The following is a 144,179-nucleotide window of genomic DNA, read 5'->3' on the forward strand; positions in this document are numbered from 1 at the left end:
AGAGATGAGAATGAAAACATCACCACGGAAACAACCAAGATTCAGACCATTATAAGGGAATACTTCTCAAAACTTTATGCTAATAAGTTTGAGAACTTGACAGAAATGGACCTTTTCCTAGCAAATATTGACATACCAAAACTAAACCAAGATGAGTTAAACCAGCTTAACAGGCCCATATCAAGCATTGAAATAGAAACAGCAATAAGAGACCTCCCAGCTAAGAAAAGTCCAGGACCAGATGGTTTTACAGCGGAATTTTACAAGGCCTTCAAAGCAGAGCTCACACCAATACTCCTCCAACTCTTCAATGAAATTGAAAGAGAAAGCTCACTACCGAACATATTCTATGAAGCCATCATAACCCTCATCCCAAAACCAGGCAGGGACTCATCAAAGAAAGAGAACTATAGACCCATTCCTTTCATGAACATTGATGCAAAACTTCTCAACAAAATTTTGGCCAATCGACTTCAACAATTCATCCAAAAAATCATACACCATGATCAAACAGGATTCATTTCAGGGATGCAAAACTAGTTCAATATACGCAAATCAATTAATATTATTCATCACATCAACAGGAGCAACAATAAGAACCACATGGTTATCTCAATAGATGCAGAAAAAGCATTTGACAAGATCCAACACCCCTTTATGATGAAGGTTCTGGAAAAATTAGGAATCCATGGAACATTCCTCAATACAATAAAGGCTGTATATGACAAACCTACAGCCAGCATTATACTCAATGGTGAAAAACTAAAGCCATTTCCTCTTAACTCAGGAACAAGACAAGGATGCCCAATCTCTCCACTTCTCTTCAATCTAGTATTAGAATGCCTAGCTACAGCAATAAGACAAGATGCAGACATAAAGGGGATCCAAATAGGGAAAGAAGAAATAAAACTCTCCCTCTTTGCAGATGACATGATCTTGTATTTAAAGAATCCCATAGACTCCACTCCCAAATTACTCAAGCTGATTCAAAACTTTGGCAAAGTAGCAGGTTATAAAATTAATCCCCAAAATCAATGGCTTTTCTATATGCCAACAATGAGAAAAGTGTGGCTGAAATTAGGAAAGCAACTCCATTTGTAATAGCCCCACAAAAAATAAAATACCTAGGAATTAACTTAACCAAAGAAGTGAAGGACCTCTATGATGAAAACTTTAAAATTTTGAAAAAGGAAATCAACACAGAACTTAAAAAATGGCAAAACCTCCCATGCTCCTGGATTGGCAAGATTAACATCGTGAAAATAGCAATACTTCCCAAGGCTATCTACAAATTCAACGCGATACCTATCAAAATTCCACCCTTATTCTTCAAGGAAATAGAGGAGGCAATCCAAAAATTCATATGGAACAATAAAAGACCCCGAATAGCAAAAACGCTCCTCAACGGAAAGAACACTGCTGGAGGAATATCAATACCAAATTTCAAACTCTACTATAAAGCAATAGTAATCAAAACAGCTTGGTATTGGCATAAGAACAGACCTCAAGACCAATGGAATAGAATTGAAAACCCAGAAATGAACCTACAGACCTATAGCCATCTAATCTTCGATAAGGAAGCTAAAACAATAGAATGGAAGAAAGACAGCCTCTTCAGTAAATGTTGCTGGCAAAATTGGTTAACTACATGTAGAAAACTAAAGCTAGATCCTTATATATCACCCTGCACCAGAATCAACTCCAAATGGATCAAAGACCTTGAACTCAAAGCAGACACTCTGAAAACATTACAGGATGGAATAGGAGAAACCCTAGGTCTCCTTGGCTCAGGTCGAAATTTTCTGAATAGAGACCCGGAAGCACAACAAATCAAAGAAAGGTTGGACAAATGGGATTGCATAAGATTGCAGAGCTTCTGCAGGGCAAATGACATAGCTGGCAAGATCAATAGAAAGGCCACCGATTGGGAGAAGATCTTTTCTAGCCGTATAACGGACAAGGGTCTCATATCTAAAATATACTTGGAACTCAAAAAATTAAACCACCCAACAACAAATCCTCAAAGAAACAACTGCCCAATAAATAAGTGGGCGAAAGACTTAAAGAGAAGCTTCTCTGAAGAAGAAAGAAGGATGGCCAATAGACACATGAAGAAATGTTCAACATCCCTAGCCATAAAAGAAATGCAAATCAAAACAACATTGAGACATCACCTCACTCAAGTTAGAACAGCAAAAATCAAGAACTCTAACAACAACAGATGCTGGAGGGGATGTGGACAGAAAGGAACCTTACTTCATTGTTGGTGGGAATGTAAACTTGTTCAACCACTTTGGAAAGCAGTGTGGAGGTTCCTCAAAAGACTTCACATAGATCTCCCCTATGATCCAGCAATCCCACTTTTGGGCATTTACCCAAATGTTTACAAACAAGACCACACGAAAGCTACCAGCACAACTATGTTTATTGCAGCATTATTTACCATAGCTAAGATATGGAACCAACCCAGATGCCCCTCAGTAGATGAATGGATCAAGAAAATGTGGTATATATACACAATGGAAATCTATGCCTCCATCAGAAAGAATGACATTTCCCCATTTGTTAGGAAATGTTAAGGTTTGGAAAAAATTATATTAAGTGAAGTAAGCCAGGCCCAAAGAAGCATAGGTCCCATGGTTTCCCTTATTTGCAATATCTAGTATAGGTATGAGTCAAGCAGAAAAGGTCAGATAATGTGATGTTAGGAAAATGAACCCTTAAATATGTATTTTAATGTTTTCGTTTCTTTCATTCATGGGTTTCTAATGCATTTATAAGATTATTTCTTTGTTGCTTTGTATGTCCCTCCCCCACAGTGTAACCCCTGCTTTCACTATATTTGATGTCAGTATAACATGTGGAGGAGATGGGGACAAACAAGTCGTTTAAGGATTCAGGTGGACCTGTTGCAACAATGAGAAGTACAAAATGTCATGTCAAAACCAGCTTTACAATGTCGGTGTGGGGGGGAGGGGGGTATAATTGGGTGGGGGGAGGGGGGTAAAATTGGGTGGGGGGAGGGGAGAGGCGGGGAAGGGAAGTGAAGGGTAAACAAAGGAGGAGGCTGCAATGCTTGGTAAGAAATGTATGCATTATCCTGCCCATGTAATTGTAGCCCCTCTGTACAGTATGTTCTCAAATAAAATAAAATACAATTTAAAAAAAAATGCTTCAGAGAGTAGTGTCCTGGCATTTCAATGAAACCTAGAAACTATACATGACTCGGAACTTGTAGGAAGACAATAGCTGATATTCAGAAAAGCTCTGAATATGAGTAATATTTAGATCTAAGAATAAAAGCAGTGACATAAACGGGAAGAATGAAAAGAATTCTCTGCATATTAAGGAAGCGGCTAAAGATAAGTAGATCCACAAAAGACAACAGGAATCCCTTCCATCACATAGACGTACCATTTGCAGTGGTCACTTCCTCTGTTTGGTCCCATACTTAATGTAACAATGACGTAATAATTTCACGTTGAGGATTTCAGGTCCTTCATCATTGCGCCATCTGTCTCAATTGAAATGCTCCCTTCTGGCCCAAGGCCCAAAGAGTAGATTCCATTTCTGAGTGCTGTGATTTTCATCATAGAATTCACAGGAATTGTGTTAAGCTTTGCTAAAAGTGTGCGGCTGGTGTCTTCTTAACTTCTAACTCACCACAACTGTGATCGTATTTTTTATAACTACATAGAAGGTTACTTTATATGGCACTTGTTGCAATGGTCTGTTTGATACAGGGAAGTATATATCCCTGCCCTAAAATTACTCCCAGCAAAAAATAATAACTGCATTATCTTTCAGCCACTGAAATAGGGCTAATGGAGGACAGTGTACTTTTCTCCTCAATAAACTTTATCCAGCAAGAAATAAAGTAACTGCTTGCCCATATAAATACCTTAAAGTTAAATTTACCAAGGAAATATGTTACACTGTGTGATGTATTAAACAAGTAGTGAAACCTGTGCCTTAGAATGTGATATGAGGGGAAAAATTTACAAGACCTGTGCTCTGGGGTTTTCTCACAGCTACTACTGAATAAGTATTTAAAAGAGCAGGAAAGAAGGCAGCACTCAATATAGGTTTTTATAAAATAGTAAGTCAGGGGCTGGGAAGGTGGCTAGAGTGCTTGCCTCAAATGCCTGAGGTTCGATTCCTCAGCACCACATAAACAACAAGAAAAAATCCGGAAGTGGCGCTATGGCTCAAGTGGTAGAGTGCTAGCCTTGAGCTGAAGAGCTGAGGGACAGCACCCAGGCCCAGAGTTCAGGACCCACTACCGGACCCCGAAAAAAAATATTAAGTCAAACAGAACTAGATATGAAGTAGCCATTACTTTTTATTTCCAGTCTTGAATGTGTTATCTGTAGTTTTAGTAATTGCTTTGATAACATATGACATGAAGGTTCAACTCACAATTCTATTTCAAGTTGTTGGAAACACTTTCTGAAATATTTGCTAATGTTTAATATTTGTTAGCAGTTAATGTCATCTTTTATTATTCCCTTCTTTGCAACTGGCATCATCTGAAGAATACCAGACAGTCTTTTGGATAGTTTATTTTGCTTGAATTCAGGGCCCTTCCTATATCACTAAGGTGTTTTTGTTCAAAGCCAGAGGTCCACTAGTTTGAACCACTGTGATACTTCTGGTGTTCTAAAATGCTTAAATTGCACTGTAGTGTGTCTGATCGACTAAAAAGTCTCAGCCACCTCGGATTGGAGGTCTGAGACACCAGCGTTCAGGTATGAAATTTTGTACAAGAATACCATAATGAAAATTGCTAAAGAAACAAAAAGGAAACTTCGGGGAAAATAACCCTAAAATCTGTTCTTAGATCTCAGCTTTAATTGGAAGTAAATTCCTAATACACATGATCAGTGATTCAGAACCACAAAAGAGAAGAAATATAAATATTTTCTGGTGTTCAAATCCATAACACGAATATCAGTAACTTTTGCATTTATGCTTACTTGATACTGTAGTTTTCTAAACTGATAGGAAGAGAAGCATTCTGATGCCATTGCACATACCACAAATATTTGAGAAAATACGATGAAAATAGGCATGGGAATCTGGAGATAGAATGGTATTATCTGTTCATTATTGCATAATCTAGAAACATCCAAGAACCAAACCTACAGAAAGGGTTAGGAAGGTGCACAAACATGGTATATCTTGTGTAACTTCTGAAGTAAATCAGAGTCGGTAAAATAAAGCAAGATACCTTTCATAAGAAGGAAGAAAATATCCACACTACTAGGGTTTTTAACCAACATTTTTCACCTTTTAGAATGTATCCCTTGATATAGGTATCTGTTAAGGTGATAGGGCAAAAATTGCTCTATTTCTGTTACTGATGTAAGGAGTCTCAACTCGTGCTTGTGTCAAGTGAAACAGATAATAATGGCACACAGTACCCAGTAGGTTTAACAACCTTCTACTTTTCTTTTATATAAGAAATTTCCTGATAATTATCATTATATTAGTAACATTTCTCAGAGCAAGAATTACAAAAAAAAAAGTAGAACATATTTTAGAGTCCAGAAGAATGCATGGATGTAAATTCAATAGACAGTCCTTTTTATGAGAATTGTCAAATAATAGTATCAAAATATAATAGTGCATAAATTTTATTTACCCGATGCTACTTGAAGTCATGAAATTCTTTAATTTGGATTCAAATCTGTTTGGTTCAAAATAAATTGACAAATGGCACACAAACGTTGTTTGACTGATTATAGAATGAAAAAATGAATTCGACAATGTAATAACAGGAACGATTTTGAATCTAAACATCTATATTAATATTTCAAATTTTCCTTTCAGATATTCTCTATGCTTCATATGATGTGAGAGTCATAAGTGCCTATACGCTGATAATTGTACAACCAGAGTAATAAAAGCAAAACTAACAAATAGAAATTGCTTGTTGAATATTAACAAAACATGCCAACACAAACAAATGGCAAGAAATATGAAGGAGAAAGGGAGTCATGAAAAGCTATCATTCTATGTCTTTCAGAATGTCACAGGACATATGACATTATTTTGTAAGGATGCATTTTCAAAAATGCTTCTTCCTGAGAGTATTTTTTTGTTGGTTTTGCATATTGAATTCTACCCCTGCACTCTTCAGCTAAAGGTGATCCTTTCCCTATTTGAGGCATAGTGCCACTTTGGGTATTCTAGAGGGTAATTGGAGTTGAGTAACATGGGTTTTCCTGCATTGGATGGCTTTGGACTGCAATCCTCCGATCTCATCCAGTAGAAAAAAATGGATTATAGTTGTGAGCCCCTGGAACCTGGATTTCATGAGAATTTTAGAACAATTGATGTCATATTTCAGGACCCACCACCGGGCCTCGAAAAAAAATAGTAAGTCAAACACAAATAGATATGAAGTAGCCATTACTTTTTATTTATTTCCAGGCCTAGAATGTGTGGCAAAGACGAATCACAATCTTCTAATATACATCGGGATTGACTCTAAGCCATCTAATAACTTCACATTTTGCAAATACTCATGTGTCATAAGCACACAATACAAAACTTCATACCAATTTTAGCAATTAGTTTTACACAATAGTGCACTCTTCAATATTTATTTTTCCCAGAAAGAATTTCATTGTTCATAGGAACCGGTATTATCTTTCTTTCTGAAAATGCAATTTATTTTCAGACAGTATTGCACATGAATGAATAATACACTAAAAGCATTCCTGTTGCAATTTGGGCTGGTGGATCAAGCACATTTTATGAGGATCAACCTCTGGAAAGAAAGTTGGAACATGTAGTTAGGATGTAGGTTAGATATGTGAATTCCAAAGATGATCACCAGATATGTTGGTTTTGAAACCAGGTTGCATCTGGTGATGTGTATATTTAGACAGCAGTATTTTAGTTAATGATTGATATAATATTATGTGAAATTTTTGCAGAAAAATTTGAATGTAAGTACAATTCTTATGTTTGATTCAACACGAATATTTACATAAAATCCTGATAAAGAGAGTCTATCTGTGAATCTCAGCATTTTCTATTCATATTAGCTTTTGTAGAGACTGTAAAGGTCTCAAGGAATCAATGTAGGAAGGAGCAATCTATCACACAACATATTATAGTGGAAATATCTGACAATAGAAGAGATTATTTCTGCCCTTTCACACAGTGACAAGTGTAAATAAGAAAACAAATCCTTGCTTTTAAATTTCTACACTTTTCCACAAGGGTTCATGGCAGGAAAATGGGAGCCTACATATCATAAGTAGAGGAATTATCAATGACTATATTTTGTGACTGTGCTATGCTGTTGTCCAGGAACAAAACTACTTTACAAGAAACTGAAAGCCAGTATATTCCTTGAGAATTATTTGCATGTCTCCATTCTAGAGAGACCATAAGTTCTCTAACATAAATTAATTCATGAATGTTTACCTCAGAATATTGTGATTGGTGAGAATCCAGTTTGGGACAGTGTATCACATAGCTCCCTGTCATCGTGATTCTAGTATTGTCACAAAGGAAAAGGTTCATTAATTCATTTTCCCTGTAACTAAGTCTGTGTGCACTTTTGGTCCAAATGTTTTCATTCAAATTGAAATGTTCATAAATGCTTAAATGTCAACCACTACAAAAATATTCAGTGACTTTTTACTATTTCTTCAATAGCCATACTAGAGTATCAAGTAATATTGTACAAATGCATGCAACATGTACTATTTGTAATTGTCATTTTCATTAGGCAAATTCTATGAACAAAACCAGTCAAAGTCTACCCCATCTGTACAATGTGCTTAATTCCTTCATACCTCGTGTCTAAATTTATTTCTATTACTTGTACTTGAACATGTTTTTAATCAAAGTGTCTTGTGTATACTAGCCTACCGTAACATATGGAAGGCAGAGAAAACACTGCTGGCTTAACAGAAAGTATGCCAATGAGCATCAGGGTGTGGTGGCAAATAACAGGAAGAATTCCATGTAGAAATCAAAGTTCCTGAATTTTAATACAATTTTATAAAATTAAAATGTATTGTAGTTCACTCATGCCTATGAAGAAGAGGGATAACGTCTTAGAGTTTGATTCAATTGACAGAAGCACAAGATTTCCTTAGAGTGCTAAGATAATGATTCTTATAGGAACACTGTTTGTCATACCCCAAGCGTGAAGAACACACACACATGATAAACCTTACAAAACTTCATCATTACTTTTGAGAAGCCTTTTGATGGGAATCATTCCTATCTACTTCAGAAAGGTTTCCTCCTTTGTTTGGGTGTGTCTGATTAACTTCAAAAGATATCAAGCACTGGCACACCATCCTTTATTTTATCTGTACCAAGTGTGTCCATGTTTTTTATTTTACTTAGAGATGTTTCCAGATCCTCCATTTAATGACAAATAATGGTCTTTTATTTCTTCTCTCCCATGTTGGTTTGTTTCAATTATTTATTTATTTTTTTTGTTTTGGTTGGTCAAAGGGCTTGAATTATTTGCTTGGGCATGGTCTTTGAGCTCCACAGCTTAAGGCAAGCACTCTACCACTTGAGCCACAGCACCACTTCTGGTCTTCTAGTGTTTTAATGGAGATAAGAGTCTCACAGACTTTCCTGCAGGGGCTGGCCTTGGTCTGAGATCTTCACATCTCAGCCTCTTGAATAGCTAGGATTACAGGTGTGAGTCACCAGTGCCAGGCCTTGTTTCGATTATCTTAAACCATATTATATTTTCCTACTGATACAAATACTGAAATGCTTCAGTTCCTCGGGATTCATAAAACAGCTATTCAAAACAGACAAATTTGTAGACCAAAAACATCCTGTCTTCATAATTATAACATCTTTGGCATACTTTTAAATAAGATTACCTTTTGTTAATGAAAAATAATGATATGAAATCTACATAATACTAAGAATGTGGCATATATTATGTACCACCTTTTATATATTAGAAACACTTCAATCCATCTTTCCAAAATGTGGCATAATAACTTCATATTTTATTAAAATCTAACTGAATTTCATGTATCCTACATAAACTTCTGAATAGATTCTTGAGTTGCAAATTCTATAATCGAAAGTTATAGTGCAGGAAATTTGCATGGAGTTTATGTTATTGGTGATTAAATAATGCAAAAGCACTCCTAAAGCTACACATAGAAAGTACTTTTGTATAGCTTTTATATGTTTACTTTATGGTATTTAGTAACATTAATATTTGTATAAGTAAAAATACATATACATGAAGAAATTCATCTGGGAACCTGTTTCTCTCTTGCTGTTTTCATTTAATATTTGTGACTATTTGTTTTGAGAAATCCTAGAGTACATTACTCTTACTGTTCATGAATTTTAATAAAAAATGTGAATTAAACAATATGTACAAAAGTCAATCATATCTACAAGGAAGGCTAAAGAACGTTTTTGGCAGATGGTGATTGAGTTCTAGAAGGGGTCTTTTTGTGAAACTGTCGCTAATAAGAATATTGATGAGTAAAGAAACTAAACAAGGAAAAAATAATACGGAAAGAATGACTTGTTGTGGCTATATAGACCATAGTAAGTGTACAGATGTCTAGGCAGAACAATTTACATAGAACTAGTAGTTGATGTGTAGATCTAAAGTCTGACACATACATTCACATTATTGCTCTACTGAATACTTACACATTTCTATTAAACTGAATTGGAGTCCACAAAGCATACCAAAAAGGAATGGGACTTTGTCTTCCGGGTTCAGGCCGGAAGTCAGCACTTCCGTTGTCATATGCGGAAGTATGGCTGAGTTCTGTCAGTTGGTTAAACGGAAGTGAGATTTATGAGCTACATCACAATAGCGGTGGACCCATGCAGAGAAGTCATTATACAGAAGTAGCTGTTGCTGTGGAAAACCTACGAGTAGGACATCGTCTGTCGTGAGGGGAAGAAATCCTGACTTGTTTGGTGAATCCAGTTAACTGAGGGAGACAGGTAATAGTCCCTTGCCCTTTTTTCCTACTTTTACCTCTTTTATCATTTTACCTGTCATTCTATCATTTTATCATTTTATCACTTTTACCTTTTATCATTTTGCCTCACGTATGTGACTGGGACATTTCTCGCTGACATCCCAAATGTAGTTCTTATAATTTTCTCTAATGAGGCAGTATTGTTTCATTGGTAAAATAATGAAAATTCTTTACTTCCTTAGACTTCAGAAAATACCTATTTTCATTCTGGGAATTTGAAATTTACTTTTATTCCCGTCACTTTTATGTGCGTCAAAGTAATCAGAGGTTTAATGTCTTCTGGCTCTGCTTCATGGCCACTGGACACTGTACTCCAGAAATTTACTACCTCTTGAACGACAGCACCCATCTCTAACTTTGACTCTAACTTGTCTCAATGATTTCTTTGCTTTGTGATACGTAACCTCTCTAAGAAGCAGTTATCTGAATAATAGTCCATACTGATCTTACAATCTGAATAGGAATAACGATATATCTATATCTATATAAGTGCATATTTTCAATAGGTATTAGATATTTGAAAGATGGAATATGGAATTTGTTAATTCAGACATCAATAATTTAGAAAACCTTTAACACATTCGCTTAAAAGTTGTCATGATGCATCACCTCCGTTTTGGTATAATGAAGAAAAATGCCTGAAAAATATGAACTTTTTTGAGTTCAAAAGTTACACATTTCTGGGGCTGAGAAGGTGGTTTAGTGGTAGAGTGCTTGCCTTGCATGCATTAAGGCCCTGGCTTCGATTCCTCAGCACCACATGTGCAAAAAGAAAGAAAAAAGCTGGAAGTGGCGCTGTGGTTCAAGTGGTAGAGCGCTAGCCTTGAGCTGTAGAGCTGAGGGACAGCGCCCAGACCCAGAGTACAGGCCCCATGGCAGGACATCCCCCGCCTTCATCTCATTCATCTCCCCCCCGCCAAAAAAAGTTACACATTTCTATAGCTTGTTATAAGTGACCATGTTTTGTGAAGTAGACAGATATCAATATATTTCAAGTGAGTCTGGCAAGAAAAATTATTAGAGATGAATAGGTTGTACCCAGTTTCTCATATCGCTGACAAAATCCTAACATTTAATACTTGTGGTTTTGAAGTATTTAGTCATGTTTTCTCTCAGAGAATTTTTCTCATCCTCAGGACTTGCTGATATTTATCTGACTGTCACAATGGAAAAAGGTAAACATGCTTACGCATTTATTTGGGGAAATTATTTTTTTTTCTTGTTTGGAATCACATAAAGTATATTGACAGGAACTGAGAGAATAGGATAGTAGGATTCGTCCTGATTGAATCTGAAACTTTAGACATTTTGATAATTATAACTTTGAATTTTGATGTGCTAGATTGAAAGGTGAAAAATTATGTAAAATATTTGCACATTCTAGATTTAAATGTAAGACAGCAATTAAATCAGGGATGCTCAATGGATGTATGATTTCAGAAGATAAAACAAGCTAAGAGTTCCATTTGACTCCAATCAATACTTAGAATAAATTATAGAATCAATAACTAGAATAAATATTTTTCATAAAAAATTAAGAACTACCTAATAGGAACTGACAGTACATCAGAAGTTAAATTCCAGAGTGATACTCTTTGTCATATTTTGAATTCCCCAAATAGGTATTCCAGAGTTAAGATAGAGTTAATAATGGAAACAACATTGAAGACTTGCATGTTCCCCAATATATTGATTTTCCCGAGGTGTTTGTTCTCTTTCAGAGGAATCGGTGGATCCTGAGAGGTTATTGCAGTGTCCCTATGATAAAAATCACAAAATCAGATCATGCAGGTTCCCATACCATCTTGTGAAATGTAAAGAGGTAATGTTTCATTGGAACATGTTGATATTACATAATTTCTTTAGTTCATGGATAAATTTGAGTATTTTTTATAATAAATTGTGGGAAATGTATGAGAAAATATGAGAGAGACTGTGGGCATAAATGTCATAGGGAGATTTATGTATTTCTTCTGAAATCTCTGCAGCATGTAATGGAAAGGAAGACAATCATAGTCCAACTTGTTTATTTCTAGAGACGTATTTCTAGATCCCTATTCAAAGCAGAACAAAGGCAAGATCTTTTGTGTGGGCAATTATGTCAAACCGTGTGTGCCATATTTCACAAACATTAGAGGTGGTTGCCTTTTCCTCCCCATTGCCTAATGGCCAAAATGTAAATTAATGGTATTCTTAAACATTATTTCATTAAAACACCCACTGTATTATCATATGGCCTAGAATTCAGTTTGTATACTGTAGTTTTCATGCCATGGTTATAAACAAAACATGGGAGATGCATTGTGTCTCTTTTCTATATTGAGGGTATTTATTACAAAATTTCTTTACACCAAAAATTTCTTAATATGAAATGCTACAATAAGTTCCAGAGCTGTAGGAGAGGCATAGTTTCTGCTATTTTGTTTACAAAGAAGACACATGTGATGACCCTCCATTTTGGATATTTTCAAATATATTGTGAATCACTTTATCTATGCATTTGTAAATTGCATATAAATAACCTATATTTGAGTAAACATAGGCCAAAATTGAGCACATATGTACGCTTCTAAACTTCCATATACAATTTATGGATCTTGGCACAGTTTCCTCATGAAAGAAATACTATTAACGTGAGAGTTTGATATCACTGTATCATTTTTTAATGCCATCCCAGGCAGGAGAGTCATAAACTTTCTTATCTCCCCGATCAAATGAGAATAGAAGAAGTGCTATGGTGAAAATTGTAGAAATCTAGCCTGTGCAAAAGGATGCACTAGTTTTTTTTTCCTTCCCCTCCCCAAATTAGATAAATGTATATACATGATGCAGTGCACTAGAATCAAATGCAGTGAACACAGGGGTTAGACCAGGGGGAGGAACACACCAAAGGAAAAAAAATCACATTGTTCATAACAAATACCTTAAAAATTATAACAAGAATGAAAAACAAAAACAAAAAAAAACACTTGTATCCCTATCTTATTGTTTATTTCATTTAACATATGTTTAAATAAGGTTTTTATTATAAAATACTGTACAGTGGTTACAGTTACAGGAGGAAGATAATGAGTACTATTCTTATCAAGCATTTTTGCCTCCTCCTGTGACTTTCCCCTGCCATCCCTACCCCCGTCTCGAGAACTACATTCCCCTCCCACACTGCTTAAATTATAATGTTCATTTTTGACATAGTGTACTTTTAAAATAAATTTTACTGTGAAAATATGTACAGAGGGATTACAATTAATGAGTGTATTTTTATCCAAAATTGTTGCCTCCTCCTTTGTTTTTCCCCTACCATCCTGTCCCTCCCAACTCTTCAACTACACTCCCTTACCCCAATCCTCACCTCTGCCTAAATTGTAAAGTTCGTTTTTCAAAATAACGCCTTGTACATCTCATTGTTGCAATAGATCGATTTGTATCCCTATTTAAACATTTTGTTATTTCCCTTCCCCTCCCTAAATCACACTAACACCAAATACAGTGCAAACAGGGGTTATGCCATGGGGGAGGGACATACAAAACAAAAACAAAAATTCCATGGTCCCTTATAAATATGCTAGAAACAATAGCAAGGAAGAAATAAAACACCTATGTCACTATCTTGGGTTCATTTCAATTTATCATCTTATCTGACCTTTGCTGCTTGTCCCAGATATATACCAGTTATTGGTAATAAAGGAAACTATGAGACCTATGTTTCTTTGGGCCTGGCATACTTCACTTAATGTAATTTTTTCCAAGTCTTTCCATTTGCTAACAAATGGGACAATGCCATTCTTTATGATGGAGGCATAGAATTCCATTGTGTATATATACTACATTTTTTTTGATCCATTCATCTACTGAGGGGCATCTGGGTGGGTTCCATATCGTAGTTATGGTAAATAATGCTGCAATGAACATAGTTGTACTTGTACTTTTAGTATGGTCTCTTTTGTGATCGTGTGGGTAAATGCCTAAAAGTGGGATTGCTGGGTCATAGGGGAACTCTGTGTGGAGTTTGGGGTGAGGGGGAATCTCAATGTTGTTTTGATTTGCATTTCTTTTATGGCTAGAGAGGTTGAGCATATCTTCATGTGTCTATTTGCCATTATTTTTTTTCCTTCAGAGAAGTTTCTTTTTCAGTCTTTAGTGCACTTACTTAATTGGCAGTTGTTTCTTTGAGGATTATTTGTTGTGGGATTTCATTTTTACAGTTTCAAGTATATTATATATATGAGACTCTTAGTGAAGATCTTTTCCCAATGCTTGGGCTTTCTATTGATCTTGCTTTGTATGTCCTTTGCCTTGCAGAACAGTGCAGCTTCATGCAACCAAACCCCATTTGTCTAAACTTTCTTTGAATTCTTGTGTTTCTGAGTCTCTATTAAAAAAATTTCGGCCTGGGCCAAGGTGACCAAAGGTTTCTCTTATTACATCCTGTAATGTTCGCAGGGTGTCTGCTTTTACTCCAAGGTCTTTAATCCATTTGGAGTTGATTCTGTTGCAGGGTGATATATAAGGGTCTAGCTTTAGTTTTCTACAGGTGATTAACCAATTTTGCCAGAACCATTTACTGAAAAAGCTATCCTTCCATTTCATTTTTTTAGGTCCCTTATCAAATTCTGTGGCAATTGGTCTGTGGTTTTTGGGTATTCAATTCTATTCCATTGGTCTTATTTTTGTGCCACTATCAAGCTGTTTTGACTACGATGGCTTTGTAGTAGAGTTTCAAATTTGGTATTGATATTCCTCCAGCACTGTTCTGTTAAGAATTGTTTTTGCTATTCATGGTTTCTTATTGTTCCATATAAAATATTGGATTGTTTGTTCTAATTCCTTAAAGAATGAGGCTGGAATATTGATAGCTATCCCATTGAATTTATAGGTAGGTTTGGGAAGTATTCCCATTTCCACGATGTTGATCCTTCCAATCCAGGAACATGGGAGGATTTTCCTCATTCTAAGATCTATTTTGATTTTCTCTTTCAGATTTTTAATGTTTTCATCATAGATTTCTTTCACTTCTTTGGTTAATTCCTAGATATTTTATTTTTTGTGTGGCTACTAAGAATGGAGTTGCTTTCCTTATTTCAGCTGCTCTCTTCTCATTGTTGCCATACAGAAAAGTCATTGATTTTAAAGTTTAATTTTATAACCTGCTACTTTGCCAAAGTTTGAATCAGCTCAAGTAATTTGGGAGTGGAGTCCATGTGATTTTTTAAAATACAAGATCATGTCTTCTGCAAAGAAGGAGAGTTTTACTTCATTTTATCCAATTTGGATCCCCTTAGTATTTGCATCTTGTCTTATTGCTATAGTTAGTCATTCTAGCATTGAATTGAAGAAAAGTGGAGAGAGTGGGCATCCTTGTCTCCTTCCTGAAGTTAGAAGAAATGGCTTTAATTTTTCACCATTGAGTACAATAATGAGCCTTTATTGTTTTGAGGAATGTTCCATGGATTCCTAGATTTCCAGAGCCTTCATTATAAAGGAGTGTTGGATCTTGTCAAATGCTATTTGTGGATCTATTTAGATAACCATCCTTATCCTTGGTCTTTTTTATGTGATGAATTATATTAATTGATTGGCATATATTGAACCAGCTAAGTATTCCTGAAATGAATGCTGATTGATTATCGTGTATGATTTTTGGATGAATTGTTGAATTTGATTGACCAAAATTTTGTTGAGAAATTTTGCATCGATATTCATCAAAGAAATGGGTCCCTAGTTCTCTTTCTTTGATGAGTTCCTGCCTGGTTTTGAGATGAGGTTTATGATGGCTTCATAGAAAGAGTTTGGTAGTGTACATTCCCTTCCAAATTCATTGAAGAATTGGAGGAGTATTGGTGTAAATAGTCCTTTGAAGGCCTTGTAGAATTCTGCTGGAAATCTATTCAGTCCTGGGATTTTCCTACATGGGAGGTCTCTTATTGCTGTTTCTATTTCAGTGCTTGATATGAATAGGTTAACATGTTTTAACTCATGTTGTTTTAGTTCCAGTATGTCGATATTTGCTAGGAGAAGCTCCATTTCTGCCAAGTTCTCAAAGATAGTAGCATAAAAGTTTGAGAAGTATTCCCTTATAATGTTCTGAATCGTGATTGTTTCTGTGGTGATATTTCCATTCTCAACTCTGAGTGTATTTATTTAGGTGTGTTATCTTCTTTTTCTGAGATTTGCAAAGGGTCTGTCAGTTTTGTTAATTTTTTCCGAAGAACCAACTGATTGTTTTATGGAGTGTATCTATTGTTTTGTTTTGTTTTGTTTTTTGGATTCTAATTCATTTAATTCTGATTTAATTTAAGTTTTTTCTATCTACTGGATTGGGGTTTATCTTTCTGCTCTTTTTCAAGGAGGTTCATATGTCTCATTCAATTATTGGTTTTAGATCTCTCCAATTTGTTGATGTAAGAACTCAGAGCTATAAACATGAACATTTGAATTTCCTTTCTAATCTCTTCCATGAGCCACCGGTGGTTCAAGAGTGTGTTGTTCAACCCCCATGAATTACCGGACTTTCTTTGGTGGCTTTTGGTGTTGAGTTCTTGTGGTCTGAGAGAATGCAGGGCATAATTTCAGTGTTTCTGAATCTGGAGAAGTTTGCTTTCTCACCTAAAATGGAGTCTGTTTTTGAAAAAGCCCCATGTGCTTGAGAAAAATGTGAATTCTAGTGCTGGTGGGTGAAATATTCAGTAGATACCTTTTAAATTTAGTTGATCTATGCAGTTCTTTAGATTGGCAGTTTCTCTGTTGAGTTTTTGCCAAGTTGATATAGATAGATAGATAGATATAGATAGATAGATAGATAGATAGATAGATAGATAGATAGATAGATAGATAGATAGATAGATAGATAGATAGATGGGATAGTGCTGTGTTAAAGACCCCAGGAATTAATGTCTTTGGATCTATATGAGACTTGAGGGAAAGTAGTGTTTCTTGGATAAATTTGGTGCTCTGTTATTTGACGAATAGATATTTAGAATGTTAATATCCTCCTGAAGGAGAGATCTCTTAATTAGTTTGTAGAACCTTCTTTATTGATCCTCACTAATTTTAATTTGAAATCTATTTTATCGATATAAGTATTGAAATTTCCACCTGTTAATGGGGGCTCTTTGCTTGGTAGATTTTATTCCACCCTTTCACTTTCAAAATATGTTTGGACTTATGGGCAAAGTGTGACTCCTGAAGGCAACAGATACAAGATTCCTGCTTTTTAATTCAACTACTCCTGGCACTGTGGCTACGTGGTGAAGTACTTGCCTAGAATGCATGAAGCCCTGGGTTCAATTCTTCAGTACCACATACCTGTAAATGCCAGAAATCGTGCTGTGGCTCAAACGGTAGAGAGATAACCTTTAGCAAAACAGCTCAGGAACAGTGCCTGGGCTCTGAGTTCAAGCCCCAGGACTAGCAAAAATAAATAAATAATTTTCTTTAATTCAACTACTTAGTTTATGTCCCTTAATTGGAGAGTTAAGTCCATTGATATTGAGAGTTAGGACTAAAAGGTGTTTGGTAGTTCCTGCCAAATTTCCCACCTTCTTGGGGGCTGCAATAACTGGGTTCTTCTTATTGTTCTTAGATTCTCAGTTTGGGTGCAGTTTCGAGTTTTTAGACTTCATTTTGGTCTTGTTGGTTTTCTATGGGTAGTACATCTTTAAGTATCTTTTGTAGGGATGGTTTGGTTGAGATCTATTGTTTCACTTTTTCTTTGCTATGGGAGATTTTTAATTGACCTTTGGTTATGAAGGAGAGTTTGACTGGGTACAGTATTCTTGGTTGGTAGTTCTTTAATTTTAGGGCATGGAATACATAATTCCAGGCTCCTCTTGGTTTAATTGTCTCTGCTGAGAAAGCTGAGGTTATTCTAATTGGGTCCCTTTATGGGTGATTTATCTTTTCTCCTTGATATCTTCAAGGATTTTCTCCTTGGTCTGAATTTTCTCCTTGGTCTCCTTGGTCTGTGCAGATTATAATGTGACAGTGCGATATCCTGTTCTGGTCTGGTCTATTTGGGGTTCTAAGTTTCTTGTATCTAAATAGGCCTATCTTTTTGCATGTTAGGGAAGTTCTCTGCTAGGATCCTGTTAAACAAATTTCTTAGACCATTAACTTCTGTCTCTAGGTGTTCCTCTACACCTATTGTCCTCAGATTAAACCTTCTGGTGGTGTCTTCCAAATATGGAATAGATCTATCATGTTTCTTGGATTCGTCTTGGTTAGTTGTGTGTTTTTCTCTCTGTTATCTAGGCTGTCTTCAATCCCTGAGATTCATTCTTCTGCATGGTGTAACCTACTGTCCAGTTTTTCTACTCTGTTTATATTGACTTTTCTTCTAATTGGTCGATTTTGGTGGCTTCCAATTCTCTGTTGCAGTTAAATTTTCGATCCTGTATGAACTTCTTTACTTTCTTAATTTGGGGACACTGTTTATACTCAAAACACTTAGTTAATTGGTTATGGTTTTCTTGGACTTACATTCATCCTGTGGAGCTTCATTTAGTGTTCCCTTTGTAGTCTGCCTGCAATCCTTCAGTTGTTTGTTTATGGATTCCATGAATGCCTCTATTGATCTTTGTCTATTCTCATCCTGCTCATCCAATTCCTGTATTACTCTTTGATTATCTTTCTCAAGATCACACTTCCTGTGTTTCTCTTTGGGTGTCCTCAGCCTGCTCACACAATTCCTGTCTTTCTCTTTGATGTTCTCAACTGTCCATGCCATTCCTTTCTCTTTGACTGTTCTCAGCCTGCTCATATAATTCCTGTATTATTATTTGACTGTTCCCAGCCTGCTCATGCAATTCCTGTGTTAAACTTTGAGTGGCTTTCTAACACTCTGGAGATTCCTGTAGTAATTCCTGGTTTGCTTCCTCTTGCTCCTTATCTTACCGAGTCCTTTGCAGGTTTTCAGTCTTTTCATTCACCACATTTATGGCACTGATTGTAGAGCTTTTGGGGATCTCTCCTCTGAATTATTCATTAACTGTTTTGTCAGCTGAGTATCATGAATGGGATTTGAGATACCCGGAATTGCCATTTTTGGGGGGGTTTAGCGATTTTTCTGCCCATTTTGTATGAAAGTAACAATTTTCTTGCAGAGCACTATTTTAAGGCAAGCATCTTCCAAAGTCCTGTAGTTGCACAGTATCTACCAAAGTCCTGTAGTTGTACAAAATGGCTGCAGATACAATCTAGTTCAAGAGATACAATCTATTCAACATCAAACAACTACGGACTAAAGAACTAAGAAGACCAAAGAGAGATTCAGCAAACCAGAAATTATTAGGTTTAGGGATAATTGTGGGGAAAAATACAATTAGAGGGAAGTGGAGAGGTAAAAGGAGAGTGAGGTTAAAGGAATCCTAATCTCAGTGGGGAAATGGATTGGACAGAGTGAGAGCAGCGAGATTTAAAAAAAAACAAGAAAAAATGGAAAAACAAAAATTTATTTTTAAGAAATGATACAGTTCAAATTATGTAAGTATAAAGTAATGATATTGATAGAAAAAAAGAATAGGATGAGAGGACGGGAGAAATGAAAAGGAACATGAGTAACTCAAAAATAAAAATTCTTAAAATTGGAGTATGTGAAAGTTATATAGGTGTAAAGAGTTAAACACTACTATTAAAAAGTTAAGCTTAAGAGTTTGTGAATTGAGTAATAGATTTCTCGATTAAGTATGTACAGGATGGGGGATAAGGTCTAATAATCGATGACAGATATATAGCTCATGATAAACAGAACATGTATATGTCTGGGAATAAGCAATTATGTTATGTAAAAAAGAAAGAGAAAAGAAGAAATAAAAAGGAAAAAAAAAGGTCCAAAATATAAAAAGAGATTACAAAAAAAAAAAGCCCACAATCACACATATACAGCTAAAATACAAATTATGAGAGAAAAAATAATAGAAAACATTTTTTAAAAAATAAAAATAAAACATGGTAGAAAAAACAGTTCTGTGATTATTTTTGAGTGGGAGGAAGATCTTGTATCTCCCTGTGTCCATAACCAGGCTCCTAGTGGAGTCACTGGTCTGCTTCTGGTGTTTGTTTTTCCTGCTGTTTGATTGGTTTCTTAAGTTAGTTTGTTAGAACAGGCAAAAAAATGCTCCGCATTGTCCAGGATTTTTTTTTATTCTTTCCCCAAGCTTGTTCAGAGAGAGGGAGATCTGCTTTGAGTACCACACAAAAGGGAGATGGCTGTTTCCTCTAACGTGGAGTTGATATGATATGGCCAGGTTCTAGGTATGGTTGAGACTTTTCAGCAATCAGTAGCTTTTCCCTGAGGGGCTAGCTCCTGAAAAACTCACAGAGCCAAACCTGGAGCCATTTTCATGGTTTATGTTTACTGAGTTTCAGTTGTTTGCTAGGCTGTTGTTGGGACAGCAGAATCTGTTTCTGTTTACCCAGTGAAGAAAGACAGTCTTCTGGGAGTGAAGCACCCTCTGCCTGGGCAGGCTGATTATCATTTGAGGGGAAATGAGCCGGGCAGGACAGATCGGTTCCTGGGACCTGCTAAATGGCAGTTTTTGTATTCTTATAAGACCTGAGTTGGAGCTAGCTGCTTGGCAAGGCCTTTGTCAGTATCAAAGATGGAGATCTCTGGTGTGGGGGGGAGTGACAGCCTTCTCACAGGTTCTCTGAGAGGAGTGAGGATGATGTCATGGTTGTCTTCATGCGAGACTCTTGGTTCCTGTGCAGTCCTTGGTCTGTGATCTTCAGGATGAAGATTTCTGCTCCTTTTCGGTTCTTACTGGTGGTGAGTAGAATCCACTGGCCCAAAGCATCTAGTGCCCATATTCCAGAACTTGTCTATTGGTATGATGGCCAGGGCCACCATCTCCACCGCAGCCACTGCAGCTGCAGCTACCAGCAAGTGCTCAGATCTGTCTCCTGGCTGGACTTTCCCTCTCTGGCCAAACTCTCTGTACTGTGATGGCACAATAGGTGTGATTCTGTAGCCTAGGACTGGTCACTGGAACACTAAAACTGCTTTCTGTGTGAGAACTTGTTTATCCTCCAGCTTCTCTTCCACCATCTTCCTCAGGTCTTCTGACATACAGAGGTTATAACAGGGGGTGGAGGGTAGGTACATAAAAAGAAACAAAAAAAAAATCATGCAGTACCTTACAAATATATTACAACAATAGCAGGACAGAAAAAAAAAAAAAAACTTCTGTAGTTATCTTGGGTTTCATTTCTCTTATCATCTTCTCTGAACTTTTCTGCTTGTCTCAGACATATACTATTTATTAGAAAAAAGAAACTATGGGACTTATCTTTCTTGGGGCCTGTCTTACTCACTTAATATAATTTTTTTGTCTTTCCATTTCCTAACAAGGGCATTTCATTTTTCTGATGGTGTCATCGAGCAGTTTTGCCTCCTACTTTATTTTACCAATACCATCCCCTCCTTTCCACCTCCGCAACTACACACCACCCTTGCCTTAACCCTCCTTTTTAATTGTAAAGTTCATTTTTTATGATCCTATGTACATCGCTTTTGAACATTTCTGCTTGTCCTAAATATACACTAGTTATTCGAAATAAGGGAAACAATGGACCTATGTTTCTTTGGGCCTGGCTTACTTCAATCAATATAATATTTTCTGAGTCTTTCCATTTCCAAAATATTGAGCAATATCATTCTTTCTGATGGAGGTATACAATTCCATTTTGTATATATTCACCACATTTTCTTAATCCATTCATCTACTGAGGAGCTTCTGGGGTTGTTCCAAACCTTAGCTATGGAAAATAATGGTGGTCGTTTTGGTCTGGTCTTGTAAGTGATCATTTGGGTAAATGCACAAAAGTGGGATTGTTGGGCAATACAGGAGCTTTATGTGGAGTGTTTTGAGGAACTCCATACTGCTTTGGCATACAGGTTGATCCATTTTAACAATGAAATATATGAGACACTATGTTGAAAATGAACTTTACAAATTTGGTGCGTGGCAAGTAGCAGTAGAAGGAAGGAGTTGGGTAGATGGGGAGGTAAGAGGTCTTAGGGGAAAAACACAGGAGGGAGTAACACTGCCCTATAGGAAATGAACTCATTACCTCATTCATATAACTCTAATCGCTGTGTATAATAACTTTACAATAAAAAATGTGTATTAAAAAAGGAAGTACTAGCACAGTACCTATACTGTGTTGTCAAGCCCGTGGTTGATATCCTGCACAAAGTAATCTAAAAAGAGAAAATTTGAAAATGTTTCTTCATATTTAAACTTTTGTCATACAGAATCATCCTGATATTGCTGCCAAATTGGCTACTTGTCCCTTTAATGCTCGCCACCTGGTACCATGAGATCAACTCACTGAACATATTGCAACTTGTATGGACAAAACTTCTCTTGAAGATGATGTAGGTAAGCCTGATAATAAAACACAATCCAACTCAATGTAGGCCCTTTGCACCTGTATACTTCTGTGATGTTAGTTATCTCTTTGTTTGTAGATAACATCATATGGAACGAGAAACTGCAAGAGTTCTGAAAGTACATGGCAATATGTTTCCTCTGAGGAAGACTGGGATAAAGGTAAAAAGCTTGTTGAACTTTCTGTAATTTCCATTATTGAATCTCAACTTACTTTGTGCTGTTGTATGCTTTCTTCCTTTAGGAGTGAAATTAAAAATCTTTGTTCAACTTGGATTGTCTTGTATGCTAATATCAATAACATTTATGATAATATGCATTCTTAACTGATTAAAAACCATGTCAAACATTTAAATGATAAGTTTTTGCACATGGCTAAGGACTCATTCTTTTCAACCTTTATTATCCAGCTAAAAGTTTCTTGGAAGGCTCTTAAGGCCATCAACCTTGCTGTTTTTCTTTATCGATGTATAATGTTAGAGCAAATCTAAGCTAGCTACTCGATCAAGTATGTAATTCTCCCTTTGGCAGAATCATTGGAAGATCCTAGCCCAAGTTTTGTTTGGAGAACAAGCAAATCATCTGGCAACAACAGGTAAAGAAAATAATTTTCTTGTGATGTCCTATTTTCTGATAAAATTCAAAGTAAAGAAATAGGATAAATGAATAAATGAATAACAAACTCTGTTCCCTATACCCATATATTGTGCTCATTACAAATGAAGTTTTCATTGCTCTCTGTAATTGGTGGCAAAAGTCAAGTATAGTTTCACTAGGACCAATAAGATTGTAATCACCCAAATTACTTTAAATCAGAATTAGCTTATCTGAATGTTCTTCTCATTCTGTTATAATCAATTTAAATCCGGGAAGCCATACATAACAGTATTATGTTGGGCCAACCTTTTTATAACCATTTTCATGAATTCAGGATTCACTCATAACATCAATTATGATAGTGTAAATGGAAGTATCTTCCACTGGTAATTGATAAATATACAGACTTATGGGTGGGTTACCATGTCTTCCTTCTGAAATTCATTAAAGAATATTATACGAATGTCTATCTGATTTAAATTTTCTCCACAAATTAGTATAAAATATTTGAGGAGATTCTTGAGATGATTTACAATTTGCACTTTGCAAAGATACATATTAATAAAATGTATTTAGAAGTATATTTTAGCAGCAACTCATACATGGATTTCATCTTTCACATTCCTATATGAAGTATAAATATACATTGGTATGGTATAGATTGGAAATTCAAAATTAGCTGTGCAGCTACAAAAGTTATGCTGTCTCTTTGTGAGTAGTTATGACATTGTTGAAAGAATTTTAATTGCTAGAATGAACTTGTCTTTCTAGAGTCACAAAATAGATTATATTTTTGATTTTCTGGAATTTGAAAACATCAAGGCTCTCTGACATGGTAAGATGGCAAACACATTAAAAAGTGAAGAGTAATTGGCTTTTCTTGGAATTCTTCATGAGCCTTTATTTAATTTTGAATCATGTAATTAGTCTTGCTTGCCGATATGAGACCTCTTTCTTTTTATAACTGAGACAATAGATTCTAGATGTATTGATAATGTTAAGAATTTTCTCATCTGATCAGTCTAGAAAAAAAAAAAACGCATTCAACGTAAGACCAAGGAGAATTTATGTGAGCCTGTCATCACAGTCAGACCTCATATATTCTTCCTGTGAAAGGTAGTAAGCATACTAAGTATTTGTCTTCAATTGTCTGTTGTATGTCAAACATATTATAATATTATGTGAAGGATGAATTGGCAGTTTATATGAAAAGATATTGCTGAGGATGAGTAATAGTAATAGATAAATTCACCCTTTTATGTGATGATAATTTGCTAATTCATGAAAATTATAGCGAGAATTAAAACTCATCCTGTTTACAAACTGAACCTATTAATTTAGTGTTTGATCAACAGAATATATTTATTCTTTGGGTTAGGGTGTTTCTCATCCTCTGTCATGCAGAGGAAAATGAATATGTCTTGGGAAACAATTCTGAGGTAGAAAACCACACTTGAGCCAGGCCAGGTGATAATGTTAATTCTTGCATCTCACGTGTCTGACACATAAGGATGTAATTATAGATTAATGACGTGAAAGATTTTTTTTCAGATTCATTTCTGGAATTAATTCCTTCGAATTCGATAGTATAGAGAGCATTCTCCTTAAGGAAAACCATGGTTACTCATAGACCTGCCGTGTGCATGAATATTGGGAACAAAGACGCTCAAAAATCTTCAGCGCACTCTGGATAACAGAGAAAAGAAACCTGTTACAGGTTGCTTAGGGACCTATAAGAGGCTGAAATCTGAGGATCAGATCTCAGGAATATTTGTCAAACTCTCATCAACAATTAACCATCTAAAAACTGGGACTGTCTCTCTAGCTCAAGTGGTACAACATTTGAGCTCTGAAGAGCTCAGGGACCATGCCCAAGCCCAAAGTTCAATCCCAATGACCAACAAGAACAATAACCAAAGACAGGAATGTTATGTAATATGCATCAACAATGTCCCATACTCCCTGGTATTTCCAAAATCTCTGAATTTTTTCCTTCCACATAAGAGCCAGTTAGATTTTATTCACTGCCTACTCATAATATCATGTATTTTCTCTATGAATTTTAGAGTAATGTTTAATGGGGCAGTGATATTTCCTTACTTCATTGGTTATTAGAACACATAATGTGACCCAATGGGATTACTAATTCTCTTCCCTTATGCAAAAATGTCTTACTTATGGAATTATAATTTCTCTGGATCTAAACAGTAGATAAGAGTAAAGAACCTGAAAATTCATGAAAATCTGTGACAGTGTAGGAGACCAGGCTACTTGTTGATTTGTCTCTACAAGATTTGTACAACCCTAGCTTTGCCATTATAGGCACACACACACACACACACACACACACACACACACACACACACACACACACACACACACATATATATATGCAAATATATATGTATATTTATATATATTTATATGTGTGTGTGAGCTGATTTATGTCTGTAATCAGATATTTCTTTTACCTGTCCATTTGTAGATGCAAATTTTGTGTCTGTGTGTGTGCAAACTAAAATGGTGTACATTTTTTCCTACTCTGTTTCAACACCTATAAGTCGATGCTGGGCACATTACTATGTTTTGTGTAATTGAAAAGTGAGGGTATTTTTCCTGCCTTCAATTCTTGATTTTGCTCAGTCATGACAAAAATTAATAACAGGTTATCATGGATATTTTCATGTGTCTTCTATTGATCCCTAAGCTCGATCCAAGTGATATTTTCCAAACATTGGTATGTCCCTGACATATAATTCTCATAACCATACATATTTGAGAAAGCAGTGTTAATGTAGGAACGTTACCCTTAGTTAATGGAAATTTTCTATGTTCATTTTAAAGTCCAATGTTTCAATGTTCATACTGAAAGGTGACATGCATATTTGTCTTAAAGGCTAATTATTTTTCTGAACTGCTGGATATATTTACCTGATACCACTCCAAAATGTCATTGTGACTTCACAATAGCATTTGTTTTGTCCACACATAAGAATGGAAAAGCCGTTTATTTGTTTGAGGCATAGAATATGTCTTGTAACTGTACCTGAAGGTATTTGTATTGTATTCCTTCATATTTTACTAACCTACCATAAAGCATTTATCTTTTGGTAGAATAGATCTCATAAAACAATCCCTCTTTGTGGTTTGTTTTTATGCATCCATTCACAAATATTGAAATTGAGTGGTAAGTTCATTGCAATAACATTATATAGTAAAACCACTATGGATTTTCTTCCTATTTTTCTGGATGCATGAAACATTCATGGTTATATTACAAGAAAGCTCATTCAGAAACTGTGCCAAGATATGGCTGAGCCTGAATGGGTGACAGAGTAAATTTTGAAGAACTGGAAAATAATCGCTAAAGTATCAGATTGGCTAGCGTCATATTTCAAATGTGCAATGAAGTTTGAATGTGTTGAGGCAGAGAGTGTCCAAGTGTAATTTGTGAGGTTTGTATACAACGATCAAATTTCAATGGAAAGGGAAGTGGAAGTAAGCAAGAAATTTTTTGAAAATAGCTGATGATGTGCTCTCATTAGTTTTTGAATATCTCTTGAACTGCAAGTGAAGTTCTTGTTTATATGCAAAGTACAAATATATATATTCTAGTGTTCTCCACAGAAAGTAAAATAATATTTTTTCTATTTCTTTTCAGGAAACATTCTATGAACAAACCATGAGTTCAAACCATTTCTCATTGTTTCATTTACATTTTACATTTATTAATATATTGTGATGCTCACTCAACCAAATGAATTCATTTTAACTTCTACTACCAATTCAATCTCTATTCACCCTTATCTTGAATACAGAAGCAAAGCCGGGTGTTTATGTCCTTATTGGAATTCACCATGTCACTATCCACATAGACATGGTAATGTTGGAATATAGAAACTCCAATAATTACATCAAAATCTACATTTGTTTCCCAATAGAGAACAAATCATAATTCATTATTCATTGTTCTTACGTTTGCCTGTGAATATCATCTTCCATTTCATATATTGATATAATTGGATATATTGGTATAATGAATACATAAAACTGTAATGGTATTAGTCCTCTTATAAAAATCTTATACCAAATATGTATTCCCATATAAAATGGCCATTAAAATTTCAAAGGGATTTTTCAATCAACATTCTGAAGTATAATTCTTACTATAAAGCTTCTCATCCATCTCATTGATTTCCAAGTATAATCTCATCTAAACAAGGATTCTGGGAGTTCTTTCCAAATATGTGGCAGAAAAGAACAGATAATGTATGTGTACACAAAATACCATTCAAAACTTATTCTTTTGAGGGGGCAAAGTGCAGTTTGTGAAGCTAGCATGATTTTGTGCTAAAAATGTGTTTTTGTTTTGTTTTTTACGGCATGAGGATATGCAACTTTGGCATTCTAAAATGTTCCAAGAAAGAGTGGACTGTATCTGTAGAGTGTAAAAAAAACACTTTTATGGAACCATATTTCATGACTATGTTCATATTCAATTTGTGTGTAATTTTCCCCACATATATATGCCTCCACATACTTATAGTAGACTTGGCACTGTGGTCCAAAACATTCCTCATGCAAAATGGAATAATTTTTGAAGGATATTTTAGGAAGATCCACTTTGTAAAAATTGTTGTTAAGACTCCTATGCAAGACATAGAGTTGAATCTTTTGGGTACAGATGAGGAAGTTAAAGATGTGAGAATGTGGCTCATATTTATTTTTCGTGTTGAAATGGGAGGGTTTCTTTGTATCGGCTTATTTGTGCACCTATTGTATAATTGCAAGTGTTTCTTGGTTTTTATTCAGAAATTGTGAGCAAGAATGAATTCAACATTAATTTGGGAAGGATAATTTAGAATCTGTAGACTCATGAAAACCTGAGTGTACAGAGTGATTATAATTACGTATGTACGGCAGTGACTCGTTTTCTTGTCACGTGTTACCTTAGCCCTCATTTTTCTTACACTGTATTCTACTTCAAAACTCCACCGCCAGCCGGGCGCCGGTGGCTCACGCCTGTAATCCTAGCTACTCAGGAGGCTGAGATCTGAGGATCGCGGTTCAAAGCCAGCCCGGGCAGGAGAGACTGTGAGACTCCTATCTCCAATAAACCACCAGAAAACCGGAAGTGGCGCTGTAGCTCAAGTGGTAGAGCGCTCGCCTTGAGCTGAAGAGCTGAGGGACAGCTTCCAGGCCCAGAGTTCAAGCCCCACGACTGACAAAAAAAAAAAAAAAAAAAAAAAAAAAAAACAAAAAAAAAACAACTCCACCGCCCTTGTTGGAAATGCCATTTCCAACATATTGTCTTGTGAGGAATTTTGTGGCATTGGTTCACCCCTTGTCCTCTATCTCAAAAATTTTTGATTCCTCTTCTTTACCCTAATCATATTAAAGTTTATATTGTCCATAGGCTACCAAATTCAAATACAAAGACAAGAAGGGATAAACCCTATGAAAAATAAAGTAAAAAGGCAAGTAAAAAGAATCAGTTTTACATAGTGTTTTTTGTTTGTTTGTTTTTTTGGATCCAGTCGAGGGGCCTGAACTCTGGGCCTGGGCACTGTTCCTCAGCTCTTCAGCTCAAGGCTAGCGCTCTACCACTTGAGCCACAGCGCCGCTTCTGGCTTTTTTCTTTTTGCTTATGTGGTGCTGGGGAATTGAACCCAGGGCCTCATGCATGCAAGGCAAGTGCTCTACCACTGAGCCACCTTCCCAGCCCCTACATAGTATGTTTTAAATTACCAACCATGATAAACCTCATGTTTCATGGGGGTTTTTTTACCCTAATTTTTCTTACCCTAAACTTCTTGTTCAGATATACATAGCAATTTAGTTCTTGCAATCCTCTTTGGATGACCTGGATACATAACAATTTTAAATGCCAGTACAAAGGAAAAAATTGTGACTCTTCATAAGGTAATTTAAATATAAGCGGTTAAATGCAGTAAGACAAAAACAATATTCAATAAATAGTGTTGTAATACTCAATAAATTCGTATAAAAGCTGAAAGTTAGATTATACATCACCCTGTATCAGAACACGTTCCTAATGAGTCAGACCTCGAGGTTAAACAAATCACTCAGAATGGAAGAAATAGAGAGATACTAGGTCTCGTAGAACAGATTGAAACTTTCTCATTGCAAATGCACTAATGCATCAAGTCAAAGAAACGTTAGACCAACTATATTTCTTGAACCTGAACAGATTCTTTATAACAAAGGACATAACTAAGTAGGTAAATAAAAAGCCAAAAGACTGGGAGAAGATCTTCACTAGCCAAGAAAGATAAAAAGGGTCTTAGAGCTGAAATATAATCAAAATTCAACAAGTCAAATATCCCCCCAAAAAAACCCTGAACAATAACCCCACTCTATGAAAAGAAGTTAAATATTTAAAGAGAGACTTCACTGATGGCTAATTGACAATGGTTAAAGGACATATGAAGAAATGCTCAATGTGTCTGACAATAAAACCAAGCCAAATAAAGTCAACACTGAAATTCCACCACATTCCATTAGAATGGCAAAGTGACTGAGAGTAGATTATTGGATCAGAAAATGTGGGGTATAAACACAATGGAATTCTTTTTTTTCTTTCTTTCTTTCTTTTTTTTTTTTGCTTATGTGGTGCTGAGGAATCGAACCCAGGGCCTCCGGCATGCAAGGCAAGCTCTCTACCACTGAGCCACCTTTCCAGCTCCTAAACACAATGGAATTCTATTTTCTATTAGAAATAATGGCATAGTGCCATTTGTAAGGAAATGGAGAAACTTAAATATATAACATAAAGTAAAGGGGCTAGAACCAAACAAAGAGGCTCTATGGTATCTCTTATTTATAAGAAATGGTATATGTCCATTTTAATCCTAGCAGAGGATTACAATAGCTTAATAGTAATATATATATATATATATATGACCATACAATATTAGCTAAACAAAATAAACTGAAATACAAAATCAGTTGGTTTCTCTTTCTTGATTTTTAAAAATGTTCTATGTGAAGGTATTTCTCTGTACTTGCCTTTTTCCTTTATTTTCCTATGCTTTCTACAATGTTGTCTCTGTATTTGATTTTGGTACACACTGTATTCCATGTAAGTTAATGAGAATTAGGCATGGGATGGGCAACTACCAAATCTGAGAAAAAGGATAATGGGTGAACAATACAAGAACAATTCCAACAAAACTCCATGTTGGGAATAAACATTACACCTGCTGGGAGAGGATAGAGATTTTAAGCCAAAAAACAGTAAAAGTGAATGATGGGTAAAAACATGATGAGACAAATACTCATTTATTGCTTACATATGTAATTCAAACCCCGCTCTACATTACCATGACAAGATTCCATTAGGAAGAAGAGTATTGATGCGTACACTCTTCTCAATTCTCATAAGTTTACATGTAGATACTAAAGTCGATGGGTTTGTATTACATAAACATACACGTGAAAATAGTTCTGATTTTTTGACGTTCCTAAAAGCGCACAGGTTTCCCTAGGTCACCAGGTTTCAAAGCAACATTGACAAATTAATGTTGTGATCGTTTTTGTTCAAATATTTGTGTAGGAATCCAAAGAGTCATTTGAAATTGCAAACCAGGACGTCCTGGTGCTCAAATATGCTCCGATGAAACCCTCACATTTTTACACGTATCATAAATGTAAGCAAGACTCTCCTATGTGAAACTTCCTCATCTGTAGTCAAATACTTCAACTCTTTTGATTACATAGGAATCTAACCAGTAATAAATATTATTTGGCAAGGGAGATCTTCCTAAAATATACTCGAAAGTTTATTCTACTTAGCAATAGGAATGTTGTGGACGAGGAATGTCAAATGAACTAAAAATTGGTGGAGGGTACATAAATATTTGTGACAATTTATACACAAGTCGAAAAAAACATTCATTCGATATCGTTTCATGAACTGATCTTGAGTTACAATACATAATTACAGATTAATCTACCCAGAACATTTTAGTAATATAGCGGAAAATTTCTTAAACGATGTACAGATTCTCTGTACAAAATATGTCCTCCAAAACTAATAAACGTCGGTTGTTTATACTTCTGCAAGAATCTATTTTTTTTCCCTTTCACAGACAATGGGAAGAAGTTACAGATTTCTTCTGTACATTAGATGACACATGAATAAATATGTAGATGATTCAGAATCTTGTGTCTTGAGAAATACGTTGCAAAATTAGGTGGTTTAAAAAATCTGTAAAATTTTCCTACCCATTCTTTTTTGGAACACAGAATTTAATGGGGAATTTGTAGTAGGAACCACATATTATTTTAGTTTTCTTATATTTTTATTATATTCTAGATTATTGATAAGTGAAATGGAACATATTTTTCCCAGACAAATGTAACTATTGTGAGGGGTCAACCTACATTTAGAATTTAGGAAACAGTCCTTTCCTCAGGTTGCTTTCTTCATCCAACAACCTAGGCCTCCTAAGTCATTAGCACTTGGCTAAATCCAAGGTGTTCCTGAAAGACTCGCTTATAGCTTGTTTGCCCTTCAATCCCACATTGTTTTTGATTGAAAATCTCCAATTAGGCACAATTATTCATTGTGTAAAATAGTCAAGAGTCTTGATTCCCACTAAGATCAGAAAAAAGCTGATTCTTTTATAGCTGCCTTGACAATTCTTTGTCACTCATGTCCCAGTCATTGCAGGACAAACAGGGATATAACTTTTGCATTCTCAGGAGAGACTTAATTCCAAATTCCATGTTGGTATCTCAATATTCCCAAAGATTACTTTGTACATTGTTAAATATCTACTGTCAGTAAGATGTATATGGAAGACTCTTGATAGTACATGCACATTGTTAAGAATCAACGTATATATAAGAAAAGGCCATTAATATCACACATTCTGCCTCACATTGAAACTTGTAATGAGATTGAGATGTTTTTGAAGGAAAATTTTGAATTAATAGATTCTGAACTTCTGCAAAGCTCTCTATACAATTCCTGCAAAATTGTCATCTCATCATAAGGCAGTGAGTAATTTGAAACACTTCTGCCAAACACTATGCTTTCTAGGCCTTCCATGTTACACAGAAATATTGCAAATGCTTCCCTTCTGTCTTTTTTTTGTCTGTCTTGGAGTTTGTACTGTGAACTTGGGTATTGTCTCTGCACACTTTAGCTCAAGGCTTGAACTCTGCCCCTTGAGAGAGACCACCATTTTCAGTTTTCTGGTGGTCATTTAAAGAAAAACTCTCATGGACTTTACTGCACATGCTGGCTTTGAACCTTGTCCTCAGATCTCACATTCCTGAGTACTTAGGCTTACAGGCCTGAGCCACTGGCGCTCAGCTGTTCTTACACTTCTCTAATAATATACCATAGTAGTAACTTAAAATTTATGCACAGGTATTTAAACAACATCGAAGAAATTTCACAGCATCTCCGAAGAGAAAATTTGCAATGAAGTGTTCCAGTCCACTTTGATGTTGCTTCCTCCTGAAGATGAAATCTAGATATAAATGAGGAAGGAAAAGGAATATTATCAGAGACATGTAGATGTAAAATCAATAACCATATTCACAAAATATTGAAGATAGTGTAGGAAAATCATCTTTCATTTGGACAGCATTAATTTAAGTGAGATTACATTGATAGCCAGTGTTTTTCATTTTTAAGCATTGTATTATGAGAAAAGATATACCTCTAAAAGGGTGCTAAAATTTACCTCTTTGTAATAAGATTAGACACAGTTTCTACACTATATTTACTATCTACACAGTGAAATATATTTCTCATCTAATAGTCCCTTTCTGAAGACACTTACGTTGTAAACAATTACTTTTATTCAAGACTGGACAAAACTCGTTAATTCACAACAGTCACTATTCCTCACACTCCCCACATATATCCTTCTAATCCTCATTTAGAAATGAATTCAATACCTGCATCAGAAAGAATGACATCACCCCATTTGTTAGGAAATGGAAAGACTTAGAAAAATATATATTAAGTGAAGTAAGCCTGTCCCAAAGAAACATGGGTCCCATGGTTTCCCTTATTTACAATAAATTGTATAAATTGAGGAGAGGCAGAAAAGTCCAAAAGCTATGTACATATGACCATACAAAAAGATGATAAATGAAATGAATCCCTAGATAGGGACACAACTTGTTTCTACTTTCTTGCTATTGTTTTTAATAATTCTAAATTGTTACAGTTGATTTATTTGTTTCTCTTGTATGTTCTTCCCCTCAAGTTATAACCCCTGTTTTCACTGTATTTGATTACAGTGCCCTGCGTCTTTTATATATATTTTTCTAATTTGTGTATGGACGAGATATAACAAATGCTTGAACAGGATACTGGTTGATGCATTGTATCAATGAGATGTATAAGACATTATATTGAAAAGCAACTTTACAATTTAGGGGTGTGGGGGAGCTGAGGAAGCGGGGAGGCAAGGGATTTAGTGGAAAAACAAAGGAGGAGGTGATAATGCTCGACAGGAAATGTACTCATTAGCTTACTCATGTAATTGTAACGCCTCTGTACACTATTTTTACAATAATTTTTTTAAAGGAACTGAAGTAGTTTCTGCTGCCTCTTAGTCCAGTGGAAGAGCATCTTAAGTATTGGATAAATGAAATGATAGTTATAAAACCTTCTGCATATGAGTACATGTCTTCAGTAGGTGATCAAGAAATTTGAGGGGTCACTATGAAGTAGTCTTCTATTGCCCTATATGCACACAGTTTTAGGTCTAATTTATAATATATGAATTTCAGATTTACTGTTCTTATGAAAACTGCCATAAAAATAAAACCTGCACTGGCAATTAGTGCACCAATCAAATCAGACAGAAGGGTAGATACATCAAATAGTTATAAGCAGTGCGGTCTTTTTATATGTGAGTTCGAAAGTGTAGGAAAGCCACTGCAAGTACAATTCTACTTAACAATAGCAGAGTTCTCAGAAACTCTAAAAGGGAAAAAATAGAGCATGCTGTGCGACCTTTGTTTTTATCATTTGTACCTGCAGGGGAGCATTGACTTGCTTAGATATTGACTTGGTTAGATGATATTCAATAAACTGAGTAATCATGACAAAGATATTATGGTAATATCAATGATATAGTCACTGTAGCCCCATCCTGAAGGCATACTGCAAGCAAGTGACCACTGCTGCTGTTGTGACACCTACTCATCTACTTCCCAATAAAAAAATGGAAAACTAAAGTAGCTTCTTATATTAAACTCCGTTGTCCTAGGAGAAAGGACATTGCTATGTTACCAAGTGTTGATTACAGGAGCAGGGAAATAATCATCAAAGATTGCAAAGGTCTAAAGGGGCTGTGTTATTGTAGGACTTGTGCTAGAAATGAAGCTTAAGGTTTCCTGCTCTACTTGGCTGTTTACATTGACACACATAGATAGGTTCGATTTATTTTCAATCTCCTAGTGTGTTCTAGCTAATATTTTTCACTACCGTCTCATACATTAAAAAAAACATACTTGGTCTTAAGGATCTTGAAAGTCAGTGGCTTGGTTTCTCACAGGTTCAGTGTCCTATTCTATTCCTTATATTTTTCTGTAACGCCAAGCAACTAACGACATAATTAAAATGTTTTCTCCCTGTGGAAGTACATTTGAAAGCTTTGAAAGTGAGTCTAAATATTCCCTCACTTTCCCCTCATTTACACATTAATTCTTTCATAAGGACTTGATAAGTCAGACTTCCTGCTGTTATTCAAATTTCTAGACTGTGCTATACTTTGGGTAAACGACATGATACTGGTAAAGGGACCTTCATAGATCTACTGGTCCACAGTGTGTGATCCAGAATTTTGTGGAGTAAGTTTCAATTTTTTAATGCTGTAATACACAATCTAGAAACAAACTTCAGTCATCAAATTATAAAATGTTCAATTTCTCTATATGAGAAAATTGGTTTCAGAGAATCATGTTGACATTTCTGCAAATTTGGCTGTGTCCTCTCAATGTTCACCATGGAGTTCCATGGAATTAAACCAATAAGCATATACTATGTTCAATGGAACAAAAGTTTAAAAATGAAAGTATATTTAAGCTTCATTTCTAGTACAAGTCCTACAATAACATAGCCCCTTTAGACCTTTGCAATCTTTGATGATTATTTCCCTGCTCGTGTAATCAACACTTGGTAACATGGCAATGTCCTTTCTCCTAGGATGACGGAGTTTAATATAAGAAGCTACTATAGTTTTCCATTTTTTTATTGGGAAAATACTGTACAGATGGGTTACTATTACATGAGCAAGGTAATGGTACATTTCTTATTAAGCATTGTTGCCTCCTCCTTTGTTTTCCATTCCATCCCTTCCCATCTCCCTTCTGCTCCTTGCTAGCCCCCGACCACCACCCCCCATCCCAGGGGCCAAAGTTGTAAAGTTCGTTTTTTGACATAAAATCTTGTACAACAATCTCATTTTTGCAGTGGTTCCACCTGTATCCTATTTAAACAATTTGTTTCATGCATAAATCTCTCTTTAAATAATGATGATACCTTTATCTTCCATGTTCATGCATTGAATATTTTGCTCTATAATTTTATCCTTACAAGTGTAAATCTTTAAATCCTATCATCCTATCACTTGATGTCTAGCAATTCTAACCAAAGTGAACAAAAAATTTCTAAAAGAGGCATTTTTAAAATTTTCTTCTTGAAGCTTTACAACTATTTGTAATTACTTTTTAGTTCGCTGTTTCATGGTAATAGTTTAGTTTCTTCAATACACCTGTTTATATCCTTCCCAAAGTAACATAGGACAGCAAAGTGCCTGAACTCAAGCCTCATCTAGCATCTAAAATGAATATCTGTATCTTACATAGCAATTATGGTTGGGTATATTGTAGCGCCAAAATTTGGGAACACAATGAAATACTGTCACAACAGGCAACTGAATGCAGTTTTTACCAGGATCTCATGTACCTGGGTGAGAAGAAAATAAACAAACTATATAAAATGTCTAACAAGTGTGCTGTTCTCAATTAACTTCTTCCTTCCTAATGATCAGCACCTTTTTGTACTGACCCCTGATTCTCTAATTAAAGACAAACAATCCATGTGGGGTGATGACCACTATCACCAGAAGATTTTAAATGCAATGAGTATAACAAAAATTCTTCTCATTCTTGGTTGAACAATTTCTATTTTCAAGAGGGAATATCTACATATTCCTACATTTTAAACTCTTTACACTTTTCAAATTTACTCATCAACTCAATGGGAATGTCCAAGTAAACATGGAAATATTTTTCTGGATTTCTCTGATCAATCCTTATATCCTATTAGAATCAATGAAATATTGTTCATATATTTTTGAAAAAATTATCTGTATTTTAAATAAATGTCTATACTTTACTATATAAAAGATAAACAAAATTGTATTGAGTGAAGAATATTCACATGATGATGATCACCTTACAGAAGTATACTATTTATAATTTTGTAGTGTGAGAAAAAGATTCTAAGTGGAACTATATCATAGAAACAAAGGGAGGAAACCCCTGGTGACTCGTTGAGGAAGACACTGTCTGAGAATTACTCTTCATTTTCTCATTTGACAATTATAAACTTTTCATGGATCAATAAGTTGAACAGAGCACCTAATTATTTGAATATATTTGCCAGTGTCATTTTCTAATTTAATGTACCTTTAGATCTACCCATTCATAATCAGGTTATTTATTTCCAAACTAGAGAAATACATTGATATTATTTTATTTTTAAATAAATATCCAGCATGTATATAGGACTTAATTGAATTTGTCAAAATACACCCATTTGAACATTTAACCCATGATTTTAACCTGATTTTCATTGACTCAACTGCAATTTAAATAACTATATACTGAATGGAATCAGAGGAATCTTTTTTTTTTATTTTCTCTACTAAATCTATCCAATTTAGTATGAATATATATGATTTTATATGTAAGTATACAGATAATTATTCTTAAATAGTTGTTGAAGACACAAACACCAGCGGATATTTCTGACTTGGTTAAAATCATATATTTCAACTTAGCAAGAATATTTTATTATATTAGGAATTGTTAAGAAAATTATCAAAATGTATGCATGCTTTGCTTTATGGTAAACACTATTCCATTCATTTTATTAAGTTTTGCCCATGAAGAGGATGCTTCCATTTCTGTGTACTTCTTACACTATGAAACACCAAATTAGGATATTTGATATCTCAATGTAATTTCACATGTTCCATACAGAGAGTTGCACAGTGGCGGTGGTATGATAATTTTCAAATCATGTTCTTTGTACATAAATAATCTAATGTTCAAAATGATGAGAGCAATCAAGTATTTTTTTCGTAATGGTTGTGTATACACTGTCCAATTAGAAAATGAACTACTGTGAAACCCAGCCACAACCTAAATCCAAATTCCTTCAATGGAAAAATTGTCAAAAGTCAGCATCAGTCTTCATTGGACTGTGTTGCTTCAAGTATATGCACAAATCTATTAGTTCTAAATCTTACAATAGCTCAAATGTAATTAAAGTGTATCGTCTTTTGTTATTTTTCAGTGTTCATTCGTATTAATTGGTCTTCTATAGTTGAATGAGTTTGGTGTAAATCATTCAAGGCACAGGAAGATGTGAGGAATGAATGAAATATTTTTGAGGCTGCGATTCCTTCATGGAGCAACTTGTGTTAGTAACATGATGCATATTCTATTCATTTTTTTAAAATTTATATCCCCACTAGCATTTGATTATGTTTTTAACATTATTTTTATTGTTATTATAAAAGTGATGGACAGGGATGTTACAGTTACATAATTCAGGTAATGATTGCATTACTCTTTGGACAATGTCACCCCTCTAGGCATTTTTTTAATTGTCAAAATACTGTTTCAATTACATGGGCAAGATAACGAGTATATTTCTTATCAAGCATTTTTGCCTCCGCCTTTGTTTCCCCTTCACTTCCCCTTCTCATACCCTCCTCTCTCCTCACCCGATTCACCTTCCTCCCACAAAAGTTGTACATCTCATTGTTGCAATGGGTCCTCTTGTATCCCCATTTAAATGATTTGTTGTTTCCCTTCCCCTCCACAAATTATACTAACATCAAATACAGTGAAAGCAGGGTTTTTAATGGGAGAGAGACATACAAAGCAACAAAGAAATCATGTTATAAATATGTTAGAAACATTAGCATGAAAGACAAAAAAACATTCCTTTGTTGCTGTGTATGTCCCACTATTCATTCTCTCAGTGTGAATTTTTGGTGGGGCAATGTGTTTCTTGTGTTTGTGTGTGTGTGTGTGTGTGTGTGTGTGTGTGTGTGTGTGTGTGTGTGTGTGTGTGTGTGTGTGTGTGTGAGTATAACTAAATTGTTTAATCAGATACTAGGTTGTGAAATCAAACTAAAATATGTGAACAGCATAATTGATCATTTGGTAAAATTGTTATATGTTGGACTCAAGAATAAATTTTTTAGGCTGGGAAAGTCGCTTAATTTTAGAGTTTTTGCCAAGCATGCATGAGGCTCTGGGCTTGATTGCGTAGCACCACAATAGGTGAAAATATAGGAAGTCGAGTTGTGGCTCAACTCAAAGAGAGCTAGCCTTGAGCTGAAGTATTGAAGGACAGTGCCGAGGCCCAGAGTTCAGGCCCAACGACAGACAAAATAATTAGATTTTTATAAGAAGAAAAAAGCTGACAAATTCGAGCAATAAATAGCACAGTCTTTTGTAACATCTTCCCCATTACCATAATCTACTCCAACCCATTTGACCTCTAATAACTAAACATTTCAAGAAATGGTATATGCAATATCCCAAAGGGGACTGTTCTACCAGTGTTTGCTTCAGACCTTAGCTTTATTAAGTAATTATAGCAATACTCATAGTCATTTTGGTATGTTTATTGTGTCCTAGTATGTGATTCTTTGGGTTCATGCAAAGAAATAGGATTGCTGATTTATATAGGAGCACTGTTTTCTTTCCAAGGTTGTTGAACCTGTCTACATTAATACAACAGACTAGCAGCATTTCCATTTGGTCACATATGTGCCGCTCTGATATGATTTCCTTTTTTTTTAAACAGGAATCACTACGAATCTTAGTGTAGTTTTCATTTACATTCTTTTATTCCTGAAAGTTGTTTCAAATTTGTAGTCAAACTTGATGTTAATGCAAGGAAGTTCCTTTGCTTTATATTAGCAAACTTGTAGGGTAGGAAGGATGCATTTGCTACCTGAGATAGCTAATATCTAACCATTACTATTAGAAACATCGATTCTTTTTTCCTTAGTAGGTATTTGTATATTACTAGCCACATTCAAGAAAAACAGATGATCATAACAGGTAGGATAATAGATTAAAATCTTAAAAGAGACATCACTAATATGAAACATACTAAATTAAATACAAGTTACATCAAAGAGGATAAAGAAGTTAAGGTTACATTCACAAAACTCAACTGTGAGGAAAGAATAATTATCAGCCATTGTATTCAAAACAGTACACTTGAATTTTGGGTTGAACAAATATCTTACCAAATTTAAAGAAAATAATCCAAAGAGACTTGAAGATGTGTCACTATAGTAATGTGTCTTACAACGATAAAACAAACTCATATTTCTTATCAGATTTCATGTATAGAACTTCATGGTGATTGAAACTTCAGAGCTTCTGCATGGCAAAGGACATAGAGAGCAAGATCAATAGAAGGCCCACGGATAGTGAGAAGCTCTTTACTAGCCATTCAATGGACAAGGGTCTCATATCTAAATGTACTTAGAACTCAAGAAACTAAATACTCCAACAACAAGTCCTCAAAGAAACAACTGTCTTACCAAAGTCGTTGAACAAAGTTACATTCCAACAACAATGCAGTAGGGTTCCCTTCTGTCCACATCCCCTCCAGCATCTGTTGTTATTATACATCTTGATTATAGCCATTCTAACTGGGGTGAGGTGGAATCTCAGTGTTGTTTTGATTTGCATATCTTTTATGGCTAGAGAGGTTGAGCAGTTCTTCATGTGTCTATTGGCCATCCTTCTTTCCTCTTCGGAGAAGTTTCTCTCTAAATCTTTAGCCCACCTATTTATTGGGCTGTTGTTTCGAAAGTAGTATGGAGGATCCTCAATAGACTGCACATAGAGCTCCCCTATTACTGAGAAATCCCACTTTTGAGCATTTACCCACATGATCACAAACAAGATCATATTAATCTACCAGTATACCTATGTTTATTGCAGCATTATTTATCATAGCTAACACAGGGAACCAACACACATGCCCCTCAGAAGATGAAGGGATCAAGAAAATGTGGTATATATAATACACAATGGAATTCTATGTCTCCATCAGAAGGAATGACATTGTTCCATTTATTAGGAAATGGAAAGACTTGGAAAAGATTATATGAAGGGAAGCAAGCCAGGCCCAAATAAACAAAGGTCCTCTGGTTTCCCTTATTTGCAATATTGTATATCTCTGAGATAAGCAGAAAAGGTCAGATAAGTTGATGTTAGTTGAAATGAACCCCAAGATAAGTATTCAATATTTTTCTCTTTCTTGCGATTTTTTCTAAAATATTTATAAGATGATTTTTATGTTGCTTTGTATGTGCCTCCCCCACAGTATGAATCCCGCTTTCATTATATTTGATATTGGTGCAATTTGTGAAGGGGAAGGGCAAAAGCAAACCGTTTAAATAGGAATAGAGGTGGACCCATTGCAGCAATGAGATGTACAAGTCGTTATGTTGAAATAAGAACTTTATGAGTTTGACGGTTGGGGTATGTCAGGGGGGTAATGGGAAGGGCTGGAAAGTTGAAACAAAGGAGGAGGCAACAATGCTTGATAAGAAATGTAGTCATTACCTTGCCCATGTAATTGTTACCCATCTGTATGGTATTTTTATAATAAAAATTAAAGAAAGAAAGAAAGAAAGAAAGAAAGAAAGAAAGAAAGAAAGAAAGAAAGAAAGAAAGAAAGAGAGAAAGAAAGAAAGGAAGAAAGGAAGGAAGAAAGGAAGGAAGGAAGGAAGGAAGGAAGGAAGGAAGGAAGAAAGAAAGAAAGAAAGAAAGAAAGAAAGAAAGAAAGAAAGAAAGAAAGAAAGAAAGAAAGAAAGAAAGGCATGGTCAATAAGTATGCCAAAGACTTAAAGAGAAACTTCACTGAAGTAGAAATTAGAAAGGCCAATATACATATAAAGAAATGCAGAACTTCACTAGCCATAAAAGAAGTGCAAATTGAGATCCACCTCACCCCGTTTAGAATGAGTATACTTTAAAAAAAAAAATCTGGAGGGGATGTGGAAAAAAAGGGAACCCTACTTCATTGTTGGTGGGAATGTAAACTTGTTCAACCACTTCAATCCTAATATCAGGTTCAATCCTAATATCAGGTTCAATCCTAATATCAGGTAAAATAGACTTCAAATTAAAATTCGGCAGAAGAGATAAAGAAGGTCGCTACATACTAAGTAAGGGATCTCTCCTTCAGGAGGATATTACAATTCTAAATATCTACTCACCAAACAATGGAGCACACAAATTTATCTAAGAAACACTACATTCCCTCAAATCGCATATAGATTAAAAGACATTAATTATTGGGGATTTTAACACACCACTCTCCCCACTAGATAGATCAACTCGGCAAAAACTCAACCGAGAAACCGCAGATGTAAACAGCTGCATAGATCAACTAGATTTAACAGATATCTACCGAACATTTCACCCAGCAGCATCAGAATACAAGTTTTCTCAGCAGCACATGGAACGTTTTCTAAAATAGACCAAATTTTAGGCCACAAAGCAAACTTGTCTAAAATCAGAAACATTGAACTTAAACCTTGCATTCTCCATGACCACAAGGGAATAAATAAATCAGAACTCAACACGAAAAGCAACCAAAGATAGTCCAGTATCACATGGAGGCTGAACAACAAATTGCTGAATCAGTAGTGGGTCATGGAAGAGATTAGAAAGAAAATTCAAATGTTCATGCTATTCAACAAAAATGAACACACACATTACCAGCTCCTCTGGGACACAGCAAAGGCAGTACTCAGAGGCAAGTTTATAGCTCTGAGCTCCTACATCAACAAATTGGAGAGATCTGAAATCAACAATTTAATGACACATCTAAACCTCCTTGAAAAAGACCACCAAGATAAACCCCAATCCAGTAGATAGAATGAAATAATTAAAATTAAATCAGAATTAAATGAATTAGAATCCAAAAAATCTATAGAAAGAATAAACAAAACAAAGAGTTGGTTCTTCAAAAAAATTGATAAATTGACAGAACCTTAGCAAATCTTATCAGAAAAAGAAGAGAACACACCCAAATAAATAAACTCAGAGATGAGAATGGAAACATCACCACGGAAACAACCAAGATTCAGAACATTATAAGGAAGTACTTCTCAAAACTTTATGATAATAAGTTTGAGAACTTGACAGAAATGGACCTTTTCCTAGCAAATATTGACATACCAAAACTAAACCAAGATGAGTTAAACCTTCTTAACAGGCCCATATCTAGCATTGAAATAGAAACAGAAATAAGAGACCTCCCAGGTAAGAAAAGTCCAGGACCAGATGGTTTTACAGCGGAATTTTACAAGGCCTTCAAAGCAGAGCTCACACCAATACTCCTCCAACTCTTCAATGATATTGAAAGAAAAAGTTCACTACTGAACACATTCTATGAAGTCATCATAACCCTCATCCCAAAACCAGGCAGGGACTCATCAAAGAAAGAGATCTATAGACCCATTTCTTTGATGAACATTGATGCAAAATTTCTCAACAAAATTTTGGCCAATTGACTTCAACAATTCATGCGAGAAATCATCCACCACAATCAAACAGGATTAATTTCAGGGATGCAAAGCTGGTTCAAAATTCGCAAATCAATTAATATTATTCATCACATCAGCAGGAGCAAGAATAAGAACCACATGGTTATCTCAATAGACGCAGAAAAAGCATTCGACAAGATCCAACACCCTTTCTGATGTAGGTTTTGGAAAAATTAGGAATCCATGGAACATTCCTCAATACAATAAAGGATGTATATGACAGTCCTACAGCCAGCATTATACTTAATGGTGAAAAAATAAAGCCATTTCCTCTTAACTCAGGAACAAGACAAGGATGTCCAATCTCTCCACTTCTCTTCAATCTAGTATTAGAAGACCTAGCTACAGCAATAACACAAGATGCAGACATAAAGGGGATCCAAATAGGGAAAGAAGAAATAAAACTCTCCCTCTTTGCAGATAACATGATCTTGTATTTAAAGAATCCCATAGATTCCACTCCACAATTACTTAAGCTGATTCAAAGTAGGAGGGTATAAAATTAACCACCCAAAATCAATGGATTTTGTGAATGCCAACAATGAGAAAAGTTTGGCTGAAATTAGCAAAGCAATTCTACTTGTTATATCTCCTCAAAAAATAAAATACGTAGGAATTTACTTAAACAAAGAAGTGAAGGACCTCTATGATGAAAACTTTAAAATCTTGAAAAAGGAAATCAAAACAGAACTTAGAAAATGCAAAACCTCCCCTGCTCCTGGATTGGAAGGATTAACATCGTGAAAATGGCAACACTTCCCAAGGCTATCTAATAGTTCAACGTGATACCAATCAAAATTCCAACCTTATTCTTCAAGGAAATAGAAGAGGCAATCCAACAATTCATATGGAACAATAAAAGACCCCGAATAGAAAAACGCTCCTCAATGGAAAGAACACTGATGGAAGAATATCAATACCAAATTTCAAACTCTACTATAAAGCCATAGTAATCAAAACAGCTTGGTATTGGCATAAGAACAGACCTCAGGACCAATGGAATAGAATTGAAAACCCAGAAATGAACCTACAGACCTATAGCCATCTAATCTTCGATAAGGGAGCTAAAACAATAGAATGGAAGAAAGACAGCCTCTTCAGTAAATGGTGCTGGCAAAATTGGTTAACTACATGTAGAAAACAAAAGCTAGATCCTTACATATCACCCTGCACCAGAATCAACTCCAAATGGATCAAAGACCTCGAAGTCAAAGCAGACATTCTGAAAACATTACAGGATGGAATAGGAGAAACCCTAGGTCTCCTTGGCTCAGGCTGAAATTTTCTGAATAGAGACCCGGAAACACAACAAATCAAAGAAAGGTTGTACCAATGGGATTGCAAGAAGTTGCAGAGTTTCTGCATAGCAATGGACATAGCTAGCAAGATCAATAGAAAGCCCACTTATTGGGAGAAGATCTTTACTAGCCATACAACAGACAATGGTCTCATATCTAAAATATACCTGGAACTCAAAAAATTCAATCCCCCAACAACAAATCCTCAAAGAAACAACTGCCCAATAAATAAGTGGGCTAAAGACTGACAGACAATCTTCTCTGAAGAGGAAAGAAGATGGCCAGTAGTCACATGCAGAAATGCTCAACATCTGTAGCCATAAATGAAATGCAAATCCAAACAACAATGAGACACCACCTCACTCCAGTTAGAATGACAAAAATCAAGAACTCTAACAACAACAGATGCTGGAGGGGATGTGTACAGAAGGGAACCTTACTTCATTGTTAGTGGGAATGTAAACTTGTTCAACCACTTTGAAAAGCAGTATGGAGGTTCCTGAAAAGACTTCACTTAGTGCTTCCCTATGACCCAGCAATCCCACTTTTGGGCATTTACCCAAATGTTTACAAACAAGACCACACGAAAGCTACCAGCACAACTATATTTATTGCAGCATTATTTACCATAGCTAAGATATTGAACCAGCCCAGATGCCCCTCAGTAGACGAATGGATCAAGAAAATGTGGTATATATACAGAATGGAATTCTATGCCTCCATCAGAAAGAATGGCATTGCCCCATTTGTTAGGAAATGGAAAAACTTGGAAAAAATTATATTAAGTGAAGTAAGCCAGATCCAAAGAATCATAGGTCCCATGGTTTCCCTTATTTGCAATATCTAGTATATGTATGAGTCAAGCGGAAAAGGTCAGATAATGTGATGTTAGGAAAATGAACACTTACATATGTATTTTAATGTTTTTTTTCCTTTCATGCATTTGTTTCTAATGCATTTATAAGATTATCTCTTTGTAGCTTTGTATGTCCCTCCCCCACAGTATAACCCCTGCTTTCACTATATTTGATATCAGTTTAACTTGTAGAAGAGATGGGAAAAACAAGTCGTTTAAGGATACAGGTGTACCTTTTGCAACAATGAGAAGTACAAGTTGTCATGTTGAAAACGAGCTTTACAATGTTGGTGCAGGGAGGGGGTGAGGCGGGGAGGATTGGGTGAGGGGTTGGGGGTGAGAAATAAAAAATAAGAAAAAAAAGTATGGTTAAGTATATCAGAGTATTGATTGATACACACTCAAGTATATAATTGATTCCAAGATAAAAATTATGATGAGCAATAAAATGATGTACGGTATTGAGAGCACACGTTTACTTCTTGAAGTAAATTAGGTCTTTATTGGAAAGAAGAATGACATATATGCAGTATGAAATATGTACACAACATTATATGGTGGCCATTTTCATCTAGGCAGTGTCATGATTTTTCTTTTTTCCCTTTCTTTTCCAGCCACATTCGAGAATTTGAGGCTTTCAAGTATCATCCAGTGTACTTAAAACTCAGGGTCCTATTGTTCTATGTCACACAGTTGATTGGCGACTTTCATTAAAAGACCAGTATTCAGATTGTCTGTCTCCACACTCACTTTAGGATTCCAAACTATACTCGTCAAGCTTATTTTGTATTTTTTTTTTTTTGCTGTGATAAATGCTACAACATAACCGTAAAATTTCTTCCAATTTTATTTCTAGTCAAAAGTGGAAGAGAATAAAGTGGTGTTGTGCGTGCATAAGCAATAAATAATCCATGGAAAGGTGTAATATCTGCTTGGAGAATCATGGAAAATACAGAAAATTCATACAAGTCACATGTCTTCTAAAAATAGCAGTTTCCATGAAATTCAATATAGAAAAGAATAGTGGCCATAATTTACACCTTGTCAGTTTGTTTTATGTTTCAGTTGACTGAAGCACAAGTTGATCTGAGTGAGAGTCCTGAGGTCATGAAAAGGAAAAGACCAGTCTTTTCCCTATCACAATGAAAAAGTCAATTCTCAAGGATATAGTCAAAAAGGTTACAATTGTTTGTAAAAACAAAACAATGGGGATGTTTTCTTCCTTCTTTTTGGAGGATCCTGCTTTACTTAATCCGACTTATTTTAGGTGATATTAACGAAAATGTATCACTTGTGCACCTTCCAAATACTATTTCCACAGGTCATTTGGCTCGTAGTTGTTTCTACATTATCAAATAATGATATCTTTCTATTTCCACTTTCCCTTGTATGGTTTGATCGCAATTGCTAAAAATTGCAGGTTTTCTCCTACGTGCAGCAGAACCACAATGCTTCTGTTTGTATCAGTTTAGAAAATTGCCTTTGAAACTTGTATAAATGGAAATGTCACTGATATTCATGTTACAGTTTTAAAAACAAAACGATATTCATATTTCTTCTCTTGTGTAGTTCAGTCACATCACTTGCATATTAAGAAGTTTGCTACCATTTAAAAGAGCAGTCCAAAAACAGCTTTTGATTGTCCCAATTCCCAAATTTTACTTTTCCTTCAGTTAACAGTCACCATTAAGATATTCTTGTGTGCGGAACTCAGGTGTCTCATGTCTGTAATTCTAGCTAATCAGGAGGCTGAGATCTCAGGATCCTGGTGCAAAGCGAGCTTGGGCAGAAAAGTCCCTGAGGCTTTTATCTCCAATAAACCACTCCGAAATCGGGAAGTGGCTCAAGTTGTAGAGAGAAAACCTTGAGCTGAAGAGCTGAGGGACAGCATTCTTGCCCAGACTTTATGCCCAATGACAGGCAAACAAACAAACAACAAAAAACAAATAAAACCAAAAAAACGATAGTTTTGTATCTGAGTCCTTGTGGTTCATGCCTCCAATCCTAACATACTCAGGAGGATGAAGGGTCAAAGCCACCAGAGCAGGAGAGTATATTAGAGTCTTATTTTGAATGAAACAGCAGAACACAGGAAGCATCACATTGGTTCAAAATAATAGAATGTTGGACTAAATAAAAAGACCTTAGAGATATGAAAGGGCCCTGAGGTCAGGCGCAATGACCTATATAAAAGCCTATATGTTATGTATTAGAATGTGCCAGTTGCAAAAAGAGGAAATTTTAAAAAAATGACATTAGTGCTAATGGCTATTACACATCAGTAAACATTTCACAAAAGTTTCACACAATTTGAAATATGATTGTGAATTGTTTTCTTCTTTCATTTATTATCAAGAAAAGTTCCAAAAATATGGATAATACAGTATAGGCCTGCAAAGTTATAAGGACTAACTGCCACTACATATCTTTATTTGATACCTATATTGAATATTTTATCTCTTATTCATCAGTAGCTGTGAGAAAACCTAGTGTGTGTGTGTGTGTGTGTGTGTGTGTGTGTGTGTGTGTGTTAGCATTATATTAGAAATTGACATGATTATCCCTTCACATTACTTCTTTAATTTTTTGAGAAAATTTTAAATCAAAATGTATTAGATCATTTAACTCCATGTCACATTCTTTTTTCTTTCTACCTTTTTTTTTTGTTTGGTGGTGGGCTTTGAACTCTGGGCTAGGGTGTTGTCCTTGCACTCTTCAGCTCAAAGCAAGTGCTTTCTCACTTGAGCCACAATGCCACTTGTGCTTTTCTAGTGGTTTGTTGGAAATAAGAGTCACACAGTAAGTTCTGCCTGGACTGGCTTTGAACATTGATACTCAGTTCTCAGCCTCCTTAGTAGCTATGATTACAGGCATGACCCACCAGCGTCCTGCTCCATGTCAAATTTTAAGATCCAGGATTTACATTGTTTTAAAATATGTTACATGTTGTAAAATATTTTCTAAGAAACCTTTCTTAAGATTATTTAAATTTGAAAGAAATTACTTCAGTCCTTGCTGGGTAAACTTCATTAAGGAGACTAAGGGGCTAAAATATAACAATCCAGTTATAAATCTGGGAATATTTTTAGGGAACAGAATAAATCTCTAGATCAAACAGACTGTCGAAACAAGAGTGATGTAAAAGCACTTCTATGTGGGTATAAACAGTATGATCATAGTTCAGATGCGTTAGCGATTAAGAACACTAGCAGCAGTATTGAAGCCTAGAAGCAATCCAGGGAATTTTATATTGAAAAATCTAACACTTAAAAACGAAATCTTCCCTTTGGTTTCTGGGCCAGAAGGGAGCATTTCAATTGACATAGGCTGGCTTGATGAGTATGGACCTGAAATCATAAATGGGAACATTATTATGTCAGTAATTGGGGTACCATACAGCAGACTGGAATTGACCACTGCAAATGAAATGTCCACTTGATTGAAGGGCTTCAGGCTGTCTTTTGCCAGTCCACTTATTCTTAGATAAGTAGCAAACACCTTAATGCGCCTACATCAGTTAATAATCTCCCATGTACCCGGGCGCCGGTGGTTCACACCTATAATCCTAGCTACTAAATAGGCTGAGAACTGAGGATCACGGTTCAAAGACAGCTCTAGCTGGAAAGTCTGTGAGACTCTTATCTCCAATAAACGAATAGAAAACGTGAAGTGGCACTGTGGCTCAAGCGGTAGAGTGCTCTCCTTGAGCTGAAGAGCGCCAGGGAGAGCGCCCAAGTCCAGAGTTCAAGCCCCACGACCTAAAAAAAAAAATCTCCTGTGTTAACCATTTGCATTTTTCCTTTTACTTTCAATTCTAAACATTACTCATATTCAGAGCTTTTCTGAATATCAGTTGTCTTCCTACAAGTTCATTGTCAGGTTGGATTCTGGAAGTTTGGTTGACATACATGCCAAGACACTACACTGAATTGCAGTATTATTTCTATCTCATAATTATGAACCTCTCTCTAAATACCTGGCCCATATTGTATTAACTCCCCAAATTTAAACCTATATTTTTGCTAGAAATCTTTTTAGCATAATTTCCTAACAGTTATTAATAGCACACAGATAAGAATAAAAATATACTTTCAAAAAATATTACCCATGTGCCTGAATTTTATGACTATACATTTTTCAGTAGCTTCCTGAAGAATTTTCCAGCATAATTCAAACTGTAGTCCACAATGTAGACAGGTTCTATGAAATTCACTAAACAAAATATAGATTTTAAAATAAAATTTTATTAGAAATTTTTAAAGTCATCTGAATACTTCTATGGGTTTGGCTGCTTATCCTTCATATGCTATGCACCAATTAATAGCACAGGATTAATTCCACAAAGATTTCTAAAATTTAAACTCAAATGTGTTGAATAACTATTGAGAAATCATATCTAAAAGGGGACTTCAGATGAATTTAGTACTTATTAATATCCATTATGTCCTAAAATAATATTTCTAGTTTTTCATGTCAACATAGTTTCTAAACATGTACCTAGAGGAGACATAGCAATGCTGGAAAGTATTTAAACATCTTCTGCAATATTAAGTCCTACCCAGCTTAGAGCGACTCTGGAGAGAGAAATTCAAAAGGCAAACACATTTCCTTAGAGTAGAGGGAAGAGAGTAGGAGGGCAGACTAACAAAATCTAGATTTTGTGTAAAGAGAACATATGAAAATATAGTGGCCGAATTAATATTTTGGTTTTCCCCATCATTTTGATTTGCTTCTTTGTGATTAACTATGTTAATGTGTGTATCTCAACCCGGTTTAATTTTGTGTCAATTACTTTGTGTAATTCTCACATGCATGTTTCTGGCATTTTTGGTTTGACATGGTGCAATCTTCTGTCAACTTATACCATCTCAGTTGCAAAAACAAAAATTATCTTACATTAATTAGGCAAGTGGGGATATTCCCATTCTTGTCAGAGAATTAATCCAAATATAACCATGTGCAAATTGCACCTTGAAATAATATTGAACAGAAATTGTTTTTTACCTGTCTTCTGATTAAAGTACTCTTCGCATCACTCAATTAAGATAACCACTGAGTTGACTAATATCTACAGGGTTTAAAGATATTGATATTCCCTTCAGTAGAATTTTGAGCATATATATATAACTATATCTATATCTATCTCTCTCTCTCTCTATATATATATATATATGTTAAAACTTTTTTTAACAGAAGTCATTCTTTAGAAACTCATATTGTGTCATTGAATTACCACATTCATATGAACAGATGACATTCATATGTTTATGAAAATATAATTACTTCTACATCATTCTATGTATTTCCTTATTATAACTACATACTATGACTGTGATTATTTTACTGACATTGCACATTTCTTAAGGGAAACGAACTGATTCTCTTTAAACATGGGGGCAACATTATACATGACAGGCCTTTTTTAATTATATTCAAGATTTTTTATCATATCACTTGACAATTTTTTTAAGTTGATACAATTCTTGAGTCAATTAATATTAGTCTCCTCATGATAGAATATACATCCCTTCACACTGTGATGGGCAAGAGATTTTTGTTTTTGTTTTTTCAGTGGTTCCTGAAATCTGGGTCTCAACATTGTCTCTCACATTTTCAGCTCAAGGCAGTGCTCTACTTCTTCACCCACAGCACACCTTCTACATTTTTCTGCTTATGTGATGCTGAGAAATCGAACCCAGGGCCTGATGCATGCAAGGCAAGAACTCTATCACTGAGCCAACTTCCCAGCCCAAGACAAGTTCTATTTTCAGAATTCCGATATCTATAACAATCTCTATGAATATACATGCCAGTTATGTCCAGATTACAGAATGTATATGAAGGTGTTTTGCACTGAAAATATATAAATATGGTGTTGTTACCAGTGAATAGTAATCTCCAATTCAGGTATTGATTTTTTTTAGTACCAAATAAATCACAAAATCTGATGTTCTCTAGAAATTTCATAAGGATATGTATGCTCCATACACAGGAATGTACACTGACATTGGAATGAGAACTTTCAAGAGAACTTTTAGACAAGAACTGACTACTGCCAGAGTTTGACAGAATCATTCTATCACAGGTGATCACTGAGTAAAATGATTAATGTAGTATGAAGTCTTTGGATTACAGTAGTTACTGCTATTGAAGAAGGAACTACAAAGAGAAAGAACAGATGCAGAATATTTTGAGAATGTGATTTGTCAAAAACTTCATTGAACTAAGCAATATGTAAATTTATACTACATGTTGATATGGGGAAATTTATAAATGTTAAGTAATCTTAGACAGAATGTTACAAATATTGACAAGTTACACCTACACACACACACACAAACACATACACGACCCGCCAAAAATGTTATACAAAGTCAAGTTGCTGAGAAATTCATTTAGCCAAGTAGGAATCCCACTTTTAACTCTAAGTTACTTCCTCTCATTTTCTCGTCAGTTGAATGAATTGCTACTTATAATAAAGTTGATGAACTATCACATCTCTTGATTGGACATTGTACTATAATAAAAGTGTGGTGTTTTTATTGTTGTTGTTATTTAGTTTTCATTTTATTTTTTTTCTCTTATTTTTGAAACCTTTCATTTCCAAACCACAATGTATACTTCTTATTTCATGACGTTTTTACTCTTATTTCAAATTACAATATATTTGAAAGGAATTTTTGGAGGTTTAAGTCACTCTGAATATCAATAAATATGAGGTGAACATTATATTTCATTTTAGTTTAATTGGTTTCACTTTTCTGCCTAAATCAATCGAATTCAGCACTTAGGGAATAACACAGTTTAATGTCAAATGGTATATTGTCTATAACAAACTCACATCTTGATCAAATTTTAAGGACATTTCATTAAATGCTCTTTTCCTTTGAAAACTCAAAAAAAGCAAAAATTTCACAACCCAATAGTTGTCACATGTGATACAGCTACCTCTACCACATACAGAGTAATTGGGCATTTGGATAGAATAATCTTTTTGTTTATATTTGCTGTTCATTCTTTTTATCTTTTTTTTTTCAAAAATATTTTCTTGTAAAGATACTGTGCAGAGTGGTTATACTTATGTCGGTAAAGAATACATTTTTTTGGAGCACTGTTACCTTCTCTTTTGTTTTCTCTTACTAGACTTTCCCTTCTCCTTCTCCTCTACTCCTCCTCCATGCCAAAGTAGTAAAGTTCATTTTTGACATAGTGTCCTCTGAGTATCATTATTCAAAGAGGTCATCCTTTGTTCTTGTTTCATTATTTTGTCATCATCTTCCCATCCCAACTTAGACAAATTTATATACAAAATACATACCAAAATCAAATAGAGTGTTAACAGGAATATACCATAGGAGGAAAAATAAAGTAGAAACAAAAATATAACATGGTATAATGAAATCAAGAAAAAAAAAAACAAAAAAAAAACCCTCTTCTGTCCATATCTTGTGGCCATTTCACATAACATCACTTTATATAAAAATAAAGTAATTATATTTAGTTTGTCTATCTGTCTGTCTGTCTGTATGTATGTATCAATCTATGTCAGTTTTAAGCTTTTCTGATCATCTGATAAAATTAGCATAGACATATTCTACTTATTGCAAATAAATGATCAGTTTGTTTTGATCCTTTGGAAGGGATAATCCAAATAAATATGAACAGAAGTGACTGTAATAAGATTTTGAAACTTACTATAGCAGTCACATCAAGAAGAGATAAAACTTGTCTCAAAAAATATTCAGTAGATTCTGCTCAGGAATAGTTATATAAATTATTATCTGTCCAAATACAAACTCATACAATGTGGTTGAAGATTGCAAAATCATACATTTTGACATATTTTCATTAATTTTGATATCAATTTTTCCTGTCCTTTTGGGATGATTAAAAATGGAGACTTGGACTTGTGTTCAAAAGCTGAAAGGACACAAACATTTTTTGACTGATGGATTGCAAACTGTCAGGAAGTCAAATCTATATTAAAAGTTTAATGTCTCATTTCAAATACACTTCGCCTTGCTTTATATCATGAGGTAGTTATCAGTGTCAATACTGTGAGATTTCCAGTTCCCTAGTAATAAATGCAAAAACTACAGATGGAATTCACTTATAGAATAATAACAAAATATGCCAACCAACAAAACACATGAAATATGAAGAAGAAAGGTAAACAAGGAAGGTTCTTTATCTTTCTATCTCTGTCATAGAGCAATGGGCCAAATAAATATCCAGTAACATTTTGCTTGAGATCAATGCAATCTTGGTTTTTCAAAATATGTCTTCATTGGCATTTCAGAAAAAAAATGTTTCCATCATTATTTCTTACTCGAGTCCCTGAAAAATTACAGGCTTCTAATATACAATTAGGATAAACACTAAGAATTCCATTACCTGCACATTTTGAAAGTACTGAAGTGCCAGAAGAACATGCTACCACATTTCAGACAAAGTTTAGCAATTTTCACATGGGTTGAACCACTAGTTACTACATGTTTTCCATATAAAGTATTTCATTGCTCATACTAACCGGTGTTATGCCTATCATTTTTTTCTGGAGTTACAATTTTCAGATTTCAGACAGTATTTCCCATGAATAAATAATACAGTGGATACAATCCTCTGGCTAATTGGACTGGTCCTTCAAGCATATTTTATGAAGTTCTACTTTTGAAAGAAATTGGAATTTCGTAGTTAGGGTATAGATTAGATATGTGAATTCAGAATATGATCACCAGATATGGTGGTTTTGAAAACAGGTTATTTCTGGTGTTGTGCATAATAGTCAGCAGTATATTTCCTATTGAATAATATAAAATATTGACTGCAGGGCTGGGAAATTGGCTCATTGGTAGAGCGCTTGCCTTGCATGCCTTGGGCCCTGGGTTTGATTCCTCAGCACCACATAAGCCAAAAGAAAAAAAAAGCCGGAAGTGCCGCTGTGGCTCAAGTGGTAGAGTGCTAGCCTTTAGCTGAAGAGCTGAGGGACAGTACTCAGGCCCAGAGATCAGGCCCCACAACCGGACCAAAAAAAAATATTGACTGCAATCTGCAGATATTTTGAACATGAATACGATTCTTATCATTGATTAAAAAATAATACTTACTTGAAATCCTGGAAAAGAGAGTATATGGGTAACTTTAAGCATTTTCTATTTTTATTGGATAGTGTAGAGGCTGTAGAAGTATCAAGGAATCAATAAAGAAGAAACCTATCACATGGCATATAAAAATGGAAAAATGTGAGAATAGAAAGAGATTGAGTAATTCTGCTTTTCCAGACCGTGGCCAACACAAACCAAGAAATAAATCATTTTCTATATATTTCTATGCATTTCCATAAGTGTTCAGATCAGGAAAATGGAACCCTGTTTGTGCTGAGCAGAACAATTATTAATGTTTTCATTTTCTGATTCTGTGTTAACTGTTTTCCAGTCATGAATCACCTGGGAAAACAATTAAAGCCACGATAGTCATGAAGAATTGCATAAACTCCTCAATTTTAGAGGTACCATAATTTCTCTATAATCAATCAATTCATTACCTCAGAACACTGTGATTTGTGAGAATACATTTTGGGATAGTTTTTGAGATTGTTTCTTACCATTCCAACTATAATATTGCCATGAATGAAAGTTATTAGAATCATTTTCCTTGTTACTTATCCTGTATCCCCCTTTTCCCCAATGTTCTTAGAACAAATTCCTAATGTTCATAAACCCTAGAATCATACTGACTAGAATACAACTTCAGTGATTTTTATCTATTTCTTCATGAGTCACATTGTACTATTATCTTTTACCAACATATACAATGTGCGCTATTAGTCCCGATCAGATTACTTTTATGAAGAAAGCCAGTTGAAGCCTATCCCATATGTGCATAGTGCTTAGTTATTTCAAATGAAGTGTCTAAATTTATCTCTATTATTTTCATTGAAAATGGTGTTAACAAAATTATGTTGTATGTAGTAGCCTACAATACAGTAGCCTACACAATAGAGACAGAAGAAACAGCACTGCCTTAGAAGGAATTGGATTGAGGATCAGATTGCAGGCTGTTCAATAACAGTGAGGAATGCATCTACAGATCAAAGTCCTTAATTTTAATACCGTTGAAATAAATTGTACTTCATTGAAGCATTAAAAAAAAAGTTGAATGTTTTCTTACACATTGACGCAATTGAGAGAAGCCCATGTTGGGCTGGAAGTCTGGAGGTCCTGATTCTTACATGAGCTTGAGTTCTCTATTCACAAGAATGATGAACACACCCACAATAAACCTCATCTTTCTCTTGAGACACCATTTGATGGGAATCGTTTCTCTCCACTTCAGAGAGTTCTCATGTTCTGCTTCATGAGAAAGCAAGCACTTCCATATGATCCTTTCTTTTATCAGTTCCTAAGGGTCCATGTGTTTTTTGTTTGTTTGTTTGTTTTGTTTTTGCTTAGGGTGTTGCCAGTTTCTACATTTAAAGTCAAATCATGGCTTTGTAATACTTTTCTCCCTTCGTGGTTTTGTTAGAATTGTCTCAAAAATGTTGTTCTATACATAGCAATATTTAAATTCTTCAGTTCTTCAGGTTCACAAAACAGCAATCCAAAAAAAGAGATTTCAAAACCAACATTTTCTGGGGAGGCTGGGAAGGGATGTGAAGGGTAAACAAAGGAGGAGGCTGCAATACTTGATAAGAAATGTACTCATTATCTGCTCCATGTAATTGTAACCACTCTGTACAGTATGTTCACAAAAAATTAAAATTAAAATTAAAAAAAGAAAACCAACATTTTCCTTTCTTTATTATTTTCATACCAACTACTTATATTTCCAGTACTTTTTTCGGATACACTAGGTATTTAATGAAGGAACTTGACACTGAGTAATACATGCATACTACCAATATCCTTAAGTTTTTATACTCTCAAACTTTTCTGAATATTAACCCAAAAACATTTGGTAGGAGATTTTTAAAATAAAATTACTGGTATTCATGAAAACTATGGCTAGGTAATCTACCTAATACTAGATGAGTGATATGTACATAATGGACCACCTGCTATATGTCATTACAAATGTTAATTCTATTTTTTAGATCTTTGAATAATAGCTATTTTTATTAATACCTAATTGAATATCATGTGTTCTGTATAAGCCTGTCAACCGAGGCTTTAAGTGAAAATTCTACAACCTAAAGTTATATTCCAGGAAATTTCCAAATACTTTCTATCACAAGGTTTTTGCTTTATATTATAATCTAAACTGTAATATCTATGTAAATATGTATGTATGGGTCTGGGAAGGTGGCTCAGTGGTAGAGTGCTTGCCTTGCATGCATGAGGCCCTGGGTTCAATTCCTCGGCACAACATAAGCAAAAAGAAAAAAGCTGATAGTGGCGCTGTGGTTCAAGTGGTAGAGCGCAAGCCTTGAGCTGAAGAGCTGAGGGACAGTGCCCAGGCCCAGAGTTCAGACTCACGACAAGACCCGCCCCCCCAAATATATATGTATATTTGTGTATATATACACATATATAAGTATATAAATATAAATATGTATGTATGTTTATACATATATATATATATATATGAGAGAAATATTTATGGAACTTCTTTTATTGCTCTTTTAATTTTACATTTGGAATCAGTTGCTTTCAGAACTCTGAGCACATTTTACTTGTACTTCACATGAGTATGAATTTATGATGTGAATTTAAAAGGTATATAGAAAGTTGAAGCACATTAAGGAAGGCAGAGGACTGTTTTGGCATAATTTGAATACATTCTGAAAATGTCTTGTTTTGAAACAACCTTCTAGTAAACATATTGATAATTGGCATTCCAGTTTATCAAAATAGACACTGTCATTCTGAGAAAAACTCTATCCTTACAACAATATTGTCAACTTCATCTCAGAATGGAAACACAGAACACGAATCACCTGGAAAGGTTTTATGTATAAACAGCATTCAAATTTAACCTTAATCAATTGGCTTTAGTAACTTTGCACCAGAAGATTTATTTATTTGTTTCTCAGGTCCCATTTATGACCATAAGAATTTTCCTAAAGCTTAAATGATTCACCTTGTTTGCTTACCAAAGATAACATTTTCAACTTTTCATAGTTCTCAGTAGGAAAATTGAGAATTAAGGAAGTGAAGAAAATTATATGTAAAATTTGATTAATTGTGGGCATATGGACCATACAATGTATAATGCTGTATAGGCAGGAGAAATAACAAATAGTCCTTGAATATGAAGCTTGGGCAATTAACGTGAGGACCAGTCCGTGAAATGAAGTCCTGGGAAAAGAACTCATGATTTGGGAGATGTATTCAAGGCCTGGGACCAGAACTCATTGCCTAGGCCTTCAAACAATGGCCAGGTTCTTGAACTCAGGATGGGACTTGAAAATAGGGCATGGGTCTTGAATTCACCTCCCAGAAATTGAAATCACAGCAGGGCCTAAAACTTGTACTGGGCCTTAAACTCAGGACCTAGGAGTTGAACTGAGGCCCTGGATGTTGAACTCGGTGCCTGGGACATGAACTGCTGTCCTGGGACTTGAGCTCATATCTTGGCCATGGCTCTGAACTCAAAGCTTGGTACTTGAACACCTGGCATTTGAACTGGGCCCCTAGACCTTGAACTAGGGTCTGGGAATTCAAGTTGTGGTCTTGACCTTGAACTCTGAGCCTACAATTCCAATTTGGGACCAGGGATTTTTACTCATGACTTGGGACTTGGGCCTGGGCCTATATTCAAGGCCTTGCCTAGCAGTCAAAACTGGTGTTTGAACTGGGATCCTGGGCCTTAAACTGGGGCCTGGGACTTAAAAACGTAGTGTGGTCATGAAACTATAGGCTTGAACATTGAATTCAAACACTGAACCTTGAACTCATAACCTGGAACTTCATCTCAAAATGTGGTATTTGAACTGGGGCCCTGGACTTTGAATTACAGGAGTAAGTGAGGACCTAGGACTTATATTCACACCCGTGAACTTGTGCTCGGGCCCTGAAATCAAGGCCTGGGATTTGGAATGTAGTAAGAACTTTCAACTCAGGGACTGGAACTTAAACTTTTTCCCCTAGTCCTTGAACTCTAGGCCTCAGCCTTGAATTCAGTCCTTGGAAATGAATTCCCAGCCTGAGCTTTGAACTCAGCATCTAGGCTTTCAAGTTTTTGCCTGGCTTTGAATTTAGGATTAGGATTTGGACTTTCAGCATGGGACTTGAACTCAGGGTCTGAGCCTTGAACTCGGTGCCTGGGACTTGAATTCCCAGTCTTAGCCTTTAACTCAGGGCCAGAACCTTGAACCTATGACCTGGTCCTTGAACTCAGGACCTAGGAATTAATTTTCAGCATGAAATTTGAATTTGGGGTTTAGGCCTGGGACTTGAATTTGGGGCCTGGAACTTAAAGTTACATCCCTGGCATTTAATTTGTGGCCTGAGCCTTGAAATTGGGACCTGGAATTTGAATTTGAGCTTGGGACTTGAACTAAGGCTTGAGGCTGGTACTCACATGCTGGGCCTTGAATTCACAACCTTGGACGTGAACTAGGTGTCTGGACTTTGTACTCAGTGTTGGGTCTTGAACTCACAGTGTTCAATTTTTAAATATGGCCAGGGATGTTAACACCGCCTGGGACATGAATTCTGCCTGGAAGTTGCAACTGGAATTTGAGCGTTGAACTCAAACTTAGGTCTGGAACTTGCATGGTGGGCCTTGAACTCACAAATTGGGATTTGAACTGGTCCCTGGTCCTTAGTGTCCAGGCCTTGAACTCATAGTGTGTAAGTTGAACAGTTGAACATGGAGCCAGGGATATTAAAAGCCTGGGACATGAACTTGGCCTGGGCTTTGAACTCAGGATCTGACACTTGACCTCATGGTCCAGGCTTAAACTCAGAGCCTGTAACTCGAACTCACAGTCTGGGGCTGGAACACATGGGGTGGTATGTAAAATGTTAACCTGGACCTTGAACTGTGAGCATGGTGTTTGAATTCACAGTGTGGGTTTTGAATTCACAAACCAGGTCCTGAACTGGGTGCCGGGGCTGTGAACTTGAAGCCTGGGAATAGAACTCATATTAGGGGCTAAAACTTTAGGCCAGGGCCTTGAACTCACAAACTGGGCCTTGCATTCACACCCTGGGCCTTGAACTCACAACCCATGCCTTAAACTCCTGGCTTATGTCTTCAACTCACAGCCTGGCCCTTGATCTTATTTCCTGGTTCTTGATATGGGTCCCTGGACCTTGAACTCGACAAGAAGTGGGTACTGAGACTTCATTTTGGGGCCTAGGCTTTTAACTCATAGTCTGGGCCTTAGTCTCATGGTCTGAGCCTTGAACTGGAACCCTGGGATTTGATCTCTGGGCCTGGGCCTTGAATTCAATGACTTGACCTTCAATTTGTAACAGGCGTGATGAATTGTATGCCTCAGCCTTGAACTAGGACCTGGAACTTGAACTCATAGCCTGGGCCTGAAACTCTGGGCCTGGGTCGTGAACTCACAGAGTAGTCCTTGGACTCACAGTTTGGACCTTGATCCCAAAATGTTGAACTATAGAGAGAGTTCATTATCCAAGTCCAGCTTGTTAGGACCAGACTATGAGTTCAAGTCCCAGGAACAGAGCTCCAACATGGAGCCTAGGACTTAAACTCATAGCCTGGGCCTTAAACATACACCCTGAGTTTGAAATCCATGTCTGGGAATTGTATTGCAGCCCGAGCCTTGAACTTGGGGCCTGGCCTTGAACTTTCATCTTCACACTAGAACTGGGTCATAGGTCTTGAACTTATGGCCTGGGACTTGAATTTGAGGCTTCTATCTTGAAGTCCTGGCCTGGGCTTTGAACTGTCAGACTGAGACTTTAATTTGGGTCCTCAAACTTGACCTCTCAGCATAGGACTTCTATTCAGGGCTTGGGCCTTGAACTCAGTGCCTGAAGTCAAATTATAGGTCTTGGCATTGAATTATGTCTGAGACTTTAATTCCAGGCTTAGGAATAGAACTCCTATGTTTGGCATTAAATTCAGGACACAGGCCCTGAACTCATAACCTGGGATTTATACTGGCCCATGGACATTCAACTCAAGAGCTGGCCCTTGAACGCACGGCCTGCGACTTGAATTCTTAGCCTGGAATTTTTACTCAAGGCCTGGGACTTGAAATCTTGCCCTGGGATTTGAACTCCTGGCCTAGACTTTGAACCCTTGGCATGGGATCTGAACTCCCTGGACCTTGAACCGTGCTGGGGTATTTAACTCAATGCTTATGACATGTACTCATAGCTTGAGCCTTGATCTCAGGGCCTGTAACTTGAAGTCATGGCTTGAGCCTTGAACTCAACACTGAGGCGTTGAGTTCTGTTCCTGGGACTTGAACTAACACGCTGGACTTGGGTAATGAACTCCTAGACTGGGCCTAAAACACACAACATGGGCCTTGAATTCATGGACTGGTACTTGAACTGGGGCCCTGGATCTTGAACTCAGCGGGAAAGGGGGCACTGGGACTTCAAATTGGGGATGGGGACCTTAGCTGATGAGCTTGGCCTTAAACTCATGGGCCCTGGTATCAACTTCTGGGCCTGGAATTCAAAGATTAGGATTTAAGCTCAGGGATTGGGTATTGTACTTGTGTCCTGAGCCTTGAACTTGGGGCTAGAACTTGAACTCAGAGACTGAGCCATGAACTCTCAGCTTGGCATTTTTACTGGGCCCTGGAGCCTAATTCAGGGTTTGTGACTTAAACTCAGGGCTTGGACTTTAATCTCAAAATCCAGGCCTCGAACTACTTTTAAAACCTTGAACTATTTTCCTGGGAATTGAAATTATTGCTGGGCCTGAAACTCTATGCCTGGGCCTTAAGTCACAGCCTACGCCTTGAACTCATAGCTGGGGACATGAACTCATGGGCTGGTAATTTAACTGGAGCCTGGGACCTTGAAATAAGAGGCTGTGGATTGAAATCATAGTCTGGGCCTTGATCTCAGGGCTTGCAACTTGATGTACTGACCTGGCATTTTTGCTCTGGAATCCTTGGGTTCTTAATTGGGAAGGTCTGCTCAGGCCTAGTGTCATCGATACTGTGGTCTTCTGGCACTGTGCATGCTTATCCTGGGATCTTTTGTTCTGTCAGTGCTGTTCATTGTACTACTGCACTTGCAGCATCAGTATTGAGGGTTCCTAGTATAGTGTATGTGTACCCTGAAATGCTTGGGTTTGTTAGTACCAGTGAACCTGCTGATATGTAAGATACTCTGGAGGCACATGCATGCTTTTTAATCACATGCTCTTTTGCTATGACACACTATTGTCTGTCAAAATTGAAAGAAAAGAAATAGGATAAGTGAGTAACACACTTTCTTTTCTCCAAAACAATAAAATTTCCTCACTACAATGTAATTTTTACACATAAGGCTCTCATTATAAATCAATAAAATCAAGGATTTAGGGAATGAAGTCCCTCAAAATGGAATACTAGAGAGCATTATCCTTGAGGAAAATCATGGTTATTTATAGATCTCCAGAAGGCATGAAAGTCAGGGACAAACAAGCAAAAAATGGCATCAACACAGTATGTATAACAGAGAAAACAAGCCTAATACAGGTCATTTAGAAACCTATAGGGGGCTGACATCTGAGGATCAGGTTTCACGGCAACCCATCAGGAGCATCTAGGAGGTTCTTATCACTCATTCATCACCTCAGAATTCGAAGTGGAATTGTTGCTCATTTGGTAGATCATTAGCCTTGATGTGAATAGCTCTGGGCTTGCACCCACTCCCAGAGTTCAAGCCTAATGACCACCACACCAACAAGCAGAGAAAGAAATGAAAAGGAATATTAATAAACTCCCATACTCACAGTATTACCAAAATCTGAATTATTTTCACCGAAAAAAAGGCCATTTTATTTTTATTCATTCTCTATTTGGGCCATCTTGCATTTTCTCTTTGAAACTCAGAGAGTAATGTTTGATGTGGCAGTCACATTTCCCTACATACCTCAGTAGCTAGAAAACTGAATTTGACACCATGGTAATATGAATCCTGTTTGCTTATGTTTATATATCTAACAGAATAATAATTTTTTTCTGGCTTCTCAAAACTGGATGACACTAGAGAACCTGAGAATTAATGACAAAATCTGAGAAATTAATGAGAAAATCTAGCAATATAGGAGACCATGTTACTGCCTGCTATGTATGAAAGATTTCATCTACTCTATATTTTTCATTATATATATGTGAGCAGATTTGTATGTGTAATCAGATATTTTTGTTGCCTGTCCATTTGTAGATGCAAAACTTGTGTATGTGTGTGTGTGTGTGTGTGTGTATGTGTGTGTGTGAGTGTGTGTGTGTGTGTGTATGCAAACTAGAATGTCACAAATTGTCCCTACTCTGTTTCAGCACCCAGAAAGTAAAGGAGGGCAAGTTATTATGATTTTTGGAATTTATAACTGCGGGGATTTTGCCTGCCTACAATTCTTGATTTTATTGAATCATGATGAACATTAATCATAGTTTGTCCAGGATATTTTTATTATATTTCTTCCTTGGTAATAAAGATTGAAACCATGATTGCATGATTGGTTTCAACCTCTTACCGTGGCCTTGATCCCAGCCAAGTATTCCAAATGGTGTATCTCTGGCATAGAATTCTCTAAGTCAATCATATTTGAGAAAATGATCTTAATAAAGAAGTACTAATAGCAAAGTCCAATATTCCCATGTTCATACTGGCAGGTTAACATGACATGCAAATATTTCTTAAATATTAGTTGTTTTTCTGGCCTGGTGAACATATTTTGCTGATAACACTTCACAATGTGATTGCCACTTCACCATGAAATTTGTTTTGTCTATATATAACAATGAAAAAAAGTTCATTGTTTTAAGCAATGGCACATTGCTTTAATTGTACCTGAATGTATTTGCATACTAACACTTCATATTTTACTTGTCTAACATTGAGCATGTATCTTTGTTAAGATACATCCAATGAAATAATAATCCTCCGTGCTTTGTTTTTATGCATTCCTCATAAATGTGGAAATAGAGAACTAAAAGACATTAGAGATATTGGAACGGCCGTGAGGTCAAGTCAAATGACCTTTGCAAGAGCGATGCCAATTGCAAAACAAGAATTTTGGGGAAAAAAAGTCATTATGGCTAGTGATTATTACACACCAGTAAGCATTTCACAGTTTGGCAATTTCAAATATGCATGTGAATTGTTTTCTTCTTTCAGCTATTATTAGGAAAAGGTCTACAAAATATGGGTAATACAATCAAGACATAGAAAGTGATAAGAAGTAACTGCCACTTTATATCTCTTTTTGTTTGATTTATTACACAATAAATACCTATATTGAGTACTTCCCTCTGTCTTGCTCTTACTCAGTAGTAGTTTAACAAAACCACAAGAGGTTCAGCGTTATATGAGAACCTGATATCATTTTTCCTTCACAATTCTTAATTTCTGAAAACGTTTTACACAGTATATTATATTCCTCGATGTCATAGTCTAAGGCACAGGTTTTCACATATTTTAAACATCATAAAATATTTCCAAACTAAAGATACTTTATTCATATATATATATATATATATATATATCTCCCAATTAAAGATATATTTATTAAGATATACACTCACGTATAAAGATATGAAAATATTCTGCGCTCCAATCACCCTGCTTCAGTGGCTGAAATGTTACAATCCAGGAATTTCCGGGGGGGGGGCTGGGAATATATGCAGGAAAGAGAATAATTAATTCTCAAGAACAAAGAAACCTTCCAAATAAGAATGATGTAAAGCACTTCTACGTTGGTATAAACACGAAGGTCGCAGTTCACATGAGTTAGAGGTAAAGAAAACAAAACAGCACCCTTTTGTTGAACTATAGCAGAATTCCAGTGAATTTTGTGATGAAAATCATAGTACTCAGAAGTGGAATCTTCCCTTCTTTCTTTGGTTCAGAAGGAGTCATTTCACTTGACATAGGCTGTCTTGCTTATGAAATACCTGAGATCATGAAAAGGAAAATGATTTGTCAGTATGACAATAATTAACACCCCACATAAAGAAGACAGTGGATGTGACCAGTGCAAATAACATGTCTATTTGATAGAAGGGCTTCCTGCTACCTTTGCAGTGTTTATCTTTCACAAACACCTTACTGTGCCCACATCAGTTATCAATCTTCCCAGTTGTACTCATTTATGTTATTCACTTTAGTCTTGGATCTAAACATTGAACATATTCAGAGGTTTTCTGAACATCAGCTGTTATCTCCTAGAAGTTCATTCTCACATCCTATATTCTAGTTTGATTGAAAGACCAGGCCACTATACTCTGAAGTATAGTATTGATTATATCATAGAATTATAACAATTTCTATTCAAATTTTCTGTAAGCTCTTGTCAACATTAATCTTTGCTAAAAAGCACTTTAGAAATATTTCCTAGCAGGGCTGGGAAGGTGGCTCAGTGGTAGAGTGCTTGCCGTGCATGCATGAGGCCCTGAGTTCGATTCCTCAGCACCACATAAGCAAAAAGAAAAAAAAAAACGGAAGTGGCACTGTGGCTCAAGTGGTAGAGTGCTAGACTTGAACTGAATAGCAGAGGGACAGTGCCCAGGCCCAGATTTCAGATCCCGTGACTGGACTCCCCCCCAAAAACAAGAGAAATATTTCCTATCTTTTATGTATAGTAGGCAGATAAACATCAAATTATACTTTGGAAAAATAATATTATCCAGGCACATGAAGTTTCATATAACTATGCATTTTCAGTAACCTCCTGAGAGTTTTCAGGTATAATTCCTACTATGTTCCACAATATACAAATGTTCTACCAAATTCACTAAAGAAAATATACAATTAAAACCATCTTTTATTAATAAATTGTCAGTCATCTTCATATTTTTGTGAATTTGGCTGCTTATCATTCATATACTATGCACCAATTAATATAACTTGATTGAGCAAATATTACTAAATATTACTAAATTTTAAGGTCAAAATGTATACTGAAGCTATATTGGGAAATCTTCATGTTTAAAACAAGATTTCAAAAAAATAGGATTTCAAAAAATCACCTATATATAGGCACTGTGTTCTAAGATAATATTTCAAATTTCTTCATGTCATCATTTGGACTTAGGAGAGACTTAGCATGGCCTTTGATTTGAGGAAAACAGGAAAGCATTTAAACGTCTCCTGCAATAATCAGTCCTACCATGCTTGTAACAACTCTGGGAATTGGACTACAGAAGGCAAACACATTTTCTGGCAATCATGTGGGAAATAAAGTGGAAAACTAAAATTAGGATACAAGAAAGAGTAATGAAAAATAATCAATTAGGGTTGAATCTGACTAAGGATTCACAATCACCTAATTTGTTAAAAACTACATAATCATCAATAACCAAATAGTCATTGTCAATTCTGAAAAAGAAAACGTATTTCAAGTATAAACAGGATAAAAAACAACTCCACAAATAATTTTGGAAAATTAGTGCCATTTTATATTACCTGTACTATTTTTTGAATTGAGTAATTTATTCTTTCAATTAATTTCTTCCCTGAGAATGGGTAATGATTAACTGTATGTCCTGCATAGGATGAACATTTCATGCAGTCAATAGGCATTGTATTTACATATGCTCTTTTAGGTGTATGTGTTACGTGCATCTGACCTAACAAGAATAACAATAGGAGTGGATACAAAATCACCAGCTGCTTTTATTATCAGATCAAAGTAAATTTAATCATGAAACTTTATTCAAACTTCAAAGAGTTGTTCAATTTGAGGCAGCACCACATTTGCCAAATCTGAAATAATATATCTCTTAATTTCCTTGAGAGAAAATCCCCAAAGGCAGTTTGGGGATATATATTGTTTTCATAAAATTTCCCAATGATCAACTAAAGCAATACCATTTAATATGACTCCATGATAACTTAAATATTTTACCTGCTGCCAAATATAATTGGCAGCTTAAATTATAATTTTTTGGGGGGAGAAGGATACCAATAGTCCAGATAGTTGTGTTGAGAGATCATGTGAAAATATAAAGTACAAATTAATGTTTTCTGGTTTTTGTCAAATATTTTTTAAATCATTGATTTGCTTCTTTGTGATGAACTGTGTTAATGAGTATATATTCAAACCTTTCTATGTGTCAGTTTCTTCACGTAATTCTCTCTTATGCATGTTTCCGAAGTATTTGGTTGGACTTGGTGCAGTCTTGCTTCAATTTATGCCTCCTTGGTTGTAAAAACAAAATTTTTGTTACATTAATTGGGGAAGCATCAATATGGCCATTATATTAATGTGATCATCCTAAACACACCTATGTACAATTTGGCACCTTGCCATATGTTTAAAATAAATCATTTTTTGCATGACTGATGCTTATACTCCTCACTTCTTATCATGCAATTAGGATAACCATTAATTTCTCTAACATATAGAGAGCTTACAAATATTTATATTCCATTTCACTCGGGTTCTGATGATACAGGGAATTTAAAATCAATTGTTAACACAAGTCAGACTTCAGGAACTCCTAATGTTTCACTGTTCAATTGCAATATTCACATCGACAGATATTAATGTATTTATGAAAAGAAAACATTCTGCAGCATTCTATATCTTTCCCTATTATCACTACATACTGTGACAGTTAATACTTTACAAAAATTTGCATGTTTCACACTTATAATGATTAAATATAGGGGTAGCATGACACATCTTTTGGAAGTATGTTAAAGATTTTGGATATTATTACTTCAAAATATTTTGAATATTGATATAATTCTTGAATGAATTCATCTTAGCCTTCTCATCAAAGAACACAGATCGCTTCACACTGTGATGTGCAAGAGCTTAGGAAATGAGCAAATGAATACAGAAGTCAGATAAAATCATGAATAAAGTCCTTCCAAAGTTAGGAAAGTTGTATTGTATTACTTCAACACATCCTGATTTTTGAAAGTCTGTAATTCCTGATAGTACATTCGGTTTTATCGATGTATTTATTTCCATAAGTTTTATAAAACTCTGTGGAGGCTTGTCTGTTCACCATGATACTAGTGTAAAAAGTTCGACCTAAAATATACAACTTATGCAATGACTAGTGTGAAAATAATATTGTATGACAAATAAAAATGGGGGATCCCGTGTAACAGCAAAACTCACAAGACAATATGTTGGATAGGATCTGTGCAACATTGGAGGTTAATGGGAAAGAGAGAGAAAAATGAGGAAGGGACTAACAATTTCAAGAAGGATTGGACTCATTACTTGTGTAACTATACCCCAACCTAGGTCACTATGACAATAAAATTTAAATAAGACAGAATAATTCAATGTAAATAACAGAACTGATGGGAACACTAGTGTTACATATCACATCTTCACACTTTGAAAGAGATGATTATGAGATATAGATCAATGCTTTCAATTCTAATTTTGCAATTAGCTTCCTTTTTCATATACAAAATGAACAGAGGAGAAAAGAATTTTACGCTAATTAGACCACTGTTATTTTTAGAATTCTTGTATCTATAAAAATATCTATGAATATCCTTGTCAGTTATTTCCTGATTACAGAAGGTATGGTAAGGTCTTTTGCACAGAAAATATATAAATATGGTTTTGTTAACAGGGAATAGTATTCTTCCATTTACGTATTACTTTTTATTACCAATTAAATCATTACAAAATTTCATGTGGATATGTGTGCTCCACTCACGATGCACACTCATAATGGAATGAGAACTTCCTACACAATTTTTAGCCATGAATAAACTGCCAGAGTTTTGACAGAATCATTCTATTACAGGTGATCACTGAGTAAATGCGTGAAAATTGTATGATTGCTTTAGATTGCCTTAGTTACTCATAGTAAAATATGAGCTACAAATAGAGAACACATGTCAAATAGTTTAAGAACGTGATTTGTCAAAACCTCTATTGAACCTAGAAATACATATAATTATACTATGTGCTGAAATTCGTAAATTTTAGAAAATATTCTACAGCTCAATACAACTATGGCCAAGTTGAACTTCAACCCACACACACCACCAAAAAAAAAAAAAAGGTATATAAAGCAAGGTTCCTGAGAAGTTCTTTAGCCATGAATGAATCACAATTTTAAAACTATCTCTTTTACTTTCTCTCATTTTATTGTAACTTGAATGAATTACTGCTTATATTAAAGCTGATAAGCTATAAAAACTTTTGGATGAACATTCCACTATAAGAAAAGTCTGTTGTTGTTAGTATTATTTTTTTCTTTTTGCCTTAGGGAACTTTTGTTTCCAAACCACAATGTAATCTCATTTCATAACATTTGTTTGATTTTTTATTTCAAGTCAGAATGCATTTGATTAGAATTTTCCGGGATTAAGTCATATAGGTGAAGTTAACATTATATTTGACTTAATTGCTTTTCACTTTCCTCATAAATCAAATTTCATCCTTGAGAATATAAAGAAAAGATCATATTCTTTAACACAGTTTGGTCTACTTAGCATTTAGTAAGTAATACAGTATAATGTCAAACAGTATACTGTCCATATCAATTTTACTTCCTGCTCAGATTTTCAGTATCCTTCAGGAAACTCTAATTTCCTTGGAGAACTTAAAAAGAACAAAAATCTCACAGTGCAATGATAGTCACATGTGATAAAATTATCTCTACCTCATATAGATTAATAGGGCATTTGAATACCATAATCAGTTTGTTTATTGTTTCTACCTTCATGTCAGTAATGAGTGCATTTCTGTCAAGCACTGTTATCCTTTTTTTTCTTTTTGTTACTATTCTTTCCCTCCTCCATCTTCACCACTCTTCCTACACCCAAAAGCTACATAGTTTATTCCTCACATAGTGTCTTGTGAATATCATTATTCCAGTGGGTCATCCTATGCTCTTTTTTGTTGTTGTTGTGAAAATACCGTATAGAGGGGTTACAATTACATGAGCAAAGTAATGAGTACTATTCTTATCACGAATTGTTGCCTTCTCCTTTGTTTCCCCTTCCCCTCTCTTCCCATTTTCCCCCACTCCCTCCTACCTTCCCCAGCCTCCCCTCCTCATCCCCTCCCCAGGCCAGTAGTGAAGTTCGATTGTCATTGGAACGACTGGTATCTCCCATTGCTGGAATGGGCCCATCTGTATCCCTATTTAAACGATTTGTTATTTCCCTTCCCCTCTATAAATTATACCAATATCAAATACATTGAGAGCAGGGGTTATACCATGGAGGAGGGACATAAAAAGCAACAAAGAAATCATCTTATTTTATGTTAGAAACAATCACATGAAAGAAAAAAAATGAATACTTAACTTGGGGTTCATTTCATATAACATCAATTTATCTAACCTTTTCTGCTTGTCTGAGAAATATATTACTCATTGCGAAGAAGGGAAACCATAGGACCTATGTTGTTTTGGGTCTGGCTTACTTCACTTCATATAATTTTTTCCAAGTCTTTCCATTTCCTAACAAATGGGGCAATGTCATTCTCTCTGATGGAGTCATAGAATTGCATTGTCTGTACATGCCACATTTTTCTGATCCATTCATCTACTGAGGGGCATCTACCCCTTATATGGTATATGAGATATATACCATATCTTATCTATGGTATATAATGCTGCAATAAACATAGTTGTGGTGGTAGCTTTGGTGTGGTCTTGTTTGTGATCATTTGGATAAATGCCCAAAAGTGGTATTGCTGGGTAATAGGGGAGATCTATGTGGAATCTTTTGAAGAACCTCCATACTATTTTTCCAAAGTGGTTGAACAAGTTTACACGCCCACCAACAATGCAGTAAGGTTCCCTCCTGTCCACATCCCCTCTAGCATCTGCTGTTATTGGAGTTTTGATTTTAGCCATTCTAACTGGGCTGAGGTGGTATCTCAATGTTGCTTTGATTTGCATTTCTTTTATGGCTAGAGAGGTTGAGCATTTCTTCATGTGTCTATTGGCGATCCTTCTTTCCTCTTCAGAGAAGATTGTTTTTAAGTCTTTAGCCAACTTATTTATTGGGCACTTGTTTCTTTGAGGAATTGTTTTTGGGGGATTTAATTTTTGGATTCCAGATGTATTTTAGATATGAAACCTTTGTCCACTGTATATTGCAGATATTCTCCCAATCGTGGACTTTCTATTGATCTTGCAAGCTATCTCCTTTGTTATGCAGAAGTTCTACAATTTCATGCAATCCTGTGTGTCTGAGTTTCTTTGATTTGCTGTGTTTCTGGTCTCTATTACAAAAATTTGGACCTGTGCCAAGGAGACCTAGGGGTTCTCCTATTCCATCCTTTAATGTATTCAGTGTCTGCTTTGACTCCGAGGTCTTTGTTCAATTTGGAGTTGATTCTGGTGCATGGTGATATATAAGAATTTAGCTTTAGTTTTCTACAAGTGATTGACCAATTTTGCCAGTACCAATTACTGAAGAGGCTGTCTTCCTTTCATTCTATATTTTTAGCTCCCTTATAGATGTTTAAATGGCTATAGGTTTGTAGGTTCATTTCTGAATTTTTAATTCTATTCTACTGGTCCTGAGGTCGGTTCTTGTGCTAGTACCAAGTTGTTTTGATTACAAGGGGTTTGTAATAGAATTTGAAATTTGGTATTAATATTCAGAACTGTTCTTTCTGTTAAGGATTATTTTGGCTATTCATGGTTTTCTATTGGTCCATATGAATCTTTGTTTTGCCTCTTCTATTGGTTGGTATCTAATTGCATTTGTAGATAGCCTTGGGAAGTATTGACATTTTCACAATGTGGATTCTTCCAATTCAGAACCATGGGATTTTTTCCACTTTCTAAGTTCTGTTTTGATTTCCTTTTTCAGGTTTTTAAAGTTTTCTTCTTAGAGGTTCTTCACGTCTTTGGTTAAGTTAATTCCTAGGTATTTTATTTTTGTGGGGTTATTAAATGGAGTTTCATTATTTCAGCCACGCATTTCTCATTGTTGGCACACAGAAGAGCCATTGATTTTTGACGATTAATTTTATACCCTGCTACTTTGCCAAAGACTTTAATCAGCTGAGTAATTTGGGAGCAGAGTTCGTGGGATTTTTAAACATAAAATGTCATCGGCAAAGAAGTAGAATTTTACTTCATCTTTCCCAATTTTGAACCCTTTTAGGTTTGTGTCTTGTCTTATTGCTGTAGCTAGGCATTCTAATACTAGATTGAGCAGTAGAGAGAGTGGACATTCTGGTCTCATTCTTCACTTAAGAGGAAATGGCTTTAGTTTTGCATCTTTGAGAATAATGCTGGTTGTAGTTTTGTGATATACAGCCTTTGTTGTATTGAGGAATATTCCATGGATTTCTAATTTTTCCAGAACCTTCATCATAAAGGAGTGTTGAATCTTGTCAAATGCTTTTTCTGCTGCATCTATTGAGATAACCATATGGTTCTTATCCTTGCGCTTGTTGGTGTGATGAATTACATTAATTGTTTTACGTATATTGAACCAGCTTTGCATCCCTGAAATGAATCCTGTTTGATCGTGGTATATGATTTTTTGGATGAATTGTTGAGGTCGATTGGCCAAAATTTTGTTGAGAAATTTTGCATCAATTTTCATCAAAGTAATGGGTCCATAGTTTTTTTTTTTTCTGTGATGAATTCTTGCCTGGTTTTGGCTGAAGGTTATGAAGGCTTCATAGAATGAACTTGGTAGTGAACTTTCTCTTTCAATTTTATTGAAGAGTTGGAGGAATATTGATATGAACTCTGCTTTGAAGGCCTTGAATAATTCTGGTGTAAATCCGTCTGGCCCTGGGCTGTTCTTAGATGGGAGGTCTCTTATTGCTGTTTCTATTTCAATGCTTGATATGGGCCTCTTAAGATGGTTTAACTCATATTGGTTTAGATTCAGGATGTCAATATTTGCTAGGAAAAGCTCTATTTCTCTCAAGTCCTCAAACTTAATTACATAAAGGTTTGAGCAATATTCCTTATAATGTTCTGAAGCTTGGTTAATTCTGTAATGATGTTTCCATTGTCATCTCTGAGTTTATCTATTTGGATGTGTACTCTTCTTTTTCTGATGAGATTTGCTAAGGGTCTGTCAATTTTGTTAATTTTTTCAAAGAACTAAATCTTTGTTTTGTTGATTCTTTATATTATATATATATATATATATATATATATATATATGATTCTAATTCATTTATTTCTGATTTAAATTTAGTTATTTCTTTCCATTTGCTGCATTGGGGTTTATCTTGGTGCTCTTTTTCAAGGAGGTTCAGATGTCTCATTAAATTGTTGGTTTCAGATGCCTCCAATTTGTTTATGTAGGAATTCAGAACTATAAACGTGCCTCTAAGTATTGCCTTTGTTGTGTCCCAGAGAAAATGGTAATTTATCATTTTTGTTGCATATCATGAATATTTAAATTTCCTTTCTAATCTCTTACATTACCCACTCGTGATTCAAGAGTTTGTTGTTCAGATTCCATGTGTTACAGGACTTTCTTTGGTGACTTTTGGTGTTGAGTTCTAAATTTATTTCCTTGTGATCTGAGAAAATGCAAGATATAACTTCAAAGATTCTGAGTCTGGATAACTTTGCTTGGTGACCTAAAATGTGGTCTATCTTCGAAAATGATCCTTGTGCTGCTAAGAAAAACGTTTATTCTGATGATGCTTGATGAAATATTCGGTAGATGACTGTTAAACCTAGCTCATCTATGCAGTTGTTTACATCTGCCAATTCTCTGTTGAGTTTTTGTCGAGTTGATCTACATAATGGGGATAGAGATGTGTTAAAGTCCCCAACAATTAATGTCTTAAGATCTACGTGAGACTGAGAGAAAATTGTGTGACTTGGATAAATTTGGGCGATCTGTTGTTTGTCAAATAAATATTTAGAATTGTAATAGCTCCTGAAGGAGAGATCCCTATATTTGTATGTAGCAACTTTCTTTATTTCTTCTCACTACTTTTAATTTTAAGTCTGTTTTATCTGATATTAGGGTTGCAACTTGCTTGTTAGATTTTGTAACAGCCTATCACTTTCAAAATGTGTTTGTTTTTATGGGCAAGGTGTTACTCCTAAAGGCATCAGGTAGAAGGCTCTTGACAGCATATGTCAACTAGACTCAACTGGCTCAACTAGATAGTATATGTCACTTTATATAAGTCCATTAATGTTGAGAGAGAGGACTGAGAGATATTTGTTAGTTCCTGCCACTTTATCCACCTTTGTGGGGGCTATAGCAACCGGATTCTTCCTATGATTCTTGGATTCTCAGTTTGGGAGTGATTTCTTGGCCTTTATTGTGGTCTTGTTGTTTTCCTATGTGTAGGATAACTTTAAGTAACTTTGTAGGGCTGGTTTGGTTGAGATATATTGTTTCACATTTTCTTTGATATGGGAGATTTTTTTATTTGACCTTCAGTTATGAAGGAGAGTTTAGCTGTGTACAGTATTCTTGGTTGATAGTTGTTTTTCTTTAGGGCATAGCATACATAGTTCCAGTTCTTGCTTTAATTTTCTCTGCTGCGAAATCTGAGGTGCTTGTAATTGTTTTCCCTTTATATGTGATATATCCTTTCTCCTTTACACCTTTAAGGATCTTTTCCTTGGTCTGAATTGATCCTGTGCATATTATAATGTGATGGTGAGATGTCCTGTTCTGGTCTGTTCTATTTGGGGTTCTAAAAGCTTCTTCTTTTATTTTTTATTCAGGTAAGGGGAAGGTTTATTCATCGTTCTGGCTGGCACTAGGCATCTTGGTGCTCCACATGGTGGGGAATGGCCTGGGAAAGAGAGCTGGGAGAGCTGGGAAAGAGAGAGATCTGGGAGAGAGAAGAGAAGGAAAGAGCTGAGAAAGAGCTAGAAACGAGCAGAGAGAGTCTGGGAAAGGTCGTAAAGAGAGAGCTAGGAAAGAGAAGAGAGCTGGGAAAGAGAAGAGAAGGAAAGAGCTTAGAAAAAGCTAGAAAAGAGAAGAGAGAGAATGTCTGGGCCTGGTTTAGGCCTTATCAAGGGTATGGGTGGAGAAAGGTGTGGCCACATTAAATTCAGATGTGAGCTCTTCCAGGTGACCCAATTGCTTATGTAACACAGGTACAGGGTGGAGATTTAGCTGCGAGGAGTGTGGAGTCTGCTCGCCATCCAGGAGAGGACCTTACATTCCAGCCTTTTAATAATCATGAAAGAGGGCACTAATTCTATCTGGCTACTTCCTGCTGACAAGGAGCATTGACAATAGGGGAAAAAGGCTGGAATTTGGTCCCCTCCCAGAGAAGGCAGTGACCAACAGCTATCCCTACTTGGATTGAGTCCTCATATGAAGGCTGGAGAAGTCTCATGAGCATTGAGGGGCTGGAAAAAGATACTAGAGAGCAAATAAATGGCAAGAGGAAGGACTTGGGGCTGAAAATGTTGGTAGAAATGTCCCTAGCTACTTCTGAAATCTGGCGACTAAGTAGCGAAGTCAGGTGACAAAGGCAAGAATATAAATTCCTGTTCAGTTAATAGTAGACAGTTATAGACATTGGATGGGCAGACTTCTTACTTCTACTGACCTCCCGGCTCTGTTTAATTTTGAAAAGGCAGGCACAAAGTAGCTAATTTGGCATCATCTCCTCTTACTCCTCTCCATGTTCCCTTGTTCCCCAGACTGGCTGAGTCTAGGTGCTCATTGCTGGGATGGATTGTCCCAGTTGCTATTCAAGGAGGTTTGACCTCAAGGCCTGGACACTGCCCCTGAGCACTTCTGCTCAAGGCCAGTACTGAACCACTTTGAGTTATAGTACCACTTGCAGAGTTTGGCTGGTTAGAGATAAGAGTCTTGAGCAATGCTTCCAGCCTGGCTCTTTGAAAGTTAGTTGGGAGATGGAATCTTAGGGATTTTTTTGCCTGGGCTGGCTTTGAACTGCAATCTTTGCCTCAAAAGCCCTTTATTATTTTCAATTAAAGCAACAAGGAGATCAAGTAGAATAAGTAGAGCTTACCTGGTTCTTATTAAGAAGTGACAGACAAATATTCTGGAATGACAAAAATTCTTAGATGTGAGAATCTTAGTACAGATATGCCCATTATTTTAGAGCCATGTAGTCAGTAGTAGCATACACAACACAAAACAAAAAAGGCAAAACTCAAACTCTAAAATTTTTGACAACAATGTTTAGAAAAGAGCAACTTGTTAGCAAGGCACCTTAGAATAGATGGATGGATTAGTAAGCTTGGTGGAAGGTTAAAGGTCAGATGTGGCCAAACCCTTAACCCACCATGTGGCCAAGATGTTGGACTCAAGATGATGAATTTCTGAAAAAACGCAAAGAATCCCTTTACAAATAGATCAAGCCTACATTGGCTAGCCTTTGAGAGGGAACCTAGAGGGTGGTCCCTGGGACTCAGCCTGTGTCGCACTTTGCAGGGCACAATTCAAAATGTAGAAAAGGGTAAGGGAAAGATAGGGAAAGTTGGACATGAATGGCAGAGAGCAAACAGAGCCTGAAAGCAGACTTCTGACAATTTACCTTTGCAGTGGCAAAAACTGTATACATCTGAGAATGGCATAAAAATGAGGCACTCTGGCTTTCCAGGGAGTGCAGGAGGCATTTCAAAGGGGTTTCACAGCTCAGGTGTGATTCGCAGCACCCCATTAAATGAGTAGGAGAGTCAGTCTGGTGAGTGAAGGAGAGCTGACCAGCCAGAAGCAGCGTCCGACTTCCCCCAGAGCCCTGTAGAGAGAAATGGCCAACCCCCCCAAAACTAAGTGTCCTGGGCTTCAGAGGTAACAAAGCTTTCAGCTAAAGGCCCTAGGAGCTCTCTGGCTTGGTGCTACATCTTGACAGAGACCAAGCAGCAGAGAACCGTAGAGAGTAGTTTCACTCACCAGAGTAGAGAAGTGGTGTGGACGTGAATGTGAAGTCAAGCAATGGTATCAGTGTGCTGTGTCCACAGCAGACAGACCGTTTCACAAAAGGCCATCAGAATTGTGGGAATTCCTCAGAGCAAAACAGGAAAAACAAACAAAAAGAAAAAAGAGGAAAAAAACAGGAATCCCACCTATCCTGACTTTAAGCCCTTTATCTAAGACATGGCACCACATGTTAGGTTTTTAAAAAGAAGTAGCCGAGTAAGAACAGCATCACACGCGTGGTATTCAGGTAAGGCGTAGGTTTATTCATCATTCCAGCTGACACGAGGCCATCTTGGTCCTCCTCGTGGTGGGGAAAGGCCTGGGAAACAGATTTGGGAGAGCTGGGAAAGAGAGAGAGCTGGGAAAGTATAGAGATGAGAAAGAGATAGAAAAGAGCAGAGAGAGTCTGGGAAATGTCGGAAAGAGAGAGCTAGGAAAGAGAAGAGAGCTGGGAAAGAGAAGAGAAGGAAATAGCTGAGAAAAAGCTAGAAAAAAAGCAGAGAATCCAAAAGTTTCTTGTATCTGAATAGGCCTATCTTTTTGCATATTTGGGAAGTTCTCTGCTAGGATCCTGTGCAACAAATTTCCTACACCTTAACTTGTGTCTCTAGGTGCTTCTCTACACCCATTATCCTCCGATTAGGCCTTCTGATGGGGTCTTCCAAATGTTGAATAGATCTATCATATTTCTTGGATTTGTCTTGGATAACTGTATGTTCTGGCTCTATAATATCAAGGCTGTCTTCAAACCTGAGATTCAATCTTCTGCATGGTCTAACTTACTGTCAAGACTTTCTATTTTCTCTTTTTTTCTTTCTTTTCCCACTAATTGGTCGGCTTTGATGGCTTTGAATTATTTGTTGGAGCTTTGTCTTAGATCTTGTATGAACTACTTTACTTCCTTAATTTGGTGTTGTGTTTATTCTAAAATCACTTAGTTGATTGGTCATGGTTTACTTCGACTCCCATTCCTTCTTTCAGGCTCCATTCAGCATTCCCTTTGTGGTCTCCCTGAATTCTTTCAGCTGTCTCTTTATTGATTCCATGAATGCCTCTATTGATCTTTGTCTATTCTCATCCAGCTCTCACAATTCCTGTATTACTCTTGATTAGCTTCCTCATGTTCTCACAATTCCTGTAGTTTTCTTTGACTTTTCTCAGCCTGCTCATGCCATTCCTGACTTTCTCTTTGTCTGTTCTCAGACTGCTCATGCAATTCCTGTCTATCACTTTGGCTGTTCTCAGCATGCTCACAAAATACCTTTATTTTTCGTTGAGTGTTCTCAACCTGCTCACACGTTTCCTGTATCAATCTTTGAGTAGCTTCCTCATGCTCATGAGATTCTTCTATTGATCTTTGGTTTGCCTCCTCTCTCTCCCTATCATGCTCACATTGAGTCTTTGCAGGTTTTCACTCTTTTCTGTTACCATATTTACCAGTATTGTTTGTAGAGCTTTTTGGGAACTCTGCTCTGTAATATTCATTATCTGTTCAGTCCCCTGATTATCATGAGTGGGAGTGGAAATACCAGATTTGCCATTTTTCTTGTATTTTTCCGACTTGTTCTGCCCATTTGGGAAGAAAGTAACACCAGTTTTGTGCTAGAACACTATTTTAAAGCAAGCATCAACCAACATCTGTAGTTGCACAGTCAAAAGTCTGCAGATACAATCTAGTTCAACAGATACAATCTATTCAACACCAAACAACGATGTCTTAATGGGCTAAGAACAGCAAAGAAATACTTGGCAAACCAGAAATTATTAGGTTTAGAGAGAAATGGGAAAATAGGATTAAAGGGATGTGGAAAGGTAAAAGGAGGGTGAAATTAACCAAGTCAATAATAAAGAGGGAGATGGATTGGACAGAATGATGGGAGAGAGAGACCAAAAAGAGGCAAGAAAAATGGAAAACCAGGATTTCAATTTAAAAACTGAAACTTAAAAATTATCTGTTTTTAATGGTGAAATTGATAGAAGAGCAGAGCTAGGATGAGAGGAGGGAAGGGATAGAAAGATGATATGAAAAACTAAAAAATAAAACTTCTTAAAAATAATATATGTATAAAGAGATAATATTGCTTTTAAGAAATTTAGGCTCAAGTGGTTTAAATTGAGTAATAAATTTCTGGATTAAGTGTTCACACAATGGGGGATACAATTGACTATGGGTAAATCTGAGGATGAGCCGAACAGCAATTAAGTCAGGCAAAAAAGAAGGAAAGAAGAAAAAAAATGAAAAGAATGGAAAAGAAAAAGAATAAATGGACCAAAAGGTTACTAGAGTTAAAAAAGAAGCACAAACACACAATAGAAAACAACTTTTAAAAATTAAAAATAGGTACAAAAAAGAGTTGTTTTATTATTTTTATTTTTTGGGGAGTGGAGGGTGGATGCGAAGATCCTGAATCTCCCTTGTCTCTTGGTTGAGTCTCTGATCTGCTTGTGGTGTCTGGTTTTCCTGTGGCTTTATTGATTTCTTAAGTCAGTTTGCTTGAGCAGGCAAAAAAATGCTGTGCTTTACCCAGGATTTTGTGATCCTCCGCCTAAACTACTTCAGTGGGAGGGAGATCTGCTTTGAGTATCACAAAAGAGGGAGTTGGCTGTTTCCTCTACTTTGGAAGATGCTGTGATGAGGCTAGGATCTGGGTAGGGTTGAGGCCTTTCAGTAAACAGTAGCTTTTCCCTGAGCGGCTACCTTCTGAGATACACACACAGAGCCCAGCCTGGATGGTTTATGTTTACTGAACTTCAATTGCTTGTCTAGTTAGCGGTAGGGAAGAGCAACCTCTGGCTCTGTTTACCCAGTGAAAAAAGACACTCCCCTGGGGGCAGACCTTCTGCCTGTGCTGGGTGACTTTCCCTTGGGTGGAGCTGAGCCTGTCAGGTCAAGGCAAGTTTCTGTGACCTGCTAAATGACTCTTTTGTTCTCTTCCAAGTCTTGAGTTGGAGCTAAGTGCTCAGCTGGGCCTTTGTCAGTATCAAAGATGGAGATTTCCCGGAAGGGTGGCCTTCCCTCCTCTGCTCCCTGAGAAAGAGTGAGGATGTTAGGTTTCTACTCATGCCAGAATCTTGGTTCCTGGATCATCTCTGGTCTTCGATTTGTATGATGAAGATATCTGCTCCTTGTCAGTTCTTGCTGGTGTTGAATAGTATCTTCTTGTCTGCTGCATCTGGCACCTTTGTCCCGTACTCTCTGTGTTGAAGGTAGGGCCACCGCTGCCACCACCACTGCCACCACCGCCACCACCACCTCAGCAGCCGCAGCCACGGCTACTGGAACGTGCTCAGAACTGTCTCCTTGCCTGGATTTTCCCACTCTAGCTAAACGCTTTGTACTGTCATAGACTTGGTGTAATTCTCTGTCCTAGTACTGTTTACTGGAACACCAAAGTTGCTTTCTATGCGAGAGCTTGTTTAGCCTCCAGCTTCTCCTCTGCCATCTTTCCGGTACTCCCAACTCATCCTGTGTTCTTACATAAGAAATTTTTTACCCTCCTGCCTCCCCTATTACAAAAATCGATATACAACATGGAACCAAATTCAAATACCTGGATAAAAGGTGTATACCATAGGAGGAAAAATATAAAATAGAACAAAAAAAAATCATATGCTCTATTAAAATCCAGAAGTATAAGGGTAAACTCTTCTGAACCTATCTTAATGTTCATTTCCTACAGCTTAATTTTAAATAATAATATAGTATCTCTCTCTTTCTCTTTACCAAATTATAGAGATTTGCAGCTTTTCTAATCATCTGATAAAATTATCATAAGTATATGCTAATTATAGCAAATATATGATCAGTTTTGTGTTGATGGGATGGAAAAGACATTAAAAATAAATTTGAACACAATGGACAAAAATTGAATTTTAATAATTACTATACAATTCACACTAAGAAGAGATAAAAATTATCTCGAGAAATACATTCAGTAGATACTGTTAAAGGTTAGTGAGATAAAATTATTACCTCCTGAATTACAACTATCATATAATTTGGTTGAAAATTGCAGAAGCATACATTTCAACTTAATTTCATGTATTTTAATATCATTTATTTCCTGTCCTTTTCGGATGATGGGAAATCTGAACATTTATTCAAAACCAGTTGACTAGCCAAAATGCATGAACTGTGAAGAAGAAAGGAAGTCACGCAAGACAATGCATCTTTCATTCTCTTACAGAGAACGATGAGAAAAATAAATATCTGATATCATTTTCCTTCAGATCAATTTCAAATATGCTTCTTGATGAGAATTTTAAGAAAAAAAAAACAACTTTTGTTCCTTTTATTCTTGAGTCAAAGGAAAATAACAATCTCCTTGTGTAAAATTTGGATAAACGCTAAGAACTCTATTAGATTTTTTGAAATTATGGAAGTGGAGTAAGCACAAGCTACCTAAGGTCATATCAATTTTAAGAATTTTACACATGAGTTCAATCCCTAATTATTACTTCGTTTCCACATAGAATCTTTCATTGTTCACACAAACTGGTGTTATGTCTGTCTTCTTTCGGAAAATATGATTTGTTTTCAGACAGTATTGCACAGGAAAAAATAATACACTGAATACAGCCCTGTTTCTAATTGGACTGGTACATCAAGTATTTTTTCTGAAGATCTACCATGTGAAAGAAAGATGGAACAGTGTAGTTAGATAGTTTAGATATATGAATTCAGAAGATGATCAGCAGACATGGTGGTTTGGAAAACAGGTTGTTTCTGATGACGTGCATATTTATACAGCAACATAATAATAATTGAATAATATCAAAAATTGGCTACAATTTTTCCATAAGTTTTTTTATTGTAAAAATACCTTACAGAGGGGTTACAATTACATGAGCAAGGTAATAAGTACATGTCTTATCAAGCATTGCCGCCTCCTCTTTTCCTTTTTCCCTACCATTCCTGTCCTCCAATTTTTGAAGCAAACTTTGAACATGAATAAAATTCTTTGGATTGATTCAACATTAATACTTACATGAAATCCTGGAAAAGATACCTCTCTTTCTCCTGTTCCTCCTCCTGTTCACCCTCCCACTCTTTTCCCACTCCTCATCCTCTTCCTCTTCTTCCTCCTTTTGCGGTTCCTCATCCTCTTCCCCCTCCACCTACTCTTCCTTCTTGCCTTACTTCTTTCCATTCTTCTCTTTTCCCTTCTTCTCTTCCTCTCTCCCTCGTTCCTTTCCTCCCTCCCTCCCTCTCTACCTTCCTTGCTTCTCCCCTTTCTTCCTCCCTTCCTCTTTCCCAACCTTCTTTGCTTCGTTCCTTCCTTTCTTCCTTACTTCTTTCCTTCCTTCCTTCCTTCTTCCTTCCTTCCTTCCTTTCTTCCTTCCTTTCTTCTTCCAGTTTTCTTTTCTCCCTTTCTATACTTCATTCTTTCTTCCTACTCATACTTAACTTCTCTCTGCTAACATACATCCACACTCGTTTCCTTCTTTCCTTTCACCTTACCCTCCCTGACTGACCCAAGAATGAAGATTGCAGTTTAACTCATTGCTTGGGAGTGAAAACTGGGGTTGAGATTGGAACTAATATCTGGGCCTTTAACTCAAAGTCTTGGATTTGTACTCTTGAGGTGGAATTTGAACCCCTATCCCGGTCCAGAGAGGCTGAGCCTGAATCTTCAATTCACAGTGTGGGCTTTGAACTGAGGGCCTGCACTTGATTTCAGGACCTGTTCCTAGAATTAGTGCTTAGGACCTGAACTCTGATCCTAGGCATTTAACTCATAGCTAGGCATTGAAGTCAGGTATGAGCCTTAAAGTCAGAGCCTGGGCCTTGAATTCATGTCCTGAATGAACTTGTGACCTGGGATTGAAATAGGGGCCTGGGACCTGAACTGGGATCCTTGCCTTAAACTCATTGCCTGGGAATGAACTCACAGCATAGGCTTTGAAATGAGTTCCTGGGCCTTCAAATCACAGCTTGGGTCTTGAATTCCAAACTGGTTCCTTGACCTAACTGTCTATGCCTGGAGTGTTGGGCCGGGAACTTGAACTCATCTGGGCCTTGAATTGGTAGCCTGGGCCCTGAATATGGGGCCTGAGAATTGAACTCACAGCCTGTGTTTGAACTAGGAGACTGGGGCTTGAACTCAGTTCTGGGCCTTGAACGAGTGACCTAAACCTTGAATATGGGTCCATGGACTTGAATTTGGAGAGTCAGCAATGTTCCTGAGCTTTTCTGTGCTCAATGCTGGTGCTCAACTACTGGAGACTCAATGGTTTTTCTGTTTGTTCCATAACTGGAGAAGGATTTTCTGTTTTAGTTTTTGAATCACGAATCTACTTTTTGCTACAAGAGAAGTTAATCCATCTGGTTCCATATTTCTCACATTTGCTTTGTTTGCTTCCCCTTTATATGTAAATATTTCCCTTTATGTGAAAGTGGAGGGACTGGGATGGGAGGCAGGGAGTGTGTAATGTCTGTGGAGGGAGGTGATCTACACTTGTATGCTTTCTACAGAAAGGCAGGAGAGGGCATTAGCAGGCTTTCCAGCCTGTTGGGGGATAAGTAGATGGACAGGGTACAGAGACAGGTGTGTACAAAAAAGAAATAGTGGCAAGGCCAAAGTATAAACCACACAGAAATAACGTTGCACACATGTGCACACACACAGGGCTGAGAGAAGATTCTAGAACCAGGCCAGGCTTCGCATAATATGTTCTCTACTATGCCAGCTGTTTTTCCTTCACGTTAGGGTTGAGGGTTTGATACTGATCAGAGACATTTTCCACATACACCTCATCTTCCCAATGTCCACAGGCCAACCTGCCCTGCTGTGGGAAGATCAAACAGCTCCGAAAATTACACCACAGCATGAGTTTTTGTTTTGTTGTTGTTTTTTACCTGTTTTGTTCAATATTAAGAAAGACCATGGTTTCCTGAGACAGGCCCTTTGTGAAGTGGAAGAGTCTCCTCCTTTCTTTGCTTCTTTTTCTGCCTCCTCTACCCATCCTTCTCCTCCTCTTCTTTGTCCTGCTGCTATCTGGGTGGGAAGGCCTCAACATGTTTGTTTGTTTGTTTGTTAGAACGGTTTTCCTAAGGATTTGCTTCTTGCATGGAACACCTTTAGTGAAGTTGAGTAGTAGAAGCCGATGGTGGCAAGACAATTATATTCTCTTAGATTCTCTTCCAGGGCATGGGTGACACCTGGCATAGTTGTCTTTCTCTTCCCTAGGTAATAGAGCCTCAGGGTGAGAAAATGAAAAACCCAGTCAAGAAGAAGAAAGGAACTGAAGAAAGAGAGGGAAGAAGTAAAGGAGGAAGGAAGGGGGAAGGGATGAACGCAGAAAGGATGGAGGATAGTGAAGGAGGGATGAAGGTGGCAAAGAGAGGGGAGGGAGCGGGGCAATGACGGTGGGAAAAAGAAGGCTGGAAGGCAAAAGAGAAGCCAGGAAGGAGAGAAGGAAGAGGGAAGGGAAGGGGGAGGGAAAGATGGAACATGAAAAGAAATATGGACCATTCTAGGAAGGTGGAGGGGACAAAGAGGTAGGGAACGAGGGAAGGAAGGGAGTAAGAATTAAGGGAATAGAAAAGGGCAAAGGAAGAAATGTAGGAAGAGAGAGAGAAGAAGGAAGGAGGGAGAGGGCATGGAAGGAACGAAGGAAGGCAGAGATAAAGGAGGGCAGAGAAAAGAAGGAAGTAGGGAAAGAAGGAAGTAGGGAGGAGGAAAGGATGGGAGATAGAAAGAAGAATGAAAATGAGAGAGGGAGAAGATGGCGGAGGAGAAGCTGGAATTTGAACAAGCTCTTGCAGAGAAAGCAGTTTTAGAGTTCCAGTGAACAGTCCTAAGCCAGAGAATCACACAAAGTGTGCCATCACAGAACAGAGACAGGCCACAGAGGGAAAATCCAGGCAAGGAGACACATCTGAGTGCTTGCCAGCAGCCGCTGCCACGGTGGAATTGGTGGCAGCGGCGACTGCAGGGCACAATACCTGAGCCACAGAGAGTCCAGGATGAAGGAGCCAGACGCAGCAGGCGAGTGGATTCTACTCAACACCAGCAAGAACCGACAAGGAGCGGACATCTTCATCCTGCAGTTCACAGACCAGAGACGACCCAGGAACCGAGACTCAGTGTGAGTAGAAGCCCGACGTCCTCACTCCTTCTCAGGGAGCAGAGGAGGGAAGGCAACCCCTCCCCCCCACAGTACCGGAGATCTCCATCTTGGATACCGACAAAGCTCAGAGGAGCTGCTAGCTCCAACTCAGGCCTTGGAATAAAACGAGTCATTTAGGAGGTCATAAGAACTTAAAGGCGGCGGCGTGACCTGCCAGACTCAGCTCAACCCAGGGAAAAGTCACCCAGCTCGGGCACCAGCCCTAGAAGAGGCTTTCTTCACTGGGTAATCAGAGCCAGAGGCTGCCCCTCCCTCTAGCAGCCTCCACAATCAATTGAAATTCAGTTAACAGAAAAACTGAGAATGATACCAGGCTGGGCTCTGTGAGTTTTTCACAAAATAGGCCCGGGGAAAAGCTACTGTTTGTTGAAAGGCCTCAACTCTACCCAGAAACTAGCCTCATCACTGCATCCCCCTCAGTTGTGATTGTCAAAGCCAATGAGCCTCCCATTAAACTAACCTGGGAGGAGGATCTCAAAATCCTAGGTAAAGCAGAGCATTTTTCTGCCTGTTCAAACAAACTGACTTAAGAAACCAACCAAGCCACAGGACCAGAGACTCCAACAAGAGGCTGGTTACAGACACAAAGGAGATACAGGATTTTTCCCACCCTTCCAAAAAAAAAAATCAAAGAACTTTTTTTCTTCTTCTTCTTCATCTTCTTCTTCTTCTTCTTCTCTTTTTTTTTTTTTTTTTTGGTAACTTAAATAAAAATTGTTTTTTCTTTTCTAAAACTTTTTTTAATCTTTAATTTTTTTGAAAAAAAATTGTTTTCCAGTAACTTTTTTTCCCTCTTATAATTTTTATTTTAGGGATATGTGAATGTGCGTTTGTCTTTCTTTTTTTTTTTTTTTGACTTCTTTCTATTTTTTTAATTACCTTTTTGTTTTTTGTTTAGTTCTACTGAACTTCTGATCTTTTTCCTTCCTTTCCTATCCTTTTTCCCTTTTCCTTTCTTTTGTTCTTCTTTATGTGACTTAACACTTTGTAGACCCTATCCTCCATTGTGTACACACTTAAACCACAAATTTATTAGTCAATTCAAAACCTCTGAGACTTAAATTCCTTAATAGCAGTTCTACCTCTTTATACCTATATAATATTTTAAGCATTTTTATTTTTAAGTTTTTCACATCTCCTCTATGTCCCTCCACTTCTCTCAATATATTCACATTCTTCTCTAAATAGATTGGTTTTGTTTCTCCATAATATTAATAATTTTTACTTTTCTATTTTTTCTTGTGTCTTTTCTTTTCCCTTTCCCTTTCTTCTTTTTTTCCCTCTCTCTAATTTCATCCAACCCAACCTATTTCCTGCATTGAGATTAGGACTTAGTTAACTCTCTCTGTGCCTCCCCACACCAATCTATTCCTATTTTTTACCCACATCTCTCGCTAACCCTCATAATTTCTGGTTTTCCAAATTCTTTTCTGCGGTTCGAAGCCCATTAACAAATAGTTGTTTTATGTTGAATAGATGTATCTGTTGAACTAGATTGTATCTGTAGAATATTGACTATGCAAATTCAGACTTTGGTTGATGCTTGCCTTAAGATAGTGTTCGAGCACAAAACTGGTGCTATTTTCATCTCAAATAGGCAGAGGAAGCTGGAAAAACACAAGAAAAATGGCAAATCCGGGTATCTCAATTCCCAATCTTGATAATCAGGGCACAGAACAGATAATGAATAATCAAGAGGAGAATTCGCAAATAGCTCTAAAACACTGCTGGCAAACATGATGAATGAAAAGATAGAAAACATGCAAAGGACTCTATGAGCGTGATAGGGAGTGAGAGGAGGCAATCCAAAAGTTTATACAAGAATATCATAAGCGTGAGGAAGGTACTTAAAAACGGATACAGGATTTGCCTGAGCAGCTTGAGAATACTCAAAGAGAAAGGCAGGAATGGCTTGAGCAAGCTGAGAACACTCAAAGAGAACTGCAGGAATCCCACGAACGGGAGCAAGCTAATCAAAGAGCAAAACAGGAATTGAGAGAGCAGGGAGAGAATACACAAAGATCATTAAAGGCATTCATGGAATCCATTAACAAAGAGCTGAAGGAAGTCAGGGAGACCGCAAAGGGAATGCTGAATGGAACCCAACAGAAGGAATGGGAGTTCAAAGAAACCATAACCAATCAAAAAGTGATTTGAGAGTTACACTGAACACCAAATTAAGGAAGTAAAGAAATTTATACAAGATCTAAAACAGAGTTTCAACAAAGAATTTGAAGCCATCAAAGCTGACCAATAGAAGGAAAAGAGATAACAAACAAAGTAGAGAGTCTTGACAGCAGGTTAGACCATGCAGAAGATCGAATTTCAGGGATTAAAGAGAGCCTAGATATTACAAAGAAAGTACATGCAACCATCCATTAAAGAATCCCATAGACTCCACTCCCAAATTACTCAAGCTGATTCAAAACTTTGGCAAAGTAGGAGGGTATAAAATTAACCCCCCAAAATCAATGGCTTTTCTGTATGCCACGACTTAGAAAAGTGGGGCTGAAATTAGGAAAGCAACTCCATTTGTAATAGCCCCACAAAAAATAAAATACCTAGGAATTTACTTAACCAAAGAAGTGAATGACCCCTATGACGAAAACTTTAAATTCTTGAAAAAGGAAATTGAAACAGAACTTAGAATGTGGCAAAAACCTCCAACGCTCCTGGATTGGAAAGATTAACATCGTGAAAATGGCAATACTTCCCAAGGCTATCTACAAATTCAATGCGATACCTATCAAAATTCCAACCTTATTCTTCAATGAAATAGACGAGGCAATCCAAAAATTTATATGGAACAATAAAAGACCCCAAATAGCAAAGATGCTCCTCAACGGAAAGTACACTGCTGGAGGAATATCAATACCAAATTTCAAACTCTACGATAAAGCCACAGTAATCAAAACAGTTGGTATTTGCATAAGAACAGACCTCAGGTCCAGTGAAATAGAATTGAAAACCCAGATATGAACCTATAGACCTATAGCCATCTAATCTTTGATAAGGGAGCTAAAACAATAGAATGGAAGAAAGACAACCTCTTCAGTAAATGGTGCTGGCAAAATTGGTTAACTAATTGTAGAAAACTAAAGCTAGATCCTTATATATCACCCTTCACCAGAATCAACTCCAAATGGATCAAAGACCTCGAAGTCAAAGCAGACACTCTGAAAACATTACAGGATGGAATCGGAGAAACCCTAGGTCTCCTTGGCTCAGGCCGAAATTTTCTGAATAGAGACCCAGAAACAAAACAAATCAAAGAAACGTTGGACAAATGGAAGTTGCAGAGCTTCTGCATGGCAAAGGACATAGCTAGCAAGTTCAATAGAAAGAACACAAATTGGGAGAAGATCTTCACCTGCCATACAACTGACAAGGGTCTCATATCTAAAATATACTTGGAACTCAAAAAATTCAATCCTCCAAACAGGAATCCTCAAAGAAAGAACTGCCCAATAAATAAGTGGGCTAAAGATTTAAAGAGAAACTTATCTGAAGAAGAAAGAAGGATGGCCAATAAATACATGAAGAAATGCTCAACATCCCTAGCCATAAAAGAAATGCAAATCAAAACAACATTGAGATACCATCTCACTCCAGTTAGAATGGCAAAAATCAAGAACTCTAACATCAACAGATGCTGGAGGGGATGTGTACAGAAGGGAACCTTACTTCATTGTTGGTGGGAATGAATACTTGTTCAACCACTTTGGCAAGCAGTATGTAGGTTCCTCAAACCACTTCACATAGAGCTCCACTATGACCCAGCAATCCCACTTTTGGGCATTTACCCAAATGTTTACAAACAAGACCACACTAAAGCTACCAGCACAACTATGTTTATTGCAGCATTATTTACCATAGCTAAGATATGGAACCAACCCAGATGCCCCCAAGAAAATGTGATATATATACACTATGGAATTCTTGCCTCCATCAGAAAGAATGACATTGCCTCATTTGTTGGAAATGGAAAAACTTGGAAAAAATTATATTAAGTGAATAAGCCAGACTCAAAGAAACATAGGTCCCATAGTTTCCCTTATTTGCAATATGTAGTATATGGATGAGTCAAGCGGAAAAGTTCAGATAATGTGATGTTAGGAAAATGAACCCATAGATATGAATTTTAACGTTTTTCTCTTACATGCATGTGTTTCTAAAGCATTTATAAGATTATTTCTTTGTTGCTTTGTATGTCCCTCCCCCACAGTATAACCCCTGCTTTCACTGTATTTGATGTCAGTATAAGTTGTGGAGGAGATGGGGAAAAACAAGTCGTTTAAGGATACAGGTGGACCTGTTGCAACAATGAGATGTAAAAGTTGTCATGTCGAAAACAAGCTTTACAACGGTGGTGCGGGTTTTGGGGGAGGATATGAGGATATGAGGATATGAGGGGGAGTGGGATGCTGGGAAGGGATGTGAAGGGTAAACAAAGGAGGAGGCTGCAATTCTTGGTAAGAAATGTATGCATTATCCTGCCCATCTAATTGTAACCCATCTGTACGATATGTTCACAAATAAAAAAAAATAAAAAAAAGAAAATAAAGACTAACAAGTGACAAGTAATATACTTATTACTTTACTTATGTAACTCTGACGTCTCTGTACACAATCTTGACAATAAAAAATAAATTTGTAAAAGAAAAAAAAGAGAGGGAGGGAGGGGATTAAGGGAAATAGGGAGGAAAGTAGGCAACAAGGAAAAGATGTAGGGAAAGGAGGACAGAAGACAGGAAGGAAGACGGTAATAAAGAAGTTAGGAACGAGGAAGAGAAAGTTAGAAGGAAGCTAGTAATGAAGGGAGGTAAGGGGAAAAGAAGGAGGGAATAAAACTTGAGAGTGCAGAAGGAAAAGAAAGAAAGGAAGGGAGGAAGAAGGGGAAATGAAGGGAAACCTGGAAGTAAGGAAGAAGGGAAATAAAGGATGAGGTGGAGTTGTGATCATGTTACACTGTGGAGGGAGCTCTTTTCTTCACACAACACTCAGAGCTGGGGTGTCTAAACTGACTTTGTTTCCATCTTGGGTCTTGCTAACCATGTGGGATATCCAAGGAATTAGATTCTGAACTCGGGTCTGGGGGGGTGTGTAGTGGCTGGCAAATAACTGTTATCCTGGGCCTGTATTTGTGTTAGAGAATTTAAAGGCAACGAATCACACGTTCAACTCCAAGTTGTTCTGTATTGACAGCTCAAGGCCAACCATGGCTTGATCCAGCCCCAGATACTTTCTGGGTCTGAGGGTGGGCCGGAATATATTTGCATAAATGCCAAGGAAAGGAAAGGGAAAATTGGCTGCTAGTGGTCATCATTTGTTCTTTATCTTCTCCACAGTGTGCTCAGAGCCTCATTTGAATTATCCATGGTGCCCCAGGTAGGTGGGGGGGGGCCGGGAGCAGCTGCCCTCCTCCTCCTTGTCTTCCTCTTCCTCTTCCTCTTCCTTTACCTCCACTAACCCCAAGGAGGGCATGGACAACCATTAGATTATCATTGGGAAAAGGCATAGCACGATGCTACAGCCAGTTCAGCCACAGGACACCAGAGATAGCAGGAAACCCTGCACCAGTATCAGGAATCGCTGGGGAAGAGGAGTGCATGTAGGTGGAGTAGGGAATTTAAGAAATAGATGGAATTCACAGAGATTTAGGGCTTAGGATCGCATCTCAGGAAAATTTCTGTTTGTGAAGGCATCTGGCAAAGGTCTGACCTCACTCAGAAAAGATGGGTTAGTTTGTCGGACTGTGGGTTATTTGGTTGGGTTGTTGGGATGATTGGGTGGTTGGTGGCTTGCTTGGTAGGTTGGTTAGTTAGCAAGAGAAACTGTTTTTTTTTTTTTTCTCATTTGATTGCTTATATAAGAATCTATGTAACTTGTGTCCAAGCTCGTTTCCATTGCAACAATGAGATGTAAAAAATCTTTATGTTGAAAAACAAACTTTGGCAGGGGTGGGAGGGGAGAGGGAAGCGAGGAGGGACAGGAGAGGGAGAAAGATGAGAAGGGATGGGAAGGGGAAACAAAGGGGGAAGCTATAATGCTTGATAAGAAATGTACTCATTATCTTGTCGATATGGCACTGTATGGCACTTTCACAACAAAAAATTTTAAAAAATGATATTCGGATCTCAAACTCTTTCACTGATATGATTTCATACATTGAAAACCTGTGCAAAGCTCCATAAAAATTTTTATCGTACTTTAGAAACATATATATAGTTTATGCAAATAATGTTTATTTTTATATATTTGATGAATGTATGAAAAAGTTAATAGAAAATGATATTTTAAAACTTTCAAAATGTTGGGACATCACAGGTGTCTTCTTACAAAACACAACAGCAGAAACTGTCTCTTCTAGGTTCTAGTACTTACTGTGGCAATGTTAAATTAAGAAAAAGTTCTTTCAACCTTCAAATACTATGAATTTTTTTGTTTTGTTTTTTTCTTAAATCAAACGAAGAGCAAGTTTGTAATCATTACCCTAGATTTAGAAAGAGACACAAGAAATCTCTCAAAGTTATCTGTTTATAACCATGGCCTGAACTCTAAAGAATTGAAGCTAAATTCAGACCATATAGTAATAGAGTGGATCTCTTAACATGTTAAAATTTAATCTTTAATAATGTCAGTAAATTACAATTTTCACCATTAGTTAATGGTGTGTAAAATCTACCTCCAACGTTAATGAAATCTTGCAAACAAGTTTAAAATAATTGTACAACACAAAATATCTCAACTATGCTCTTCTCTAGAAACACAAGTTAAACTTCCACTGTCATAATTTCCATTGAAATCTGCTGAGATTTCAGAAGATATACAAAAGTCTGTCCATGAAATTTCTTCCCACACACTCTCTGACATAATTGACATAGTTTTCCAACATTTACCTGTAAAGATACCAAAATTTATCCATGAAATTAAGACTATGTGTTACCAACATTTCCACTGAAACATAAACTTTCTACATTTTCCTACAGGGTATAAGAACCAGCAAAACCTAATTTTATGATTTTGATCATAGGGACATTGAAATAAAATCTAGTGATCAACAGATTCCTCTGAAAACGAAAAAAAAACTGTATTTGAGTAAAAGCAGTATATTGCGGAAAATACAAATCTTTGCTGTTATTCACTTTTAGAGATATAGAATCCCTTAGGAATCCCTATTAGGAGAGTCAAGATTAAACTATGACACAGTATTACTATGGAAATTACCTTCTGATGTACTCTCACATGTTTAAAATTTCAGAGTCCATCAGGACTAATGCTATCTAACCTGTACTGTCTGTTCCTAAGAATATAATTTCCGTGAATCAATAAATTAAGAAAATAACATGAACTAGACCAAGAAAATAAATTCTTAAAACACGTGTACCTTCTTCCATTGTTATAGGCAAGTAAATGTCAGCAAGTCCTGTAGGGAGCAAATTTTTTCAAGAAAAATTATGATTACATATTTCAAAATTCAATATCTTAATTGTGTATTCTTTAATGAAAGGAAAAGCTAACAGTAGAATATCTTCATTTCTAAATCTTTTTGTAGCTAGACACTTGAACTGAAATACATTAATTTCTGTATTTCACAGATTAGGGTCACATATATCAAGCAACAGAAATTAAAGCTTTTGTACTCAAAAAATTTCATAATTTTCAGGCTTTTTTCTTCATCATGGACAACCAGTAAAGCAACAACGAGTAGAAGGACAATTTTTGAGCGAATTTGGAAAAGGTTTTCTAAATTATGGTTGTCTGAATTAACCAATGCATTAACTGTTTAAAAAAATTAAACACCTACTAAAATATACTCATCTGAAGGAGTATTTGACATTCTTTTACATCTATCTTTATTTCATGGATATAGCTAAATAAAATTGAAAATGGTTTTTTAGGGAAAGAAACATGCTGTATTATTTGGGCTTTCAGAATATGCTTGTGCTCGTGAATGGTGACTTCTGAACAATGATGCAAACACATCACAAATATAAATGTTTCCAGTGAAAATTTTCTATTCCAAACTGATTTAGGTTATGTTCGTATGCTAGTTTACATAAACTTTCATGCATATTCTCGGTCACCATTCTGACACGAAGGTGACAACAGTCTACTACGGATAGACTTTGTATAAGGATGACAGTGTTTATTTTTTGTAAGACTGCCAGTATTATGTTTATGTTTATTTGAGGGTAATTTCAATACATTTTTTAGAAGTAATCCATTTGCTGGCACATATGTTGCTTTGCCTGCCTTGTAGATTTGTTTTATCTTTGTATATATCTTCTTAATTCACATCTTAAATTCACATTGATTCAAAGTAACAGTAAAATGGGTTAAGATTTCTCAAAGCAAGTACTAGCAAATGTTAAATAAAATAAGCAGGAAAGAGAAAGTTTCCCAGAAGGATTTTTTCGCTATATATAGTATATTTTATCAAACAAATATTAATGTTACTATCTAATATAAAAAATAAACATGGAATATATAGAGATATATCAGTGAATTGTGGTTTATGCATATACATATAGGCTTTTGAATCAATATTACATTTAATCAAAATTATAGAAATGACTTGCAAACCTCCTGGAACATATATAATAACTGTATAATTTTTCAGTAAAGCCTCTGTTGACAGGTTTATGTAGAACACATGAAAGTGAACTGGGAATTACTAAAAATGCGATGTCATTATCCAACTTTTTTAAGTGGGAGTAAAATGTTTACTGCTATATAGAAAGTATTGTCTAGTGTATGTCACTGTTCTGGTATTGGGTACATAACCTATCATTATTTTTTTCATAAATTCCAAGTAATTTTATACCAAAATCTCCTACAAAAGGTTTTGGGTTTATACTGAAGGAACTTTGGGAGTATGGGGAAATAAATATGGATATTGGAAGTATGTATTATTCAGTGGCACATTCCTGCTAAATATCTAGTGAATATGAACAAAGAAATTGTAAAAAAAAACCTGGAGTTACATATATATGTATTATATATATGTATACATATATATATATAGAGAGAGAGAGAGAGGGAAATAAAAACAAAAACAGAAAAAACAGTATTGAGATTACACCTTACACAGAATGGCTATAATCAGGAAATATGCTACCAACAGATGCTGAAGGGGATGTGGAAAAAAAGGGAATACTACTGTATTGTTGGTGGGAGTGTAAACTTGTTCAACTACTTTGCAAAATATGGAGGTTCCTCAAAAACTACACATAGAGCTCCCCTATTATAAAGCAATCCCACTTTTAGTCATTTACCCAAATGATCATAAATAAGGCTATACTAAAACTACTAGCACAAGTATGTTTATTCAGCGTTATTTGCCACAGCTAAGATATGGAACCAATCCAGTTGCCCCACAGTAGATGAATTGATCAAGGAATATATATGAATTTTATATCTCTATCAAAAAGAATGACATGGTAACATTTGTTAGGAAATGGAAAGAATTAGAAAAAATTATATTAAGTGAAATAATTCAGACCCATGGTTTCCCTTATCTAAAATAACTAGTATATGTTTAGGATAAGCAAAAGAGTTCTAAATCTATGAAGATATCACCATATAAGCAGATGCTAAATGAAATGATCCCCATAAAGAGATAGAAGTTTTTAACTTTCTTACTCTTCTTTTTAATGTACTTATAAATTACTATGTAATATTACTTGTTGTTGTTCTTTGTGTGTTCTTCCCCCATGGAATAACCCCCGTTGTGACTATATTTGATTTTAGTGTCCTGCATTTTGTATATACATTTTTCTAATTTGGCAAGGGGATTAGATATATCAAAATGCTGGATGGCCCATTTTAACAATGAGATGTATAATATGTTATGTTGAAAATGCACCTTACAACATTGGGTGGGGGAGGGAAGGTTGGGGAGGTAAGGGGAAACGGTGGTAAGGGAAAATCAAAGAGTGTTAACAATGCTCGAGAGGAAATGGATTCATCATCTTGCTCATTTTACTTGCTGACCACAGAACATGTATCCTTTGATAGGTACATCTCATGAAAAAGGATACATCTCATGAAATAATCACTTTTTGTGCTTTGTTTTATGAATCCCTTTACAGATTTTGAAATGGAGATCAAAATATCATATTGATTTAAATTCATTGCTATAACATCATATAATAAGTAAATACAATATGGATTTTCTTTTCTATACAAGCATGTAAACTCTTTCTTCTTATTTTCCTGGATGCATAATACATACATGAATATTTTACAAGACACATATTTCAGAAACTCTGTCAAGGCATAGCTTAGCCTGAATGGGAGACATTAGGGAAAGATTTGAAGAACTATACCATAATCGTTCAAGTAATAGATTGACTAGGGTCACACTTCAAATATTCAATTAACTTTAAATGTGTTGAGACAGAGAGTGTACAAGCATGATTGGTGAGAAGATTTGTATACAATGACCAAGTTTCAGTGGAAATTAAAGTTGAAGCAAGCATTAACTTTTTTGAAAATAACTAATCATGTGCTTTTATAAGTTTTCTAAACATCTCCCGAACTACTAGTGAAGTTCTTTTTCATATGCAAAACACAAAAATATATATTTGGGTCTTTTCCACAGAAAGTAAAATAATATTTTCTCTCATTTCTTAGTAGAAATCATTGTTAACAAACCATGAGTTCAAAGCATTTCTCATTTTTAGCTACATTATATATATATACATATATGTATATGTATATGTATAAATACAATGTATAATGAATTTATACATGTATAAAAATATGCATAAATATATAAATATAGTATATAACTATATAGAATATATAACTATATATTTATATATAATTTCTACGTGTAATTTATATTCATATAAATATATTTATATCATTATATATAAATATACATTATATTTATATATTATATTTGTTCATTTATATATATTATACTTATATGTAAATATATTTATCTTTGTATATTTATATCCATATATTTATAGATTAATTTTTATATATTTATGTATTTGTAAATATATATTTATATGTATATAAATATAATGTATAAATATGTTTAAATGTTTATATATATATATATATAGAGAGAGAGAGAGAGAGAGTAATGTTCACTCAACCAAATGAATTCATTTTGATTTCCTCTACCTATTCACCATTACTTTGAATCCAGAACTAAAACCAGGTTTTTATGTCTATATTGGAATTCACCATGTCAGTTTCCACATAGACATCTTAAGGTTGTAGTATGGAAACTTCAATCATCAAATCAAAATCTACATTTTTCCCCAACAGAGAACAAATCATACTTCGTTTTTCACTATCCTTAATTTTCCTCATGAATAGCATCTTCCATTACATATATTGTTATAATTGTAGAGCCTAATAAATACCTAACAAAGCTGTAATGATATTAGGCCATCTGAAACATTCAAAGGGATTTTTCAGTCAACATTCTGAAGTATATTTCCTTTTTTATGAAGTTTTTTTTTCTCTTTTTTTATTGTAAAAATACAGTACAGAGGGATTAAAATTACATGGGCAATATAATGAGTATCAAGCATTGTAGCCTCCTGCTTTGTTTCCCCTACCCATCCCTTCCCATCCTCCCCCCACCCAGCCACCCAATCCTCCCCGCCTCCCACCCCCACCCCACAACAGAGTTGTAAAGTTCATTTTTGACATAACAACTTGTACATCTCATTGTTGCAATTTCTTACTATACAATTTTCTCATCTTTCTAAATAATTTCCACGTGTAATTTCATTTGAACAAGGATTCTGGTAGTTCTTTCCAAAATCTGTGGCAGGAAATACCCAGATTCTTATATGTGTACACAAAATATCATTCAAAATGTATTGTTTTGAGGAGGGAAATTGCAATTTGTGAAGATAGCATGATTTTATGCAGAAAATGTGATATTTTTGGGCAAGAGGATATGCATCTTTTGCTAATTTCTCAATGTATTTCTGAGATGTTCCAAGAAAAGTGGCCTGTAACTGTCGAGTATAACAAAAAATCCTTGCTTGGAACCATATTTGATGATTCCCTTCATTTTCAACTTGTATGTAATTTGCTCCATATATATATATATATGCCCCATACTTTTATAGTTGATTTGACACTGTGGTGTGCAACGTTTTTGATGCAAAATGGAATATTATGAAGTTTATTTTGTGAAGATCCACCTTGTCAATAATTGTTGGTAGGATTCCTATGCAATCAATATAGTTAAATTATGTGGGTACAGATGAGGAAGTTAAAAGATCATAAATTCAGAGAAGGCAAGGGAGTGCAAGCAAAACATGGATGCCTAGAGAAGACACAGCTAAAAAACCAACCCCCTAATCACCCTTCACAAATTGTAACCTCTCTGTACATTATTTTCACAATAAAAATAAATACAAATTAAAAAAATAAAAAGAAAAAAAACTCAATAAAACAATTTGATAAAAACATAGAGATTCCAACTCTCCCCAGTTAGAATGACCATTATGAAGATAATTATTAATAACAGATGCTGGGCTGATGGGGATGTGGCCAAAAAGGAACATTACTACACTATTGGTGGAAATGTAAACTAGTTCAAACACACTGTAAAGACGTATAGAGATTCCACAAAAGAGCTCCCCTATAACCCAGCAATCCCCCAGGGCATTTATGCAAATGACCCCAAACAAGACCACACTAAAGCTACCAGCACAACTATGTCCATTGCACCATTATTTACCATAGCTATGATATGGAATCAACCCAGATGCCTCTCATTAAATCAATGGATCAAAAAATGTTGCATATATACACAATCAAATTCTGTGTTTCTATCAGAAAGAATGCCATTGCCCCATTTGTAAGGAAATGGAAACCTTGGAAAACATTAAGCAAAACAAGCCAGACCCAAAGAATCGTAGGCTGCATATTTTCCCTTATTTGGAAAAACTAGTATATATCTAGGATATTCTTAGAAAAAAATCACAATATCTCACTAGCTATAAGCATATCACCATATAAAATTACACTTAACAAAATGAGCTCCAAGAAATAGATACAAGAGTATTGTAGAGTGAACCGTTTGTAGTTATTTCTGTTTATATTTTCCCCCTTTGATTTACTTCCTGTTGTCACTGTTTTTTTATTTCTGTACCCTGTGTCTTATATATAAGTTTATCTGATTTGGGGAAGGGAAAGGAAATCACAGATATGGTGGGATAAAAAGTAAACCAAAGCAACAGTGATATACAATAGACACTATGGTAGAAATGAACTTTACAACTTTGGGGGAGTGGCATATCAGCATGGGGGAAAGCAGGAAAACATGTGGAAGAGGAAACACTTTTCAGAAAGACATGTACTCATTAATTCTGTAATTGTAATCCCCCCTCTGTATATCACTTTTATAATTAAAAAATAAGAGAAAGCAGCAAAAGAGATAAAATTAGAGACAAAAATGAGAAGTCACAACAGAAATAAGCAAAATTGAGGGTGATCTAAGTGAGCACATTGAAAACCTTATGCCAATCACTTGGAAAATCTTGGAGAAATTAATGCTTTCATATACTCCAAGTGGACCAAGAAGTGACACATTAGAAGTAATGAAACTGAAATGTCAATAAACCTCTTCCCATCCAAGAAAAGTCTAGTACTGAATGGATTTACAGTGAAATTAAGTCCCTCAAAGAGAAGTTACAATACTCATCTAACTGCTCAATGGAATAAAAAGGGAAACAGAATTATCAAACACATTGTATGAAGATAGAATCAGATTATTAACAAAATCATATAGGGGCCCATCAAAGAAAGAGAACTATAAACCCATCTCTTTGATAAGCATTGATGCACAATTTCTCAATAAAATTCTCACCAACCAATCTCAACAACTAACAAATAAAAAATCATATGCTATGATTAAACAGGATTCATCCTAGGATACAATTTGATTTTATATACTTAAGTGAATAAACATAATACAAATCATCAACAGAAGCAGGGACAAGATCCACATCTACATAGATGTAGAGATAGCTTATGACAAGCTATGATAATACCCCTTTATGATTAATATATCTGAGAAGCTAGGATTGCATGGAACATTCCTCAATACAATACAGAGTTTGTATTTGACAAAGATATAATAAGCATGTACCTAATCTTAGAACCATGAAAACGCTAAGTGTAAAATCAGGAATGAGACAAGGATGTCCACTCTCTCTTCTACACTTCAATACAGTAGTAGAATTCCTAGCAATAGTAATCGACAAGGGAAAAAACATAAAGGGGATCCAAATAGGGAAGAAGTAAACCTATCCCTTTTTGCAGAAGACATGATTCTGTATTTAAAGGACTTTCCTCAAGTTAGTAAAGGTGATGTTAACCTTCAGCAATGTAGCAGGGTATAAAACCCACAAGAATCAGTAGTTTCACGTGTTGCCAACAATGAGAAGGTCCAGGCTGAAATCCAAAGAGCAACCTTATATGTATTAGCCTCAAAATGAAATGAAATCAAAACAAAACCGAGAAAATGACAAAAAAAAAGAGCTAAGAATTAATTAACAACTAAAAATGTGAAGTACCTCTATTGTGAATACTTTAAAAATCTAAAAAGGGAAATTGAAAGAGATTTAAGGAAATAGAAATTCCATGATTTTGGCAGGAATAATTTACATTTTAAAAACGACACTGTCCCCAAACAATTGATAATACAATACCCATCAAAATCCCAACAATATTCCTCAAGGAAGTAGAGAAAACAATCCAAATTTAACATGGAATTACAAAGGACACTGAAATGAAAAAGAAATCCTTAGCAGGAAATGGTAAAATATCAATATCAAATTCCATACTCCATCAGTAAGCCAAAATAATAAAAATCAGCTTGTTACTTAAACAAGAATGTGCTTGAAATCAATGAAATAGAAGGCTTAGAAATGAATACATGGGTCTATGGTCATCTTACACACACGCATGCTTATACACACACTCACAAAAATATAGGTTTTATGGATTCATTCATTAATGGTAGCTAGAAGGTGCATATATATCTACAAGTAAATAACAGAGATTCTACCTCATCCTAATTAGAATGGCCATTATCAAGAAAACTAACAAGAGCAAATGCTGGCATGAATGTTGCCAATTGGGAACTCTATTACACTGTAGGTGGGAAATTAAACTTGTTTAACCACTGTTGAATGCAGTATGAAAATTCCTCAAACAACTAACATATAGCTCCCATGTGTCCCAGCAATTCCCGTTCTGGGCAGTAATCCAATAAATAACAAGCAAGCTCATACAAAAGCTAACAGCATAACCATGTTCAAAGCCCAGGCCCAGAGTTCAACGAACGGGAAAAAAAAAAAGTTACCACTGCTGGTATTTGTTTCCTCAAATATGAACCTTTTGATAAAAGATACCAAGTCATTGTATATGCAGTAGATAGGATGGGATGTAAATGTAGTGGGCGATAAAAATGGCTTCTTTGTTGAATGTTAATTAAAGATGTAGCCAATCTAAGACAAGAGTGAATTTTTTGCTCTTGGTCCTGGGGCTTGAAGTCAGGGTTCAACACTGTCACTGAGCCACTCAACTCACGGTGAGTGCTCCACAACTTGAGCCACAGTGCCACTTCTGTTTTCTGGTGGTTAAATGGAGATAAGAGAATCAGGGACTTGGCTGTCCAAGCTGGCTTGAAGTAAAATCTCAGATCTCAGCCTCCTGAGTAGATAGGATTACAGGTGTGATCCAGCAGCGCCAGGCTAAAACGGGGGATTCCTATAAAAAAAGAAAATCTACATCTTCACCTATGTCTAAATCTCAGATAACACTATTATAACACTTCCCCCCAAACTCATTTCATCAGAAATTTGTAAATTTCGCTTTTCCTTCATGTGTGAATACTGCTTTAAATATTATTTCAACTGTGGGAATGAATCAGTTGTATGGTAATCGCTAGCACGTATACCAGAAACTGTTACATCAAAACAAATGTAACACTCATTTGGAATAATTGTTTTTCTGTTTTTTATTACAAATCTAGCTTGGATATTTCCTAATGTAATATTGTACCTCCTACCAGAGGGATGACATTTTATTTCTATTCAGCAATTGGCCTGCTCCCACATGTGGTCAAACATTTAAAAATGCAAGTTTTAATTGGAGAGTTCGGTCCGTTAACGTTAAGAGATAGGACTGAGAAGTATTTGGGAGTTCCTGCCATGTTATCCACCTTATTGGGGGCTGCGATAACTGGGTTCTTCCTATGGTTCTTAATAATAATAATAAAATATATTATTAAAATTAGTTTCACTTGCTTCGTTTCTACAGCTACTAAAATTAAAATTATATATTAAACATTAATTGTTAAAGAGCAATAATAACATTATTAAAATTATATACTATTAAGTTTTTATTTGAATTATAGTTCTAACAAACTGTCATGTAAATACATTAAATACAATTATGCATAATATTTTTATACTTACCAGCTTATTATTTGTTTCCTAATTGTCTCATTTGTTATTCTCGGTCCAAGTTATCTCTTCATCTTCTTTAGTTTTCTATTTTATCTCTATTGGTTTAGTGATTGTGCATTTTATTTTCACTTTTTAATGACAGGAATAAGGCTGAAAATTTGTATGCTAGTTTAATACTTCCTAGTTTGAAGTAAAATTACTGCTCTCCAAAGATGTTCTATTCTTCTCTGTATAGTACAGTATTTCTCTCACTCCCATGTACTGTATTGCTACTCTCATGCATTTTATTTTATTTTTCATTTTAATTTTATTATCATGTACAGAGAGGTTACAGTTCCATAAGTAAGGCAGTGAATTCACTTCTTTTCTAACTTGTTACACTATCCCCATTTTTCTTCCTCTTACTTCCCAAGACCCCCATCTCTCCCTCCACCCAAGATTATTTCCAACATAATGTCTTGTATCACTGTTGCATAGGTTCCCCTTTGACCTTTGTCTCACTATTTTGTTGGTCCCTACCCTTCCCTAGTTCAGATCAACATATATACAATACCCCGGGTAACAAAATCAAATACAGTGACAACAGGGGATAAACCATAGGTGGGGAAAATATGAAAGCTAAAAAGAAATCATGTAGTACACTAAGAACAACAACAATAAAGAGCATATCTTGGAGTTCCTATCTCTTGGAATCATCTTATATGGTCATATGCACATAGCTATTAAGCTATTCTGCTCATCTATTAAGATTATCCTTGATGTACACAATAGAGCTCCTCTGTTACCCAGTAATCCCACTTCTGAACATTTACCCAAATGACCACAAACCAAATTACTCTAAAGCTACCAGCACAACTATGTTTATCACAACATTATTTGCCATAGCCCATATATGGAAGCAACTAAAATGTCCCTCAGTAGATGAATGGATGAAAAAATGTGACACCACACACACACACACACACACACACACACACACACACACACACACACGTATGCACTTGTACACATTCATACATACACACCATGAATGACAACATACCATTAGGAAGACACCAAAACGTTTGTAAGGAAGTGGAAGATCTTGGAAAAAATCATATTAAGTGAAGGAAGCCAGAACTAAAGAAACATAAGCTCCATGGTTTACATTATTTGTAATGATTTGTTTACATCAAGGATAATCTCATGTATTTTAATTTGACATTTTGTTCGATGTTGAACTTGCAACATATTGCTATATGATTTGTTAGTATTTCTTCAAAAAATTCAGGTATATTTAAATAATTATGTTCATCTCATCCATTATTAAATGATAAACAAATAAAAGAACAACCTCTACTAGTAAGATCAACTTCTAGTTATTTAGATTCATTCCTATGTAAGGCCAGTGTTGTCCCCTGTATCCTTATGTGGTACAGTACAACTCTATACTTGGTCATCCTGCATATATTCTAGCTTTTACATTGTGAAATGCCCTAATAATTCCAATTTGCTTTACTTAAAACAAAGTTCTCAGAGTTGGCCAGGGAGTCAGAGGAAGATGGCAGAGGAGACCTGGAGGCTAAACAAGCTCTTGCATAGAAAGCAGTTTTAGTTTTCCAGTGAACATTCCATGTCTAGAGAATCACACCAAGTGTATCATCACAGTACAGAGAGTTTGGCCAGAGAGGAAAAATCCAGGCAAGGAGACAGAGAAGGCCAGGCTGAGTAGCTAGTTCCAACTCAGGCCTTGGAAATAAACAAAAGAGTCATTTAGCAGGTTCAGGAACCTGACCTGACCTGCCAGGCTCAGGTCCATCCAGGGGAAAGTCACCCAGCCCTGGCAGAGAGAGCTCTAACACGGTAGGAGTGACTTTATTCACTGGGTAAACACAGCCAGAGGCTGCTCCTCGCTACAACAGCCTAGAAAATCAATTTAAATTCAGTAAACATAAACTCTGAGAAAGGCTCCAGGCGGGGCTCTGTGAGTGTCTCTGGAGCTAGCCCCTCAGGGAAAAGCTACTGTTTCCTGAAAGGCCTCAACACTAGCCAGAACCTACCTTCATCACAGCATCTTCAAACTAGGGGAAACAGCCATCTCCCTTTTTTGTGATATTAAAAGCAGATCTCCCTCCCACTGAACTAGCATTGGAGGAGGATCACAAAATCCTGGATAAAGTAGAGCATTTTTCTGCTTGACTTAAGAAACCAATAAAGGCACAGGAAAATACCAAAAGAAGACCAGAGAATCCACCAAGAGACTGGTTATAGACGCAGAGGAGATATAGGATCTATCCACCCTCCCCACAGCGCCCCCCCCAAAAGAATACCAAATAACTTTTTTGTACCTTTTTTAATTTTTATTTTTTACATTGTTTTCTATTAATCTTTTCTCTTTTTTCCTCTCATGATTTTTATTGTGTGTGTGTGTGTGTGTGTGTGTGTGTGTGTGTGTGTGTGTGTGTGTGTGTGTGTGTGTTTGTGTGTGTGTGTGTGTGTGTGTGTGCTTTGTTTTTAATCTCTTTTGACTCTTTGGACTTTTTATTAATTTTTTTTATTCTTTTCACTTTTTCCTTTTTTAGTGTGACTTAATTGCTGTAATGCTCATCCCCAGATATTTGCCAATCATCGATTATTAGACCTTATCCCCATTTTGTACATACTTAATCCAGAAATTTATTACTCAATCCACAACCTCTTAGGCTTAACTTCTTTAATAGCAGTATTATATTTTTATACCTATATAATTTGCAAGTAACTAATTTTAAGAATTTTTATTTTTTAATTTTTCATGTCCCCTTTTATTCATTTATTTATGTTTTTGGTCAATCTTGGGGCTAGAACTCCGGGTTTGAGCGCTGTTCCTTCACACTTCAGATGAAGGCAAGCCCTCTACTGCTTGAGCCACTGTGCTACTTCAGATTCTCTAGTGGTTTTTATTGGAGATAAAACACTCCGAGACATTCCTGCCTGTGCTGGCTTTGAACTTGATCCTCAGGATTACAGGCATGAACCACCTGCCAGTCTTATGTCCCCTTTCTATCTCTCCCCTCTTCCCATCCTATCCTTTTCTCCTCTCAATATCATTTCTTTAATCTTACATTATTTAACAATGTTTCACTTTTTAAATTTAAATTTTTGTTTTTCAATTTATTTTCTCTCTGCTAGCATTCTGTCCAAACCATTTCCTTCTCTGAGATAAGGATGCTCTACATCCCTTAAACTTTATTTTTCCCCACATTTCTTCCCAAACCTAATAATTTCTGGCTTGCCAGATTCTTCTTTGCTGTTCTTAGCCCATTATTCCATAGTTGTTTAATGTTGAAGAGATTGTATCTGTTGAACGAGATTTTATCTACAGTAATTTTAACTGTGCAACTACAGGACTTTGGTTGATGCTTGCCTTCAAATAGTGTTCTCACATAAAATTGGTGTTATTTTCAAACCAAATGGGCAGAACAAGCCAGAAAAATACAAGAATCATGTCAAGTCCGAGAATCTCAACTCCCACTCATGATAATCCGGTGACAGAGCAGTTAATGTATAATCTAGAGGAGAGTTACCAAAAAGCTTTACAAACACTACTCGTAAACATGGTGATGGAAAGACTGAAAACCTGCAAATGACTCAGTATGAGCATAATAGAGTGAGAGAGGAGACAAACCAATGATTAATGCAGGATTCTGCTGAGCATGAGGAAGCTACTCAAGATTAATACAGGAGTTGCATGAGCAGGTTGAAAACAATCAAAGAGAAACGCAGGAATTGCATGAGCAGGCTGAGACACTCAAAGAGAACTACAGGAATAGCATGAGTGTGAGAAAGCTAATCAAAGAGTAATACAGGAATTGGGTGAGACTAGAAAAGGATCAACAGATGCATCCATGGAACCCATAAACAGACAGCTGAAACATAGGGAGACCACAAAGTGAATGCTAAATGGAGCCCGACAGAAGGAATGGGAGTCCAAGGAAACCATAGCCAATCAACTAAGTGACTTGAGAATAAAGACTACACACCAAATTAAGGAAGCAAAGAAGCTCATACAAGATCTAAAACAAAGCTCCAAAAAAGAATTTGAAGCCATCAAAGCTGACCAACTAGAAAGAAAGAAATAAAAAAGAAAACAGAAAGTCTTTTTTTTGAGGGGGGAGGGAAGGTCTGCTTGTGGGGCCTCAACTCTGGGCCTGGACGCTGTCCCTCACCAATTCAGCTCAAGGCTAGTACTATACTACTTGACCCACAGCACCAATTCTGGCTTTTTTTTTCTGTTTCTGTGGTGCTGAGGAATTGAACCAACAGCCTCAAACATACAAGGTAAGCACTCTACCACTGAGCCGCCTTTCCAACCCCCAAAAAGAAAGTCTTGACAGTAGGTTAACCATATAGAAGATTCAATCTTGGGAATTGAAGACAGCCTAGATATTATAGAGAAAGAACATACAGACTGGGTGCCAGTCTGGCTCACTCCAGTAATCCTAGCTACTCAAGAGGTTGAGATCTGAGGATCACAGTTCAAAGCCAGCCCAGGCAGGAAAGTCCATGAAATTTTCTCTCCAATAAACCACCATAAAACCAGAAGTGGCACTGTAGCTCAAGTGGTAGAATGCAAGCCCTGAGCTGAAGAGCTGAGGGACAGTGTTCAGGCCCAGAGATCAAGCCACATGACCACCACCAACAACAACAACAAAGAACATAAAACTATCCAAGACAATCCAAAAAATATGAAAGACTTATTCAATATATGGAAGACACCATGAGAAAGCCTAATCTGAGGATAATGGGTGTAGAGGAAATGGTCAAGAAATTTGTTTAACAGGATCCTAGCAGAGAACTTCCCAAACATGCAAAAAGATAGGCCTATTCAGATACAAAAAGCTTTTAGAACCCCAAATAGACCAGTCCAAAACAGGGTATACCACCGTCATATTATAATCCTCACAGGATCAATTCAGACCAAGGAAAAGATCCTTAAAGCTGTCAAGGAGAAATGGTCAATCACCTATAAAGGGAAACCAATCAAAATCACCTCAGATTTCTCAGCAGAGACAATTAAAGCAAGAAGGGCCTGGTATGTTTTATGCTATTCCCTAAAGACAAACAACTCTAAATAAAGAATACTGTACCCACCTAAACTCTGCCTCATAAACAAAGGTCAAATAAAAACCTTCCATAGCAAAGAAAAACTGAAACAATATAGCTCCACCAAACCAGCCCTACAAAAGATATTAAAAGATATCCTACAAATAGGCAATCAACAAGACCACAATAAAGGTTAAGAAAATGCACCCAAATTGAGAATCCAAGAACCATTGGAAGAAACCATTTGCCATAGCCCCCGAGAAAGTGGATAACATGGCAGGAACTCCCAAACACCTGTAAGTCCTAACTCTCAACATTATCGGACTTAACTCTCCAATTAAGCTACATAGACTCTCTAGTTGGTTTTAAAAGCAAGATCCTTCTACCTGTTGCATTCAGGAGTACAGCTTGCCCATAAAAATTTATAAACTATTCCTTCTCTTCGCAGGACATTATAGCATAATAAAAGTGTAATGTTTTTATTGTTCTTGATATTTAGTTTTTTTTTCTTTTTGACTTCTCTTTTTATTTAGGAGACATTCATTTCCAAACCACAATGTTTGCTTCCAAATTCATGATGTTTGTCTATTTTATTTCAAATCAGAATATATTTGACAAAATTTTTGGGCGTTTAAGTCATTCTGAATATCAATAAATATGAGGGAAATATTATTTTTTACTTCAGTTCAATTGCTTTTTATTTTTCTTCCTAAATCAATCCAATTCCACCCTTGAGAATAGAAAAAAAAGATGATCGTTCTTTAACACAGTTTGTTCAATTTAGCGTTTGGGAAATAATGCAGTCTAATGTCAACTGGTATATTGTCTGTATCAACCTTACATCCATACATACAGATTTTCTGTTTCTTTCAGGAAAGACTATTTTCCTTTGAGAACTCAAAGGAGAAAAATCTCGCAATGCAATTATTGTCATATGTGATAAAGCATCCTCTACAGCACAGAGAGTAATAGGCCCATTTGGATGCCATAATCAGTTCATTTTTGTTTTGTTTTGGGATTTTTATTAAATTTTTTTTAAATGTACTGTACAGAGGAGTTACATTTATGTCCATAATATGTACATTTCTTGTTATTCCATACTTCTTTTTTTGTTTTTGTTTTTCCAATTAACATTTTTCTCCTCCATCTCCATTCCTCTTCCTCCACTCCAATGCAGTAAATTTCATTTGCAACATAGCGTCATGTGAGTATCATTATTTGAATGTGTCAGATTCTGTTCTTGTTTCAGGATTTTGTTTTTCTCCTTCCCCTCCCAAATTAGACAAATTTATATAGAAAATTGTTACCAACATCAAATGTAGTGACAAAAGGAATATACCATAGGAGGAAGAACATAAAGTAGAAACAAAAAATCATGTAGTATATTAAAATCAAGAAAAACAAATACATCTTGTCTATATATTGTTTCATTTCATGTAATATCATTTTATATAGTAACACATTAACTATATACCTATGTTGATATCTATCATCTATGTATCTATGTATTTATGTATCTATGATTTATGTCTGTCTGTCTGTATGTATGTATGTACGTATCTATGTATCTATCTATGTATGTATCTATCTACATATCAGTGTATACAGTCTTGAGTTTTTCTGCTCATCTGATAAAATTACCATATACATATGCAAATGATCTGTTTTTCGTTGTTCATTTTGAAGGGCCAATACAAATACGTCTTAACACAAGAGATTCTAACTTCCTATACCAGTCACACCAAGAAAAGAAAAAAACTAGTCTCAAAACTAGATACTGCTCAGGTATAGTGAGATAAAATTATTACCTGTCCAATTACAACCAACATAAAATTTGGTGGACAATTGCAACATCATATATTTCAACATATTTTCATTAATTTTGATATAAGTTTTTCCTGTCCTTTTGTGATCATTAAAATTAGAGACCTGGGCTTGTGTTCAAAAACCAAACGGGACACAAACATCAGTTGACTGATGGATTGTATTCTGATATAAAGTGTAAACAATGTAATTACTGCCAGGAATTCAAGTCAAACAATCTATATTAAAAATTCAAACTCTATTTTAAATATACTTCATTATGCTTAATTTCACATGGTAGTCATCAAGCCCAATACTCTGTGATTTTCAGTACCCTAGTAATAGATGCATAAAGAAGGATTGGAATTTGCTTATTGAATATTAAAAAAATATGGCAACAAACAAAATGCATGAAATATGAAGAAGGAAGTCCATGCAAACTTATCTTTCTATGTCTTTCATAGAGCAAATGGAAAAATAAATTCTAAATATCGTTTGCTTGAGATCAATGCAATCTTAATTTTTCAAAATGTTTCATGAGAATTTTAGAAAAGAATGATTTGACCATTTTTTCTTGTCACCCAAAAATTACAATCTTCTAATATACAATTAAGATAAATGCTAAAAACTCTATTACCTGTACATTTTTAAAGTACTGATGTGCCAGAAGCCCAAGCTACCCAAGGTCATACCAATTTTATCAATTTTGCACATAAGTTGAAGCCCTAATTACTGCTTGTTTTCCACATAACTTCTTCCTTTGTTCATTCATACAAGTGTTATGCATATCTTTTTTTCTAAAAATTTAATTTGTTTTGACAGTATTGCCCATGAATAAATAATTTTGTGGAAAAATTCATGTTGCTTATAGGACTGGTTCCTCAAAGTTCTACCTTGTGATAGAAATAGTAGTGGTGTAGTTAGGGAATAGGTTAGATATATGAATTCAGAAAAGTATCACCAAATATGCTGGTTTTGAAAACAGGTTGTTTCTTGTGATGTGCATATTTTGTCATCAGTATTTTTCCTATTATTCAATATAAAATATTGCCTGCAATCTTTGCAGAAATTTTTAACAATTCTTGGGATTGGTTCAAAGGTAATACTTACATGAAATCCTGGAAAAGAGTCTATGGGTAACCCTGGGTCATTTCTATTCCTATGGGATTGTGTAGAGACTGTATAAATACAAAGAAATCAATATAAGGACAAACATAGGTCACAACATATTAAAATGGAACAAATGTGAGAATATATAAATGGATTGAATATTTCAGCCCTTCCAGAGAGTGGTCAACATAAATAAAGAAACATAACCGTTTTTATAAATTTCTACACATTTCCATATTTGTTCATGTCAGGAAAATGGAAACCTGTTTGTGGTGAGCAAAGCATTGATCAATATTCACATTTTCTGATTCTGCTGTCCACGTATAAAACACCTGTGTAAAGTGATTAAAGCCAGGTTAGTCACTCCAAGTTTTATGAACTCATCAATTTCAGAAGTACCATAATTTCTCTATCATCCATCAATTCATAGATGTTCATCTCAGATCACTGATTTGTGAGAAACCATTTAGGGATAGCTTTTTAGATTGTTCCTTGACATCCCAACTCCAATATTGCCACAAAGGAAAAGGTTTATTTAACAATTTTTCTTTGTTACTTATTCTGTGTGCACCTTCTGCCTGATTATTCTTAGAACAAATTTCAAATATTCATAAATCCTTGACTGTCATTGACTAGAATGCAACTTCAGTGATTTTTTGTTTCTTCATGAGTCACACTGTCCTATCAAACTATATTTTCCCAACAGACTGTGCACTAATTATTAGTAATTGTAGGTAGTAGTAGGCTACTTTTATGAAGAAAACCAGGCCTAGCTTACTCCATCTGTACAAGGTGCTTAATTATTTCAAATGTAGTGTCTAAATTTACCTCTATTAATTTCATTGAAATGGTGTTAACAAAAGTATATTGTATGTTGTAGACTACAGTGCAGTAGCCTACACAATGGAGAGAGTGAAAACAGGGCTGTCTAGTAGAAGGAATTAAAATGAGGATCAAATTGCAGGCTGGTCAATAACAGGGGCAAATCCATCTACAGTTCAAATTACTGAACTTTAATACACTTGAAATGTATTCTACTTCATTGAGGAATAGAAGGTGAATGTTGTCCTAGACTTTGACTCAATTGACATGTTGGGCTGGAAGTCTGGCGATCCTGATTCTTACATGAGCTTGCTTTTTCATCACAAGAATGATGAGCACATCCACAACAGACACAAACATCTCTTTACTCCTGAAAAGCCTTGTGATGGGAATCATTTCTATCTACTTCAGAGCGGGCTCCTGCTCTGCTTCATTAGATATCTAACACTGCCATACCATCCCTTATTAGTTCTAAGTGTCCATGTTTTTGGTTTTGTTTGGGGATTTTGCCAGATTCTCCATTTAAAGACAAATCATAGCTTTCTTTATTATTTTTATTGTTTGGGGGGGGTGTCTAGTCATGGCGCCTGAACTAGGCCTGGGCACTGTCCCTCAGCTCTTCAAAATAAGGTTAGTGCTCTACCACTTGAGCCACAGCGCCTCTTCCGGCTTTTTTTCTTTTTGCTTATGTGGTGCTGGGGAATTGAACCCAGGGCCTCATGCATGCAAGTCAAGTGCTCTACTATTAAGCCACCTTCCCAGCCCCATAAATCATGGCTTTCTAATACTTTTCTCCTGTTTTGGTTTTCTTAGAATTGTCTCAGATCATTATCTCTTGTTCTACACATAGCAATATTGAAATTCTTAAGTTCCTCAGGTTCACAAAAGAGCATTTCAAAACAGGAGGATTTGAAAAATCCACATTATCTGTCCCTGATTATTTTAATACCAGCGACTTATATTTCCACTACTTTGTTCAGATACAATAGATATTTGATGCAGGAATGTGCCACTGATGGATGAATACATATTACCAATTTCCTTAAGCCTCTCTGCTCCCAAAGTTCCTTTAATATGACTCCAAAATACTGGTTAGGAGATGTTTAAATAAAATTACTTTGTATTTATCAACTCTAATGATAGGGAATCTTCCTAATACTAAAAAAGTGACAAATACAATGGACTACGTGTTATTACACGTGTTATTTCCACTTTTTATCACTTTGGATAAGAACTATTTGTAACAATACGTAATTTAATTTCATGTTTTCTGGATAAATCTGTCAACAGGCTTTAACTGAAAATTTTACAAACTATATTCCATGAAATTTGAAATTCTTTCTATCACTATTAAGTGGAACACCAATACCATAAGCTTATATGTATTTACATAAACCCACACGTTCACTAATATTTCTTTATAGAGTAAAAGTTTTTGTTTCATGTTATATAATAACAATAATATTTGCATATATATGTATATATATACACACACACAGACACACACACACACACACACACACATATATATATATATATATATATATATATATATATATATATATATATATATGAGACAACCCTTCTGTGAAATTGTCTTTTTCATGTTCTGTTTATTTTATATTTATAGATTCTTTCAAAAAACAGCCCATTTTACTCTAATTTACATGAATATGAATATGAACTTAAGGTGTGAATTAAAAAGATATATAGAAAGATGATGCACATCAAGGAAGGCAGAGGAACTTTTTGGCTTAAGTTGAATACATTCTGAAAATGTCTTGTTTTGTAACTACTTTCCAATAAACATATTAATAATTGGGATTCCTGTTTATCAAAATAAACAGTCATTCTGAGACAAACTCTACCCTTACAACAATATGGTCAACTTTGTATCAGAAAAGTCACAGAATGAACATGAAAGTTCTATGTATAAACAGCATTCAAACTTAACCCAAATAAATTGGCTTTAATAAGCATGCACCAGTAAAATTTATTTTTGTGACGTGTTATTATTGCTGTTCAGTTGGCTCATTATGAGCATGAGAATTTTTCTAATGTTCAAATAGTTCAGCCTGTTTGTTTAACAAAGATAGCATTTTACATTTTTCTAGCTATCAGTAGGAAAATAAAGAAATGAAGAGGGGGAGAGAATAATAAAAATTAAAGATTGATTTATTGTGGCTGTAGGGACCATAGAAAGCATCCTGCTGTCTAGGCAGAAAAACTAACAAATAGGTCTTGAATGTGAGGCCTGGGCATTTAACTTGGGGAATGGTCCTTGAATTATAGTACTGGAATTTGAATTCATGGCTTGGGCCACGTATGCATGGCTTGAGACTAGAACTTGCTGCCTCGGCCTTGAACTCAGGCTGGGCCTTGAAAATAGGGCCTGGGCCTTGAATTTACCTCCTGGAAGTAGAAATTACTGCATCTGACTTAATCTTGGCCTGGGCATGAAAGTCAGGATCTGGTAGTTGAACTGGAACACTGGACCTCTGTTCAAGGTTGGGATTTGAACTGGGGTCCTGGGACTTGAATTCATATTTGGGATTGAAACTTTTGTCATTGGCCTTGAACTTACAGCTTTGGATTTGAACACATGGCTTGGTATTTAAACTGGACTCCTGCACCTTGAACTTGTGGGCTGGAATTTCAAATTGGGGCCTTGGCCTTGAAGTCCGGTCCTACAAATTTAATTTGGGACCAGGGATTTTTACTCATGGCCTGGGACTTGAGCTCTTGGCCCATGCCTAAATTCAAGGCATTGGCCTAGCATTCAAAACCCAGAATTTGAACTTGGATCCTGGGCCTTGAACTGGGGTCTGGGATTTGAATTTATGGTGAGGGCCTGAAACTATAAGCCCTGGCATTGAATACACAAACTGAACCCTGACTACACAGCTTGGGTCTTCATATCAAAATTTGCTACTTGAACTGGCATCTGGACCTGGAAGTACAGGTTGAAGAGGGGACCTGGGATTTAAACTCATATCCTGGGCCTTGAAATCATGTTTGGGGCTTGAAATCAGGGACTGGGACTTGGATTGTGGCCAGAACTTTAAACTCAGGGCCTAGGACTTAAACATTTACCCTAAGGCTTGAACTCAGGCCTAGACCTTGAATTCAATGCCTGGGATTTTAATACAGAACCTGAGCTATGAACTCGGGTCTAGGCTTTAAGCTTTCGGCCTGGCTTTGAATTTGGGCAAAGGACTTGAACTTTCACTATGGTATCTGAACTCAGAGTCTGATCATTGAAGTCAGCACCTGGGATTTGAATTCCCAGGTTGAGCCTTTAACTCAGTCCTTGAGACTTCAGCTTTTGATCTGGTCCTTGAACTCAGGGCCTGAGACTTGAATTCAGTGCCTGGGACTTGAATTCCCAGCCTGAGCCTTGAAATTCTGACCTGAACCATGAACTTAGGGACTTAGCATTGAACTTGGTGCCTGGGACTTGAATATGAATCATGAGCATTTAATTTGGGGTTTGGGCCTTGAACTGTCAGCCTGGATTTGGGCCTAGGACTTATTCACTTCCCTGGAATTAAATTTGTGGCCTGGCCCTTGAACAGGGGACCTGGAATTTGAACTTGGAATTTGGGAATTTAACTCATGCTTGGGACTGGAAGTTCCATGTTAGGCCTTGAACTCACAAACTAGGACTTGAATTGGGGCTGTGGACCTTGAATTCAGTGTTGGGGACTTGGACTTGCAGTATGTAACTTGAACTTGAGGACAGGGATATTAACACAGCCTACCACATAAATGCATCCTGGAGCTTGAACTTGGAGCTTGATAATTCAACTGAGACTTGGGAACTTAAAATCATGGGCCTTCATATCACTTTCTAGCATGGAACTCAAAGCTTGGGATTTAAACTCGGGTATTGAACTTAGGCCTGGGCCTTGAACTTGGAGTCTGGACCTTGAATTCAAAGCCTTGGAATTAAACTCAAAGAGGGAGCCATAACTCTCAGTGTGGAATTTGAATTGAGACTCTGAACCTTGAAGTCGGGGCCTGTGACTTGAACTCAAGACTCAGACTTTGAACTAAAACCCAGGCCTCAAACTGGATGCTTCAGCCTTGAAGTAGGTGCCTGGGACTTGAACCCATTGCTGGGACTGAAACTGGGCCTAAGACTTGAACTCACAGTTTAACTGGAGCCTGGGTCCTTGAAATCTGGGTCTGAGGATTGAAATCAGGTCCTGGGCCTTGTACTCAGGGTCTGCAACTTGAAGTACAGACCTGGGAGTTTTACTCTAGAGTCCTCAGGTCTGTCAATTTGGACTGGCCTGCTCAGGCATATGCATCATCTATGCTATGGGCAACTGGCACTGTGAATGCATATCCTGGGGTCCTGTGTCTGTCAGTGCTGGCGATCTTGCTACTGCACATGAAGCATTAGTATTTAGGGATCCTAGTACTATGCATGTGCACCCTGGAATCCGTGGGTCTGTTAGTACTAGTGAACCTGCTAGGGAATAAGATGCACTGGATTCACATATATGCTGTATAATCATGGGCTGTTTTGCTATGACACACTATTGTCTGTAAAAATCAAAAGTAAAGAAATAGGATAAATGAATAAACTTTCTAATCTCCAAACCCATAAATTTTCCTCACTACAAAGCAAGTATTGAATTGCTCTCCTATCTGGGCACCTGTGATTGGTGGCAAAATTCAAGTATGATTTCATAAGGACCAATAAAACATGTCATCACCCAAACTACTTCAAATCAGTTCCTGTATTTTTTTTTCTTTTTCTTTTTTTCTTATACGTTCATAATCAGTTTCAATCAGGGAAGGAGTAGATGGCAATAATATGTCAGACAAAATATTTTTGTTTCCGTTTTCATGATTTCAGTATTCACTCATCTCAACAATTTTGAAATTGTGAATGGAAGTATTTTCAACTGGTAATTGATCAATGTATTAACATGTGGGTGGGTATTATGTCCTCATTCTGAATTTGATTAAGGAAATGTACAAATAACTTCATCATTTAATTGTCTCTCTGCATTTGTACAAAAATATTTGAGTATCTTCCTAAGATGACAGAATTTGGACTTGTAGAACTACATTAAATAAATGTATTTAGAGTGATTGTTAAACCATCTATACACATATGGATTTCAAATTTCACATTGCTGTATGAAATATGAAAATACATTTAATAGTGTGAAGAGGAAAATCAAAATACATATTGCATCTACTGTACAGTTATTGTATCATTTCATGAGAGAATTTATGTTTAAAATTGTTTAAAAATTGTAATTGCTAGAATGTACTTGTCCTTCTATTGGCCCAAAATAGATGGCATTTTTGAATTTATGAAATGTGAAAATAAGAAGTCTCTCTTACTGACATGGAAAGGTGGTGAATACAGGAACAAATGAACAGTATTTGGGCTTGCTGTTCTTCATAAGCATTTCTTTCATTTGGAATCCTGTGATTTGTGTTGCTTCCCAATATTGACCTCCATCCTTTTATAAGTGAGATAATAGATTCTAGATACATTGGTGTTTTCAAGTATTTCCTTTGCATCAGTACTGAAAAAAAAACAAGCTTATTCAACTTACAATCAAGTTGTTTATATGTAAGCCAGTCATCACAGCTAGGTCTCATGTATTCTACCCTTGAAAATGTAATAAGCATACTAGAAAAATTGTATTCAATTATCAGCTGTATGTCAAAACTATTACAACGTTATCTGAAGGATAAATTGGAAGTTTATATAGGAATGAAAGTGCTAACTGAGGAGACTAACACAACTGGAAAAGTTCATCCTTACAAAGGATGACAATGTTCTTATTTGTGAAGATTAGTGAGTCCTAAAACATATACTGCTTTCAAAATGACAGATCAATTCAGTATTTGACCAACAGAATGTGTTTATTCTTGTGGTTAGGGTGATTAGCATCCTTCTTCATGCAGAGGAAAACGAACAGGCATGGGAAATTATTTTTGTGGTCAAAAAGCCCATTGGAGCCAGGTCAGGTGACAATGTTGTTAATTCTAGCATCTCAAGTGTTTGACACATCAGGATCTCCTTACAAATCAATAAAGTCAAGGATATTTCTCAGCTTCATTTACGGAATGAATCGCCTCAAAATGGATCATTATCCTTGAGGAAAATCATGGTTACTCATAGAACTCCAGTATGCATGAAATAAGGGGACAAATAAGCCAAAAATGCCACCAACACAGTATGGATAACAGAGAAATGAAGCCTGATACAGGTCACTTAGAAACTTATAGGAGGCTGAGATCTGAGGATCAGGTTCATGGCAACCCATCAGAAGCCTCTATGAAGCTTTCATCACGAATTTATCACCTCAAAATTGGAAGCGGAACTGTTGTTCAATTGGTAGATGTGAAAAGCTTGATGTGAAGAGCTCTGGGTGTTCAAGCCCAGAGCGCAAGCCCAATAACGACCACCAACAAAATCCAGAGACAAAAATGGAATGCAATGTTTATCAATAATGCCCCATACTCACGGGTATTTCCAAAATCTCTGAATTATTTTCACTGAAATAAGGGTAATTTAGCTTTTATTCACTTCCTATTTGGAACATCTTGCATTTTATCTTTGAAATTCAGACAGTAATGTTTGATGGGGGGGTGACATTTCCCTAACTTCCTTGGTTGTTAAAACACTGAATGTGACTCCATGGTAACACTAATCCTGTTCCCTTATGTAATATGTCTTACTTATGGAGGCCTAATTCTTCTGGCTTTAAACATTGGATGATACTAGCAACCTGTGTATTGATAAAAGAATCTGTGACAATGTAGGTGACCATATTACTTGTTGTTGTGTCTCTGAAAGTTTTAACCCACCATGTCTTGCCATTATACATATGGGAGAAGATTTGTGTTCATAATCAGATATTTTTGTTACCTGTCCATTTGTAGATGCAAATCTTTGTGTGTGTGTGTTTCTGTATTTGTGTGTGTGTGTGTGTGTGTGTGTGTGTGTGTGTGTGTGTACGTGTACAAATTGAAATGGTTTCACAATTTTTCCCTACTCTGTTTCATCACCGATATGGTGAACCAGGCCACATTGCTATGATTTTTGCAATTTAGAATTCAGGAGACTTGCCAGCCTTCAATACTTGAGCTTACTTAACCATGATAAACTTTAATCACAGGTTGTACAATTTATTTTTATATTTCTTTATTTGTAACGAAGATTGGAACCATGATTGACCCATTGCTCTCAAGCCTCTTACCCTGGGCTGGATCCCATCAAGTGTTCTAAATGTTGGTTTGGTTCTGGCATAGAATTCTCAAAGTCATATATATTTGAGAAAGTATTCTTAACACAGAAATGCTAAAGTAAGTTAATAGCAATCATTTCAATGTTATATCAAAGTCCAATATTTCAATGTTCATACTGACAGTTGACAGGTAGGTGTTCTTTAAATACCTGATGAAGATATTTACCTGATAACACCTCCCAATGTGATTGTCACTTCACAATGGTATTTGTCTTGTCCACATATAAGAATGGAAAATGAGTTTATATATTTGAGTGATGTCACATTGCTTGTAATTGTACCTGAAATTATTTGCATGCTATCCCTTTATATTTTACTTGCCTAACTTGAAGTATGTATCTTTCGTAGGATACATCTCATGAAATAATCACTGTTTTTGCTTTGTTTTTAATGCATATCTTCACAAATATTAAAATGGAGATCAAATTATCATGTTGATTTAAATTCATTGCAATAATGTTATATAGTAAATCCGCTATAGATTTTCTTTCCTATAAAAGCTATGAAATATTTCTTCTTATTTTCCTGGATGCATAACTTATTCGTAAATATTTTATGAGACATATTTCAGAAATTGTGCAAAAAATAACTGAGCCTGAATAAAAACATTAAATTTTGAAGAACTGCACCATAATCATTACAGAAATACATTCAGTAGTGTCACACATAAAATGTTCAATGAACTTTGAGTGCCCAAGCATAATTTTGAGCACTGGTGTATACAATGGCAAAGTGTGAATAAAAATGAAAGTGAAGATTCATTAAAAATTTTAATAACTGGCTACATGCTCTTATTACTTTTTGCATTTCTTTCACCTACCAGTGAATTTCCTTGTTCTTTATAGGTAGAATACAGAAATGTATCTTCGGGTCTTTTCCACAGAAAGGAAAATAATATTGTTTTCTCTTATTTCCTATTTTTAATTGTGAGAATACCATACAGAGGAGTTACAATTACATGGGCAAGATAACGAGAAGATTTCTTATCAAGCATTGTTTGGTTTCCCCTTCTTTGTTTCTCTTCGTTTCCCCTTCTCATACCTTCCCATACTCTCCCCAACTCTCCCCACCTGATCTTCCCCCCCACACCAAAGTTGTAAAGTTCGTTTTTCGACATAACGACTTGTACATCTCATTGTTTCAATGGGTCCACCTGTATCCCTAGTTAGATTATTTGTGTTTGTCTTTTCCCTCCACAAATTATATAAGCATCAAATTCAGTGAAAGAAGATGTTATACTGTGGGGGAGGGATGCACAAAGCAACATAGAAATCATCTCATAAGTATGATAGAAACAATTGCATGAAAGAAAAGAAAAAAAATTGAATACTTATCTTGGGGTTCATTCCCCTAACATCATCTTATCTGACCTTTTCTGCTTTACTCAGACACATACTAGATATTACAAATAAGGGAAACCATGGGGCCTATGTTTCTTTGGGCCTGGCTTACTTCACTTAATATAATTTTTTCCAAGTCTTTCCATTTCCTAACAAATGGGGCAAAGTCATTTTTTTTCTGGTGGAGGCATAGAATTCCATTGTGTATATATACCACATTGTCTTGATGCATTTATCTACTGAGGGGCGTCTGGGTTGGTTCCATAGCTTAGCTATGGTACATGATGCTGCAATAAATATAGTTGTGGTGGTAGCTTTAGTATGGTCTTGTTTGTGATCATTTGGGTAAATGCCCAAAAGTGTGATTGCTGGATCAGAGGGGAGCTCTATGTGGAGTCTTTTGAGGAACCTCCATACTACTTTCCAAGGTGGTTGAACAAGTTTACACTCCCACATATATAATGTAGTAAGGTTCCCTTCTGTCCATATCCCCTCCACTATCTGTTGTTATTAGAGTTCTTGATTAAAGCTATTCTAACTGGGGTGTTATTTCTTTGCACTAATAATTCAGTGAACAAAACTTGAGTTGAAGCCATTTCTCATATTTTTACCTACATTTTAAATTTATAAATATATTTTGAAGCTCCCTCAACCAAATAAATTTTGATATCTAATACCTGTGCAACTTTTCAAATTTTTTTTAGAATATACATGGTTTTCCTTGAAACCAGAATTAAGCCAAAGTGTTTATCTCTTTATTGCAATTTACCATGTCAGTTACTACATAGACCTCGTAATGTTGGGGTAGGGAAATTTCAATTATCAAATCTAAATTTGCATGTTTCCCTATAGAATACAAATTGTACTTCATTTTTTACTATCCTCAAGTTTTCCTATGCATGTCATCTTCCATTACATTCATTGTAATAATTGTAGAGCCTAACAAAAGTGTAATGATACATTATCCCTTATGCAAATCTAACATCAATTATCTATTCCATGCAGAATGGCCATGAAAATTTTGATGGAAATTTTTAACTAAAATTCTGTATTATATGTTTTACTATTCAAGCTCCTCATCCATCTCAATGATTTCAATGTGTAATCTCATCTGAAGGACATTGTAATTTCTGTCCAAAGCCTGTGGCAAGGAAAAATCAGGTACATGAAATGCACATTGTGAAGATAGCAGAGTTTTGTGCAGAGAATGCATCTTTTAGTAATATCTCAATATATTTCTCAAATGTACCAAGAACAGTGGACTGTGACTGTCGAGTATAACACAAAACACTTTCATGAAACCACATTCTATGATTCTATCTTCACTTTCAACTTGTAATTTAAAGCACATATATATGTCCACATATATTTATAGATGATTTGGCACACAATATTCCTGATGAAAAATGGAATTGTTTCTGACATATATTTTAGGAATATATTTGTCAAAAATTGTTGGTGGAATTTCTAAGCAATCAGTGTTGTTGAATTATTTGGGGATAGATGAGGGAGTTAAAGATTTGGGAATTTGGTTTATAATTATTATTTGAGTTGAAATGGAAAAGTTTCTGATTTAGGGCATATTTGTGTATCTAGTGTGTAATTTGAAATATTTATTGTTTTTCCTACAGAAATAGTGAGCAGGAATAAATTCTACATTAATTTGTGAAGGATAGTTTTGAACCTTTAGACTCAAGGGAAACCTGTGCCTTTTCTACTTCAGTATATGGAATACACACCAATATATATATATACTTATGTGTAAACTTATGAAAATTAAGAGACTTGTGTGTAACAACACCCTTGTTTTAATTATTGTCGAAGTAATGTACAGAGTGATTATTATGTATGTAAGGCAGTGAATCCTTTCCTTGTCATATGTTACCATATCCATCATTTTTCTCACACTTACTTTGCCTCAAGTCTCCCCCTCTACAGTTGCAAATGCCATTTCCACCATGTTGCCCAGTAAAGAATATTTTGGCATTGGATATTCATATGCCTCACTCTCAAGATTTTGTCATTCCCCTTCCATGACCTGTTTAGATTAACATGCATACAAGCACATGCTCCCAAAATCAAATAGAGTTGCAGCAAGAGAGAAAACCTATGGAAAATAAAGTTAAAAATACAAGAAAAAAAGAAATATTTCTTCATAGTATTTTAAGAAAAATACCAACAATGATGGACATCGTTTCCATATTTGGAGGTTATTTTGCTTAACCTAGTCTTGTATATTTATATGTACGTAGCTATTAAGCAATTGTAATCATCTATTAGAATGAGACTGTATATATACCAAATATTGCAATAAGGAAAACCATGGAACCTACAATTTAAATATCACCAGTTTAAAAAAAAAGTGACTTCACTAGGTAAATTCAAACTTAAGCAGGAAAAGCACTGAAAATGAACAAGCAATATTCAATAACCAGTGCTGGCAAAATTGGATAAATACCTATAAAATTAATATTATATCCTTATATATCACCCTTTGTCTGCATGAATTCTAAATGAATCAAATCCTGAAGGTAAAGGAAAATACAGAATGGAAAGAATATGAGAAATACTAGGGTTCCTTAGAAGATTTTGAAACTTTCTTATTATAGACACATAAATGCATCAAGTATAAAAAGGTCACACAAATGGCAATGCTTGAATCTGCAGGACTTCTTCATGCCAAAGGCAGAGTTAAATGGGTAAATAGAAAGCCAAAATACTGGGAATATTTCTTTACTAGCCATAAAATAGAATCATTTCTTACCTGAAATATAATCTAAATTCAAAAATTAATCCCCCCCAAAAATCCAAACAATAAAGCCATCAAATGAGAAGTGTAAATATTTAGAGATTTCATTGATGGGGAATCGAGAATGTCCAAAGGGCATATGCAGAAAGGCTGAACATCTCTAACAATAAAATCATTCCAAATCACACCACTATTGAGATTCCAGTGCATCACTTTAGAAAGGCAAAGTCATGTTCATTGTAACATTATTTACCATCAGGAAAACAAGGAACCACCCCAGATGTTTTATGGATCAAGAAAATGTGGAATGTATTCACAATGACTTTCCAGGTTTCCTTAGTAATGATATAGTCCCAATGGTAAGGAAATGATAAAACTTGGATACAACCGTATTAATTGAAGGGACCAGACCAAAACAAAGAAAGGTTCCATGGTTTCTCTTATTTGTAAAAGTTGGTAAATGCCCACATTTTTTGCAAAAGAGCATCACAATATGTTAATAGAAATATCCATATGACTACAGAAGATTAGGCTAAGCAAAATGAACTCCAAGCTACAGAAACTATAGGTTTCTCTTTGTTGCTCTTTATTTAAGTGCACTTTGTGAAGCTATTTCTTTTTACTTGTGTTTTTCCTTTATTTTCCTATTTTTAATGTTTCTATTGTGAAAAAACTGTACAGAGGGAGTATAGAATGAGTACATTTGTTATCATGTAGGCACTGTAATTTATTTTGGTTTACTCTGTACTACAGATAAATTAATGACAATTAAACATGGACAGGGGAACATCCAAATCTGTGACAAAGGCCAAAGGGCCAACCGAACAAGAACAACCTCAACAAAACAACATGTTGGAAATTAAATTTACTACCGGTGGAGGGAGTGGGGAGGATGGATAATTGAAGCAGAGAAAAAGTATGGGAGAAATGATCAGTGGGTAAGAACACATGACAAGAAGTGTACTCACTTGCTGATACATCTAAAAATTCTTATCCCTTTGTCCATCATCTTGACAAGATTCCGTTAAAAAGAAGAGTGTTGATACATATGCTCTTCTCAATTCTCACAAATTTCCACCTAGATACTTATATGGATGGATTTGTAGTATATATACAGCTATGCGCAAATGGTTCTGTTCTCTTTACATTCTTAAATAAATAGAAATGATATGCCACGAGGTTTCAAGCCAACATTGAAATATTAATGCTGAAATAATTATTGTTCAAATATTACTGTGGAAATTCCAGTACTCATTTGAAATTGCAAACCAGGAAAAGTCCTGGTGATGAAATATGGCACAAATCAGAAACCCTCACCCTTTCACAAGTTCACATTTTCTTAAATGTAAGATTCTTACAAGTTAGTCTTCATCTTCTGTAGTCAAATACTTCAACTCTATTGATTACATAACTACTAATGAATATTTTTGGCAGGGTATATCTTCCTAAAATATGCTTCAAAGGCTATTCCATTAAGCAATAGCAATGTTGTAGACCAGAACTGCCAAATCATCCATAACGTTTTGGTGGTGGGGCACATAAATATGAGGGGCAAGTGATATACAAGATGAAAACAAAGTTAGATTCATCAGATATGGTTTCATGATCTAGCCTTGAATTACAATCCAAAATTACAGATTAATCTTCTTTGAACATTTTAGCAATATACAGGAAAATTCTTAAATGATGTACGTGTTCTTGTCTGATAAATGTCATATTCTCTGTACAAAACTATGGGATTTTCATAAAGAACATTGTTGAGGGATTTAATCTTTTGAGTTCCAAGTGTATTTTATATATGAGACTTTTGTCCGTAGTATGGCTAGAGAATAACTTTTCTCAATCCATGGGCTTTCTATTGATTCGTTAGCTATGGCCTGTGCCATGCAGAAGCTCTTCAGCTTTCTGCAATCCCATTTGTCCAACTGTTCTTTGAGATGTTGTGTTTCTAGGTCTCTCTTAAGAAAAATTCAGGGAAGGAATGGGAAAGGGAAACAAAGGAGGAGGCCACAATGCTTGATAAGAAATATACTTATTACCTTGCTCATGTAATTGTGACCCCTCTGTTTTGTGTTTTCACAATAAAAACAATAAACTTAAAAAAGTAAAAAAAAAAAAAAAGAAAAAAAGAAAATTTCATCCTATGCCAAGGAGACCTAGGGTTTTTTTTTTCCCGTCCTGTAATGTTTTCATGGTGTCTGCTTTGACTCCAAGGTCTTTGATCCATTTGAAGTTTTTTCTTGTGTAGGATGATATATAAGGTTTTAGCTTTAATTTTGCACAGATCATTAACCAATTTTATAAGCACCATTAACTGAAGAGTTTGTCCAACAACAAATCCTCAAAGAAGCATCTGCCCAATAAATAGGTAGGCTAAAAATGTAAAGAGAAATGTCTCTGAAGAGGAAAAAAAGAATGGCCAATAGAAATATGAAGACATGCTCAACATTTCTAGGTGTAAAAGAAATGCAAATCAAAACAACATTGAGATTTCAACTCACACTTGTTAGAATGGCTAAAATCAAGAACTAATACAACAGATGTTGGAGGGGATGTGGACTGAAGAGAACCATACTGCATTGTTGGTAAGAGTGTAACCTTGTTCAACCGGTTTGGAAAGTAGTGTGGATTTTCCCCAAAAGACTCCACATAGAGTTCCCCTATGACCCAGCAATCCCACTTTTGGGCATTTGCTCAAATGATCACAAACAAGATCATGCTAAAGCTACCAGCACACCTATGTTTATTGCAGTATTATTAACCATAGGTAAGATATGGATCTCAATAAACATAGTCATGCTGGTAGCTTTAGTGTGGCCTTGTGTGTAAACATCTGTGTAAATGATCAAAAGTGGAATTGCTGGGTCATAGGAAAGCTTTATGTGGAGTCTTTTGAGGAAACTCCATACTGCTTTCCAAAGTGGTTGAACAAGTTTACACTCCCACCAACAATGAAGTTAGATTCGCTTCTGTCCACATCCCCTCCAGTATCTATTGTTATTGGAGTTCTTGATTTTAGCCATTCTAACTGGAGTGAGGTGGTATCTCAAGGTTGTTTTGATTTGCATTTCTTTTATGGCTAGGGGGGTTGAGCATTTCTTCATGTGTCTATTGGCCATCCTTCTTTCTTCTTCAGAGATGTTTCTCTTTAAGTATTTAGTTCACTTATTTATTGGGCAGGTGTTTCTTTAAGGATTTGTTGTTGGCAGATTTAATTTTTTGAGACCCTTGTCCGTTGTGTAGCTAGTTAAGATCTCCCAATCCGTGGGCTTTCTATTGATCTTGCTAGCTATGTCCTTAACATGCAGAAGCTCTGCAACTTCATGCAATCCCATTTTTTCCAACCTTTCTAAGATTTGTTGTGTTTCTGGGTATCTATTAAGAAAATTTCGGCCTGTGTCAAGGAGACCTAGGGTTTTTCCTATTCCATCCTGAAATGTTTTCAGAGTGTCTGCTTTGACTCCGAGGTCTTTGATCCATTTGGAGTTGATTTCGTTGCAGGGTGATATATAAGGTTCTAGCTTTAGTTTTCTACAAGTAGTTAACCAATTTTGCCAGCACCATTTACTGAAGAGGCTGTCTTTCTTCCATTCTTTTTTTTTTAGCTCCCTTATCGAAGATTAAATGACTGCAGGTCTGTAGGTTCATTTCTGGCTTTGCTATTCCATTCCATTGGTCCTGATGTCTGTTCTTATGCCAGTACGAAGCTGTTTTGATTACTATGGCTTTATAGTAGAGTTTGAAATTTGGTATTGATATTCCACCAGCAGTGTTCTTTCTGTTGAGGAGCATTTTTGCTATTTGGGGTCTTTTATTGTTCCATATGAATTTTTGGATTGCCTCTTCTATTTCCTTGAAGAATGAGGTTGGAATTTTGATAGGTATCGCATTAAATTTGTAGATAGCCTTGGGAAGTATTGCCATTTTCACGATGTTAATTTTTACAATCCAGGAGCATGGAAGTTTTTGCAATTTTGTAATTTCAGTTTTTGCCATTTTGTAATTTCAGTTTTGATTTAAAAGGAATATTTTTCAAAAAGGAAATTCTATTAGGAAATAAGTTACTTTAGATACAAAATTATCTGTAGTATATTTGTCTAACTGTAAAACAAAGAGGTGCAGATAGTATTTTTACAGTTAAATATGTTCCTGTAAAACAGTGGTGACTAATGAAAACTCTGGCTTCTAAAATAATCTTACTTCCATGAATGAATACAGTTCAACTCAAAAAGATTTTCCTACATTATCTTCAACAATTTTGCGATCATGGTTTTGGTTTTAGCTCTATGTATCTCTGAAAATTTCCATTTCCCTGAATCCTTGTTAGCTGGTTTCCTCTTCAGGAGGAAGCAACATGAAATTTAATACAAATCTTCTCTTTGGAAATGATGGGAAATTTCCTCAGGGTTGTTTGAATATCCAAGGTCGCTTTCCCCAGTATTTTATACTTGACTTTCATTCCTTGGCCACAACAGTCCTATTGCTAAATGTAATAGCAGTTGAGGCATATTTTAGGATGATATATCTTACCAAAGTATTTATTAGAGTTTAGGATTCCTATGAAATAAGTAGAGTTCCTGTATTTGACTACAAAAGAGGAAGCTTGACATGTGAGAATATTGCTCCTATTTTTGAGGGTGTTAAAATTTGAGGGTCTCTGAGTTTGGGCATGTTTGAACAATAGGATTTCTCCTCATTTGTAATTTCAAACAATTATTTGGAGTTCTACAGAAATGTTTGAAAAATGATTTCAACATTAATTTTAAATGATGACTTGAAATCTGGAGATATAGGGGAAACTGTCATTTCTATTCATGTTGGGTTGAAAAGAGAAAGGAACTATTTCCACATTTCTGTATATTGACTGCAAACTTATGGACATGCTTATCTACATGTAACTTTATGAGAGTTGAGAAGAGTGTATCAATAATCTTTAAATTAATCTTATTGTCAAGTTGATGTACAGAGGGATTAGCCTTTCATATGTAAGACAGTGAATATTTTCTGGTCATATGTTCTTACCCACTCCTTATTTTTTCACATTTTTCTTGTTTCGATCCATCCTCTCCCACCAGGTATAAAGTTTACTTCCAACATGTTGTTTCCTGAGAATTGTTGTTGGATTGGTTTGTCCTTTGTCCTTTCTCTCAGATTTTGTTGTTCCACTTCCCTTTCCTAATTTGTATTAATATACATGAAATGTACACGGTACTAAAGTCAAATACAGTGACAACATTGGATAAAACATAGAAAATTAATGTACAAAGCAAGTGATAAAAATAGCTTCACAAGTTACATTTAGAAGAACAACAAATTTCAGAGGAAGATGAGGGAGGAGAAGTTGGGGGGCTCAGATTGGAGTTGAAACCAATTTTCGTGTTCCTGTGAAAAGTCCAATTCTAGACAGACATGCCTAGGGATGTCATCATGATACAGAAAGTTTGGCCAGAGATGAAAAATTCAAGCAGCTTAGTGAATGAGACACATTCAAGGACTTGCAGTTGTCCACAGCCGCAGCTGCCATATCAACAGACAGAGCCTGGGCCAAAGATTCCAAAGACTGTGTGCAAGCAGATTATATTCACAGCCAGCATGAACTGACAAGGAGTTGTAATCTTCATTCTGCTGACCACAGACTGTCGCAGACTGTGGAGGACTCAGAAATGAACGGAAAGGTAGGTGTACCACACAAGAAATCCTAATTCCTCACAGAACAATTGTGAAAGGTTGCCCTTCATCAACCACTGGAGTAGATATTGACAAATACCAGTCCAGAGCAGCTAGCACATGTCAGGACAGGAAAAAAGACAATAGGAGCCATTCAAAAGGTCAAAGGCATCTGATCTGTGGGGCTCAGCTCTACTCCCAAGGAAAGTTGGCCTTCCCAGGCAGAGTCATCAAAAAGAAAGTCCCAAGAAAAGCAAAATATAAGAGAAATCATCCACTACAGTTCATTCTGCTTTCCCTGTTCTCCCTGCAAATCCTATTCCTCTTATCAAGAGTTCAAGAAACCTGAATCGGTAAAACAAGCACAGAGGTCCATAAACACTATCTGCCAGCTGAATATGTTATCTTCAATGCTAACCAAGAAGAATTGAAAATACAATACAAGATATTGCTGACAGTGGATTTAGTACTTTTTTGTGATCCAGCTTAATGTGTGAAACCAAGGGTACTATTATTACGGTGTTAGCAACAGTTAAATTACTACTTCTACTGTGTTAGCAACAGTTAAATTACTACTTCAAGAAAAATTACTGGCTTCTAAAAAGGAAAAAAAAAACAACAACACCTCAAGCTTTATTTTATCTATATTTGACATCTGAATTGGGTCTATTTTTCATGCATTGTTTCGAAAATTTGAAGAAAAACTGGCATAAAATTTCCTGATTCTAATGATGCACTTTTATCATTTTTACTATTTTATTTTTATTTTTAATAAATAAGGTTTTAATGTGAAATTAGTGTACAGAGAGGTTATAGTTACATGAGCAAGGTTAAAAAAAAAGAGTACATTACTTTTTTCTTTCTTTTTTTTTTTTTATTGTTGGTCCTGCTTGTGACTTCAGCTCTGGGCTTGCATGCTGTCCATGGACTCTTCATCTCAAGGGGAGGCATTCTACCTCTTGAGCCACAAGGCCACTTCCAGATTTCTAGTTGTTTATTGGATGTAAGAGTCTCATGCACTTTCCTGCCCCGCTGTCTTTGAAACCCATTCCTCAGTTTTCAGCCTCATGAGTCGGTACTTAGTACAATTCTTATTGTACTGTTGCCTCCTCTTTTGTTTTCCTAAGCGTTGTTGCCTCCTCTTTTGTTTTTCCTATACCATCCCTTACCTCTCACCTCCACAACTACACGCCCACCCGACCTAAATTGTAAAGTTGGTTTTTCAACATAGTGTCTTTTGCATCTCATTGTTGTAATGGATCAACCTGTATCCCTATTTAAGCATTTTGCTTTCTTCTCTTTCCCTTTCCAAAGATGCCAGTATCAAATACAATGAAAATAGGCGGGGAGGGACAAACAAAGCAACAAATTAACTACACGGTGCCTTATAAATATGTTAAAAACTATGCCAAGAAAGAAAACAAACAACTTTTGGCCCTATCTTGGGGTTCATTTCACTTAAATTCATCTTATCTGATCATATGTATATAGCATTTCATCTTTTCTACTTGTCCCTGACATAGACTAATTTTTGCAAGTAAGGGACACCATGTGACCTATGTTTCTTTGGGCCTGGATTACTTCACTTAATATAATTTTTTTCCAACTCTCCATTTCCTAACAAACGGAGCTTTGTCATTCTTTTTGATGGAGGCATACAATTCCATTTGTGTGTGTATATATATATATATATATATATATATATATATATATATATATATATATATATATATATATATATATATATACATATATATGTGTGTGTGTATACATATACATACACACACATAAATATGTATATACATACATACACCACATTTTCTTGAACCATCTCTTAGCTATGGTAAATAATACTACAATAAACCTAGTTGTCCTGGTAGCTTTAGTATGGTCTTGTTTGTGATCATTTGGTTAAATGCCCAAAAGTGGGATGACTGAGTCATAGGGGAGCTCTATGTTGACTCTTTTGATGAACCCCCATTCTACTTTCCAAAGTGGATGAACAAGTTTACACCCCCACCAATATTAGGAAGTAGAACTAATTGTAGATTTTTGACCTTTGTGGATTTAATTTTTTCCCAAAGAATATCTTTACAATTAATCTTCTAATTGGACATTACATTACAATTGTGTCATGTTACACTTCAAAGGACAGAGTAAATCTAATCGAGCACAATGATGTAACTGTACACCCTTCAACTGAAAGGGATACTTTAGGAGATATATTTGACATTCAAAAACAATATAGAAATCCTTGGTTTTGACCGGGTTACGATTTAGAAATGATCCCGGTTTATTTATAAAGTTGTTTTATAGTGCAATCAAATAAGTGATGAAACAATATACTTTTTATTATAAAGATATAGAGAGATGCTGGCCGCCAGTGGCTCACGCTTGTAATACTAGCTACTCAGGAGGCAGAGATATGAGGATCGCGGCTCAAAGCCAGCCCATGCAGGAAAGACTGTAAGACTCCTATCTCCCATAAACCAGTAGAAAACTGGAAATGCTGCTTTAGCTCAAGTGGTAGAGCTCTTGCCTTGAGCTGAAGAGCGCAAGGACAGCGCCCGAGCCCAGACTCAAAGCCCCACGACTAACCAGAGAGAGAGACAGAGACAGAGAGAGAGAGAGAGAAAGAGAGAGAGAGAGAGAGAGAGAGAGAGAGAGAGAGAGGGAGAGAGAGAGAGAGGGAGAGAGAGAGAGAGAGAGAGAGAGAGAGAGAGAGAGAGAGAGAGAGAGAGAGAGAGAGAGAGAGAGAGAGAGAGAGAGAGAGAGAGAGAGAGAAATGGTTACTTTTACAAAGACAAGGTAATGAATTCACTTGCTATCAAGCATTGTTACCCCTCTTTATCTACCATCTCTTCCATCCCCACCCACACCCAATTTCTTCCTCCTTCCCCACCCCACAAAATTGTAAAGTTTATTTTCAACTTCGTGTCTTATATGTCTCATTGGTACATTGGGTCATCCTTTATCCATAGTTCAGCATTTCTTTATTTCTTTGCCCTTGCCCAAATTAGAAAATTGTATATACAAGATGTAGAACACCAGAATAAATACAGTGTCAAAAGAGGTTGTACCATAGGAGAATAACATACAAAGAAACAAACACAAAAAATAACAGTACAGTATATTAAAAAGAACAAGAATGATAAAGATCTTTTCTGTGCCTATTTTGGTTTTCATGTTGCTTAACATCAGGTCAAATGGTAATATTTAAATAGATTTTGACATCTTCTACTTGTCCTAGACATATTCTACTTATTGCAGATAAGGGACACCATAGACCCCAGTTTCTTTGGGTCTGGATTAATGTAAGTTTTTCCAACTTTTCCATTTCCTAACAAAAGGGGCTATGTCATTCTTTCTGATGGAGGCATAGAATTATCTATCTATCTATCTATCTATCTATCTATCTATCTATCTATCTATCTATCTATATACATATATATAGATATATATATGTATATATATGTATGTATACACATGTATAGATACATATTTATATTTATATATGTGTCTATCTATATTTATCTCTCTAGCTATATATATGTTTCTATATAGATAGATATATATCTCATTTTTTGATCGATTCACCTAGGGGTATCTGGGTTGGTTCGTTATCTTAGCTATGGTGACTAATGCTGCGTTAAACATTTACGTTCTGGTGGCTTTAGTATGGCCTTGTATGTGATAGTGTGGGTAAATGCCTAAAAGTGGGATTGCTGAGTCACAGGAGAGCTGTATGTGTAGTCTTTTCAGGAACCTCCATATTGCTCTTCAAAGTGGGTCAAAAATCTTACACTGACACCAGCAAAGCAGTAGCGTTCCCTTTTGGCCCTTCCCCTCCAGCATCTGTTGTTATTAGATTTCTTGATTATAGACATTCTAAATGTTCTGAGGTGGAATCTCAATGTACGTATGATTTGCGTTTCTTTCATGACCAGAAAAGATGGATATTTCTACGTGTGTCAATTGGCCATTCTTATTTCCTCTTTAGAGGAGTCTCTCTTTATGTCTTGAGCTCACTTATTAATTGGGCAGCTGTTGTTTTGAGGATCTGTTATGGGGGATTTAATTTTTTGAGTTCTAACTACATTTTAGATATGAGACCATTGTTCGTTGTATGACTAGGAAGATCTCCCAATCCGTGGGCTTTCTTTTGATTTTGCTAGTTAAGTCCTTTTGCCATGTAGGAGCTCTGCAGATTAATGAAATTCAATTTAACCAACCTTTCTTTGATTTGTTGGGTTTCTGTTTTGTTTTTTGTTTTTCTTTCTTTAGGAAATTCTGGGCCATACTAAAGAGCCCTCCAGTTTCTCCTATTCCTTCCTGTAATGTTTTCAGTATATCTGCATTGACTTTCAGATCTTTGACCCATTTGAAGTTGAATGTAGCATAGGATGATATCTCAGAATCTAGCTTTATTTTTCTATAGGTGATTAAACAATTTTGCCAGCTCCATTTACTGAAGAAGCTCTCTTACTTCCATTCTATTTTTTTTAGCTTCCATATCAAAGATTAGGAGGCTATAGGTCTGTGGGATCATTTCTGGGTCTTCAGTTCTATTCCATTGGTATTCAGGTCTGTTCTTGTGTCAGTACCAAGCTGTTTTGATTACTATGTTTTGTAGTAGAGTTTGGTATTGATATTCCTCCAGTACTGTTCTTTCTTTTAAGCCTTGTTCTTGTTATATTGAGTATGTTATTGTTCCATATGTATTTTTGGATTACAAGTTATATTTTCTTAAAGAATGAGGATAGGATTTTGAAAGGTATCACATTGAATTGTAGATAGCCTTTGGCATTGTTTCCATTTTCAGAACGTTAATCTTCCCAATCCAGGAGTTTGGGAGATTTTTCCACTTCTTCACTTCTGCTTTAATGTCCTGTTTTAAGTTTTTAAATTTTTAATCCTAGATGTCCTTCACTTTCTTGATCAACTCCTAGATAATCCCATCCCGGCCCTGTTGGGCTATAAGAAAAGGAGTTTTCCTGATTTCAGCTGCACTGTCTCTTTATTTACATACAGGAAAGCATTGGTATTTGAGGGTAATTTTGTATCCTGCTATTTTATAAAATTTTGAACCAGATTAAATGACCTAGGATTGGAGTCCATAGCTTTCTTTACATACAAGTTCATGTCTTCTGCAAAGAGGGAAAGTTTACCTGCATCTTTCCCTATTTGATCTCTTTTATATTTGCATGTTGTCCTTTTACTCTTGCAGTGCAATATTAAATTGAAGACAACTGGAGGGACTGGCCATCTTTCTTTCATTCCTGAACTTAGATGAAATTACTTTAGATATTTATCTTTCAATATAATGCTGGCTGTAAGTTTGTCATACACAGCCTTTTTTATATTGAAAAAGTTCCATGAATTCCTAGTTTTTCCAGATATTTCATCATAAATGCATATTGTATCTTTCTTAGTGCTTTTTTCTGCATCCATTGAGATAATCATGCAGTTCTATTCCTTGCTCTTCTTGATATGATAAATTATATTAATTGATTTGCACATATTGAGACAGCAATGCATAAGTGAAATGAATACTGTATCATTTTTTAGTGAGTTGTTGAAGTGATTGGCCAAAAGTTTGTTGAGGAGATTGTGATTGATATTCATCCATTTTTCATTTATCTTTGATGAGTCCCTGCCTGGGGATGAGTGTTAAGATGGCTTCATAGAAAGGGTTTGGTAGTAAATTTTCACTTTCAATTTCATTGAAGAGTTGGATTATTGTTTTGAGTTCAGCTTTGAAGTTCTTGTAGAATTCAGCTATAAATCCATCCGGTCCTTGATTTTCTTCAGTGGGAGGACTGTTATTTCTGTTACTGTTTTGATGCTTGATATGGATTTGTTAAGTTGGTTTAAATCATCTTAGTTTAGTTTGGACATGTCAATATTTGCAAGGAATTCATCCATTTCATCCAGAATCTCAAGCTTATTAGCATAATGATTTGAGAAGTATTCCCTGAAAATGTTCTGAATCTTTTTTTTCTTTTATTTTTGTGATGATGCTTTCATTTTCATGTATGTTTGTTTGTATGGCTGTGTTCTCTTGTGTTTCTGGTAAGGTTTGTAAGGGTTTGTCAATTTCATTTATTTTTTGAAACACCAACTCTTTCTTTTTTATCCTTTCCATAGAATTTTGGACTCTAGTTCATTTAATTCTGCTTAATTTTAATTATTTCGTTCCATCTACTGGATTGGAGTTTAGCTTGTTGTTCTTTTTTTTTTCAAGGAGTTTCAGGTGCCTTGTTACATTATTGGTTTCCAATTAGATGATGTAGGAACTCAGAGATATAGTCTCTGACTACTGTCTTTTCTGTGTCCCAAATGAGATTGGTATTTGTGTGTTGATTTCTCTTAAATATCAAGAATATTTGGATTTTGTTTCTAATCTCTTTTATTACCCATGAGTGGTTCATCAGTGTGTTGGTCAGCATCCCTGTGTTACAGGATTTTTTTTGGTGATTTTTGGTGTTGAATTATGTTTATTTCTTGTGATCTGTGTGAAGGCTGGGGAAATTTTCAATATTTCTGAATTTGGGCAAATTTGATTTTTGACTTAAAATGTGGACTATTTTAGAGAGTGTTCCAACTGCTGCTGAGAAAACGTGTTTTTTGATGCTGTTGGAGAAATATTAGGTAGATGTCTGTTAAGTCTAGTTCATGTATGCAGTTATTTAGGTCTGAGTTTTCTCTGTTGAGATTTTAGCTGGGTTGATCTAGCCAGCAGGGATAATGTTTTGTTAAAGTTCCCAACAATTAATGTATTTCTATGTGTGATTTAGGGAAACTAGTGTTTCTTGGATACATTTATGTGTACCTTTTTGCTGAATAGGTAATATTGTTCTGAAGGAGAAATCTTTTAATTAGCATATAGGGACCTTCTCTATCTCTTTTTAATCGATTTTAATTTGAAGTCTATTTTATCAGATATTAAGATCTCAAATCTATCCTGTTTATGTGGGTTGTTTGCTTTGTAGATTTTATTCCATGGGGTTTTGTGGGCAATGTGTGTCTCTTGAAGGCAAGAGATACAAGACTTGATTTTTGATTCAACTAAACAGTGTATGTCTCATAATTCAAGATATAAATCCATTAATGTTGAGAGCTAGGATTTAGAGGTATTTGGTAGTTCCTGTCATGTAACTCACCTTCTTGGGGGCAGTGCCATCTTCTGGGTTCTTCCTATGCTTCTTGGATTCTCTATTTGGGGAAGTTTCTTCAACCGTATTGTGCTATTGTGGGTTTTCTGTGTTTTGGGTAACTTTAATTAACGTTCGTAGGGAGGGTTTGGTAGGGATATGTTCTTTCAAGTGTTATTTCTTGTGTAAAGGTTTTATATGCCCTGCTATTATGTAGGAGATTTTTTCTGGGTTCATATACTTGGTTGAAAGTTGTTAGTCTCTATTGTGTGGCATACATCATTCCAGGCTCTTCTTGCTTTAATTGTCTCTGCTACGAAATCTGAAGTGATTCTGATTGTTTTCCTTTATGGGTGATTGATCTTTTCTCCTTGACAGCTTTAACAATCCTTTCCTTAGTCTGAATTGATCCTGTGCAGAATATGATGTGATAAGGAGAAGGATGCAAAGCTGCATTGCCATACAGAAATCAATTAATGTAATACATCACATAAACAAAAACAAGAAAAAAGCACCTTATGATTTTGTCAATATATTCAGAAAAAATACATTTCACATGATCCAACTCCCCTTTATGAAGAAAGCAATGGAAAAACTCAGGAGACAGGGAACATTTCTCAATACAATAAAGGCTGTGTATGACAAACCTACAGCAAGACTTATACTTAATCATGTAAAGCTAATGCCATTTCCTCTAAATTCTGGAAGAAGAAAGGGATGTCCATGCTCACAACTTCTCTTCTATATAGCATTGGAAGGCCTCACTAAAGCAATTAGACAAGATGCAAAAATAAAGGGGATCCAAATAGGGAGAGAGGAGTTAAAATTATCCCTCTTTGCAGATGACATGGTATTGTATTTAAAGCACCCATTGACTCCACTCCCAAGTTAGTCTAGCTGAGTCGAATCTTTGGAATGTAGGAAGGTATAAAATTAACCCTCAAAAAAAAATGGCTCTCTTTTATTCTAATAATGAGAACAGCACAGCTGAAGTGAGGAGAACAGCAACTTGTAAGAGCCACATAAAAATAAAATATCTAGGAATTAAAAATGTGAAGTAACTTTATGATGAAAAGTTAAAAACCCGAAAAAACATATTGAAGGAGAACTAAGGAAATGGAAAGTTCTCTCATGCTCCTGGATTTAGAAGATTAACATTATGAAAATGGCAATAATGCCAAAAACACTCTACAAGCTCAGCGTCCTATCCATCAATATCCCACCTAATTCTTCAGTGGATTAGAAGAAACCATCCAAAAATACATATAGAACAATAAAAATTCCCAAATAGCAAAAATAATCCTTACTAGAAAAAAAAAACAGTGCTGAAGGAATTACAATACCAGACTCTAAACTCTATGACAAGGCCATAGTAATCATAAGAGCTTAATACTGCCACAAGAACAGACCTGAAGAGCATTGGAATGGAACCGAAGAAACAGAAATGAACCCACAGACCTATAGCCACCTAATCTATGATAAGGGAGCCAAAAAATAGAATTGAAGATTGACATCATCGTCAGTAAATATTGATGGAAAATTGTAGAAACATTGTAGAAAACTAAACTTAGATCCTTAGATATCACCCTGCATCAGAATCAATTACAAATTGTCCACTGATGTCCAAGAAAAAGCAGAAGTCTAGAAAATATTACAGGAAGAAGTAGAAGAAACGCCAGTGCTCCTTGGCATGGGCCAAAATACTTTTAATATAGACCCAGAAACACAACAAGTAAGAGAATTTGGACGAATGAGATTGCATGAAACTCCAGAGCTTCTTCTTGGCAAAGTACACAGCTAGCAAGATCAATAGAAAATCCACAGAGTGGGAGAATATCTTTAGTAGCTACAAAACAAACATGTCCTTATATGTAAATTATACTTATGACTCAAAAAATTCATTTCTCCAAAAACAAATTCTCAAAGAAACAATCGGCCCACCAAGTGGACAAAAATTAAAGAGAGACTTCTCTGAAGATGATGTAAAAATGTCCAGTAGATACTGGAAGAAATGATTAACTTTGTTGCCATACATAATAAAACTGGTAAATCATAACAATAATATGATTCCACCTCACCCCATTAGAATGACTGCGACCAAAAAATTAATACGTTACAGAGAACATGTGGCCAAAAGGGAACCCTTTTGGGTAAATTGATTCAACTACTCTGGAAAGCAATATGCACGTTTGTCAAAAGACTACACATAGAAATTCCCTATTACACAGCAATCCTAATATGGTGGATTTATCCAGATGAAAACAAAGAAGGCCATACTACAGCTCCCAGCACATCTATATTTGTCACAGTAGTATTCACCCTACCTAAGATATGATACCAAACAAGTACAAAAGTGGATCAAGAAAATGTGGTATATTTGTATATAAAATGGCATTCTATGCTTCCAAAAGGCCCATCAGGCCCATGGAAAAAAATCATATTAAGTGAAATGTAGGTAGTCCGAGAGAAGAGTAGATGCCAAGTTTTCCTTTATTTGCAATAATTAGTTTCTATGTAGCATAATCTTATAAGATGAGCTGAGAAGATCAAAGAATATGAACATATGTCTATATAAGATGTTGATAAGTAAAATGTACTCCAAGATATGGACTCAACAGTTCTGTCTTTGTTGCTGTTTTTTTTATTTATTATTTGATTTTTTTTGTATTCTTTGTTTTCTTTGGCTTTAAACATATAAAAATTTTCATATATTGTATTGACCTCTACAGTTTTAAAAGCAGTATGTTTTAATCCTCCCTATAACCTTCATGAATAAGGAAAATTAGTCATAGGATAGAATGGTGAAGCTGCCATTCCCCTTAGTCCTCCCCAGTAAGCACATTCTTCACTATATAAAGTGCTAATTCATTGTTCATATATCATTGGAATACTTTTTTTGTTTTTTTTTTTTTTTTTAATTTTATTTTATTTTATTTGAGAACATACTATACAGAGGGGCTACAATTACATGGGCAGGATAATGCATACATTTCTTACCAAGCATTGCAGCCTCCTCCTTTGTTTACCCTTCACCTCCCTTCCCAGCCTCCCCCCTCCCCCCACCCAATTATACCCCCCTAACCCCCCCCACCCCGACATTGTAAAGTTGGTTTTGACATGACATTTTGTACTTCTCATTGTTGCAACAGGTCCACCTGAATCCTTAAACGACTTGTTTGTCCCCATCTCCTCCACATGTTATACTGACATCAAATATAGTGAAAGCGGGGGTTACACTGTGGGGGAGGGACATACAAAGCAACAAAGAAATAATCTTATAAATGCATTAGAAACACATGCATGAAATAAACGAAAACATTAAAATACATATCTAAGGGTTCATTTTCCTAAGATCCTATTATCTGACCATTTCCGCTTGACTCATACATATACTACATATTTCAAATAAGGGAAACCATGGGACTTATGTTTCTTTGGGCCTGGCTTACTTCACTTAATATAATTTTTTCCAAACCTTTCCGTTTCCTAACAAATGGGGATATGTCATTCTTTCTGATGGAGGCATAGAATTCCATTGTGTATATATACCACATTTTCTTGATCCATTCATCTACTGAGGGGCATCTGGGTTGGTTCCATATCTTAGCTATGGTAAATAATGCTGCAATAAACATAGATGTGCTGGTAGCTTTAGTGTGGTCTTGTTTGTAAACATTTGGGTAAATGCCCAAAAGTGGGATTGCTGGATCATAGGGGAGATCTATGTGAAGTCTTTTGAGGAACCTCCATACTGCTTTCCAAAGCAGTTGAACAAGTTTACATTCCCACCAACAATGAAGTAAGGTTCCTTTATGTCCACATCCCCACCAGCATCTTTTGTTGTTAGAGTTCTTGATTTTTGCTGTTCTAACTGGAGTGAGGTGATGTCTCAATGTTGTTTTGATTGGCATTTCTTTTATGGCTAGGGATGTTGAACATTTCTTCATGTGTCTATTGGCCATCCTTCTTTCTTCTTCAGAGAAGCTTCTCTTTAAGTCTTTCACCCACTTATTTATTGGGCAGTTGTTTCTTTGAGGATTTGTTGTTGGGTGGTTTAATTTTTTGAGTTCCAAGTATATTTTAGATATGAGACCCTTGTCCGTTGTATGGCTAGTAAAGATCTTCTCCCAATCGGTGGGCTTTCTATTGATCTTGCTAGCTATGTCATTTGCCCTGTAGAAGCTCTGCAACCTTATGCAATCCCATTTGTCCAACCTTTCTTTGATTTGTTGTGCTTCCGGGTCTCTATTCAGAAAATTTCGGCCTGAGCCAAGGAGACCTAGGGTTTCTCCTATTCCATCCTCTAATGTTTTCAGAGTGTCTGCTTTGAGTTCAAGGTCTTTGATCCATTTGGAGTTGATTCTGGTGCAGGGTGATATATATGGATCTAGCTTTAGTTTTCTACATGTAGTTAACCAATTTTCCCAGCACCATTTACTGAAGAGGCTGTCTTTCTTCCATTCTATTGTTTTAGATTCCTTAACGAAGATTAGATGGCTATAGGTCTGTAGGTTCATTTCTGGGTTTTCAATTCTATTCCATTTGTCCTGAGGTCTGTTCTTATGCCAATACCAAGCTGTTTTGATTACTATGGCTTTATAGTAGAGTTTGAAATTTGGTATTGATATTCCTCCAGCAGTGTTCTTTCCATTGAGAAGCGTTTTTGCTATTCGGGGTCTTTATTGTTCCATATGAATTTTTGGATTGCCTCTTGTATTTCCTTGAAGGATGAGGGTGGAATTTTGATAGGTATTGCGTTGGATTTGTAGATAGCCTTGGGAAGTATTGCCATTTTCATGATGTTAATCTTGCCAATCCAGGAGCATTGGAGGTTTTGCCATTTTTTAAGTTCTGTGTTGATTTCCTTTTTCAAGATTTTAAAGTTTTCATCATATAGGTCCTTCACGTCTTTGGTTAAGTTAATTCCTAGGTATTTTATTTTTTGTGGGGCTATTACAAATGGAGTTGCTTTCCTAATTTCAGCCACACTTTTCTCATTGTTGGCATATAGAAAAGCCATTGATTTTGGGGGTTAATTTTATAACCTGCTACTTTGCCAAAGTTTTGAATCAGCTTGAGTAATTTGGGAGTGGAGTCTATGGGATTCTTTAAATACAAGATCATGTCATCTGCAAAGAGGGAGAGTTTTATTTCTTCTTTCCCTATTTGGATCCCCTTTATGTCTGCATCTTGTCTTATTGCTGTAGCTAGGCATTCTAATACTAGATTGAAGAGAAGTGGAGAGAGTGGGCATCCTTGTCTTGTTCCTGAGGTAAGAGGAAATGGCTTTAATTTTTCACCATTGAGTATAATGCTGGCTGTAGGTTTGTCATATACAGCCTTTATTGTATTGAGTAATGATCCATGGATTCCTAATTTTTCCAGAACCTTCATCATAAAGGGGTGTTGGATCTTGTCAAATGCTTTTTCTGCATCTATTGAGATAACCATGTGGTTCTTATTCTTGCTCCTGTTTATGTGATGAATAATATAAATTGATTTGCGTATATTGTACCAGCTTTGCATCCCTGAAATGAATCCTGTTTGATCATGGTGTATGATTTTTTGGATGAATTGTTGAAGTCGATTGGCCAAAATTTTGTTGAGAAGTTTTGCATCAATGTTCATGAAAGAAATGGGTCTATAGTACTCTTTCTTTGATGAGTCCCTGCCTGGTTTTGGGATGAGGGGTATCATGGCTTCATAGAATGTGTTCGGTAGTGAGCTTTCTCTTTCAATTTCATTGAAGAGTTGGAGGAGTATTGGTGTGAGCTCTGCTTTGAAGGCTTTGTAAAATTCCGCTGTAAAACCATCTGGTCCTGGACTTTTCTTAGCTGGGAGGTCTCTTATTGCTGTTTCTATTTGAATGCTTGATATGGGCCTGTTAAGCTGGTTTAACTCATCTTCGTTTAGTTTTGGCATACCAATATTTGCTAGAAAAAGGTCCATTTCTGTCAAGTTCTCAAACTTATTAGCATAAAGTTTTGAGAAGTATTCCCTTATAATGGTCTGAATCTTGGTTGTTTCCGTGGTGATCTTTCCATTCTCATCTCTGAGTTTATTAATTTGGGTGTGTTCTCTCCTTTTTCTGATAAGGTTTGCTAAGGGTCTGTCAATTTTGTTAAGTTTTTCGAAGAACCAACTCTTTGTTTTGTTGATTTTTCTATAGCTTTTTGGATTCTAATTCATTTAATTCTGATTTAATTTTGATTATTTCTTTCTGTCTACTTGATTGGGGTTTATCTTGCTGCTCTTTTTCAAGGAGGTTTAGATGTGTCATTAAATTGTTGGTTTCTGATCTCTCCAATTTGTTGATGTAGGAGCTCAGAGCTATAAACTTGCCTCTGAGTACTGCCTTTGCTGTGTCCCAGAGGAGCTGGTAATTTGTGTGTTCATTTTTGTTGAATAGCATGAACATTTGAATTTCCTTTCTAATCTCTTCCATAACCCACTCATGATTCAGCAGTGTGTTGTTCAGCCTCCATGTGATACCGGACTTTCTTTGGTGGCTTTTGGTGTTTTCTAATTTTATTCCCTTGTGGTCAGAGAGAATGCAAGGTATAACTTCAATGTTTCTGAATTTAGACAAGTTTGCTTTGTGACCTAAAATGTGGTCTATTTTAGAAAACGTTCCATGTGCTGCTGAGAAGAACGTGTATTCTGATGCTGCTGGGTGAAATGTTCGGTAAATGTCTGTTAAGTCTAGTTGATCTATGCAGCTGTTTAGATCTGCGGTTTCTCTGTTGAGTTTTTGCCCAGTTGATCTATCTAGTGGGGAGAGTGGTGTGTTAAAATCCCCAACAATTAATGTCTTTGGATCTATATGGGATTTGAGGGAAAGTAGTGTTTCTTTGATAAATTTGGGTGCTCCATTGTTTGGCGAATAGATATTTAGAATTGTAGTATCCTCCTGAAGGAGAGATCCTTTAATTAGTGTGTAGCGACCTTCTTCATCTCTTCTCACAAATTTTAATTTGAAGTCTATTTTATCTGATATTAGGATTGCAACTCCCGCCTGTTTATGAGGGCCATTTGCTTGGTAGATTTTGTTCCAGCCTTTAACCTTGAAAATATGTTTGTTTTTACGGGCAAGGTGTGACTCCTGCAGGCAGCAGATAGAAGGGTCTTATTTTTTAATCCAACTAGATAGTCTATGTCGCTTAATTGGAGAGTTCAGTCCGTTCACGTTAAGAGATAGGACTGAGAGGTATTTGGGAGTTCCTGCCATGTTATCCACCTTCTTGGGGGCTGCGAAAACTGGGTTCTTCCTAAGGTTCTTGGATTCTCAGTTTGGGTGCAGTTTCTTGGCCTTTGTTGGGTTATTGTTGGTTTTCTATGTGTAGGACATCTTTAAGAATCTTTTGCAGGGCTGGTTTGGTGGAGATGTATTGTTTCAATTTTTCTTTGCTATGGAAGGTTTTTATTTGGCCTTCAGTTATGAAGGAGAGTTTAGCTGGGTACAGTATTCTTGGTTGATAGTTGTTTGTTTTTAGGGCATGGCATACATCATTCCAGGCTCTTCTTGCTGTGATTGTCTCTGCTGAGAAATCTGAGGTAATTCTAATTGGTTTCCCTTTATAGGTGATTAACCTTTTCTGCTTGACAGCTTTAAGGATCTTTTCCTTGGTCTGGGTTGATCCTGTGTGGATTATAATGTGACTGTGGGATGTCCTATTCTGGTCTGGTCTATTTGGCGTTCTAAAAGCTTCTTGTATCTGAATAGGCCTATCTTTTTGTATGTTTGGGAAGTTCTCTGCTAGGATCCTGTTAAACAAATTTCCTAGACCATTAACTTCTGTTTCTAGGTGCTCCTCTACACCCATTATCCTTACAATGGGCCTTCTGATGGTGTCTTCCAGGTGGTGGATAGACCTATCATATTTCTTGGACTTGTCTTGGATGGTTGTATGTTCTTTCTCTATAATATCTAGGCTGTCTTCAATCCCTGAGATTCAATCTTCTGCATGGTCTAACCTGCTGTCAAGACTCTCTACTTTGTTTTTTATCTCTTTTCCTTCTAATTGGTCAGCTTTGATGGCTTCAAGTTCTTTGTTGAAGATCTGTTTTAGGTCTTTACTTCCTTAATTTGGTGTTCAGTGTTTGTTCTCAAATCACTTAGTTGATTGGTTATGGTTTCTTTGGACTCCCATTCCTTCTGTTGGGTTCCATTCAGCATTCCCTTTGTGGTCTCCCTGACTTCCTTCAGCTCTTTGTTAATGGATTCCATGAATGCCTTTAGTGATCTTTGTGTATTCTCTACCTGGTATCTCAATTCCTGAATTACTCTTTGATTAGCTTCCTCCCGTCTGTGGGATTCCTGCAGTTCTCTTTCTTCCCGTTCGTGGGATTCCTGCAGTTCTCTTTGAGTGTTCTCTGCCTGCTCACGCCATTCCTCCCTTTCTCTTTGAGTATTCTCAAGTTGTTCACGCAAATCCTGTATCAGTTTTTGAGTAGCTTCCTCATGCTTATGATATTCCTTTATAAACGTCTAGGATGCCTCCTCTCTCTCCCTATCACACTCATACAAAGTCCTTTGTACATTGTCAAACTTCTCATTTATCATGTTTGCTATTAGTGTTTGTAGAGCTATTTGGGAACTCTCCTCTGGATTATTCTTTATCTGTTCTAATCCCTGATTATCAAGATTGGGAATTGAGATACCCGAATTTGCCATTTTTCTTGTGTTTTTCCGGCTTACTCTGCCAATTTGAGCTGAAGATTGCACCAGTTTTGTGCTAGAACACTATCTTAAGGCAACCATCAACCAAAGTTTGCGTTTGTACAGTCAATAGTCTACAATCTAGTTCAACACATACATCTATTCAACATCAGACAACTATATGTTAAAGGACTTCGAACCGCAGAAAAGAATTTGGAAAACCAGAAATTATTAGGATTAGGGAGAGATGTGGGTAAAAAATAGGAATAGATTGGTGTGGGGAGGCACAGGGAGAGTTAACTATGTCCTAATCACAATGCAGTAAATGGGTTGGGTAGGATGTAAGTAGAGAGAGAGAGAGAAAAAGAAGAGATGGAAAGGGGAATGAAGAGAGACCAGAAAAAAATAGAAATGTAAAAATTAATGTTATTATAGAGATTAAAAGACCGTCTATTTAGAGAGGAATATGAATATGTTCAGAGAAGGGGAGGGACATAGAGGAGATGTGAAAAACTTTAAGGATGAGAAAAGGAGAAGAAAAGATCAGAAGTTCAGTAGAGCTAGACAAAAAACAAAAAGATAATTAAGAAAGGCAGATTAATAAAAGTTTTAGAAGGGAAAAAATTTATATATATAAATATATATAAGGTAACAAAAAAGAAAAAGCAAGCAAAAAAAAAGAAAAAAGAAGAAGAAAAAAAAGAAAAGAAAAAAAAGTCTTTTGATTTTTTTTTCCGAGGGGAGGAGTGGGAAGAATCCTGTATCTCCCTTTTGTCTGTAACCAGTCTCTTTTTGGAGTCTCTGGTCAGCTTGAGGTCCTGTGGCTTGATTGGTTTCTTAAGTCGGTTGGTTGGAAGAGGCAGAAAAATGCTCTGCTTTACCCAAGATTTTGAGATCCCCCTCCCAGGTTAGTTTTCTGGAAGGGTGATCTGCTTTGAGAATCACAAAAGAGGGGGATGTGGTGATGAGGCTAGGTTCTGGGTAGAGTAGAGGCCTTTCAACAAACAGTAGCTTTTCCCTGGGGCTATTTTGTGAAAAAGCTCACAGCGCCCAGCCTGGAGCCATTCTCAGGGTTTCTGTTTTTCAATTGCTTGTGGTGGCTGCTAGAGGGAGGGGCAGCCTCTGGCTCTGGTTACCCAGTGAGGCAAGGCACTCCAATGGCTGGCGCCTGAGCTGGGTGACTTTTCCCTGGATGGAGCTGAGTCTGGCAGGTCACTTCGCCGTTAAGTTCTTGTGACCTGCAAAATGACTCGTTTTATTCCAAGGCCTGAGCTGGAGCTAGCAGCTCCTCCGAGCTTTGTTGGTATCCAAGATGGAGATCACCGGTGTTGGGGGGGGAGGGGTGGCCTTCCCTCCTCTGCTCCCTGGGAAGGAGTGAGGACGTCGGGCTTGTACTCATGCTGAGTCTTGGATACTGGGTCGTCTCTTGTCTGCAAACAGCAGGATGAAGATGTCCGCTCCTTCTCGGTTCTTGTTGGTGTTGAGTAGAATCCGCTCGTCCGCTGCGTCTGGCTCCTTCGTCCCAGACTCTCTGTGTCTCAGGTATGACCCCGCGGCGGTGGTCGTCGCCGCGACCCTGCCGCTGCAGTGGAAGCTAATGTGTTTCCTTGGCTTCCCCTCTCTTGTCTAACTCTCTGTCCTGTGATGGCACACTTGGTGTGATTCTCTGGCTTAGGACTGTTCACTGGAACTCTAAAACTGCTTTCTATGCGAGAGCTTGTTCAGATTCCAGCTTCTCCTCCGCCATCTTCCCGGAACTCTTCTCACTGGAATACTTTTAACATCAAACAGAGAATTGAATTCAATTTCTCTACTAACTTTTTGGGAATAGAATATATGAAACTGGAATGCAGAAACAGGATAACATATGTACAACACAGTCTGAAGTTGAATAAGCTTGTGGTTTTCTGCATTGATCAGAAAATAAAATATTTAAACATATCAATGTATCTAGAATCCATTGTCTG

This window comes from Dipodomys merriami, unplaced genomic scaffold, assembly GCF_024711535.1.
Source record: "Dipodomys merriami isolate MVZ:Mamm:240054 unplaced genomic scaffold, mDipMer1.0.p SCAF_18, whole genome shotgun sequence".
Taxonomy (NCBI): Eukaryota; Metazoa; Chordata; class Mammalia; order Rodentia; family Heteromyidae; genus Dipodomys; species Dipodomys merriami.